Source organism: Myotis myotis, unplaced genomic scaffold (genome assembly GCF_014108235.1).
Source record: "Myotis myotis isolate mMyoMyo1 unplaced genomic scaffold, mMyoMyo1.p scaffold_m19_p_1, whole genome shotgun sequence".
Lineage (NCBI taxonomy): Eukaryota > Metazoa > Chordata > Mammalia > Chiroptera > Vespertilionidae > Myotis > Myotis myotis.
Genome location: NW_023416313.1, coordinates 42,573,932 through 42,696,666, shown reverse-complemented (window position 1 = coordinate 42,696,666; position 122,735 = coordinate 42,573,932). Strand labels below are relative to the sequence as shown.

The 122,735-nt window shown below is 40.4% G+C and overlaps 1 protein-coding gene and 1 non-coding gene across 10 annotated transcripts; one reads left to right on the top strand and one right to left on the bottom strand.

Moving 5' to 3' along the window:
- The first annotated feature begins 7,750 nt into the window (after positions 1-7,750).
- On the top strand, positions 7,751-76,582 carry CENPC (centromere protein C). Of its 9 annotated transcripts, none has more exons than XM_036335345.1 (19): positions 7,754-7,980; positions 9,792-9,838; positions 10,942-11,012; positions 11,721-11,815; positions 12,954-13,059; positions 25,692-25,974; positions 28,402-28,617; positions 31,805-32,262; positions 36,123-36,314; positions 40,428-40,716; positions 42,786-42,932; positions 44,071-44,153; positions 49,730-49,789; positions 56,507-56,611; positions 57,878-58,006; positions 61,313-61,408; positions 63,431-63,585; positions 66,488-66,578; positions 76,473-76,582. In XM_036335345.1, exons 1-19 carry the CDS (start codon positions 7,963-7,965, stop codon positions 76,565-76,567), a joined length of 2,736 nt encoding a protein of 911 aa, XP_036191238.1. In that variant the 5' UTR covers positions 7,754-7,962; the 3' UTR covers positions 76,568-76,582. The 9 variants fall into 9 exon arrangements, with proteins under 9 accessions (XP_036191227.1, XP_036191238.1, XP_036191198.1 ...); XM_036335305.1 differs by having other exon boundaries at positions 31,805-32,391; XM_036335324.1 differs by lacking the exon at positions 76,473-76,582 and adding an exon at positions 71,921-72,076 and having other exon boundaries at positions 31,805-32,391.
- LOC118661261 lies at positions 24,873-24,981 on the bottom strand. The gene has a single exon (XR_004969243.1). It is a non-coding gene; the product is annotated as a U6 spliceosomal RNA (small nuclear RNA).
- Positions 76,583-122,735: the final 46,153 nt, after the last annotated feature.

Here is a 122,735-nt window from a genome sequence, read left to right as displayed (position 1 = left end):
TGACTGGAATCGAACCTGGGACCCTTGAGTCTGCAGGCCGACACTCTATCCACTGAGCCAAACCAGTCAGGGCTTGTCTTCTTTTTAAAATATATATATTTGTATTGATTTCAGAGAGGAAGGGAGAGGGAGATAGAAACATCAATGATGAGAAAGAATCATTGATCAGCTGCTCCTACACACCCCACACTGGGGATCCAGCCCCCAACCCAAGTATATGCTCTGACCTCAAATCAAACTGTGACCTCCTGATTCATACATAGGTCTATATTCAACCACTGAGCCACACAGGGTGGGTAGTTCCTATCTGCATTATCAAGAGATAAGTGCAGCAAAGCAAGTAAGAATTTATTGGCCACGGGAAAAATATACTTAGGACAGTGAAACAAGGAAGGACATAGAAGAAGTAACAGGAATGTCTAGGCTGGGCTGCTTTGGCTCACTGAGAAGTTAGAGAAAAGAGGGCCTTAGAGACAGGTTTAGCGGGTTAGCCCAGGAAGAGCTGCTGCTGCCTGCTGCCCCCCACCCACCTCCCCATTTGCAAGTCTCCTGGAGTCCCTTAGGAAAGTAAGGGGAAGGGAATGGCATGGATGCTCCGCTGGGGGAGAGCATGCCCTGGGTTCTTCATCTTGAGCATGTTTATCCCTCTTACAGGTGGAAATCTTTTGGGAGGGCTCAGGGGAGGGTCTTAATAGTTGAGTACCAACTGCTCGCTCCAGCTGCCCTGTAGATCCCCAGGGACCCGCCCCGCCCAAGCCCTGTGCAGAGCCATTTGCCGGATAGCCTCAGGCAAACGCTAGATTAGCACCGCCCTAGAGATCCAGCACAGAAGCTCTCCCACTGCAGATACAGCAGACTCTCATAGCCAGTTAGCCTGGAGGTCAAATCACCCCCAGTATTGCCGACAACAATCAAGGCTTAACTACAACAAGACTGTGCACAAAGACCACTAGGGGGTGCACCAAGAAAGCATAAAAAATGCGGAGACAAAGAAACAGGACAAAACTGTCAATGGAGGATATTGAGTTCAGAACCACACTTTTAAGGTCTCTTAAGAACTGTCTAGAAGCTGTCGATAAATGTAGTGAGATCCTCAAGAAATCTAATGAGACCCTTGATGTTATGATAAAGAACCAACTAGAAATTAAGCATACACGGACTGAAATAACGAATACTATACAGACTCCCAACAGCAGACCAGAGGAGCGCAAGAATCAAGGTAAAGATTTGAAATGCGAAGAAGCAAAAAACACCGAACCAGAAAAGCAAAATGAAAAAAGAATCCGAAAATACGAAGATAGTGTAAGGAGCCTCTGGGACAGCTTCAAGCGTACCAACATCAGAATTATAGGGGTGCCAGAAGATGAGAGAGAGCAAGATATTGAAAACCTATTTGAAGAAATAATGACAGAAAACTTCCCCCACCTGGTGAAAGAAATAGACTTACAGGTCCAAGAAGCGCAGAGAACCCCAAACAGAAGGAATCCAAAGAGGACCAGACCAAGACACATCATCATTAAAATGCCAAGAGCAAAAGACAAAGAGAGAATCTTAAAAGCAGCAGGAGAAAGAAACTCAGTTACCTACAAGGGAATACCCATACGACTGTCAGCTGATTTCTCAACAGAAACTTTGCAGGCCAGAAGGGAGTGGCAAGAAATATTCAAAGTGATGAATGCCAAGAACCTACAACCAAGATTACTTTATCCAGCAAAGCTATCATTCAGAACTGAAGGTCAGATAAAGAGCTTCACAGATAAGGAAAAGCTAAAGGAGTTCATCACCACCAAACCAGTATTATATGAAATGCTGAAAGGTATCCTTTAAGAAGAGGAAGAAGAAGAAAAAGGTAAAGATACAAATTATGAACAACAAACATGCATCTATCAACAAGTGAATCTAAGAATCAAGTGAATAAATAATCTGGTGATCATAATAGAATCAGGGACATAGAAAGGGAATGGACTGACTATTCTTGGCGGGGAAAGGGGTGTGGGAGATGCGGGAAGAGACTGGACAAAAATCGTGCACCTATGGATGAGGACAGTGGGTGGGGAGTGAGGGCGGAGGGTGGGGCGAGAACTGGGAGGAGGGGAGTTATGGGGGGAAAAAAGAGGAACAAATGTAATAATCTGAACAATAAAGATTTAATTAAAAAAAAAAGTCTCTAACATTCCTAGTTTCTCAAATCAGGTTTATTGAGGTATAATTTACCCAAAAGTCACTCCTTTTTTAGGAGCATAGTTCTAATAATTTCGACAAGTAGATATAGTTGTGTAACCACCACCAAAATCAAGACCTAGACGATTTCCATCACTGCAAAAAGTTCCCTCATAAGTGAAATAAGCCAGTCAGAGAAGACAAGTAACATATGATTTCACTTATATGTAGAATCTAATGAACAAACTGAGCTATCAAGCAAAATAGAGACAGACTGATAGATAGAGAGTAGGCAGACACCTCTGGTGGTGTGGGGGAGGAGGGTGTTTGGGGGAGGATTGAGCAAAAAATAAAAAAAGAATGAGAACGCATGGACATGGAACAACAGTGTGGTGATTGCTGTGGGGAGGTGATGTGGAGGTGGAAGAGGCTATAGAGGGGATAAATGGTGATGGGGAAACAAAAGTTCCCTCATGGCCTTTTGTAGTCAGCATCTTCTCCCCTGCCCATTCCACCTAATCCCCCGCAACCACAGATCTTACTTCTGTTCATATAGTTGTATGCAGTCATGATGCTGATGTAATAACCTGGTTATTGTTTAACAGGAAAGGAGGAAAGGGAAGACCAAACAGACACTATACCCAGTAAGGCTGAGTGATGTGGGAAAGAGCTTGGCAGTCCCTCAGACCTTACTGGGTATAGTGGTAAATGGGACATTGGAAACTGAGAAATGTAACCTCATGCAAATAATGCCTTTTTCCATATCCCATCCTTCCGTAGAGGCTTCTAAAAATTCTTATTTCAGTGGTGCCCAAAGAACCTCATTCCTACTTCTGTCTGGGAAATCTGGCCTATTCCTCCTGCAGCAGTGACCTACTTGGAATCACACAGTAGAGAGCCTTTAATGTCTTAGTATAATGCTTTAAAAATATTTTTATTGATTTAAGAGTGGAAGGGAGAGGGAGAGAGAAATAGAAACATCAATGATGAGAGAGAAGCATTGATCAGATGCTCACCCCGCCCTCCACCACCAACCCGGGCATGTGCCCTGATCAGGAATTGAACCATGACCTCCTGGTTCATAGGTCAACCACTGAGCCACACTAGCTGGGTTAGTTTTTTTTTTTTTATAATATATACTAGAGGCCCCGTGCACAAAAATTTGTGCACTCGGGGGGGGGAGGGGGGTCCTTCAGCCTGGCCTGTGCCCTCTCGCAGTCTGGGACCCCTCGGGAGATAACGCCCTGCTGGCTTAGGCCTGCTCCCGGGTGGCAGAGGGCAGGCCCAATCCCTAGGTGCAGCCCCTGGTCAGGCTCAGAGCAGGGCTGATTGGGGAGCTGGGGCGCCGCCCCCTGTCATGCACAGAGCAGGGCAAATCGGGAGGTTGTGATGCCATCCCCAGTCACGCTCAGGGTAGGGCCGATTGGGGGGTTGGGGCACCGCCCCCTGTCACACTCAAGGCAGGGCCAATCCGGGGGTTGGGGCACTGCCCCTGTCACGCACAGAGCAGGTCCCATCAGGGGGTTGGGGAGCTCCCCCCTGTCATACACAGAGCAGGGCCCATCAGGGGGTTGGGGACCTCCCCCCTGTCACGCACAGAGCAGGGCCCATCCTGGGGTTGAGGAGCTCCCCCCTGTCACTCAGAGAGTAGGGCCGATAGGGGAGTTGGGGCGCCGCCCCCTGTCACACACAGAGCAGGGCGGATCAGGGGGTTGGGTCGCCGCCACTGTCACACTCAGGGCAGGGCCGATGGGGAGGTTATGGCTCTACCCCATCACACACAGAGCAGGGCCCGTGGGGAGGGGGGGCGGGTTGGGGCGCTGCATCCTGTCACACACAGAGCAGGGCCGATCAGGGGGTTGGGGTGCCGCACCCTGTCACACACAGAGCCGCAGGGCGATCAGAGGTTGGGGAGCCCCCCCGTATCAGGCACAGAGCAGGGCTGATCAGGAGGTTGTGGCCCCTCCCCTTGTCACACACAGAGCTGCAGGGAGATCAGGGGGTTTGGGCGCTGCCCCCTGTCATGCTGATCCCGGTGCTGGGAGGCATATTACCCTTTTACTATATAGGGTAGAGGCCTTGTGCATGGGTGGGGCTGGCTGGTTTGCCCTGAAGGGTGTCCTGGATCAGGGTGGGGGTCCCCACTGGGGTGCCTGGCCAGGCTGGGTGACGGGATGATGGCTGTTTGCAGCTGGTCACACACCCTTCAGGGTGGGGGTCCCCACTGGGGTGCCTGGCCAGTCTGGGTGAGGGGCTGAGGGCTGTTTGCAGCTGGTCACACACCCTTCAGGGTGGGGGTCCCCACTGGGGTGCCTGGCCAGTCTGGGTGAGGGGCTGAGGGCTGTTTTCAGGCTGGCGAGTGACTGAAGCTCCCAACCACTCCTTTTTTTCTTTTCTTTTTTTAATTCTGGGCCAGCTTTAGCTCTGAGTCTCCAGCTCTTAGGCCTCCGCTGCTGAAAGTAGGTAATCGAAACAATGTATAACTCCAGCTCTGATTCCAGCTCTGAGATCCCAGCTGCATTTTAACATGTTAAAATGTTTCAAACTGCAGGCTCAGAGGCCTGCAGCAGCAGGCGGGGAACGTTGGTTTCCTCCGTCACTGAAGCAAGCAAGCCTCATGTTAGTTTCAAGCTGCCTGGCTGCCGGCCGCCATCTTGGCTGACAGTTAATTTGCATATCTCCCTGATTAGCCAATGGGAAGGGTAGCGGTCATACGCCAATTACCATGTTTCTCTTTTATTAGATTAGATTTTATTGATTTTTTACAGAGAAGAAGGGAGAGGGATAGAGAGTTAGAAACATCGATGAGAGAGATCGATCAGCTGCCTCCTGCACGCTCCCTACTGGGGATGTGCCCGCAACCCAGGTACATGCCCTTGACCAGAATCGAACCTGGGACCCTTCAGTCCGCAGGCCGACGCTCCATCCACTGAGCCAAACCGGTTCAGCAACACTAGGGTTTTTTTAATTTATTTTATTACTGAGGAGTAATCCACTGTATGAATATACTGGAACTTATTTATTCATTCAGCAGTTAATGAGCATATTGCCAGTTTGGGTCCATTATTAATAAAGCTGCTATAAACATTTGTATGCATTTCTTTGTGATATGTATTTTTATTTCTTTTGAGTAAATACCCAAGTGTGGAATTGCTGGGTCATATGTTAAGTGTGTGTTAAACTTTATAAGAAAGAGCCAATCTGTTTTTCAGAGTGTCTGTGCCATGTTGCATTCCTACTAGTAATGTATGAGATTTCCAGTTGCTACTCCTCCTTACTGTCACTTTGTACAGTCAGCTTAAAATTTATTTTTTTGTATGTGATTGATTTTCAAGTTTCTTAAAATACCTCTGAGAGTTACTGTTTCCGGTGGAAGCGGAGGGATATAATTTTACATGTGGAACTTTACATCTATGATTGAGCTTTAAAATTTTCCCTTGAGAGGTAAAAAGTGCTGTGATTAGTGCTCAGTTCTGGAGTTTGAAGACCAGGGTTCATCCCCCAACTTTGTCCTGTAATGGTAGTGCAATCTTGAGCAAATTAATTAAACCTTGTCCCAGTTTTGTTGTATATAAAATGGGAATATTAGTCCTCTTCTCTCACAGAAATGTTCTAAGAATTAAATGAGTTGCTTCCTGCACGGAGAACATTTAGAATAGAACTTGGCATATAGTACACACTCCTCAATAAGTGATAGTTTTATCTATACCAAATATGACAGCACCAAATTATATAATATAGCCTGATTGGCAAAACTTCTGCTAGACTAAGTTTAAAAATTACCGTAACAACCATTTACATTATTTATTCTTACTATGTTCCAGGCATTTCACCTACATCTTAAAAGGAATTAATGCAATATCTCAAAAATTTAATATTATTCCCACTAACAGACAAGAGACTTGAGAAATATTTTATGGCAGAATTAGTGGTGGTATAGTGGAACTCAGGTTTGTCAGATTTCAGAGTTAATTTGTAACCCCTATTCCCTACACACACATGAAAAAAAAAAAGAAAAGAAAAAAGAAAAAAAGAAAATGGGCTTTACTCAACTCTTGATTAATGAATTTATTCAATAAGTAATGTATTTGCTGATTAAAATTCCCTTTCAAATTTTATTAAATCATAAAAATAGGATACCATTTTGTAGAACCATAAAATGGTAGGTAGGCCCTGGTGGGGTAGCTCAGTTGGTTGGAGCGTCCTACGGATAAGCCAAGGTTGCAGGTTCGATACTTGGTCAAGGGCAAGTATCTGGGTTGCAGGTTCCATCTCTCACATTTCTCTCTCTCTCCCTCCCTCCCTTCCAGTCTCTCTAAAAATCAATAAAAAAAACTATCCTCTGGTGAGGATTAACAATTAAAAAAAATAGTGTAAAAAGAAAGGGGGGTTCAGGTAGGAAGAAGTCTAATTTAGCTTTCCCATTATCTAATTAAAAAAACATCGGGGGGAAGAGGGGGAAGAGGTCAACCGAAGGACTTGTATGCATGCATGTAAGCATAACCAATGGACACAAGACACTGGGGGGTAGGGGAGCCCGGGGGAATGTCAAGGGGGGAAAAAAGGAGACGTTTGTAATACTTTAAGCAATAAAACAAAATTAAAAACAAACAAAAAAATCCAGGCCTTAGCCCAGCGGTTCTCAACCTGTGGGTCTCGACCCCTTTGGTGGTCAAAGGACCCTTTCACAGGGGTCGCCTAAGACCATCGGATAACACATATGTAATTACATACTGTTTTTGTGAGTAATCACTATGCTTTAATTATGTTCAATTTGTAACAATGAAAATACATCCTGCACATCAGATATTTACATTACGATTCATAACAGTAGCAAAATTACAGTTATGAAGTAGCAACAAAAATAATTTTATGGTTGGGGGTCACCACAACATGAGGAACTGTATTAAAGGGCCGCGGCATTAGGAAGGTTGAGAACCACTGCCCTAGTCGGTTTAGCTCAGTGGATAGGGCATCCGCCTGCGGACTGAAGGTTCCCAGGTTTGATTCTGGCCAAGGGCACATGCCTGGGTTATGGGCTTGATCCCCAGTAGGGGGCATGCAGGAGGGAGCCAACAATGATTCTCTCTCCTTTCTATCTCTATCCCTCTCCTTTCCTCTCTAAAATCAATAAAAATATATTAAAAAGAAAAGAAAAGACCCAGAACGGTGCCACAGCTTGTGTTGGATGACACAGCTGACTAGGCTGAGCAGGTTTCAAGACTTCTGATCTACTATTCACATGACATGTTGCTGGCAATGCATCATGAAAATATTACCCTCATTTAACAAAAAATAAAAGTATTACTTTTTACTCTATAATAGAAGCGTTGAAAAGTTTTTCACCGCGCCCAAGGAGCGGAGGCGGTTCCCAGCGCCCGGCCAGCCAAGTAAACGCCCAGCTTTCTGCCCGGCCTCCGCGTAAGGGGAGGGAGGACGGGCCTACAGGGGAAGGGGCGGGGCTACGGAGGGAAATAGGGCGGGGCTGCGAGGGCGGGGCTGTGGGAGGGTCCAATGAGGGGGCCGGCCTATAACGGCTTTCCGCCTATGGGTCGTGCGGCCCGTTTTGCGCATGTGCAGCTCATTTCAAACTGTGGAGACCGCCAGGCTGCGGTGTTTGTGAGCATCAGAGCCAATGGGTGCGGGGCGCCCTCGCTCCGGCCGCCTTCCCTAGCACCGCCGCCTCCGGTTCGTTCAGCCGCCAGCGGCTTCTCTCGGGCCTGTTTCAGCGCTGGGCTTCCTCGAGTCGGGCCGAGTGGGCTCTCGCCCTCCACTCCCTGCGCGAGCGGAGCCGGCCTGAACATGGCTGCATCGGGGCTGGTGAGTGCGGGTCCCGGCCGCCCCGGGCTCTCGCGGCCGAGCCTGTGACTTCTTGGGGATGTCGGTGGGAAAGCCGCGCGGAACGCTTGCGATCTGGAGTGGGTGCTCGGAGCCAGAGTTAGTGCATTGATCTGTCGAGGTTTCTTGTCATTGCGGCCCTGGTGACATCTTCCTCTGCAGGGATGGTGGGATTTCTGCCTTTTAGCCTAACGCCGGCTCCTCGTCCTCGAAGTAGTTTTCTGCCCATGGAACTGTGGACCTGCCTTCAGAGTGCGCCTGGGCCTCGGGCATGTTGATCTGAAGAAACAGACGGTTTATGGCGAAGCTGGTACCGAGGACGCTTTCTGAGGGGCAGCTGTGGGAAGGTGCAAGCTGTGAAGGACCCGAGGGAACCTCGCTTTTTTGTTGACATGTTTCTGAACTACCTGGGAAGTCACTGTTCTGTATTTCAGACTTCGCTTATGGTGTCCGTATATTACACAACCCATGTCCCCCCCTATCCTAGATTTGTGTTTTTACTTTATTTCCCTTTTTTTTTGAAGAAAATCTTCAGCATCGGCCTACTCCCATGTGTATAACGTTATTGTGTGCACAAAGAGCTGTATGACAGTGTGGTGTAATGTGTACTTTTTACCGTGAACACATATATTATACGATAAAAAAAAGGTTATTGGGGGAAGAGACGGGGAATAAAATTTACCATTTAAAAACAATGTTTTTTAGGTTTACAGCAAACTTGAGGGGAAGGTACGGAGAGATTTCCCGTGTACCCCTTGCCCCCACGCATGCATCGCCACCTCCATTATCAACACCCGGCCCCCCCCCCCCCCACCAGAGTGATACATTTTTTTACAATTGATGAACCTACATCGACACATTGTTACTCAGTGTCCATAGCCTTCATTAGGGTTCATTCTTGGCATGGTACACTCTATGAGTTTGGACAAATGTCTAATGAATGACATGTATCCATTATTATGGTATCATTCAGAGTATTTTCATTGCCGTATAAATTCTCTGTGCTTGCTATTCATCCTCCACCCCCAATACCCAGGTGATCACTGATCTGTTTATTGTTCCCATATTCTGCTTTTTCCAGAATCATACAGTATGTAGCCGTTTCAGACTGGCTTCTTTCACTTAGTAATATGCATTTAAGGTTCCTTTATGTCTTTTCAGGGCTTGATAGCTCATTTCTTTTTAGTGCTGGATAATCCATATTTTATTTATCCATTCACTTACTGAAGGAAATATCAGCTTCATTCCTTATTAAAGACAGTATTCTCTGAGCTTACTTTAGGCTAATACTATTTTTATTTTGTTTCTTCAGTTACCATGCTTCATTTATTTTCCATAAGTTGTTAAATGTGTGTGTCCACAGATGGTCTTCTCTTCTGTTCTGTTTTTCATTGTTGTTTTAAGCCATTTTAGTTCTTTATTATTATTTTAGAGGGCTCTACCTGCAGGGAAAGGAGATAAGTGGATATTGTTAGTCAACCAACTTTAATTATTGGATGCCCAAATACTTAGGATTTTGATGATGGAAAAGTTACGGGGGGTTGTGAAGGAAGAGGAGGAAGAGGATGGAGTAAATCAGAGGGTGAAGAAATAGTACAAGCAAAGGTTGGAAACAAATAGAGAAGAATTCCTCTTATAGCATTATAATAGGCAGTTAACAATAACTTGCTTGATGAATAAAGGAATAACATTTTCTGGCATGCTCAGATTGGGGGTGAAATTACTTTGAAGATAAGTTGTATTTGAATATATTTAAACAAAGAAACCAAATTGATGATATACTTTATTTTTAGGATCATCTCAAAAATGGCTACAGAAGAAGATTTTGCCAGCCCTCCAGGTGATTATAAATCAACTTATATAAAATTTAAGATGACTTTTCTTCCCATAACATAGAATTTTTAAATGAGGGAAAAAATATTACCTCCAGCTAAAATAATGATTTCTATGTCCACAAAGTATAGTCATTTTAGTTATTTCATATTAACAGACACATAGTAATGGAAGCAATGCAATGACTTAGTGGCTTTGAAAAATGAAATTCACCTGATGAATGATGGACCAGAAAGAAGCAGTCTCAATTATGACTGATAGCCATGGGAAAAGAAAGCATTCAATAGAATGGATTAAATGGCAATAGAAAGATGTAGCTAGTTCATGGGACTAAAAGAAAAGGTGGGTATTGTTGTAAAAGGACAGTAGAAGGATATTTGTGGTGATGGAACTGTTCAGTACCTTGACTGTGGTGGTGATGTATGAACCTACAGATATGATAATTGAATAGAACTAATTATATACACACAAATGAGTACATTTAGAACTTGAGAAATCTGATTAAGATTGGTGCATTGTATCAATACCAGTAACCTGGTTGTGATAGTAAACTAAACTTTTACAGAATGTTTTTGAAATTTGGGAGAAACAAAGTGAACAAGGGATCTCTTCTACATTATTTCTTACAACTGTTATGTGAACTTTTAATTAAAAATTCATATTGATTCATAAACTACCATTAAGCCTAATGATATTGAATCGAAAGTGCATTTGAGGGCTTGTAGAGAAGACAGTGTTACTTGGAGCTGTTAGTACTTGTTACCGTAGAGTCCTTATTAAAAAAGCATTTCAGGACTGAATGTATTTGTTCAAAAAAGTTTATGTTTTTGTTTTGATACAGCAATAACTTAAAATAGCTTCAAACATGGCTCTCTGATCAAGGGGTATAATTATTAGTGTAGATAAAGACATATTACTTCACATGTTTTTCTAGGAACTTTTGGATTGTCAAGTATTTGTTTTGTCCTCAGATAGTAAAGGTGATATTTTCCCCATGAAGTAAATGAACAACTTATAATAAGGAGATAGAGAATTTTCAAAGTAGATGGCAACTTAACAGATATCTTTTGGAAAAAATGTTAACATTTTTCCTTCTTTCCTTCATATTAGGGAACCTGGCATTAATGTGAGGCAAGGCCAGAACATATTGGTACTCTTACAAGACTGTTTTGAAGAACAAAGTAAGGCTTCATTTCCAAATGGACTTTGAGGGTCTGGATGGATGAAGATAAAAATTTGTCATATTTGTCAATGTCAGATGCAACAAATGTTTCAGCATGTAAATATTGCAAAATATTTTCCCAGGAAGTTTTAATACATGTGCAGTTCTTCATGAATCTTCCGGTATCCTGAGGATAATACTGGCAAAAATGAAAACAATTGTCATTATCTTTAATTTAGAGTCAATTCCTGTAGTCTGGAAATACATAAATAATTATTATACACAAAAGAAAGTATTTCATGTAATGGAAATAAATGTGCAGAATTCTTGGGGTCTTGGAGAGCTTGGATTAATGTTTGGTTATTTGTACCAGTTTCTAAAAAAATGGTGAGTTATGGCAAAAAGCTTTTCTAAATACTTGTCAGCATCTAAAGGTATTAGAATAGGAAAATAGGCCAATCAAAGAAATAAACAGAGATTATGGAAATGTATTTTCTGTTATAAGCCCCCAAAAATCTAGCACATATTTCTTCAACATCTTGTTTGTCTTTTGTAGCTCTTGATTCCTTCTAGGAACATTTGAATATTGAAATTGGTGTCTGTACTTCATTTAAGCTAATTGTGTTTAAAGAGCTAGCAGACTTTTTTATATCATCTAAAACTTATAATTGTAACCAAAAGATTTTATACTGTATTTCATTCCTAAAAATTTCTTACTATTTTTTAGGTCTTGCCAATGATTTTAGCACTAATTCTACAAACTCGATGCTTTGTTCAACACCTAAAATAAAAGACAGTTGTCTACAGTCACCAAGCAGAGAAGTAAGTCAAAAAGAAAAGTTGGTACAGGTTTAATATATTTTAAAAAATATATTTTAATTGCCTGGCTGTGTTGCCTTAGTGGTTGAGCATCGACCTATGAAACAGGAGGTCATGGTTTGATTCCTGTTGAGGGCATATGCCGGGATTGTGGGCTTGATCCCCATTTGTGCAGGAGGTAGCCAATCAATGATTCTCTCTCATCATTAATGTCTCTATCTCTTTCTCCCTCTCTGAAATCAATAAAAATATTGATGATAGAGAATCATTGATTAGCTGCCTCCTGCACGGCCCCCCTGGGGATCGAGCCACAACCTGGGCATGTGTCCTGGCTGGGAATTGAACCATGACCTTCTGGTTGGTAGGTTGACCCTCAACCACTGAGCCTTGCCAGCCAGGCCAGGTTTAATATTTTAATGAGGGAAGCAATACACAATGTAGTTAGGTACATTTTAGTTGTTTGTCTTATTTCTAAAAGGGAATCTTATTTTCCCATTGATTTTCTATAACTTTTGGAAGTATTTGTGAACATTTTGATTTGACATTTCGTGTGTTTGAAATTGGAGGCTTGGGAATTTGAATTATCAAATTATAACACAATCATTTTTCACTTCTAAAATAATACTTAAATTGGGTTTTCAGGAAAGTGGACAACTTATGAAGCTTCTAATCTAGGTTGGCAAATTTGGTTGTTTTCTGAAAACCGAAGCCATCTATTGCTGTCTGGGGAAACTAGTATTTTATTGACTATCTATCTTAAGAGGACAGGTTGATTTAACTCTACAAAATGGAATACTTTAAAAAGAGTTTTTGAAACTAATGATTAAAGAGAAAATATTTAAAGTACAATACTAATTAGAGATAAAAATCATGTAATGCTAGAAATAATATTTACTACAAACCAATAAGCATATATAACCTTTTGGTTGCAAGGAATGAACACAGATCCATTTCTTTCAGAATTGAGAGACCTTTCCAATGTGATGTATTAATTTTTGAAAGTTGAATCAATTTTAAGTATACAACTCTACCAGCTGGTTTATTATTTTTAAATACTTGTTTTCTTTCCAATTTAAAAACAAATGTGTTTAATCGGAATTGGTAACTTACTAGTGTAGATTTAATGTTGTATTCCTTTTAGGCTCACTGCCAGATATCACATTCAAAGTCAGTTCGAGTTTCTTCAAGAAAGAAAGGAGCCTCTCTGCAGTTCCCTATAGAATCAAGCGAAGCTGTCAGCGTATCAGGTTGGTGGCATGCCCATGGGTATTATTTGCCTAGATTTGTTTGTTTATTTTTATCTTTTATTGAATTTTTTGGGGCGACATTTGTTAATAAAGTTACATAGGTTTCAGGTGTACGATTCTATAATACATTAGATAGATTTAAAGAGTTAGAAACGCTGCAGGTGGTGTATGTGTTGGCTTGAGTGACAAGGTCATGGCCAGTTTGGGCAGCATTGTGAAATGAAGTTGTTTTTGATTCCCTCACAAGTTTATTGTAGTGTTTGTTTTTTTAAAAAAAACATGAACATTATTAAGTTTTATATGATTATTTCTTTCTTTTAGTGGTAAGAACATTGCTTACTAGGATGTGGTAAGAGACATTAACTAAATAAGAATTATTATAGGGACTATACATTGGGTCCCTGGGTTACGTTGGAGATCTGTTCCTAGGGCGCGACTTAATGCGATTTTCGCTGTAAGTCGGATCCCGCCTACATAAGCATCTACATCACTCACATGGAGCCCATACACAGCAGTAATGAAGTGAAACAGTAAAACAAATTTAAAAGAAAGACGACAATTCCTGACCTTTACTTGTGATAAATAAATAATAAAAACATAAAGCACATATGTACATATGTTAAAATGACGGAACTTTTTTTTTTTTTAATAAATAAATGGGAGATGGCGACGTAACCACGAAACGAGGTAACCCGAGGACTGTCTGTATAGCTTTAGTAATTTTCAAATAGATTTTTCTTTTAAAGCAACAGTATGTATATTTTTCATCTCAAAAAATTACATCTAGAAATGTTATGTGACCCAGCAATTCTACTCTTAGGTTTATACTCAAAATAATTGAAAATAAGGATCCAGAACGGATATTTGTACCCACCCCAGTGTTCATAGTAGCATTAGTCACAATACCAAATTGAAACAGGTGGCCATCAACAGATGAATGGATAAATGATGTGGCATATATGCTCACTGGACTATTACTCAGCCATAAAAAGGAATGAAGTGCTGCTGACACATGCTATGATGTGGAAGAACCTTGGAAACACTGGGCTTAGTGAATACAAATATATTCATGTAGTGTTATAAATTTCCCTCTCGGCACTGCTGTTGCTGCATGGCACAGATTTTGATGTGTTTTCTGTTCACTTTTATTTATTTCTGTGTATTTTTACATATACTTTGAGTCTTTCTCTTTAAATCATTGATTATTTAGGAGTGTGTTAATCCAAGTGTTTAGGGATTGATTGCCCTATTTTTCTTTTTCTTACTAATTTCTAATTTTGATTCCTTTATAGAATAACATACACTATGGGTGTTTCATTTATACTTGAAAAAACATATTCTTTTGTTGAGTGTGCTTTTCCATAAATGTAAATTATGACATATTACTAATTTTTATACATTGTTGGATGTGATTTGCTAAAATTTTGAGAAGTTTTTGCACATAAGTTAATGAGAGATACTCATATGTAGTTTTATTTTTTTATGCTATATTTGTATAGTTTTGGTATGATGGTAATGTTCATATTATTATTATTATTTTTTTTTTATTGCTTAAAGTATTACAAAGGGTATTACATATGTGTCCTTTTTCCCCCCCCGCCCTTGACAGTCCCCTAGCCTCCCCTATGTTCATATTATTTAAAAAGTTGGAAATTATTCCCTCTTCAGATTTCTGGAAGGGACTGAATAAACTTGGTTTTAATTCTTTGAATGTTTGGTATAACATTTTCTATGATATCATCTGACCGATGAGATTTCTTTTTCAAGAGCTGCTTTTTTTTTTTAAGTTTTATTTTATTACCATTTTTAAATTTTTTAAAATATATTTTATTGAATTTTTACAGAGAGGAAGGGAGAGGGACAGAGAGTCAGAAACATCGATGAGAGAGAAACATCAATCAGCTGCCTCCTGCACACCCCCTACTGGGGATGTGCCCACAACCACAGTACATGCCCTTGACCGGAATCGAACCTGTGACCTTTCAGTCCGCAGGCCGACGCTTTATCCACTGAGCCAAACCGGTTAGGGCTTCAAGAGCTTTTAAATTAGAAATTCAATTCTTTAATAGTTATAGGACTATTTAGGTTTTTTAGTCTTGACAGAATTTTGATAATTGTGGGTTTTGAGGAATTACTTCATTTCTTCTAAGTTTTTCGATTTATGAGCCTAGTATTTCCATATAGTCCTTTTCACGGCTACAGGATCTATTGTGATAAACACTATTTTATCCTGGATATTGGTTTGTGTCTTTTTATCTTTGTCAGTTTTGCTAGAGGTCTATCATCTTTATTCACTTTTTCAAAGAATTAGCTTCTTTTGGTAATTTTTCATATTCTTTTCATGTTTCCAGTTTCATTGATTTCTGCTCTTATTTTTTTCCTTCTCTTTTTATTTTGCTCTTTTTCTAATTTTTGAGGTAGGACCTTATTTTATACTTTGGCTTGTAATCTAATGCTATTTTATTAATTTTGTGTCTCAACTTGTTCCAGCATTTGCTATTAGAAGTTATTTCCCTGGCTTCTATGCCTCTTTGATATGCCTCATTTTTGTTTTTGTGTACTTTCTTACCTTCTAGAACTACGATATTCTCCAAGCTCATCCTATATAATAAAGAGCTAATATGCTAATTAGACCGAATAGCAGAACGACATCCAGACCAGGGGTCCTCAAACTACGGCCTGTGGGCCACATGCAAATACAAATATTGTATTTGTTCCCATTTTGTGTTTTTACTTCAAAATAAGATATGTGCAGTGTGCATAGGAATTTATTCATAGTTTTTTTTTAAACTATAGTCCGGCCCTCCAACGGTCTGAGGGATAGTGAACTGGCCCCCTGTTTAAAAAGTTTGAGGACCCCTGGTCCAGACAATCTGGATGAAGCCGGGGTGGCTGCGAGGGCTGAGGTGGCAGCCGGGGCGGCTGTGAGGGCCTACCCTTGCATGAATTTTGTGCCTCTAGTCTTATATATTTCCTGCCCCTATGCTAGAATCAATTATTTCTCAAAGGAGCCAAAGGTTCCTTTTATTGGAGAATTGTACTAGGAACCAAGATCTGAATGCTAGGTGTGCTGTCACTCCTGGGATGTTGTTGGTTCAAGACCATCTCAACTGACAGAGCAAAGTAATATATATGATCTTAGGTCAGCATATTTTTTCCCCACCCCTTTAGGGAGGTTGTTTTTAAATATTATCGATGTTTATAAGCCAACAGAGGTGATCCAGTTCAGAGAAAAAAATTCATAAGGAAAGCAGACAATTCCAACAGTAAAATGGAACTCATTGCAAAAGTGGCCAGTTTGATCTTAGGAAATTTGACAGTTTACCCAGTTACTGTAGAGCATAGTAGTGCATTTAATGTAAGAAGGCATGAGGAGGCAGGATTGTTATTTCTTCGATTTTCTTGAGAGATAAGCAAGATAATGACTTATGATTGAGGAGAAGGCATGTATAGTCAGGAAAATGTTAAACAGCTGCCTAAGAGGGCAGGGAAGTGACTAGGGAGATTAGGCTGAGGGGGGTGAAAATACAAGGAGCTCACCTCAGAGTTAGCATGAGCATGTGTTTTTCCTCCAGCCAAGTTAACTGCTCTGAAGCAAGCATACAATGAATTAACCAGGACTGTGGTTTAGGCAGGTAAAATGGAGGAAAGAGAGAATTGAAGGTATTTGCAAAGGAGAATTTAAAACAGATAATGGAATCTAAGGTAGGCAATGAGATGAGTTTTTAAAAATGGGTGTAACATTTAAATGTCTACTTTAGTAAACAGTCAATTTTCATAATTTGAGGTAATCTATACTAATAATAGAGGAATATGCAAATTGTTCGGGATGCTGTCACAGTAACAGTAACGACTGAACAGCAGGCTGCATGGGGCGACCAGCTGGCAGGAGAGCAGTTGAGGGTGACCAGGCCAGCAAAGGGGGACAGTTGGGGGTGATCAGGCTGGTAGGGAGGGCAGTAAGGGGCGACCAGGTGGGTGGGGGGGGCAGTTGGGGGTGACCAGGCTGGCAGGCAGAGGCGGTTAGGGGTGATCAGGCTGGCGGGGGGGGGGGGGGGACGGGACAGTTAGGGGCAATCAGGCAGACAGGCAGGTGAGCAGTTAGGAGCCAGCGGTCCCGGTTTGTGAGAAGGATGTCCGATTGCCGGTTGACATCCCCCAAGGTGTCCTGGATTGGAGAGGGTGCAGGCTGGGCTAAGGGGACCCCCACCCCATGCACAAATTTTGTGCACCGGGCCTCTAGTATCATATAATTTATTATAGAATGTGGCATATGTAATACTGTTTGACTTCCCAAGGTTAGGTCATACAAGGCTATATGGCTTCTGTTTGGTTCTCTCAATTTTCTCTTAGGATATGACCATCCCCTCCTCCTCTACCCCTTTGGATTCTACACACCATGCTATGAGGAAGCCCAAACTAGCCCACTTACAGAGAGAAATACATAGGCAGAAATAGTCCTTCAGCCTACAGCCAGTCCCAAATGTTGGTCATGTGAGTAAGCAAGCTTTCAGATGATTCTAGGCCCCAGACTTTATGGGACAGAGATAAGCCATCCCTACTGTGTCCTGCCAAATTCTGTTCCATAGTATCTATGAACATAATAATGGTTGTTCTCCACAACCAAGTTATGGAGTTATTTATTATGCAGACATAGTAACTAGAACTCTAATTCCCAACTGACATGCTATTATATATTTTATTCCCTTTAGTTGATATCTTAAAAACCCTTTATGTATTTTGACATCTTTCAACACAATAAAACTTTATTTTTGTTTTAAACAATGTTTATTTATATTTAAACAGAGATCATGTTCTTTGTTCTTTATTCCTTGTTTAAAATTGTAAAATATAAAATTTACCATTTTAACCAATTTTAAGGATACAGTATATTTGCATTATATAGGTTTGCATTGTTCACACACCATCTATCCACAGAGCTTCTTCATCTTAATAGAAGCAAACCTCTGTACCTCCCCCAATCTCTGGTATCCACCATTCTACTTTCTGTCTCTGAATTTGACTACTTTTTTCCCCTAAAATCGTTAGACTAAAAATCGAGGGGCATCTTTTACACGGAAGACAGTTGAGGAGGGGGTCGGACGGGTTCGGGCAGGTGCATAGCTGCCCATACCTTCTCAAACTGGCTTCCTCCAATCACGAGCCTTATTGTTACTGATGTCAGCTAATGCTGTAATTGGAGGTGGAGGTGGAGAGTGCGCAGATGCAACAGAGACCGGAGCATTCTGAGCCCATAAAGATGTCAAGAAAATAAAAAGATAAATATCAGTAAGTAATTGTCTTACTCTGCAAAATTCACACTGAATGTAACCAGCTATGCAAAAGAGCATGGAAACAGAGCTGCAGAGAGATAATTTGGACCTCCTTCCACTGAGTGTATGATCAGACAGTGGAGAAAACAGGAAGAACAACTCCTTCAGATGCCAAAAAAGAAGAAGGTCTTAAGAGGGAAATCAGCAAAATGTTTAAAATATTGATTTTTTAAATTTTGGGTTGGAAAAGTGGGGTCATCTTATACACAGAAAAATATGGTACCTTAAATACTTCATATGAGTGGAATCAGTATTTGTTCTTTTGCAGCTGACTTATCTCACTTAGCTAATGTCTTCAAGGTTCATTCATTTGGGTAGTTTCTATCTTTTGTTTATTGTGAATAATGCTGCTATGAACGGGGTCTATAAATATGTCTTTCAGTTCTTTTGGATATATATCCAAAAAAAAAGTTACTGGATCAGTTGTATTTTTTCATTTTAAATTTATCTCTGTTGTTGAAGTATTACAGATATCCCCCTTTTTCTACCTCCTCCCTGCACCTTCCCCCACCTGCCATGCCTTTACCTCGCTATTGTCTGTGTCCATGGATTATGCATGTAAGTTCTTTGGTTAAACTCTTCCTGCTCGCTCTCCCCACTTCCTTCTGAGATTTGTCAATCTGTGCCATGCTTCTATGTCTCTAGATCTATTTTGTTCATCAGTTTATTTTGTTCATTAGATTACACATACGAGTAAGATCATGTGATACTTGTCTTTCTTTGACTGGCTCATTTCACTTAGCATAATATTCTCCAGTTCCCTTCATGCTATCTCAAAGAGGTCCTTCTTTTTTATTGCTGCACTAGAGGCCTGGTGCACGAAATTTGTGCACTCCGTGGGAGGGGTCCCTCAGCCCGGATTGTGAGAGGGCACAGGCCAGGCTGAGGAACCCCACTGATGCACAATCAGGGCTGGGGAGGGATGCGGGAGGTTGGCCAGCCAGGGAGGGACTGTAGAAGGGCTCCTGGGTGTGTCTGGCTCGTCTCGCTCAGTCCTGATCGGCCCAGTAGCAAGCTAACCTACCAGTCAGAGCGTCTGCCCCCTGGTGGTCAGTGCACATCATAGCGACTGGTCGATCAGTCTACTGTCTGCCCCTGGTGGTCAGTGCATGTCATAGTGAGCAGTCTTAGCATATCATTAGCATATTATGCTTTGATTGGTTGAATGGCTGACTGGACACTTATCATGTTAGGCTTTTGTTATATAGGACTAGAGGCCCAGTGCATGAATTTGTGCATGGATGGGGTCCCTCGGCCTGGCTGGTGATCTGGGCCCATCAGGGCTGACCTGTGGGAGGGGTAGGGGAGAACTGTGGGAGCACACTGACCACCAGGGGGCTGCTCCTACATTGAGCATCTTCCCCCTGGTGGTCAGTGTGTGTCATAGCGACGGTTGCTTAGGCTTTAATATATATAGCTAGTATTCCATGGTATAAATGTACCACAGCTTTTTTATCCACTCGTCTACTGATGGGCATTTGGGCTGTTTCCAGATCTTAGCTATTGTAAATAACACTAGTATGAACATAGGGGTGCATACATTCTTTCTGATTTGTGTTTCGGGTTTCTTAGGATATTCCTAGAAGTGGGATCACTGGGTCAAATGGCAGTTCCATATTTCTTTTTTTGAGGAAACTCAATACTGTTTTGCATAATGGCTGTACTAGTCTGCATTCCCACCAGCTGTATTACAATTTAAATATTTTATATTTCATACCAACTAGTCACCCACATTTAGCAAATGTCTATTTACAATAAAAAAATACAAAGTCTCTTTAAGCAGCTCATATAAAAAATAAAATGCTTTTTTGGAAATATGACAAGTGGTTTGAATTAATAAAAGTAATTCATTTAATTAATGAAATTAATATGTATACTTAAAAATTGTTAGTTATATTTTTTGTATTTTTTAATCATAGAGTGTTGGAATATCATGATATGTAATATTAATGAAGTTTTGCTTCATGCACAAAATGAGAAGTGTACTAGGTTCCCTTTTCTCCACATCCTTGCCAGCACTTGTCATTTGTTGATGGTAGCCATTCTGGCAGGTGTGAGGTAATACCTCATGGTTTTTTATAATTTGCATCTCTCTGATGATTAGTGACTTTGATCATTTTTTCATGTGTCTCTTGGCCATCTGTATGTCCTCTTTGGAGAACTGTCTTATTACTTTGTTCATTTTTTAATTGGGTTGTTTGTCTTCTTTTTGTTAAGTTGTATGAGTTCTTTATATATTTTGGAAATTAACCCCTTATCAGATGTAACATTGGCAAGTAATGTTCTCCCATATAGTGGGATCCCTTTTCATTTTGTTGATGGTTAAAATTCTGTGCAGATGCTTTTTATTTTTTAAGATATATTTTTATTGATTTCAGAGAGGAAAGGAGAGGGAGAGAAAGATAGAAACATCAATGATGAGAGAATCGTAGATTGGTTGTTTCCTGTATGCCCCCCACTGTGAATTGAGCCCGCAACCTGGGCATATGCCCTGACCAGGGATCGAACCGTGACCTCCTGGTTCATAGATTGATGCTCAACCAGTGAGCCACATGGGCCAGACCAGAAACTTTTTATTTTGATGTAATCCTATTTGTTTATTTTTTTCCTTTGTTTCCCTTGCCCTGGAAGATTTACTGGCAAACATAATTGGTGTGAGCGATGTCTGAGGCTTTGCTACCTATGGTTTCTTCTAGGATTTTTAAGATTTCACTACTTACATTTAAGTCTTTTTTTAAAAAATATATTTATTGATTTTTTTTACAGAGAGGAAGGGAGAGGGTTAGAGAGTTAGAAACATCAATGAGAGAGAAACATTGATCAGCTGCCTCCTGCACACCCCCCATTGGGGATGTGCCCGCAACCAAGGTACATGCCCTTGACTGGAATCGAACCTGGGACACTTGACTCTGCAGGCCGACACTTTATCCACTGAGCCAAACCGGTTAGGGCAGTGGTCGGCAAACTCATTAGTCAACAGAGCCAAATATCAACAGTACACCGATTGAAATTTTTTTTGAGAGCCAAATTTTTTAAACTTAAACTGTATAGGTAGGTACATTCAACTTTAAATTCACGGTTTTCATCTTTCATTTTTCTTTGCTTCTTCTTTGTAGCCATCTCAAACAGGGCACCTAAAAAAATGCTTCATTTTATAATAATAAAGCCACCAACACAAAAGAATTACAATTCTTAAATTGATGACAAAAATACCTGTAGGATTTGCAGCTGGTTGGAAAAATACAGGTAACTTTATGCTTTGAGTAGGTACTTTTGTCCCCCACACGCGATTTGTGGACACGACTAACACTAACCACTGCACAATGAGACTGTTGACTGACTGGCTCACTCAACTAGTGCATGAATCCCGCGGCCCACCTGCGCTGCATCTCCCGTCGCCCGACCGACACCCCCCCCTTCCTCTAATGCCACTTCTTGAAAATAGACTCGCCCAGGCCGAAAACCGACTTCTGCACATGGGCCACGAAGTTTCAATCTCACTGTACGTGCGCGTCCGCACGTGGTATTTTGTGGAAGAGCCACACTCAAGGGGCCAAAGGGCTGCATGTGGCCCGCGAGCCGTGGTTTGCCGACCACTGGGTTAGGGCAAGTCTTTTACCCATTTTGAGTTTATTTTTGTGTATGGTGTAAATTGGTGGTCTAGTTTCATTTTTTTCATGTATCTGTCCAATTTTTTCAACACCTTTTATTGAAGAGATTGTCTTTACTATGTTGTATGCTGTTGCCTTCATTCCCACCAGCGGTGCACAAGGATTCCACTTTCTCTACATCCTTACTAACACTTGTTATTTTATTTTTTCATTGTTCTGCTTTTGATAATAACCATTTTAATGGGTATAAAGTAGTACCTCACTGTGATTTTGATTTGTTCATCATTCTTGTTATTAGGGTCTTTTAAATTAAAACAACAATTAGATACCACTGCACACCTATAAGAATGGTGAGAATTCAAAAAACTGTCTCTCTTTCGTAACTTTTATATCTTTCGGAGTTTCTGTGTTTTCATTTGTTTCAAGAGAATTGATAATTGATTGTTAAAACATTTTTTATGATGACTACTTTAAAATTCTTGTTAAATAATTACAACATCTGATTCCTTTTTGTCCATTAGTGTCTACTGAGTCTATTTTCTTATTTAGGTTGTGTTTCTTCTGGGTTTTGGTATGATGAATCATTTTGAATGTATCCTTGACATTTTGGTTATTATATTAAGGAGACGCTTGATTGTACTTAAATCTTTTGTTGTAGCACATAGCAGTGGTCTGTTTAATTTTCTGATAATGTTGGGATTCCAGCTCAGTTCTTGCTGGTGCTATGTGGGTGGAGGGAAGGTGCTTTCTTAAGCATCCTGATGTCCTTACCCAAGGAAGTTGGGGTCAGAAACTACAGGGAATGGCTTTTTATTGGTGCCCTCATTTGGAGTAGGGTCTGGGATGACCTGGGGTGTCAATACTACCAGTGGATCAATTCTACCAGTGGTCTGTGTAGCAGTGGCTGATCGTTAAAGCAGGGACTGGATTGGTCCACAGACTGGTTTGGCCCAGGGCTTTGCTCCTCTGCTGCTCCTGCCCCATAGTACTTATGGAGTAGGGCCTGACACTGCAAGGCCTGGTTTGTGGAGTGGGAATTTGAGTTTCCCATTATGTCTCTGAGTGTTTTCCTTCTCTAAGTCTTTTGGTCAGAGAATGGGGGTTCTCTACTCCATCTTCTCTTACCTAAGGGCCGTTCTGGGTTGTAGGCCTCTCTAGAGCCCAATTTGGGAATGAAATATAAACAAAACCCAGGGGATTAACCACATTGTCTGTTGTTCCTTAAGGCTTGAGGAACAACAGCAAATTACATTCTTCCTTCTAGCTTTCAGAGTTCTGTTATTGTTGTTTGATGGATAATTACCAGGGAATTTAGTTGTATTTAGAGTGAAAAGCAGGAAAAAGTGAATTTATGCCATCTTGTTGCAAAATCAAAAGTCATTTTTGCTTGTATTTTTAATTTTTAATCTCTGCTTCTTAAGAGTATGAATTAGTATGAACACTACCTAGCCATTCGACTTTTTCATTGATATTTAAAGGTTAAGGTATATAAAGATAGAGACATGTATATATTAAGCTATATGTAAATATTCTCTCTATACACACGTACCTGTTATATCTGTATACTAGAGGCCCGGTGCACAAAAATTTGTGCACTCGGGGGATTCCCTCAGCTCGGCCTGTGCCCATTCACAGCCCAGGACCCCTTGGGGGATGTCCACCTGTTGACTTAGGCCCACTCCCCGGGGGATTAGGCCTAAGCTTGCAGTCAGACATCCTTCTGGCAGCCAGGGAGCCCTTGGGGGATGTCTGACTAAAGGCTTAGGCCCCCAAGGGATCGGGTCTAAACCGTTAGTTGGACATTCTTAGTGCTGCCACAGAGGTGGGAGAGGCTCCTGCCACCACCACTGCGCTGGCCAGCCATGAGCCAGCTTCTGGCTGAGTGGCACTCCCCATATGGAAGTGCACTGACCACCAGGGGGCAGCGCCTGCAATGAGCGTCTGCCCCTGGTGGCCAGTGCGCATCATAGCAACCGGTCATTCTGCCGTTCAGTCAATGTGCATATTAGCCTTTTATTATTATGTAGGATGTCCCTATTTCCCCCCTTTTGCCCCCTCTACTCAGCTCTTGCCCCCCACTTCTCTCTGGCCATCACCATACTGTAGTCTGTGTCCATGGGTTGTGCATATATTTTCTTTGGCTAATCCCTTCTTTAAATTCACTTCTTTAAATTTTTATTTTCAGATAAGTGCTTATAACTGCACTATTATATATTTTCTATTATATCATTTAGAATTAAGATATTTTAAATTGAACCCTTGTAAATTGTAGCATAATTTAATAAATTATGCTAGAAGCAATTAGATTTTTCATGTAATGCATACACATTTCAATTAATATTTTATTAATTTTTAATTTTTTAATATTTTAATTTGAAATAATCTCATACATGTAAAAACACTATAAAATACTACAGCATATTATATGTACCCTTCACCCAATTTCTTAGGTGTTAATAATTTAAGCATAACCATTATACAACTAACAAAATTTGGAATATATTTTTCTTATAATCTCTTTAATGCTACTTAATCTGTTTACTTTGTTTTTGTTAATCTTCACCCAAGGATATTTTTCCATTGAATTTTAGAGAGAGTGAAGGGAAAGGGAGAGACACATTGATTGGTTGCCTCCTACACATGATTTTGATAGGGACTGGGGATCAAGCCAGCAACTGAGGTACATGTCCTTGACTGGAATCGAACCTGGGACCCTTCAGTCCATGGGCTAATGCTCTATCCACTGAGCAAAACAGGCTGCAGCTTAATTCATTTACTTTTGATCTATATGTGTCTTTATATTTAAAGTGGGTTTTTTTTTGATTCACCCTCATAATCTGTCTTCTTTCTTTCTTTTTTTTTTTTTTTTCAATATATGGAACACTTCACGAATTTGCGTGTCATCCTTGCTCAGGGGCCATGCTAATCTTCTCTATATTGTTCCAATTTTTTAGTATATGTGCTGCCGAAGCAAGCACTCATAATCTGTTTTTTAATTGGTGCATTTATGCCACTGACTTTCAGTGTGCTTACTGATAGAGTTACTACCATATCAGGCGGCTTCTGGGGCTGGCCTGCCCTGGATGGCGGTGCACAGGTGGCTCGCGCTGTCCCACCCTGCCTGCAGTATGCAACTTAGCCGCCATCTTTGTTGGCGGTTAATTTGCATATTGTGCTGATTAGCCAATGGGAGGCATAGTGAGGGTACGGTCAATTACCACGTTTGTCTATTATTAGATAGGATTGTGTATATATCTGTATCTGTTATTCTATATATGTGTATTACATACACAAAGATATGCTCATCTAACTGCCCTAATTTACTGACTCTTAACCTAAAGATTGAATTTCTTAATTTCTCTAAGATTACTTTATTGTTTCAGCCATGTATAGATTTATTCAGATCTTGAATAAATTGACTATCAGTAAAATTACAAATTTTCTATTTTAGGATTTCCGTCATTTCAAACTTCAGAGTGTGAACCAAATACGTATTTTAGTTCATTAATTTCATAAATTAATACTTTTAAAGTATGCACTTATATATTTTACTTGTAGACCTTTGATAATAAACTTAATGATCTGTGAGTCTTCTGAAAATTATTTTTAATGAAATTGTTGATGAATTTAAAAAAGGTTCTAATATTACTTAAAAGTTTTTAAATATCTTCATGTAATTTTTTTCTAGTTCAAGCCCATGAGGTTCCTCAGAAAATTGTGGCAACTGATGTTGGTTCTAAAACACCTGACTCAAGAAAAATGTCAAATAAAAAACTCAAAGATCATCACAATGATGCCAATGAGGAATTTTACTTATCTGTTGGTTCACCTTTTGTTCTTTTGGATGCGAAAACATCGGTACCGCAAAATGCTGTTTCGTCTATTGGCCAACAGAGAGAGACCCACACTTTTGAAGATTCAGTAAATATGTTATCTTCAAGTACAGAGATTTCTCTTAAAACCAAAAAAAGGTGAACTTTTAAAATTTAAATATTAATCCTACTAAAGGAGTTTTACATTTTATATCAAAAAGTATGTAATTTAATCTTTTATATATTTTACAGTAAGTATTGAGTATTATTAACATTTTATAAAAAGAATATAACATATATTCAGTATATATCCCATTTATATTTAACTAGAGGCCCGGTGCACAAAAATTTGTGCACTCGGAGGGAAGGGGGGTCCCTCAGCCTGGCCTGTGCCCTCTCGCAGTCTGGGACCCCTCGGGAGATAACGACCTGCTGGCTTAGGCCTGCTCGCGGGTGGCAGAGGGCAGGCCCAATCCCTAGGTGCAGCCCCTCGTCGGGCTCAGAGCAGGGCCGATTGGAGAGTTGTGACGCCTTCCTCTGTCATGCACAGAGCAGGGCAGATTGGGAGGTTGCAATGCCACCCTCAGTCACGCTCAGGGTAGGGCCGATTGGGGGGTTGGGGCACCGCCCCCTGTCACACTCAAGGCAGGGTTGATGGGGAGGTTGCGGTGCCACCCCCTGTCATGCACAGAGCAGGGCCCATCAGGGGGGTTGGGGCTCCATACCCTGTCATGCACAGAGCAGGGCCAATCAGGGGGGTTGGGGCGCCGCACCGTCACACACAGAGCCGCAGGGCGATCAGAGGGTTGGGGAGCTCCCCCCTATCAGGCACAGAGCAGGGCTGATCAGGGGGTTGGGGCGCCTTCCCCTGTCACGAATAGAGCAGGGCGGATAGGGAGGTTGTGGCCCCGCCCCCTGTCACGCTGATCCCGGTGCCGGGAGGCTTCTCGGCTCCGCTGATCCCGGTGCTGGGAGGCATATTACCCTTTTACTATATAGGATAGAAGCCTGGTGCATGGGTGGGGGTTGCTGATTTGCCCTGAAGGGTGTCCTGGATCAGGGTGGGGGTCCCCACTGGGGTGCCTGGCCAGCCTGGGTGAGGGGATGATGGCTGTTTGCAGCTGGTCACACACCCTTCAGGGTGGGGGTCCCCTCTGGGGTGCCTGGCCAGTCTGGGTGAGGGGCTGAGGGCTGTTTTCAGGCCGTCTGAAGCTCCCAACTGCTCCTTTTTTTCTTTTTTTTCTTTTTATTCTGGGCCAGGTTTAGCTCTGGCTCTAGCTCTGAGGCCTCTGCTGCTGAAAGCAGGTATCTGGTTTGTTTGTGTTCTATAATTGAAACAATGTATAACTCCAGCTCTGAGATCCTGGATGGCTGAAAACAGGTTTCTGGGGTTTTGTTTAGCCTCTATATTTGTTACAATGTTTCTTAAACTGCAAGCTCAGAGGTGGGCAAGGCAGGCGGGGAACGTTGGTTTCCTCCATCACTGAAGCAAGCAAGCCTCATGTTAGTTTCAAGCTACCGGGCTGCCGGCCGCCATCTTGGCTGGCAGCTAATTTGCATATCACCCTGATTAGCCAATGGGAAGGGTAGTGGTTGTACGCTAATTACCATGTTTCTCTTATTAGATAGGATAAGGAAGGTCTTAAAGTATACTTAAGAGAAGCAGAGAAGGTGGGGATAACTTTTCTATTGTCTGTGGGTAAATGCTTTTTTCCCCTGATAACAAGTTCTTTTTAACTTCCTAAGAGAAGCAATTTGTATTTCTCTATATTATTTGTAATTATAAGGTTAGGCATATATCAGATCATTTCTAGCGTAGCAAAGGACAAGGATTATTAAGGATGAGTTATGGTAAACTCATGTCTTTTGGGGGACTTTTCCTCTGGCCTTTAAGAAGCAAAGTAGATCATTCAAGGTCTTTTGCTCCTATCTGTGCAATAAGTAATTTCTGTCTAGGGTCTTATATACATTCTAAGATTTTGCTATTTAAAGTGTGATCTGTGGCTAAGGATCAGAGCAATGGCATTATCTGGAAGCTTGCTAGTAATACAGTAGTCATTGCTAAATGTCATTGATAGGTTCTGTGACTTTAAGTCAAATGAAGTACAACAAAACCAGTTTTACTATAGGTTAATTGATATAAACAGAAGTTAAGTTCCTATGGCATCTCATTAATGTTATAGTGAAATGATGCTGAATAAAATGATGTTATTTGAGAATCTACTACACAGAATCTCAGACTCTGTCCTGGAACCTACTGAATGAGAATCTGCATTTGAATAAGATTCTCCAAATGATTCAAATTTGTATTAAATATTTGAGAACTAGTGCTATAAGCTATATATTTCATTGGTGTATTATTTACCTTTTTAATTTTTTTCTATTTACAAATACATAACTTAATTTTTCTGAGTGATTTGCCTTGCATTTTTAGTGTAAGGGGTTGCAAATTAGCATTTATAAATTTTTAATAAAGGCTCAGTGGAAATTTTTGTAAGTGGTCTGTGTTGTCACTGTGCGGGAGTTCAAGAAAACTCATAACTCAACAAATGGAGCACTCAGCTTGCCTTCTTTTTAACTTTTTAGGTTAGACTTTGAAGATAAAGATACTTTGAAGAAAGTAGAAACAGAGAATAAAGTATCAGATATAGATGATGAAGTATCAGAAAGACCACAAGAGAGAAACCCTCCAGAAACACCTCAGAAAATAATGCAGGGTTCAGAACATGAAATTCAACCACAAGCCAAAAAGAGTTTTTCTTCCTTGTTTTTAGAAACTTTAAAAAGAAAAAGTGAATCCAGGTGAGTTATTGAGAAACTGTCCTTTGAGACATTTTTTCTTTCACATTCCATGAAGAACAATATCTAAGGATTCTGAATGTTATTTTTAACCAGAAGTGAGTTTTAATTGACATTGATGTTAATTGAAGTGATGCTTAATCTGTAAGGAGAGTGTAATTTCTTACCAGTAAATCACCCTAAAACCACTATTTAATAGACACTAAATTTGATGTAACGGAAAATAAATTTATTCAGCTTTCATTGCTTCTGTTCATCAACACTTTCTAGTTTGTATGCTATCAAAGAATGAAGTCAATATTTAGAAATATAATTATGTCAGGATGCCTGTGTATTTCATTTTTAAGGGTTTTAAATCTTTTTTCTGTTCTATTTGTGTTAATAAAAGAATATTTGTAAAATAAATTTTAACCTGTTCTGACTACTGAAAAACTTTCAGTGGTTCTACAGTTTCAAAACAGTAATTCTTACCTGTGGCTGCACATTAGAGTTAACTAGATATAGTGGCTGTGAGGGTGAGAACCACTGGTCTATAGAATAAACTTCAGATTTGTCAGCTAGGCCTTCACTCTCCCTAGTTTGTCTTTCTACCAACTTGTCATACATATTTGTAGTTGTCCCTGCTTTGGCACACTTTTTTTCCTCGTCATATGCCTATCTTTTTATTATTTTTGTAAAATTAAAGTTCATGCTAGGTTTCTAGTTTTTTTACAAGTCCCAACTCCAGTATTTTTTTTTAAATAGTTTCATGCCTTGCATTATAGTTTAACTATTTTATTTTTTTAAATTTATTTTGTGATAGATTAAGACATAAGTCCTTCTTTTCAGGAGTCTAGAGTTTCTTTTGCATTTCCTGTGACATATATCAGAATGTTAATGAATATGTTAGGAAGGTTTTATAAAAACATACTAGATGAATGAATAAAATTCATTAGTCTAAAATTCTTTAGTCTCTGTTTTATTTATTTATTTTTTAAAAATATTTTTATATTTTTATTGATTTCAGAGAGGAATGAAGAGGGAGAGAGAGATAGAAAGATCCATGATGAGAGAGAATCATGGATTGGCTCCCTCCTGCAAGTTCCCCTCTGGGGATCAAGCACACAACCCGGGCATGTGCCTTTGACTGGAATCGAACCTGGGACCTTTCGGTTTGCAGGCCGATGCTCTATCCACTGAGCCAAACCAGCCAGGACTAGTCTCTGTTTTATAGTAGAGATCTCTCTCTCTGGAATCTTTTACCTTATTTATGGATGTTAACCCCACCATCTAATACAAATATGTTACACTTAAGGGCTAATTATATCTATGTCCAAAAAATAATTAAGTATTTTTTAATATTCTTTTAAATGAATTAATGAGTAAACTTAATTTTATGTTTAATTGCTGTAGTCAGATGTTAACTATTCACTATTCCTAGTGCTTTCTTTTATCTTTTCTTTTTTTAAATATATTTTTATTTATTTAAGAGAGAAAGGGAGAGGGAGGGAGAGAGAGATAGAAACATCAGTGATGAGAGAGAATCATTGATCGGCTGCCTCCTGCATGGGGATCAAGCCTGCAACCTGGCCATGTGCCTTTGACCAGAATTGAACCCAGGACCCTTCAGTCCCCAGGCCCATGCTCTATCCACTTAGCTAAACTGGCTAGAGCAGGGATTAGGTTTTAATTTATGAAATTTGGAGGGATACCATCCTTTGAATAATTTCTTCCTTCTTTGGGAAGCTTTCCCAACTAATTGAAAGGTGATGCTTAATCCCAATGCACTTAATTTTCTAGATATACACCATTTATTTATTTACCATGATTACACTATTGAAACATGCGTGAATATGTGGGTGAATTATTCATACTTGGAATGAATTTTTGTGTAATATAATTTAGTAGTATTTTCTTAGATATTAGACTAGAAGGTGTCTCAGAATAATCTTGTTTTGGATATTACAAAATATTGTGATTTATAAGAAATGAATATTTGGTCATCAGATGACTAAAATATATTTCTCATATATATATTTGGTCCTTGGTCACAATTCCTGGTTTACAACTCCAGAACTCTTAGAAATTCCTGTATTGAAAGTTTTTTTTTTTTTAAAAAAAGTCTTTTGTTATGTTAATGAGATGAATTTTGGAAAGTTTTGGTGAGAATGGGAGCTAGTTGCTAGTGTAAATGACCTTGTGATTAATGTTGAAAGTTTCAGCCCTACCCCAGACCTTCAGGGAGGGGAGAGAAGCTGGAGGTTGAGCCAATCACCTGTGACCAGTGATTTACTAAATTTTAACTATGTAAGGAAACCTCCATGAAAAGCCAAGAGGATGGGGTCCAAGAGCATCCTGGTTCATGAACACTTAGAGATGGGACAAGCCTGGAGTGCCTTCCCACATACCTTGCCCCTCCTCCATCTTGCTCTTCCTCATTTATGTCCTTTTATAATAAACCAGTGATCTAGTAACATGTTTTTCTGAGTTCTATGAGCTGTTTTATCAAATTAATCAAATCCAAGGAGGGGGTTGTAGCAACCTCTCATTTATAGCCAGTTGGTCAGCAGTGCAGGCAACAATCTGTACTTCCAATTGGCATTCTGACCTGGAGGGAATTGTTGAGAACCTTCAGTCTGTACCTCATTGAAACACAGGTAATATGGGATTGAAACACAGCTAGTATGGGGTTGTGGCAGCATCTGAAGTGTGTGTGCATTGGGGCAGGCCCTCTTGTACGCTTGAACCCATAACCTTGGCATCTGACACTTTCTCTAGGTGGATAGTGTCATAATTGAGTTGAATTCTCAGATATGCTACTGGTGTCCGGGAATTGTTTGTTGGTGTGGGCCAAACCCCAACACCGTATTGGAATTAGTTCTGGAAACCCAATTTAGATGAGAAGAAATCTAAAGAGACATCTACACAAACATATAATTTAATATAACATTATATGTAATAATGGGATGCATTTTTGAGCTGTCAGTCAATGTACCTGGGCAATATTTACACGTCCCTGGATTTCAACTTTTAAATAAATATAAAATGGGTAGGAGGGACATCAAATTAATTGATGTATGAGCTCTCTTCCAGCTCTAAATTTCTGTGATCCCATTAATGTTATAAATGATTGTGATCATATTATAGAAATATAAAAGGAAAGGTCCTTTATTTTTTTTGAGCTATTATTTATTGTAATATCTTTTTTTAGTCCTGTGTTTAGGCATATAGCAACTGCTCCACCTCAGTCATCTCCTGCAACTCATATGAATTTAGAGGATGAATTTATAATTGATGAATCAGATAGTTTTGCCAGTCAGTCTTGGATTACTATACCAAGAAAGGCTGTGCCTGGGAAACAAAGCACAGTATCCCCTACTGAGAGCACTGCACGCCTTCAAAGTAAGAAGTCAAGAGAAAAACATCACAGTGTAACACCTACAACTTTGACAAATGACAAACATTCTGGCAAAGCTCACCCACTAGAGAAATCTCAGCCTTCTGATCAAAGAAAACTGGGTAGGAATTGTGCTTTGACAGATGAAATGGAAAATAGATCTACAAAAACTGAAATGTATTCTAAAAATGCAGAAAAATCATCTGGAAACAAAAGGACTACAACACAAAAACAGAAAAAAAAACTTAAAGTCAATAAAGATATGGAACAAGGTAAAGATAAAAATATAAATATGTTACCTATTGCCCGAGACAAGTCACAAAGAAATTCAGACAGAAGTATGAAAGCATGTAAAGAGAAGAGAAATGTTCATATTTCCAAAAAACGGGTGCCACCTGTGGGTAAGTGTTTATATTAAATACTAGAGGCCCGGTGCACAAAAATTTGTGCACTTGGGGGGAAGGGGGGGTCCCTCAGCCCGGCCTGTGCCCTCTCGCAGTCTGGGACCCCTCGGGAGATAGCGACCTGCTGGCTTAGGCCTGCTCCCGGGTGGCAGAGGGCAGGCCCGATCCCTAGGTGCAGCCCCTCGTCGGGCTCAGAGCAGGGCCGATTGGGGAGTTGGGGCACCGCCCCCTGTCATGCACAGAGCAGGGCGGATCGGGAGGTTGCAATGCCGCCCTCAGTCACGCTCAGGGTAGGGCCGATTGGGGGGTTGGGGCACCGCCCCCTGTCACACTCAAGGCAGGGTCGATGGGGAGGTTGTGGCGCCACCCCGTCACCCACAGAGCAGGGCCAATCCGGGGGTTGGGGCTCTGCCCCGTGTCACACATAGAGCAGGGCCCATCAGGGGGGTTGGGGCTCCTTATCCTGTCACGTACGGAGCAGGGTCGATCAGGGGGTTGGGGAGCTCCCCCCTGTCACGCATAGAGCAGGGCCCATCAGGGGGGTTGGGGAGCTCCCCCCTGTCAACGCACAGAGCAGGGCCCATCAGGGGGTTGGGGAGCTCCCCCCTGACACGCACAGAGCAGGGCTGATCAGGGGGTTGAGGAGCTCGCCCCTGTCACTCAGAGAGTAGGGCCGATAGGGGAGTTGGGGCGCCGCACCCTGTCACACACAGAGCCGCAGGGCAATCAGAGGTTGGGGAGCTCCCCCGTATCAGGCACAGAGAAGGGCTGATCAGGAGGTTGGGGCACCTTCCCCAGTCACGAACAGAGCAGGGCGGATAGGGAGGTTGTGGCCCCACCCCTTGTCACACACAGAGCCCCAGGGCGATCAGGGGGTTTGGGTGCTGCCCCCTGTCACGCTGATCCCGGTGCCGGGAGGCCTCTCGGCTCCGCTGATCCCGGTGCTGGGAGGCATATTACCCTTTTACTACATAGGATAGAGGCCTGGTGCATGAGTGGGGCTGGCTGGTTTGCCCTGAAGGGTGTTCTGGATCAGGGTGGGGGTCCCCACTGGGATGCCTGGCCAGTCTGGGTGAGGGGATGATGGCTGTTTGCAGCTGGTCACACACCCTTCAGGGTGGGGGTCCCCACTGGGGTGCTTGGCCAGCCTGGGTGAGGTGATGATGGCTGTTTGCAGCTGGTCACACACCATTCAGGGTGGGGGTCCCCACTGGGGTGCCTGGCCAGCCTGGGTGAGGGGCTGAGGGCTGTTTGCAGCTGGTCACACCCCCTTCAGGGTGGGGGTTCCCACTGGGGTTCCTGGCCAGCCTGGATGAGGGGCTGATGGCTGTTTTCAGGCTGGTCACACCCCCTTCTCGGTTGGGGTCCCCACTGGGGTCCCTGGCCAGTCTGGGTGAGGGGCTGAGGGCTGTTTTCAGGCTGGTGGGCGACTGAAGCTCCCAGCCTCTTTCTTTTCTTTTCTTTTTTTTTTTTTTTAATTCTGGGATTGATTTACCTTCTATAGCTGTCACTGGAGCTGAGAGCTGGCTCCAGCTCTGAGGCCCGGCTCCAGCTCTGAGGCCGTGGCTGGCTGAAAGCAGGTATCTGGGTTTGTTTAGCTTCTATAACTGAAACTCTGTTGCCATCACTGGCGCTCTAAGCTCTGAGGCCCCGGCTGGCTGAAAGCAGGTATCTGGGGTTTGTTTAGCTTCTATAATTGCAACATTGTTGCTTCCGGAGCTCAGAGCTGGACCATGGCAGGCGGGGAACCTTGGCTTCCTCTATCACTGGAGCAAGCAAGCCTCATGTTTGCTTCAGCTGCATGGCTGCCGGCCGCCATCTTTGTTGGCAGTTAATTTGCATATCCTGCTGATTAGCCAGTGGGAAGCGTAGCAGAGGTATGGTTAATTACCATGTTTGTCTATTATTAGATAGGACTAGAGGCCTGCTAACTGCTCTCTCTCAGTCTGCCCTGCATCCTCTCCAATCTGGGACCTCTCGGACATCCCTGTCACAATCCAGGACCGCTGGCTCCTAACTGCTCACCTGCCAGCCTGCCTGCTCACCCCTAACCACTCTGCCTGCCTGCCTGCTTGCCCCTAACTGCTCTTCCCTGCCTGCCTGATCGCCCCTAATTGCTCTCCCCTGCTGGCCTGATCCCCCTAACTGCTCTCCCCTGCCCACCTGATCGCCCTAACTGCTCTCCCCTGCTGGCCTGATTGCCCCCAACTGCTCTCCCCTGCCAGCTTGATCGCCCCTAACCACCTCTGCCTCATCCCCGCCACCGTGGCTTTGTCCGGAAGGATGTCTGGTCTAATTAGCATATTACCCTTTTATTAGTATAGATCAGCCGTGGGCAAACTACGGCCCACGGGCCGGATTCAGCCCGTTTGAAATGAATAAAACTAAAAAAGGAAAAGACCGTACCCTTTTATGTAATGGTGTTTACTTTGAATTTATATTAGTTCACGCAAACACTCCATCCATGCTTTTGTTCCGGCCCTCCGGTCCAGTTTAAGAACCCATTGTGGCCCTTGAGTCAAAAAGTTTGCCCACCCCTGGTATAGATAGATAGTTTAATAACTGTGATTCTGTGTAATGCCTTCTCTATTTATTTTACATACCTTTATGTATTTTACTTACTCCTATGTGTTTTTCTTATTTGATAGGATTTTAATTCCTTCTTTGGGCTCCATAGTAATCTTTGTCTCAGATGCTTAATAAATATGCTGTTTTCTTCATTATTTATGCAAGAAAAATGTTCATTTTGTTTATTAACATCTAATGTTTTAAACATATTTCTGAAAAAATGAAATTTTCCATTTTTAAACCCATTTTAGTGGTTTGCCCATCTCAGCTGCAATATTTATATTAAATTATCCTGTATTTCCCTTTCTTCCTGTTTGTCAGTAACAAAAATAAAGCTAGAATTTATCTATCCCTTCTGTTAGATTATTTTCTTACTTATTTGCCTTAGTAATAAAATGAAATTACTATTGATGCCAAATCTTGTCAATTATCTAGTTAGCGTGCCATATTCATTGTTTCTTTTCATCCTGTTTTCTCTTTTTAAATTCTGTTCACAATCTTTCTTTTGTATGTGAAAGATCTCTTTATTGAAAATTCACTTTAAACCTCTTCTTCCAAAAAACTAGATTGACAGAAATCATGAATTATTTCAAAACAGAAAGTAGTAGTCATCTTTTTTTTACTTGGTACATTGGTAAGTAGTTGGAAGGAACCATATCTTTTCCTTTTCCTTTTCAGAATATACTTACTTTTTTTGGTTCAGGAGTATGTGTTAGTTATCAAGCAATGTAAAAAGTTTGCATTTAACTGACTGAAAGTTAGAGATCTTATTGAGAACATGTAACTTTAAAAATATAGAAATTGCCGAAACCGGTTTGGCTCAGTGGATGGAGCGTCGGCCTGCGGACTGAAGGGTCCCGGGTTCGATTCCGGTCAAGGGCGTGTACCTGGGTTGCGGGCACTTCCCCAGTGGGGATGTGCAGGAGGCAGCTGATCGATGTTTCTCTCTCATCGATGTTTCTAACTTTCTGTCTCTCTCCATTCCTCTCTGTAAAAAGTCAATAAAATATATTTAAAAAAAAAATACAGAAATGAAGAAAAGCCCACAGGTACATTTAAGAAATGTGTGTAATTGAGAGGTTTTTTTAAAAATCTGTTGTCGCTTTCTGAAACCACCAAAGTTAGATTATGAATTGTTTATATGGTTTTCTTTAATTTAGGAAGTAAGAAAAGTAGCACCAGTGTTCCTCATACAGCAAATCAGGGGAAAAATAGGGAATGTGAAAAGGAAAATTTTTCAAATGGATCCAGGAAGAACAGTCTTGTACTTGAAGAAGTGACTTTGACTGTCACAAAAAGTCAAAGAATTTCCAGGCGTCCATCTAATTGGTGGATGGTAAAATCAGACCAAAGTAAGTATTTTTATTTAAGTTGTTTATTAGGAGCGCCCCCAAAATCATTCTTTAAGAGGCTTTATGTTGATTTATATATACTTTCGTTCTCCAGAGAAAATCTATTGACAAAGAAATTGGGTCATCAATAGAAATATTACATCAGCTAATTATAAAAATATTCACTGAGGCTCTATCATGTACAATATTCTAGATGTAGGGATACATCTATGGAAAAACAAAACAAAAGCAAAATATTCTAGCTTTCTGGGGACTTACATTCTAGTGGGAGAAGACCAACAATATAGATATGTAATTCATGAAGTTATGAGATAAAAAAAATAAAGAAGATAAAGGGTAGAGATGGGAAATAGATGGCAAGGTGGGGGTGGATAAGAGAATAGAGCATGATACTGTTTTATAGAAGGTCATGATGAGAATCCATCATGATCTTTCAGAGCACATATGTGAAAAAAGTGAAGGAGGGAGCCATATAAATAACTTTGTGAAGCATTCTACACCAAAGGAACAGCATCTGTATAGGTGCTCATGGAGCATGCTTGGCATGTTTGAGGAAGGTCAAGAAGGCCAGTATGGCCAAAACCGGTTTGGCTCGGTGGATAGAGCGTCGGCCTGCGGACTGAAAGGTCCCAGGTTCGATTCCGGTCAAGGGCATGTACCTGGGTTGCGGGCATATCCCCAGTGGGGGATGTGCAGGAGGCAGCTGATCGATGTTTCTCTCTCATCGATGTTTCTAACTCTCTATCTCTCTCCCTTCCTCTCTGTAAAAAATCAATAAAATATATTTAAAAAAAAAAAAAAAAAAAAAAAAAAAAGAAGGCCAGTATGGCTAAAGAAGAGTAAGCCAGGGGAGGTGAATTCAGAGAGACAGGCAATGATAAAGTTTAGATGAAGTGTATTAGGATGCTACTAGAGGATTTAAATGGTAAAGTGACTTGATTGACTTATCTTTTAACATGATTATTCTTATTGCTATGTACAGAGCAAACAAGGGCTGGGTCAAAAATGGAAGCATGGACCCTCAATTGTTGGAGGGAAGAAATGAAAAAGTTGAATTCATTTTTTTATTTTTTTAATATATTTTTATTGATTTTAGATAGAAAAGGAGAGGGAGGGAGGGAGGGAGGGAGAGAGAAAGAGAGAGAAAGATGAATGATGAGAGAGAATCATTGATCGGCTGCCTCCTGCATGCTCCACACTGGGGATCGAGCCCACAACCTGGGCATGTGCCCTGACTGGGCATTGAATAGTGACTTCCTGGTTCATAAATCGACGCTCAGCCACTGAGCCATGCCGGCCAGGCTGGATTCATATTTTAGAAGGTAACTCACAGGAACTACTGAAGGATTAGAGTTAGAGTCTAGGATGACTTTGTTTTTTGTTTTTTGTTTTTTTCCTGAACAAGTAGAAGAATAGGGCTCTGTTATGAACTGAGATGAGGAAAGGTGTGAAGAAGCAGATTTGGGAAGGATATCAGGATTTCAGGTTATATTATATTAATTTGAAATCAAAGCAGATATATTGAGGAGATAGCCTGATAAATGAGTTTTAAGTTAGGTGGAAGATCTGGGAAGACATATAATTAGGAAGTTATCAATATATAGGTGATACTTAAAACTTTGAAACTGCTTGAAATCACTTAGTAATGTATTGTACCTAGTGAAGAAAGAAAGCCAAGGATTGAGTCCTGGGAGACTTCAGTATTAGGAGTCAGGAAGGGATAGGAAGATCTGTCAAATGATACTGAAAAGGAACAATTACTGAGATTAAAGGAAAATGAGAACTTAGGGTAACAGAAGTCATTTTAAGGAATGAGTGATGACTGTTTTAAATACTGATGGTAGTTTGCATTAGATGAGAGCTAAGAATCAACAGCATGGTTTTGGCAACATGGATGTTGTTGGTCACCTATATAAAAATAGTTTTTGTGGAATGATGAGATCAAAAGCCTGGTTGGAGTGGAGTCCAAGAGAGAATAGGAGGTGAGGAAGGAAAGATAAGGGGTCATAACAGATGTGGAGTTAAGGAAAGATTCTTTTTTTTTTTTTTTTAATATTTAAGATATTACATCAGCTTATCTACTTATTTAAGATGACCTTGTAGGGCCTGCCCAATGTGGATCAGTGGTTGAGCATCCCCCTATAAATCGGAAGGTCATGGTTTGATTCCCTGTTAGGGCACATGTGCGGGTTGTGGGCTCCATCTCCAGTAGGGGTCCTGCAGGAGGCAGCCGATCAATGATTCTCCCTCATAATTGATGCTTCTGTCTCTCTCTTCCTTACCCTCTCTAAAATCAATAAAAATATACTTTAAAAGATAAGATGACCTTGTAGGAAGGTAGAGGATAAATACAGGATCACAGTCCTTGAGTAAGCAAGGTGCAGATGTTATCTAGTGCACAGTACAAGGATTATTCCTAGACAGGAGCCAGGACAGTGTGTCATGTAAAAGAGGAAAAGTAGAGTATTGGGGAGAGATGGAAGTAGGTTGGTAGCATTGATGGTGGGAAGATGGACGCTTCTGATCATGTTTGTTTTCTCAGTGAAATGGTAAGCAAGGTTAGTAGGTAGAAGTGAAGTGAGAGAGGCAATAATGGAATTTTGATGTTTCTTTACAGGGAAAGGATACAAAGCAAAATCAGCAGAGAAAAAGTACATGGGCAAAGTCTGAAGGAAATCCAGTTAGACTTTCCAAGAGTCTTCTAGTCAGGAGGCACTTAATTCCTCCAGCAATGAGTGATGATAGATGTGTGAAATGTTCACTAGAAATTGGGAAGGGATTAGAGTTGAGTGCACAAGGTTTTCTGGGGGTGGTCACCTAGGTATCCTCTGCTAGCAACTATTAAAATTCCAGGCTCCCTGAAGGAAAACAAATATTTCGCACAAGTTGTATGTTTTGCACAAGCATTTTAGGCATACTAAACCACACTTATCAGTTAGGAAATAATGGGAACCCTTTTGAAATTCAAGTTCTGACATGTTAGCCAAGGGCTTTCTTTGCAAGCAGGCATTTCTATAAAGATTCTTGGGCCTCCCTCCTATGCCAAATCTTTTCTGTACAGCATGAAACATTTTTTGTTTTGTAAAAAACTTTATTTTAAAGGAGGTGGTTATGTAAAGATTGGTAGATGACAAGGTAACATTTACATATACAGATACTATCAATGGTGGCACATTTAGATCAATAGTGAGAGACTAGTACAAATATGGCCCTACATCTATGAGGTCTTATTGCTATGAATTTTTGAATTGTTGGGATCTTTGATTAATAGTAAGAAATATTTATTCTGTTGAAGCCTCCCTTAGATTTTGGAGTTATCTTGAGTTCAAATTATGATTCCTCTACTTTGAGTAGATTACTTTGCTCAGTTGCTAACTCCATAACCTACGATTGACAGTACTTCTATCTCCTTAAGTTGTTATAAGGATTAAATTGCATATAGTTAGTATTAAAATGTTAAATATTACTGTTACTCCTTTGGAGAACTCATTGATGTTTCTCTCTCCCTCTCTGAAATCAATAAAAGTATATTTTTAAAAAAAGAAATGATGAGGATCCCTGTTATTGACAGGCAGGAGAGCATAAAAGAAGCAGATTTGAGAGGCATTAAAAAAGGAGAACGGAGAGGGTTTAGGGATTGATTGTGGATAGGGGCAGGAGTCTTGGATGACTTGGATTTCTGCTTCAGGTAGCTGGGTAGATAGTTTTACTTTTCATTAAGACAGGAACCAAAACCAAAGGGCAGGTACATGCTAGAAGATAATAGCATGTTGATAGTAATTAAAGTTATAGATACATACGTGCCTCAAAGAATGTACGTAGAGTGAGAAGATGAAGCTGGAACCTTGGGGAATACCAGGGACATAAGGTAGCTAGAAGAGTATAAACAGGCCAGAGAGGGTGGTTTTGGAAGCTTGTGATAAATTTAGAGTTTCATGCATGTATCAAGAAATGGAAGAGAAGTATAGTTTATGAATTTAATTTGAAAACATGTAGGCAATGGGATTGGTGTGTGTGTGTTTATATGTAAATATAATTAATGTTAGTATTTCAGTGAGCCAGATCATCTGGATAAATATTATGTTAACTTTAAGTTATCATTGATTCTTTCAGGTCTTTTTTATAGCAGTACTTCAGTAAGAAATGAATTGCCAGTACATGACAACAGTGGGCAAAAATCTGCTAAAAAAACAAATCAATCATCTAAGAATATTGGGGGAAAAACTGTTCCATTCAAAGGACGGAAGAAAACTACAGGCCGCTCAAAAACACAGAAGATTTTAAATGCAAAAGATTCGAGAAGAATTATTGACCATAATGAAATTTCTGGATCTTTCCCGAATGAATTTTTGGAATGTGATGAGGCAGACATGGCGAAAAAGAAAGATGCTGATCATTCTGGGTAATGTCTGTTATTATTAAAGATAGTTATTTTTGTTGTTCAGCATTTAATAGTTTGTCTATGTTGTCTGATCATTTATAGAAAAGCAGTTTAGCATAAAGGGCTGTGCAGCCTGATAGAAACGGTAGCCAGGCTCTGCCATAGCTGGGTGACACCCCAGGCAAAGTAGTGCTCTGAATTTATTTGCTCATATTTAAATGGGAATTAATATTTGGCACATGGGAGATGAGTGATAAATAAGGTAAGTATTGTTGCCTGAGAGTTGCTTTTTTTTTTATTGTGATAAAAAAAACAACATTCATCATCTTAATCATTTTTAAGTATACAGTTTAATTTGCTTCCTTTTAAATGAAGTTAATGTGATTTTCATAATTAGGAAAACATCATAATACTCCTTCTCCTAAGATGATAATAATTAACTAATATATTAGTGCTTATCATGTACCAAGTACTTGCTAGATGCTTCAATTGAGTTCTCATCAATCCTAACAACGTAGAGAATTAAGTGTTATTGGGGTTTTTTATAGTTTTAATTTTCAAGGCACCTTATTTTTAAAAGAGACTTTTGGCCTGTAAATATTGTTCTTATGCATTTTTGCTTATGATACAGCATTCTTTCATTCACTCAACAAATAATACATATTATGTGTAAGAAGCTGCAAGATGATGTGGATATACCGAAATAAATAATAGAGTGCCCTAAAATATATTAGTGTATGTCATTATGGTACCAAAAGAAATCCCATACACATTCTACTTAACTTGTTCACACCATTCTCATATCTTCTTTCTCAGTCAGTTTCTTTCTTTAACTGAAATATTTCATATATATACAAAACAAAGTAACACCTGATTCTTCATGATCTCACTTGAGAAATAAAACATTATAGTGACTATTGAAATCTCATATGTGCCTTTGTTGAGCCCATTCTTCTTTCCCTTGTTAGAGGTAGCCACTACACTGAATTTGGTAGATATCACTATCATGGATGTTTTTATATTTTTTCCTACATGTACATGTATAAATAAATAGCATGCCATATTGTTTTAAAACTATGTAAAAATGGTTTCAGATTATACATATCCTACTCTATCTTTTTTTTTTTTTAATATATTTTATTGATTTTTTACAGAGACGAAGGGAGAGAGAGATAGAGAGAGAGAAACATCGATCAGCTGCCTCCTGCACATCTCCTACTGGGGATGTGCCCGCAACCCAGGTACATGCCCTTGACCGGAATCAAACCCGGGAACCTTCAGTCCGCAGGCCGATGCTCTACCCACTGAGCCAAACCGGTTTCGGCATCCTACTCTATCTTCTTTTTTCCACTGTTCATTATATACTTCTGAGATTATTCATGTTGATAAATGATTTATTTTCATTCCTTTATAGTGGAGCTTTGCAAACTTTCCTTAAAGGGCCAGATAGTAAATATTTTAGGCTTTGTGGGCTAAGAGGCAAAATCAAGGCTGTTATGTAAATACTTAACCATTTAAAATGTAACCTTTACAAAATGTAAAAATTATTCTTAGCTCTTAGGACTTAAAAAAACAAGTGGCTGGTTGAAAATATGAAAATGTATTCTGATTCTAGCCTCTTGATAAGGTTTTCTAATTTTTCACTATGAGAAAAAATTTTTCCATGGACATTTTATATATGTTTTCTTGTGTACATGTGTAAGAGGTTTCCTGTAGCATTATATATACCAAGAAATAGGCTGACTAGGGATATCAAAGAAAACAATTTCAGTTGTTGGTAAATTTTCTAAAACACTGTGATAGATTAACTGTTGTATACATCATAAAATGCCTGTAGATAATGTCTTCTGTGTCCCCATTTCCATCTTAGGCCAGGTGTGTGCCATTTTTCTTATCAGAAAATTTTTCAAATTAGAACTTTCTTGATAGGTCCTTGAATCAAATGTCCTTCCTAGGCTAATTGTAAGTCTTAGGACCTGAACAGGCTTAGCTGTTATTGTTAACAATATTGTCTACCCACCTGTGTGCTGTTTCTGGAAGAAATATTTTATGAAGAAATGTAAATAATTACAAACTTTTCGTTTTTATAGAGTTTCAGGAAGCTCAAAAGATGAAGATAGTGTTATGACCGCTAAAAATGTTCATCTAAAACCTCAGAGCAGTGGACATCCATGCAAGACACCAGCGGAGTCTGACTCTGATTTTGAAGAACCTAAAACTTTAGTTTTGGAAGGAAGGTATGCATATGTTCTAAGGATCATAGGATTTACTCATTATGATAGTTATTCATTGCTGTGTAACTAATTGCCTCAGCTTAATAGTGGCTTGCAAACATTTATTGTTTCATAGTTTCTGTGGGTCAGAAATCTGGGATCAGCTTAGTTGGCTAGCTCTTGCTCAAGAATTCTCCTGAGGTATTCTATTCAAGATATCTGTCTGGTGTGTAATCCTTTGAAGGCTTGACTGGAACCTGAGGATTTACTTACAAGGTGGCTCCTCCGTATGGCTGTTAGTTGGAGGCCCCAGTTTCTTGCAATTTGGTCCTCTCCATAGGGCTATTCAATATGGCAGCTAGCTCCTCACAAAGCAAGTGATCTAAGAAAAAATATGACTTCAGTAGAGGTCAGAGTGTCTTTTAATGTCTCTGAAGTTGCACACTGTCATCTCCACTTTATTCTATTCATTAGAAACAAGGCACTAAGTCTAGACCACATTCAAGGAGAAGAGAATTAGGCCCTGCCACTTGAAAGGAATTCCACAAATTCTTCAATATGGTATACTCAGGGAGCAAACCAGTTAACCTATTCTTTTAATATCTGAAGTCATATACCCTTTTTAAAAATGAAGGAATGATAAATTGTAGCAGATTCTGAGATTTAAGGGATAGCTAAGAGTTCTTTACTATTTGGTGAGTTATGACTGCAAGGCCTATAATAGGTTCGTAATAGGAGGAAAGGGATCTAGGACTGAGATAAGCTAAATCATCTTTTATAATTTCTGGACTATATTTTAAATTCCTTTTTTTTGTAGTTTTTAAAAAAAATTAAGCTGATTTATATCTACTTTTATTTCTTACAATTATTTTTATCAAAATGTTATTTGATATGAGTTAAATTCATTACTCTGGTCCATGAGTTACTTTAAAAGGCTGTACAACTCAGAATTTATCATGTTTGACAGTCAGTTATAGAATTAAATTGTAGATTCTTTGTTTTATGCAGCAAGTAAGTATATTGATAACCTATAACATTGCTATTGGTTTATAAGAAAGAAATCTTTTGTCAGTTTTAGGAGAAAAATTACCTTTAAGATAGATTATTAGATATATGCATTATGAAAGCACAGATTTTATGGTTTGCATTTTTTTTTCTTAAGTGGACCTTTCAGACTCAAGAATTATTTAATGTCTGGAAAGAATAATTCAGATGTAGATGATGAGGAAGTTCAGGAAAATTCAGGTAAGTTATTTTCTATTTTCTTGATTTTTTATGACATCATACATATGGAAATAGGTGTGCTGTGTTTTTATTTAAATTAGCACCAATGGCAAATGTGTTTTAAATACTTACTCTTTTTTTTAAATTAAATCTTTATTGTTCAGATTATTACAGTTGTTCCTCTTTTTTCCCTCCATAGTTCCCCTTCACCCGGTTCCCACTCCACCTTCTGCTCTTCCCCCTCCGCTGTCCTCACCCATTGGTGTACGATTTTTGTCCAGTCTCTTCCTGCACTCCCCATACCCCTTTCCCCCTGAGAATTGTCAGTCCACTCCCTTTCTATGCCCCTGATTCTATTATATGCACCAGTTTATTTTGTTCATCAGATTATTCACTTGATTTTTAGATTCACTTGTTGATAGATACGTATTTGTTGTTCATAATTTTTATCTTTACCTTCTTCTCTTCCTTCTTCCTCTTCCTCTTCCTCTTCCTCTTCCTCTTCCTCTTCCTCTTCCTATTCTTAAAGGATACCTTTCAGCATTTCATATAATATTGATTTGGCGGTGATGAATTCCTTTAGCTTTTTCTTATCTGTGAAGCTCTTTATCTGACCTTCAATTCTGAATGATAGCTTTGCTGGATAGAGTAATCTTGGTTGTAGGTTCTTGCTATTCATCACTTTGAATATTTCTTGCCACTCCCTTCTGGCCTGCATAGTTTCTGTTGAGAAATCAGCTGACAATCATATGGGTACTCCCTTGTAGGTACGTAACCGTTTTTCTCTTGCTGCTTTTAAGATTCTCTCTTTGTCTTTTGCTCTGGGCATTTTAATTATGATGTGTCTTGGTGTGGTCCTCTTTGGATTCCTTTTGTTTGGGGATCTCTGCACTTCCTGGACTTGTAAGTCTATTTCGTTCACCAGGTAGGGGAAGTTTTCTGTCATTATTTCTTCAAATAGGTTTTCAGTGTCTTTCTCTCTTTTTCTGGTACCCCCATAATTCGGATGTTGGTACGCTTGAAGTTGTCCCAGAGGCTCCTTACACTATCTTCATATTTTTGGATTCTTTTTCTTTTTGCTCTTCTGGTTGGGTGTTTTTTGCTTTTTCGTATTTCAAATCTTTGACTTGATTCTTGGGATCCTCTTGTCTGCTGTTGGATCTCTGTATAATATTCTTTATTTCAGTCAGTGTATGCTTCATTTCTAATTGGTCCTTTTTCATATCCTCAAGGGTCTCATTAGATTTATTGAGGGTCTCACTAAATTTATCGGTGGTTTCTAGAAAATTCTTGAAAAACCTTATAACCGTAGTTTTGAACTCTATATCCAGTAGTTTCCTTTCCTCCATTTCAGTCATTTGTGACCTGTTTTTTTGTCTCCAAATTTTGGCTACTTCCCTGTGTTGATAGAGTGGTTTTGTGTGCTAGGTGTCCTGTAGGGCCCAGTGGCTCAGCCTCCCCAGTTACCTGAGGTGGACACTCTTGGTGCACCCCTTTGTAGGCTGTGTGCACAGTCATGTTGTAGTTAAGCCTTGATTGTTGTAGGTATTACTGGGAGGAATTGACCTTCAGGCCAATTAGCTGTGAGAATCAGCTGTGTTTACGGTGGGAGAACTGTGCTGGAGACACCTTTATGGGGCAAGACTTGCTTCATTGGGGCTTTGGTGCTCACTGAGTCTGCCCCGAGTGTGTCCCTTATGATCTGAGGAGTTGTAGTCTGGATGGTCCCACTCTGACCACTGGGTACACTGGCTCTTGGATCTCTAAGGAGGTGCTAATTTAGCCTCTACCGGAGGCTACCCAGCAGGAGCTACAGAGAGATCTGCAGATTCCTCTTTTTGGTTTGGGATTTGGAGATGCCCAGATGAGGCCCAGCTGTGAAGCAATGCAACCTGCTGTGGGGCCTTGGGCCTTCTTTTGGATGTTCTGGGTCTCCCAGACCCAGCTGCAGTTTGTTAGGTAATTTTAGATTGCAAAGGGCCAGGCCTTTCATTTGCAAAAGCCTCTGTGCACAGCTTGGGTTGGGTGCGGTCTCAGGGAATCAACAGGATGGAGCAAACAGCTATGGCTGATCCTCAGTCCTGCCCTAAGAGGCCCCGGGTCTCAGTGTCCCGAAGTAATCGCTGCAAGCACCTCTGAGAGAATGCCACCCTCGAGTTCTGCTCGATGCCAGACAGTCCAGTTTCTCCCCGTATGAGTCTGGGTCCCCAGAGACTCGCCTGGAACTGGAGTTCAGAGCAGTCAGGAGCTTGAGACTCCCTCCTGATTGAAAAAGACAACCAAGTCCTCAGTTGCCAGCCCTTTCCGTGTGCACCTCCGTACCTCTGCACTTTACTTCCGTGCCTCCTCTGAGTCTCAGTATGCTTTTTTCTTTCCTTCTAGTTGTAGAATTTCCACTCAGCCAGCCTTCCTGTGGTTCTGGATGATGTCCGTTTTGTCTTTTAGTTGTATTTTTGAAGTGGTTGTGTGAGGCAGCAATTTCAAGTGTTTACCTATGCTGCCATCTTGGTTTCTCCAAGCTTTTCATTCTTTAGAATGACCTTCAACCTGGGTCTCTTTGATGTTTCCTTATGATCAGCTGCCAGCCATGTACATGTGACAGAATACTACAGAAATAATGCTTGTTCTTTGCGCATCACATTTGAAGGTTCACAATGTTGCTCCATCTCCTGCTGGTGATGTTAGTCTTGATCACATACTCAAGTTATTGCCAGATTTCTCTTCTCTAAAGATAAAAATTTTCTTTCATAATTGATAAGTGTTTTGTGGAGTGATGCTCTGATACTGTTTTAGTAATTTGCTTCTTCTCAAACTTCCACACCAATCTTAGCATCCATAAACATTCCCACCTGAACCATCATCCATTAGTGATACCAAATTATTTTCTATTTCTCTAATTCCTTTTCAGTTAGTTAGCATTCTATAAGAAAAAGTTTTTTTACCCCTTCACCATTTTTTTTAATTCATTATTTATATTACTAGAGGCCAGGTGCACGAAATTAGTGCATGGGTAGGTCCCTAGGCCTTGCCGGTGATCAGAGACAATCTGTGGGGCAACTGGCAGGGTGATCAGGGCCTGCAGGCTGGGAGCAGCTCTTGTGTTGAGTGTCTGCCCCCTGGTGGTCAGTGTGTGTCATAGTGACCGGTTGTTCTGCTGGTTGTTCTGCTGGTTGATCCGCCATTCAGTCCATCATTTGGTCGATTTGCATATTAGGCTTTTATTATATAGGATTATGGACTAATATTAGGTTCCTATTTTATTTAATGGGTTGTGACATTTATTGTTTATTCTAGTACTTAAATTATGCCATATTTGGCTAGTAGGTATCCTTTCAACTGGTCCATATGTCCTTTTGTCATATTTCTATCATGTTTTGAATACTGTCTTATTGGCATAGGATGTTCTAGGTCCCATGTCTCAACTCTGGAATCAGTTATTTCTCCTAAAAAGCTAGTTTCTTTTTAATGGAGGATGACATATAGAAGCCCAGATCCGGGTGCTTGTTGTGCTCATTTTACTGGAATATCATTGCTTCTAGGCTCCTTTAGCAGACTAACACACAAAATAGATACACACATACCTGTATATCTACACTGTATATATACAAAAGCATCTACATCTCTTTCTGTACTTATATTTAGTAATTATGCATTCATATCAGTACATCTGACCAGAGTCCATTTTTATAAACTCCTTCTCAGGTAGTGAGAAACCTACCTGGTTCCTATTATTTGCTTTGTTCCTCCTCTGACTCCACCAGTTGCCTCCAAGACCCACTGCTGTAGGAAACTTTCAAGCAGAGACTAGTTTTCTACTTGTTCCAAAGGGCATTGCATGGGAAATTGGATTTTTTTTCTTTTTGGTAATAGCTCTATTGAGATACTAGAGGCCCGGTGCACGACATTTGTGCACTGCGGCGGGGAGAAGGGGTGGTCCCTCAGCCCAGCCTGTGCCCTCTTGCAGTCTGGGATCCCTGAGGGTTCCTTAGTGCTGCTGCAGAGGTGGGAGAGGCTCCCACCACTGCCATTGCACTTGCCAGCCAAGAACCTGGCTTCTGACTGAGTGGTGCTCCCCTGTGGGAGTGCACTGACCACCAGGGTGCATCTCCTGCATTGAGCGTCTGCCCCCTGGTGGTCAGTGCATGTCATAGCGATGAGTCATCCTGCTGTTCGGTTGATTTGCATATTAACCTTTTATTATATAGGATACTTTACATACCATACAGTTAACCCATTTATAGTATACTAAAGGCCCGGTGCACGAAAATCATGCATTCGGGGTGGTGGTGGACCCTCAGCCTGGCCTGTGCCCTCTCCCAGTCCTGGAGCCCCTGGGGGATGTCCGACTGACAGTTTAGGCCTGCTTAGATCTACCTTTCAGGAAATGCATATTACATACAAAATTGTATCAGAAATTTTAGCCAGTTCATGGACATTAAGTGTTCCATGTACATATTGTAGTAAAACCCTCCAAAACTTGGTGGCTTCAGATAAAAATTGTTTTTTATCTCTCATGGTTCTGTAGGTTGCCTTGGCTTAGCTGGGCAATTATCACTTAGGCTCTGTATACATTTGTAGTTAGATGCAAGCTTCTGGGCTGGAGTAATTTGAAAGCTCAACTGGGCAGGAAGTCCAAGGTGCTTCTTTAGTTACATTATTTGGCATCCAACCAGAGTAACTAGAACAGTTGGGAGCTGGCCAAACATCTCTTCTCCTCCACATGACCTTTCCATGTAGTTAGCATGGATTTTCTTATAGTGTGGCAGTCTTGGAATAGTGAGTCTTCATATATGGTGGCTCTCTGTCCCCAAAGTGAAGATCAAGATGCTCAGGTGGAACCTGCATATCTTTTTAGGACTTAGCCTTTGAAGTCCCAGAATATCATTTCTGCTGCAATGTTAGTCAAGCAAGTCACTACGGCCAGTAGAGATTCAAGGAAAAGGGAATTAGACTCCATTTCTCCATAAAGAATATTTGTGCAAAGGAAGAGAAAGAATTATTGGCAGCTATGTTTAGATGCTATTTACCACACCAAAGTTGAAAGCCTCTGACACACTGCTAAATTCAGTATAGTTGTACTATTTTAGAGCTTTAAAGATCATAGATTACTTTATTAATATATTGTTAATTATTACACCCTGCATTTTTATCCACCAATGGCTTATTTCAACTGAAGTCCACAAGCAACAGAAAATCTGTTTTTTATTTTTAACTCCAATGCTCTTTAGATATATTCATTGTACCAAAATCTAGAGAAATGTTATACTGTCTTTCATTAGTCTTTATTAACAGTGAAAAGCAGAAGGAGTAATAAAATGCATTTTCAGGTCAAATTTTATTTAACCCTTTTCGGTCCAACCTCGAGGCTGACTCGACAGACCAGGCGCTAGGAGCAGGTCCAACGTCGAGCAATAAGAACATTAAAAAGTTCAACATTTAATCCCGTCAATTAATTTGGACCAGACTGTTTGAATTCCAAAAATAACATTGGACTGCAAAGGGTTAAAATACTTATCCTGAAGTTAACCAAGTAATACACTTTAGCTAAACATGAAATTAGTGCCCTTGTTTATGAAATTATCTTTTGCATTTTGCAGATAACTCAAGAGTAAAAAGATCTGGAGTGGCACAAAAGAACAAAATACATCACAAATTAGGTAAGATTATTTCTGTCTTTTAATGTTTTAGAACCTCTGTTTCTAAATATAACTTAATTTTTCTCAAGTAAGGGAAATATTATTTGCATTAATTGGCAGATAAATTAAAACTACATATTTAATTTTTATGAATTTCATAGTAAATCATCACAGGACACCTGAGTTTCTTTATTGTCAATCTGTACTCATTCTTTGTGTCAGTGTAAGGAACATGATCCTATCTAGGCTAAGAATCTAGGATGGAGAATTCTATAAAATATAACTGCTAAGTAAATGGTATCCCTGACAACTTCACGACCTATTTTTCCCCAGTTCAATCCTAAATAAAGCAATAGCTTAGATAGCTAAATAGTAGCCTGGGAGCTGGGCATCCATGTAAAAGCCCATGTGAGGATTAAAACTCCATGGTTCTTCCCCAAATAGATATTTGCCAGTCATAATTCATGGGACCTCTCATTTTTGTGGAATTAGAGTGGCTTTTACGTTTCTTCCTATACTTGAGGCTGTGAATGCTCATGTGCTATGCCTGAAGAGAACCCGTATGAGTGGAGCTTTCTCAAGTTGCTTCAACCATAAACTTTCACATCTCAGTTAGTATTTTGGAAGCCCATCTGAAGAGAGACTTCTATACCTTATATTGCTTAATGCTTATCTTGGAGTGGAATCATGAATAGGGTTGGGAATAGGCAACAGAAGAAAAAAATGTCCCTGGGCAAGGGCTCCAGTAACCGCAGAGGAAAACGAGCATTCCTAAAAACAGCAGGCAACTTAAGTGAGCTAGAACTTTTATAGTAGATGGACAACAATTGACAAAAGAAATATGAGCACTTTCAGAGGTTCAGTTATAGCATAGAAGACTTTCTGCTACTAAATTATTATTTTTCATTTTAAAGAGTCAGCAGATGAACTGAATGTAAAAATAGTCACTATTGAGGACTCGGTTAGTAGCTAGTATTGACATGGAAGAAATTCCTCAAAGCAGAAATACAAAAGATGGAAGCTATGAGAAAAAAAGAAAGCCAGTGGAAATAACATTGGAGACAACAGACAAAATATGCAAATAATAGTTTAATCTGTAGTTTGAATGAGTTTATCAACTGGCAGACAGAATTATTGAAAAAGATACATCTCTATACATAAGTGAATAAAATTCCTAAATTTTAAGGAGAGAAGTTCCCTTACAGAAAGAAAAAGTTAAATGACTAACTAACACTGCCTATCTGTATAACAATCCTCCTATATAATAAAAGGCTAATATGCAAATAGACTGAATTGTGGAACAACCGAACAACTAAACAACCGGTTGCTATCATGTGCACTGACCACCAGGGGGCACGCGTGAAACATGGTGAGCGTCGGCTGCGGCATTATGGTGGAACAGATGAGTGGGGGTGCCAGACAAAGGCAGGGTGCCTGTTGCTGTCATTGGGGCGAGCCTCTGGTGGTAACTGAAAATTCTTTGCTCCTGCATGCTGCAGCCCTGCCTGGCGCTTGCACCTGTCCGGCACTAGCCCCACTTTCACCTGCTGTCGGCGCCTAGTGCCAGCCCCGATCACTTGACGCTGTTAGCAGGTGTGAGTGGCAGCTGCTGGCCCTGATTGCCCCTGAGGGCTTCTCCACTTCCTCCTGCTCCTGAGGGGTGATTGGGGCAGCAGCTGCCGCTTGCACCCGCTGATGGCGCTGGCCCCAATTGCTCCGTGCGGTCAGCGAGTGCAAGCGGGGCCAGCATCATCAGCACATGGGAACGGTGGCAGTGGGAGCGGGGCTGCTGGCAGAGGGGACTGGGGGTGCTGTGGCGGGAGGGGCCGGGCAGGGCCACAAAGGATGGGCCGAGACCTGCCCCTGTGCCCACCGCAGCCTCGCAACCCACAGTTCCTTTCAAGGTGCACAAATTCGTGCACTGGGCCCCTAGTGGAAGAATGAAGTAACATCTATGGTCTACTTTCAGAAATATATTACAATCCATTTAATCTTATAGCTACCCAAGATATCTTTCTTTCTGATAGTTCAATTTATTTTTGACATAATAAATTTAGTTTAGTATCCTCCATGTAAAATACTTATGTTAGCTATTCTAACTAAGTATCATCTAAATCAGAGTTGAGTCCAAAGAGAGGAAATGGTACTGAGGAATGATTCTTGAAATATATGTGGTCAAATTTAAATAATGTGTGTGTTTTTTATTGCTGTGTACTAAATTAACAAATTTAGTGGCTAAGACAACACATTTTTATTATTTCACTAGTGACTAGGTGCTCGGAATTTGTGCACATTAAAAGGGAACTAATTAGAGGAAATATTTTAATATTTCTATTTGAGCTTTCTCTATAATAGAAGTGTTAGAGATGAAAAAAAATTAGTAAAATATATATGAAAATCTCCCGCCTTTCAGAGTCTGGGGCACGCCGCAAGAGCCAGAGTCAAGTCCCCACCCACCACTTGCACGTGCTTCAAAAACACAGGAGACCCAGACCTGGCTGGCCCTACCCCCGTCAAGCCCTGCTGGGCAGGAAGGCGCAGCCTCAGGTCCCCCAGCGCTGGGGGGCGAGGGGCAGAGTGCGGCCTGAGGTCCCCCCGTCAAGCCCCACCAGGTGGGGGATGTGGCCTGAGGTCCCTGTCAAGCCCCACCAGGTGGGGGGCATGGCCTGAGGTCCCTCACCCTGGCTAGGCGCTATGCAGCCTCAGGTCCCTGTTGTTTGGTCGTGATGTTAGGGCATCCTGGCTAATTTGCATATTTGCATATTCCTCTATTATATATATACATTAGAGGCCTGGTACTACACAAAAATTTGTGCACTCGGGGCGGGGGGGGGGTCCCTCAGCCCGGCCTATACCCTCTTGCAGTCTGGGACCCCTCGAAGGATGTCCACCTGCTGGCGTAGGCCCGCTCCCTAGGGGATTGGGCCCAAGCCGGCACTCAGACATCCCTCTGGCAGCCCGGCAGCCCTCGGGAGATGTCCATTTGCCAGCGGGGAGCAGGCCTAAGCTGCAGTCGGACATCCTTAGCGCTGCTGAGGAGGCGGGAAAGGCTCCCACCACCACCGCTGTACTGGCAGCTGTCAACCTGGCTTGTGGCTGAGCAGAGCTCCCCCTGTGGGAGCGCACTGACCGCCAGGGGGCAGCTCCTGCATTGAGCAGCTGCCCCCTGGCGGTCAGTGTGTGTCATAGTGACCAGTCATTCCCAGTCCTTCTGCTGTTAGGGTCAGTTTGCATATTACCCTTTTATTATATAGGAGTGCCTGGCCAACCTGGGTGATTGGCTGATGGATGTTTGCAGCTGGTCACACCCCCTTCAGGGTGGGGGTCCCCAGTGGGGTGCCTGGCCAGCCTGGGTGAGGGGCTGATAGCTGTAGCTGTTCACAACCCCTTCAGGGTGGGGGTCCCCACTGGGGTGCCTGGCCAGCCTGGGTGAGGGGCTGATGGCTGTTTGTAGGCTCATCAAGCCCCCACCCCCACCCAGTGGGGACCCTCACCCATGGAGGTTTGGCCAGCCTGGGTGAGGTGAGGGGTTGATGGCTGTTTTCAGCCTGGCCACACCCCCTTTAGGGTGGGGGTTCCCCACTGGGGTGCCTGGCATGTCTGAGTGAGGGGCTGAGGGCCGTTTTCAGGCTGGCTAAGCCACCCGGCGACGGAAGCTCCCAGCCTCTCCTTTTTTTCTTTTTTTTTTTATTCTGGGATTTATTTACCTTCTACAATTGAAACTTTGTAGCCCTGAGAGGACCTCAGAGCTGGCCAGGATGGGTGGGAGGGAAACCTCCTGCTCGCTCCAGCTTTGTGCTCACGGCCAGCTGAAAGCAGGTATCTGGGGTTTATTTACTTTCTATAATTGAAACTTTGTTGCTTTGAGTGGAGCTCAGAGCCCGCTGCGGCAAGTGGGAAGCTTGGCTTCCTCCATCATTGGGGCAACCAAGCCTCCTGCTCGCTACAGCTCCGTGGCTGCTGGCCGCCATCTTGGTTGGGTTAATTTGCTTATAATCGCTCTGATTGGCTGGTGGGTGTGGCTTAAGGCATAGCTAAGGAATGGTCAATTTGCATGTTTGTCTTTTATTAGTGTAGGTAGGCGAATCCTGTGGACTAGGAGTCCAGGCACAGATTAGGTGGGTCCTCTGTTTAAGGGTTTTATAGGCTGTAGTCAAAAGTGTCAGCCTGAGCTGTAGTCTCATCTGAAGCTTAGAGCCCTTTTCCAAGGTCATGTGCTTGTTAGCATAATTTAGTTCCTTGAAATGGTAGGACTTAGGTACCTGCTTTTTTTGTTTTGTTTTCAGCTTCTAGAAGCCACCTGCCAGTATGGCAGTTTGCTTCTTTTCATAGGCCACTCAAAGTATGGCAGCTTGCTTCTTCAAAGTCACCAAGGAAGACTTTCTCCCTGCTTCTGCTAGATAGTGTTTCATGTGTATAATATCTGTACATTGTCATATATATATATATATATTTTTTTTTTTAAAATATATTTTATTGACTTTTTACAGAGAGGAAGGGAGAGGGATAGAGAGTTAGAAACATTGATGAGAGAGAAACATCGATCAGCTGCCTCCTGCACACCCCCTACTAGGGATGTGCCCGCAAACCAAGGTACGTGCCCTTGACCGGAATCGAACTTGGGACCTTTCAGCCCGCAGGCCGAGGTCCTACCCACTGAGCCAAACCAGTCAGGGCTGTACATTGTCATATATATAATCCTAATGGAATCACAGGAGTGACTTCCCATCACCTTTGTCATATGCTATTCATGAGAAGAGATCACAGGTCCCACATGCATCCTGGGGGAGGGGATTATACAGGGCCTAACCTCAGTGCTGATGAGGGTGTATCTACTACTTAATGCGAATGTGATTTGGGATTTATAAGTGCTAAGTAAGGATTTTCATGATAATACTTTAAAATCCAGATTATCTTAAAAGTTGGTCCAGTGGGGAGGAAAATAGGGGCAGAAAAGGGATAATACAAGTATAGTAGTTCATTCTTATCCATAGTTTCAGTTATCCATGGTCAACTATGGTCTGAAAATATTACATGGAAAAGTTTCAGAAATAAACAGCTCTAGCTTTAAATTGTCTGCCATTCTGAGTAGTGTGATGAAATCTTGCACTGTTCTGCTTCATCCCAATTCGGGATGTGAACCATCCCTTTGTTCAGGGATGATTCATTGTATTCATGCTTTAGTTACTTAGTAGCTATCTGGGTTATCAGTCTACTGTTGTGGCTTTGCAGCGCTTGTGTTCAAGTAACTCGTATTTTACTTAATAATGGCCCCAATGTGTAAGAATAGTGATGCTGGAAATTCAGATATGCCAAAGAGGAGTCATAAAGGGCTTCCTTTAAGTGAAAAGGTATGTATGTATAGGAGAAACATAGTATATATAATGTTTGGTACTATTTGCAGTTTTGGGCATCTATTGGGGGTCTTGGAACATATCCCCAGTTGAAAAGGGGGGACTATTGTAGTCTGAAAGTGTTTCATTTTACCAAATGACAAAAAAGAGAATAGCATATCTTCATAAGGAATATAGTTTTTTTATATAATCATGAAAAAAATAGGAGTTTGATGTTTTGAGTGTCAGGAATGGGAAGGTAAGCAATAGTAGAGTGAAAAAGCACAGTACAACTTTAAAGTCTCCAAGGAGAGAGGGGAGAAAAGAAATGGTCATTTGATCAAACCAACAAAAATTAGAAGTATCACTAATATAACTTAAAATATAAAATAAGATGGAAGGAATAAAGGTCAGGTTGTTACACTAAATAAGTATGAATGAATTGAATTCCTCTACTAAGAGACTATCAGATTTGGTTTAATAATACAAATTCACCTATATGTTTTAAGGAACACTTAAAACAAGTTTTAAAATAAAAGTTTGTTAAAGAATTAGATAGGCTAATGTAAATAAAAATAAAATAGTGCAATTTTAATATTAGACAAAATGGAATTTAAGATTAAAATAAAAGTGTTGAACAGAGGGTATAGAAGAACATACAATGACATGAACAATTTATGAAGAAGATAGGAAAATTAAACAACTAGTAACTAAAATATGTAAGAAAAAATAAGCAAGAAGATTTTCATTCAGACAATACAGTTAGACTTGGAAATTTAGACAGCTCTAGCAAACAAAAAGTAAGAGCATAGGAATTTGATTATATAGCCAGTTTAGTATATAACACTTTGCATTGTTCAAATAAAGCGAGTGGATATGTATATTATACACACAAACATATGCACATATATGACTACCCCAATTTACACATTTCCTGTTACAGAGCATTTAGATGGCTTTCATTTTAAATTTTTGTTTTCTATTTCTATTTTAAACAGTACTACTATAATTGTTCTTTTACCTATAGCTTTGCCCATTTTTGTGAATATTTTTGTGAACAAACTCATTTTCTCGAAATGAAATTTGAGTCAGAGTATTATAATTATAGGTATTGTCAAATTGTCTTCAATCATTTTACATTTTTACCTAAAATATGAGAATTCCTGTGTACGTTTAAACATCATTAACCCTGGGTATTATCAATTTTTTAAATCTTTGCCAATCTAGTAGCCTAGTTCTTCATTGGCATTTTTTTAATTATTAGCACAAATATGTCAACTTTTTTTTAAAAATGTTTTGTCTGAAAGCATTATTAGTGTTCTAGAAGGTAATATTCTTTCCACTGCAAAGTATCAGTCAACTAAACATTTATTTGTCTTCAATTTTGTCTAATATCTTTACACAGTATTGCCCTCCAACACACCAAACCTGCGCAGGACCAAGAGAATACGATTGAAACCTTTGGAATACTGGCGGGGGGAGCGAGTAGATTATCAAGAAAGGAAATCGGGTAAAATTTACACTCTGTCTGAGAGTAAAAAATGGTCATGAAGATTGCTAGTTTACTTGTATACATTAAGTACTAAGCATTGTTCTACATAATTATTCATCATATCCCCATAATGTAACAGGAATAGATTGAAATCCAGATTTCTCTAATTACTATAGAGATGCTGATTTCTTTTTCTTTTTGGTAGTAATTTGTGCAGCTTTATAGAGTGTTATTATTTCAATACTATGTAACAAGATTTCTAATTTCATAAAATTAAGCATAAATCAGAACATGAGAAAATTATAACTGGCAAAGATTAAGTATTCCTTTATTATTAATCTCACTAGAGGCCTGGTGCACGAAATTGGTGCACGGGTCTGGCGGGGGGCAGGGGTGGTGTTCCTCAGCCCAACCTGCACCCTCTCCAATCTGGGAACCTTTAGGGAATGTCCTACTGACGGCTTAGGCCCACTCGCCGTGGTTCTCTGCTGTCTGTGGGGCCCGCTTGGCTGCTCCCGGGTCGCTGCAGGCAACGGCCAAGCGGGCCCTGCTGTATGCGGTCTGCGGGACCCGCTTGGCCACTCCCTGGTCACTGCCAGTGACGGCCAAGTGGGCCCTGCTGTGCGGGGTCTGCGGGGCCCACTTGGACGCTCCCGGGTTGCCACAGCGATGGCCAAGCAGGCAGGCCCTGCCCTCAGTGGCCACCCCCCGGGACTGGAGCACTCCAGCAGGGCTGAGAGTACTGGGCACTTCCAGCTTGTGGCTGTGGCCACCACCATCTTTGTGTCAGAGTGATGGTTAATTTGCATATTACTCTTTTATTAGATAGGATTCCATTTCATCATCATATATTTCTACAGCAATGGTAGAGGGCGGACATGAAAGTATAGTCAGTGTTATCCTGCAGTTATTTCTTCTCTTTGATGGATAAATCTAAAGTCAAAGGACTAAACTCAGATGTGGATTGCTATAATTATTTCATTGCTGCCTTTTGTTTGTTAAAAACCTTCACTGATGACTATTGTTTTTAAGCAACAGAGGTCATTTAATCATTTTTTTTTCCATTTAATCATTTAATTAGTGCTTTCTAGATTTAGGATAGTAGAGACATTAGTGAAATGGGTTGGTATTTATGTTATTTGAAGTACTAGTTATAGAATATAGGAATAATAATATATTCTTTTGTACTTTGTAAAGAAATTGCTGTAATAAAGAGTTCTGATTCAAAGTTTTCACTTTCCCAGGTATAATACTTTTATCTCTTTTTTTGTTATTAAATTTCAGGAGGATTTGTGATCGGTGGAATATTGTCTCCCGAAACAGTATCGTCTAAAAGAAAGGCAAAAGGAGATACGAAAAAAGCCAAGCAGATAGTTAATAGGAAAAGGATCTGTCTTGATAACGATGAAAGAAGTATGAACTTATTTCTGAAAATAACGTTTAGATTATTTTATAAATAAAAGTGCTTTGAAAAGTATCCTTTTTTTAATTTTGAAATTACCTATGAAAACTTCAGGTGTTAGGGTAAATCAGTTTTTATTGGTTTTTATAGAGGAAGGAAGGGAGAGAAAGAAACATCAGTGTGAGAGTGGTTACCATGTGCTTCATGTATATACCAAGCTATGTTTGTAGCAGTGTATTTTAAATTGATGGTTGCTTAAATTTGAACATATTCTAAAATCACCACTATTTTTAATTGCCCTTCTACATTTATGTTTTTGTCATTATTTTTACTTCCTTTTTGTTTGTGTTTGTGTGTATTCCTTAATTTACTATTGTTACTATACATGATCTTCCAACTTTTGCCTTTTAACCTTTGCACTAGCTTTATAGTTGGTCGATTTATTGCTTTTATTATATGTTTGTTTCTATTAGTGAGAAATTTTCCTTTTTATATTTTTATTTATATTTTTTATTTTTCAAAAATATTTTTTGATTAGAAGTCCCTTTAATATTTCTTGTAATACTGGATTGTTGGTGGTGAGAATTCCTTTAGCTTTTTCTTGCTTCAGAAGCTCTTTATCTCTCCTTAAGTTCTAAATTATAAATCTGCTGGATAGAGTAGTCTTGGTTGTGGGTTCTTGCTTTTCATCACTTTGAATATTTCATGCCAGTCCCTTCTATTTTACAATGTTTCTGTTGAGAAATCAGTTGACAGTCATATGGGAGCTACCTTGTATAAAACTGTTTGCTTTCTTCTTGCTGCTTTTAAGATTCTATTTTTGTATTTAACCTTTGGCATTTTAATTATGATGTGTCTTGGTGTGGGCCTCTTTGGGTTTATCTTGTTTGGAACTCTGCTTCTAGATTTGTATGTCTATTTTCTTTGCCACGTTGGGGAAGTTTAAGTCATTATTTCTGATACAGGTTTTCAATCTTATGCTTTCTCTCTTCCCCTCTGGACCCCTATCATGGGTGATGTTGTCCCAGAGGTTTCCTAAACTATCCCCATTTTTATTTATCCTTTTTGCTGTCCTGGTTGGGTATTTTCTACTATCTTGTGTTCCAAATCACTGATTTGATTCTCTGCTTCATCTAATCTGTTGTTGATTCCATCTAAATAAAATGTATTCTTCATTTCAGTTAGTTGTATTCTTCATTTCTGACTGATTCTTTTTTGTTTTTTACCTCTGTGTAAAGTCTCACTAATTACATTTATTTCCCCCCTAAGTTTATTGAGTATCCTTATAATCAGTGTATTGAACTCTAACTGCTAAATTGCTTGCCTCCATTTTATTTAATTTTTCCTCAGTTTTGTCCTGTTATTTCATTTAGGGCATGTTTCTCTCTCTTTTCATTCTGGCTGGCTACCTTTGTTTCTCTCTCTACATATTAGGTAAATCCTTTACATCTCCTAGTCTTGGCTGGGTGGCATTATGTAGTAGGAATTCTGTGGGGTCTAGTGGCATAATCTCTTGGTCACCTTAGCTGGTTGCTCTAGGTGTGTCCCTTGTGTATGTTGTATGTGCCTTTATGTTGTAGTTGAGCCTGCATTGCTTTTGGCTCATCAGTTGGTGGGATTGACTCTGGCTGAATGGCTGTATGGAATGGCCTTTACATACCTGACAAGGTGTTGTGTGGGGTCTGGCCCCACAAAGTGGGATTCATTGTGTTGTGTGGTGCTCTGGTATTGTTTGAAGCCAGGCACTCTGTGTGTTAGTTCTGGAGCCTCTTGGGAGGTACTCTTGTGCAGGCCCAGGTCAGCTGTTACCTGTGTCCTGCCTGGGCCATATGTTAAGAGCTACAGTGTGATCGGTGATTGCTAGTTGCTGTGCTGAGCTTGGAGGCACCAGGGAGAGGCTATGCTGCAAGCTGAGGCCAGCTGTCACTTGTGCTGGGCTTTGGACCAACTGTCATTCGTGCAGGACATGCCAAGGCCAGCCACTTCTTATCTGTGGTTTGTGGATCTTTGAAAGATTTTAGGGAAGTCCCCAGCACTGACTGAGGCAAGTTACTTGCGTGGAACAACCACTGAAAGAGGTTTGGGCCTGGTGCAGGAGTTAGGTGGAGTATGTTCTCAGGGAATCACCAGGGTGGGGCGAGTGTTATTAGCCAGGTTAATGGGGACTCAGACTTGGTGTCCACCTGCTCCTGTAGGCTTTGTGTGGGGAGGGCTCAACAAAGGGGCAATGCCACTTTTGTCCGGAGAGAGTAGCTACTCCAGCTCTTGCCCTGAAGCCAGACAATTCATTTTCTCCTCTAATGTCCCAAGTACTTTTTGAGTTGCTGTCCTGACTCGACCTTAGAGTGAATGTTTGTGAATGAGTGAGTCTATGCTTGGGTTTGCATGGGTCTCCAGTAGCTCTCTGTCTCATCCAGACAGAATCCCCACTGATGTTCACAGATGTTGTGGGGACTCATTTTTTCCCAGCACTGGTGCTCTCGAGCAGCGGTCGCCAACCTTTTGGACCTCACGGACCACCAGTGGTCCGCAGACCACCGGTTGGCGACTGCTGCTCTAGAGTGGCAGGCCTAGTGTGGGTCTGGGTCCCCTTGTTTCTCAGGGGCATCTCCACAGCTGAGCTATACCTCCCCATTCTTAACACCACAGGTAGATATAGGAACATCCTGTTTCATGTCTCCACTCCTCCTACCAGTCTCCTACTGGCTTCTTTTTATATCCTTAGTTATAGGAATTTCTGTTCAGCTGGTCTTCAGGTGATCCTCCTGGGTGTTGGTTCTATAATTTAGTTGTAATTTTGCTGTGGGTATGAGAGGTGGAGAGCACAGCACTTATCTACTCTGCCATCTTGATGGGTAGTCCAAACTAATTTTATTCTTAAAAATAAAAATCATTAATAGCACAGTATAAAACATTTCCACATTAGTAAATAGCCCTGTCAAATGAAGCTTACCTTTTTCAAGCCCAAGTATGGTTAAAATAGACTTTTTGATGAATTCTTTCTAAAGAGTATTGCATACTTCTGGCTCTCCTAGAGAATATGCAAAACCATTTAACTTCTTGGTGCAAAAGTTCAAGAGTTGTCACGCTTCTACAGGCCTACAGAAAATAAGAAATTTAGGATGTTTGCTTCTATATTAAATCATTATTGTTTTGGAGTTATTGTGAATCAGAATGGTCATTTATAAGTAGGAAGAGATGTTATGCCTCTGGCAATTCTTCTTTACAACTTGTCCAAAGCTGTATTTCATACTACATGTTTTTCAAATTGAAAAGAATTTTAAGCAGTTTGTATGTCAATTGTATTTTTTTTTCAGAGAAAGAATTAGTCATAGATCTGAATATACCTCTGGGAGATCCTTTGCAGCCAACGTGGGTAAGGGATCCGGAAACAAGAAAGATTATTCTTATGGGTAAGATCAGGAATGATATTGAACATGCTTAATTTAATAGCTAAGAAGTACAAACTGCTGGCTTGATGACCTGCCCACTTTCTCTTTCTCTTCCTAGCTCTTTCTGAGCCAAAGTCCAGTAGAGGGTCTAATTCCAATAAGCAGCCCATATGAGAAATACTCTGGGGAGTATTGACAGCAAACAACTTTCAGGGGGCATGTAGTACCATGCATTTGTCCTCTGGGATACAAGTGCTACCATCAGGAGTATTGCCTTCCCCAATAGGAAAACCAGGCATTCTTTGACATGGAGACAAGGGCTGTTTTTGGGGAACTGTAGCAAGTTAGCTAGCCGACACTAGGATACACTCTTACTGTGAGACCAGAAAGGAATTGTGGACAGGATTTAGATAACCTTCTTGGCAGTGATATTCCAGTAATTATACCTGGGACATGAAACCTTTGAGAGGATGACTAGCAAGTGCATCAATCAGCCAATCAGATGCCACACTTAACCTTCGGGTTGGCACAAGGTCGTAGAAACCTGCTGCTGTATTGAATAGGCATTAAACAGTTAGTGTCTTGGATGACCATGGGAGGTCCCAAGGAATGCGTGTAGTGTGGTGGGAGTAAGTAGGAGACACTAAGGTATTTATCAACCAGGCAGTGTTTATATATAGGAAATACTTAAATGTTTTAACAACTGTTATGACTGTTTCAGTGAGTACCAAGGACTATTTATCCGAAGTCATAGAACAAATAGGTCCAACTAGAGAAGCTATAATGATAGTTCACACTTAAAATTTTGGCTGTGAAATAGGTTCCATTTGATTTCTTAAATAACAAAGTTATTTCTATATTCAGATTGTTTATTTGGTAGTAGAGGTAGAAGTACAGAGAATTTTGTTTAGTGTAGTGTCTTAATTAAAAACATTGCTGTTCTGTACCAGGTTAGAAAAGTTGTGAGTATTGTTAGGAGTTCATCACTTTTTGTATGTTTCTTGAGTCTGTGTATTTTCTATATCCTGTATATTTTCTATTTCTAATATGAGATATAGAAAACATTCCTAAATATCCAAGGAAACAGTCAGAAGCTGATGATAGAAGAATGTATTAATTATAGAACTGCAAAGTTTTATAAGTAAAAAGAAATTCAAAAAGGAGATAGTAATTTGTGAGCAATAGTTAGAACTCCAGTTACTTAGAGCCTTTACATGATAAATAAAAATGTTATTTAATAATCAGTTAATTGCAAAGGACTCTATTGGCATGGTAATGGTACATTTGTGTTGTGGGCTATGTTAAACTTTTAAAATGTATGGAAGTCTTTCTTTTTCTTGTCTCTTCGCTACTTTTGTTTTTCATTTGAGCTATAATGGAAAAAAAAACAATACTGCCATTATTATTATTATTAACAGCTAAGACTTTAATGTTTACTTTGTGCCAGTGTTTTAAATACTTTATACAAATTAACTCATTTGATATTTAACATAGATGAGCTATTATTATTTTATAGAAAAGGCAATGTTAGCACAGAAAAAGGATAAATAACTTGGCTAAGGTTACACAGCTTGTAAGACAGAATTTGACATCTGTCATTCTAGCGCCAGAGTCTATGATCTTGATTTCATTTCTTTTGTCTTTCTAAGGCAGGCTTATTTAAAAAAAAAAAAAAATGTGTATATATATAAATATATATATATATATATATATATATTGATTTCAGAGAGGAAGGGAGAAAGATAGAAACATCAGTGATGAGAGAGAATCATTGATTGGTTGCCTCCTGCATACCCTCTACTGGGGGGGTGGTGATCCAGCCCCTAACCCAGGCATGTGCCCTTGGCCGGAATTGAACCTGGGACCCTTTAGTCTGCAGGTTCGACCCTTTAGTCTGAAGCTCTATCCACTGAGCCAAACCTGCTAGGGCCTTAAGGTAGGTTTATATCTAGAAATGACTATTGAAATTATGTGTATATATGTTATATTGTTGAGCAATATCATTGCTGTTGCTTTATAATTATATTAATATTTTTCCCTTAGAGCTTTTAAGGCCACGAGATACGTACACATTTTCAGTTGAACAGGATGAGTTGAAAGTGTATAAAACATTGGATACACCCCTTTTTTCTACTGGAAAATTGATATTAGGGCCACATCAGGAAAAGGGAAAGCAGCATGTTGGCCGGGATACATTGGTGAGTATATTTCTCCATATATTTTTGCTATTGGTACATTTCTATTGTGTTAGACACGATGAGGCATTAAAAACGCTATTTCCTTATAGTGCACAGGTAATTTTTGTTGTTGTTGTTATATCTGTTTAGAGTAAACCAATGGTTATTTTAAAGTTCCTTTTCAGTGTGTAGCAGTGTACCCTTGAAATTCAGAAGTTTAACCCTTTTCGGTCCAACCTCGAGGCTGACTCGACAGACCAGGCGCTAGGAGCAGGTCCAACGTCGAACAATAAGAACATTAAAAAGTTCAACATTCAATCCCATCAATTAATTTGGACCAGACTGTTTGAATTCCAAAAATAACGTTGGACCACAAAGGGTTAAAGAATGGTCTTTACTTAAATGAATCTTAGAACATTGGTTTGCACAGAAATCATTCGAATTTTAGTCCTGGAGGGAGTTATTAAGATTTAGTCTAAATCTCACTTCTTTGATCATGCAGTTTAGCAATAGAGGTTAAAAACTTCTTCCAAATCATTTACGTAGTTAGCAGCAGACTGAAAATTGGGAGCTAGTATATATATTTCTGCATTTTGAATTTAAAAATTATAGAATTTTAAAAACACAGGATACTTTATAATTACTGAATTAGTAGAAATTATTGGAAAGACATTTGTACCCATTGACCTGTGACTCACAGGTCAAATTTTTACTAGGAAAATAAATGAAAAGTTAGGGAAGCTAAGCATATGTAATTATTCACTGTAACTTTGACAGCAGTTGCAGTAATTAGAAACCATTGAATTGTTCTACAGAAAGAAAATTATTATATTTACATTTTGACTTAATAATGAGATAAATCATTATCCTATATAATCCTATATAATTAAAGCCTAATATGCTAAGTGTCTGACCATTTGTTTAACCAGTTGCTATGACGCGCACTGATCACCAGGGGGCAGACACTCTGGTAGGTTAGCTTGTTGCTGGATCAGGATTGGGCAAGACGGGGCCAGACATGCCCTGGAGCCCTTCTGCAGTCCCTCCCTGGCCCCGATCATGCACCAGTGGGGTCCCTCAGCCAGGCTTGCACCCTCTCTCAATCTGGGACCCCTCAGGAGATGTCGGAGAGCCAGTTTCAGCCTGATCCCCGCAGGCCAGGCCTAGGAACCCCATTGGTACACAGTATGACAATAAGTAGTTATTTAGCACTTACATGTTCCAGATACTGTACGAAGCATTTTTGAAAGAGTTTAAGTATACTAGTATGTATTTTTGAAGAATAGCCATATAAGCAGACCTTGGAGATAAACATTTAAGGAAACTGCAAGATAAAATATTCTCTTTATTTTATTTCTGGCTACAATTTAGAAATGGAATGACAGAAACTTGAAGAAACTGTAGAAAGATAACATGTTTATTAGTTGATTATAGTTGATCTTTCTTTCCTCTAAATATTGCCTTTAACTTTTTATAATGAAAATTAGATTTTTTTAATAAAAAAGGGAATAATTTTACATTTTTAAAGCATGAAGCACACTTTTAAATATAGGGATTTTGTTTGTTTGTTTGTTTGTTTGTTTTGTATCTTCACCCCAGGACATGCTCATTAATTTTTGGAGAGAGAGAGAGAGAGAGAGAGAGAGAGAGAGAGAAACATCGATGTGAAAGAGAAACATCGGTCAGTTGTCTTCTGCACAACCAGGATTGAACCTCAACCAAAGTATGTGTCCTGACTGGGAAAAGAACCCACAACCTTTTGGTGTACAGGACAGTGCTCCAACTACCTCAGCCAGCCATCCAAGGTCTAAATACAGATTTTTGAGAAACAAAAGAGGGATAAGATGGAGAAATAGCAAAGGTCTTTAACTCTTCCTTCAAACTTAGTGCTGGAGAATCTGTTTGATAGAGAGGAAGAGAGAAGGAAGCAGTCATATATTTCTTAAAATTAATTCACACAAGAACTAACAAATTAACTATGGTTGCTTTTCCAGAAGACAAAAAGAGATTAAGAAGTAGAAAAATATAGAAGTTAAGTGATATGTGAAGAACCGAAATAAAGCAGAAGAAGAGAGAAAATAATTAAATAAGCAAAGTGTAGAAATATTTGAAAGCTAGGCAATAAATGTTCCCAAATATGAAAAACAAAACAAAAATAAAAAAAGTGACAGCAACTCACTTAGAAGAGCCAGTTTCTTAGAGAAATGTCTGATTCCAGGCCTTTGGCTGAACTTGGAATATTTTTATCAGACCTAGGAGCAAACTTTCAAAGACCTTTATGATTGAATCATAAGGTTCAGAATCTAACTTGAAGATACTCTGATTGGAGAAAGATATGAAAATTTGATTGACCACATGAAAATTACAACTAAACTACAGAACAGCCACCATTCAAAACCAGAGAATTAAAGAAGCCACATTGAGACTATGGAGACAACAAACTGCTGGCCCCACACCCACATGTGGAAGATAAAAATTGGGTGGTAAAGGCTTATGCCAGTGATGGTGAACCTATGACCTCATTTTTTTGGTTGATTTTTCCTTTGTTAAATGGCATTTAAATATGTAAAATAAACATAAAAAATATAGGTCTTTGTTTTACTATGGTTGCAAATATCCAAAAATTTCTCTATGTGACACGGCACCAGAGTTAAGTTAGGGTTTTTCAAAATGCTGACACGCCGAACTCAAAAGGTTTGCCATCACTGGCTTATGTTATTAGATAGGGGCCATCTAGATAATCCAAGATAATTCTCCCATTTTTTGAGGTCCCTTTTGCTATATACCATGACAAATTATGGAGATTATAACACATGGACATCTTTCTAAGGCAGTTATTCTACCTACCACATTCCTTATATTTCTTTGGAGTATAGTTGTTATGGTTCAATTTGAAATGAAATTATAATTTTGAATTTTACAGGTTTTTTATGTTAACTTTGGTGACCTTTTATGTACCTTACATGAAACATCTTATGTAATAACAACTGGGGATTCATTCTATGTTCCTTCAGGTAAGTAATTAAAGACATTTTTTTCACATGGTTAAATATTTATGTAGTTGCTCATGAGCACATAAAAATGAAGTGTGATCAAAATGAAGTGTGATGTGACTGATGCCAAAGAAGTTTGATAAATATTTTCTTTGAATTTTGTACATTAGTGTTTTGATACATGAAAATTGAATGAGTTGGTTTCTTTATTGCTGAATATGAAAATCTGTTGTTGTATCCAGGGTGGAGGGAAAATTATTTCCCTTGGGTTATCTCTAAGACATTACGTAGTCAAACAGTTTTTAGTAGTTTATTTTAAACATATAGAATAGTATGATTCATCAGTTATTGAAGAACGCAAGTCTTTGGAAATAGGAATTTTAATTTGTTCATTCATTTCACAAATGTTATTGAAAGTCTGTCAAGCTTTGCTCTAAGAATGTGGGATATATATATATCAAAACAGGCAAAAATTCCTGCCCTCGTTGAGCTTACATTCACAGTAATAGTAATGTTTGTATAGTCTTTTATGTATGTCAGCACTGTGATGACCACTTTACATTTTATTAACTCAGTTTATCTTAGTATGTATCAATTTCCAATATATAGAAAGTCACAGTATGGTACTCAATGCTATGAATCTGTCTTTGTTTTCTGTTAATCTGTATTTTACTTTAGCTATTATTTATTACCTAATTTATATGTAAGAATAGCATTTGCTTTTTTTTTTTTTAACTTTGAGATTTTATTTTACTAAATATTTTACCTTTTGTATTTACCTATTTATACATATGTCTAGTTTAGGGGAATCCATAGCTGTTCCCAAACCCTAATAACCATTGGGCTCAGAGAGATTTTATTTTCTTGCATCCTTGTCTAATTTATTTTTATGTTTATTATCAATATGATATGAAATTAACATCCTTTTAAGCCTTATGTGGATCACAGGGGTTGGTTAACTCTAGGATTTTTCAATTAATGGAGTTAAGTAATAGGTACTTTGGGTTAGATGAATTGATTTTGGGTACCATATATTTTAACTGTGTTAGTCATAGCCAAACATTTAATCAAAAGAAATCATCTTATGGGAGTAAGTTTTAATTTTATTTTCTTATCACTTCTAGGTAATTATTACAACATCAAAAATCTTCTGAATGAGGACAGTGTTCTTCTTTTTACTCAGATAAAAAGATGAAAGACGAAGCAAAATTTAAATATGTGTATATATATATTATATGCACACATGCACACACATGTATAATAGTTTACGTAGTTGGTACATTTGACTTGTAATTATTTGTGATTTTTAAAATAAAATTTTTATTTAGTTTTGTGTGTACTCATATCTGATAAATATTTCAAACTCCTATATGTATCTTCTAACTAGAGGCCCAGTGCACAAAATTCGTGCCTCTTGTCTGCTGTTGGATCTCTGTATATTATTCTTTATTTCAGTCAGTGTATGCTTAATTTCTGGTTGGTCCTTTTTCATATCCTCGAGGGTCTCACTAAATTTATCGGCGGTTTCTAGAAAATTCTTGAAAAACCTTATAACTGTGGTTTTGAAATCTATATCCAGTTGTTTGCTTTCCTCCATTTCTGTCATTTGTGACCTGTTTCTTTGTCTCCGCATTTTTTATGCTTTCCTGTGCTGGTAGAGTGGCTTTGTGTGCTAGGTGTCCTGTAGGGCCCAGTGGCTCAGCCTTCCCAATTACCTGAGGTGGGCACTCTTGGTGCACCCCTTTGTGGGCTTTGTGCACAGTCTTGTTGTAGTTAAGCCTTGATTGTTGTAGGTATCACTGGGAGGAATTGACATCCAGGCCAATTGGCTGTGAGAATCATCTGTGTCTACGGTGGGATAACTTCTGTGCTGAAGACACCCTTATGAGGCAAGACTTGCTTCAGTGGGGCTTTGGTGCTCACTGAGTCTGCGCCCTGAGTGTGTCCCTTCTGGATCTGAGGAGTTGTATTTGGATGGTCCCACTCTGACCATGAGTACACTGGCTCTTGGATCTCTAAGGAGGTGCTAATTTAGCCTCTGCCTGAGGCTACCCAGCAGGAGCTACGAAGAGAACTGCAGATTCCCCTTCCTTGTTTGGGGTTTGGAGGTGCCCAAATGAGGCCCAGCTGTGAAGCAATGCAAGCTGCTGTGGGGCCTTGGGCATTCTCTTGGAAGTTCTGGGTCTGCCTGGCCCAGCTGCAGTTTGTTAGGTAATTTTCAGATTGCAAAGGACCAGGGCATTCATATGCAAAAGCATCTGCTGCAGCTTGGGTGTGGCGGGGTCTCAGGGAATCAACAGGGTGGAGCAAGCAGCAATGGCTGATCCTCAGCCCTGCCCTAAGGGGCCCCGCGTCTCAGTGTCCCGGTAATCAGTAATCGCTGCAACCACCTTTGAGAGAAAGCCGCCCTCGAGTTCTGAGTTCTGCCCGCTGCCAGACAGTCCAGTTTCTCCCCGTATGAGTCTGGGTCCCCAGAGACTCACCCGGAACTGGAGTTCAGAGCAGTCAGGGGCTTGTGACTCCCAATTCAAAAGACAACTGCATCCTTAGTTGCCAGCCCTTGCTGCGTGCACCCCCGTACCTCTGCACTTCCGCATCTCCTCTGAGTCTCAGTGTGCTTTCCTCTTTCCTTCTAGTTGTAGAATTTCCACTCAGTTAGCCTTCCTGTGGTTCTGGATGATGTCCATTTTGTCTTTTAGTTGTATTTTTGAATTTGTTGTGGGAGGCAGCAATTTCCGGTGTTTACTTATGCCGCCATCTTGGTTTCTCCAGGAAGTCCCTCTTTTAAGTCAGCCTTTGCCTATTCCACTTTGATTTCTTGCAGCACTATTCTATTTATCACTGTAGGTAGGTTTCACTTGTTCTAGAACTTTATATAAATGGACTCATAAAATATTCTTTCATTCAGCAAATATCTAAGATTCATTCACTATATCAATCATTTATGTTTTATTGCTGAGTGGAATTCCATATGATTATACCACTTCTTTTCTTCTTGATAGACATTTGGGTTGTTTCCTGTTTTGAACTAGTATGAATAAAGCTGCTGTGGATATTCTTGTCAAGTTATTTAATGGACATATGTTTTTGTTTCTCTTGGATTTATATCTATGATGGAATTACTAGGTTAAAGTATATGTGTATAGTTAATGTTATGAGAAACTACCAAACACCTTTCCAAAGTGACTATCATTTTTGCACTCCTACTAGAAAATTATGTGAACTGCAGTTGCTTCATATCTTTGCCAATATTTGGTGTTATCAGTCTTTAATTTTAGCCATTACAGTGAGTTTTAAATATCTCTTTAGGAAGGTACAAGTTTGTTCTTGTTTTTAAATCCTCACCCAAGGATATGTTTTTATTGATTTTAAAGAGAGAGAAACATCAGTGTGAGAGAAAAACATGGATCTGTTGCCTCCTGTATATGCCCTGACTTGGGATTGAACCTGCCACCTAGGTTATGTTCCATTACCAGAATTGAACCTACAACCCTTCAATGCATGGGAGGACGCACCAACCAACTGAGTGACACCGTGCAGGGCAGGAAGCTACAAGTTTTATGCTGTGTTTGTTTTATGATCCATCTCTATCATTTGTATATTGTCAGCTATGGGTAAAGGGAATTTTTTTTTTTCCTGTATGGATACTCCGTTATCTTGGTTGAAAAGTTATGCAAGTGCTGTAAGTCTTCTAGTTTTGCTCCAGAGTTTCTAGATCATTTTGGCTATTATTTACTCTTCAACAAATGATATATCTTTCCATTTATTTAGATCTTAGTTTCTTTTGATGTTATTTTATAGTTTCAAAGTAGAGATGTTGCTAATTAAAAAAAATTATTGGTAGGCATTGCAATGTTTGGTACTATTGTTTTTCAAACTTTCTTTTTCAAGTTTTTGTTGCTAACATGCAGAAGTACAATTGATTTTTACAAAGTCATGTGCCACATAATGATTTTTTTTTGGTCAACGATGAACTACATATACTATGGTGATCCCATAAGATTGTAATGGAACTGAAATTTCCCATCAGCTAGTGATTATGTAGCATTCGTACCATAATGCAGCACATTATTCATGTGTTTGTGGTGATGATGGTGTTAACCTCCTGTATTGCCAGTTGTATAAACGTATAGCAATTATTTAAGTACATAATACATTATAATAAGTGACCATGTTGCTGGTTTATGTATTTACTATACTTTTTATCATTTTAGATTTTACTTACAAAAAAGTTTGCTGTGAAACAGTTATGATGTGTTACATGGGTAGAGGCTTCATCTCCTTTGCCATGTCTCTTGATTGCATCATTTTCTCTTGTGCTTGATCTAATCTCATGTTGTTTTGTACAGTAACATGCTGTACAGGCTTGTAGCCATGGAGCAATATAGCCTTGGAGTGTGGTTGACTATGCCATCTAGGTTTGTGTAAGTGCACTCTATGATGTTCATGCAATGATGAAATCACCTAGTGATGCCTCTCTCCATCAAGTGGTGAATGACTGTATTCAGTTTATATTCTGTGACTATGCTAAATTCAGTCACTAATTTTGTTTTGTTTTTCAAAGATTGCTTGGGATTTTCTATGAATGTATTCTATCCTATCTAATAAAAGACAAGCAGGGTTATTGACCGTACCTTCGCTACGCTTCCCATTGGCTAATCTGGGTGATATGCAAATTAACTGCCAAGAAAGATGGCCGTCAACCGCCAACAAAGATGGCGGTTAATTTGCATATCTAGGCGCAATGATGGGTGGCGAAAGGGGAAGGACGGAAGAACGGTGATCAGAAATCCAGGCGACAGGCAAAAGCGGGGGGGCAGGGCAAAGGTGGCCCTGGGTCCGCCTTTGCCCTGCCCCCCAGCCCTGGATCAGAGAACCGGGGCTGCCTTTGCCCACCCCCCAGCCGGTGATCACGATTGGAAAGCCGGGCGCAGGCAAGGCGGCACCCCCAGGACCCAGGAGCCGCTTTGCCTGTGGCCCGTGATCCTGATCACAAAAGTCAAGGCATGCCTGAGGATTTTTTGTACATGTCCCACAATCTAGAAGCAGAGTCAGAATCAAGAAGTGGAGTCTTACCTCAGCGCTGGGGTGTTTAAAAGTATCTAAAAATAGCAGTTCCATTGTGGAGTCCACCACCATGTTTGCCCTGACAGGAGGCATGCTGAGGACTTCCAGGGCAGCCCTATAACCTCCAGGTGGTGACAGCAGCTCTGGAGAGGGAAAAACTGCAGCACTTCCTGTGTCCACAGTGCTAGCACTGCAAATCTTGGCCTATCTCCAGCACAACAGAGAAAGGCTGAGAGAGGAGAGGTGGGTACGGTGGCTCCAGTGGTCCAAATCCTGTCATTGTCTGCATTACCTAGCCTCGGCGCCCTCCAGAGCAGTCTCAGTGCCAGTGCAGAGGAGGCTTTGGAAAGGGTGGTGGTGAGGAGAATGTTTCTGACTCTGGATACCCAGTGAAACTGCTGTCAGGAGCCTTTCTACGGCTGGCAGGAAAACGCAGCAATGAGTGAAGAATAATGTCTCAAAATGAAGAGGTTGGTTTTTTTTTTTTTTCTCATCAGCAAAATGTGAATATTACCTAACCCCACAGACTTTGCAAGAATTAATTCAAATAAAATTCCAGAAATCATATAATGGCCAGGCTGAAGTAGATAGGTTGGTTGAGCATGAGCATGGTCCTGTGCATGGAAAGGTTGCAGGTTCAATTCTAGGTCACCTGGGTTTCAAGTTGGATCCCTGGTCGGGGCTCTTAAGGAAGGCAACTGCAGGGATGTTTCTTACATTGATGTTTATCTCTATCCCTCTCCCACTCTCTAAACAATGGAAAAATGAACTAATGCCATATCTACAAACGTGGATAATCTAAAAAAAATAAATAAGTGGGAGGGCCCTAACTGGTTTGGCTCAATGGATAGAGCGTCGGCCTGATGACTGAAGGGTTCTAGGATCGACATTCCGGTCAAGGGCATGTACCTTGGTTGCAGGCACTTCCCCAGTTGGGGGTGTGCAGGAGGCAGCTGATCAATGTTTCTCTCTCATTGATGTTCCTAACTCTCTATCCCTCTCCCTTTCCATTAAAAAAATCGATATATTTAGAAAAAAAGAGAAAAGGGTAAAAGAGGTTGAATATGTACTGTATAATTTAAAGTATGTAAAAAATAACTTTTAAGGGGCATATGGATGACATCTTTCGGACATCCATCCAGATATCCTTCTGGACAAAGCCACTGTGTTGGGGGCCAAGGCAGAAGCTGTTACAGGCAATCAGGCTGGCAGAGGAGGGCACTTAGGGGCAACCAAGGCCGCCAGGGGAGGGCAGTTAGGGGTGGTCAGGCAGGCAGGGGAGCAGTTAGAGGCAATCCAGCTGGCAGGGCAGCAGTTGGGGTGATCAGGCCGGCAGACAGAGGTGCTTAGAGGTGATCAGGCAGGCAGGCAGAGAGTTTAGGGGTGATCAGGCAGAGGTGGTTAGGAGTGATCAGGCAGGCAGGGAAGCAGTTAGGGGCATCAGGCAGGCAGGCAGAGTGGTTAGTGGCGATCAGGCAGGGAAGCAGGTGAGCTGTTAGGAGCCAGCAGTCCCGGATTGCGAGAGGGGTCCCAGATTGGAGATGGTGCAGGCCGGGCTGAGGGACCCCACCTGTGCATGAATTTCGTGCACCGGGCCTCTAGTATATACCATGACATCTATAGATAAAGAGTTTTGACTTCTTTTTTTTTAATCATTGTACTTTATATTTCTTAACTTACTGTACTGGACCTCCAGCAATTGGCTAGAAAGACCAGCCATCCTATCTTGTACCCAATCTTAATGGCATTCAGTATTCCACCCTAAAGTATAATATTGACTATAAACTTTTAATAGATTTCTTTAAATTAGATTGAGGAATTCTTTGCATTTCTAGTTTGCTGAGATTTTTTAAATCCAGGATCTATCTGTGTCTACTGAAATGATTATATGGTTTTCTCATTTGTAATATACCACTTGGTGAATTACATTTTTAAATTTTGATCTCCCCTTGCATTTTGGGGGTATAGCCCACTTGGATATGATGTACTATTTTGTTTAAATATTGTTGTATTCAGTTTCTTCCTATTTTGTCAGGGCTTTTTGTATATGTGTAGGTCCTTGAGGAAATAGTGATCTGTGGTTTTTCTTTTTTTGTTATGACATTGTCAAGTGTTGGTATCAAGGGTTACAAACATCATAAAATGAATTAAAAATGGTTTCTTTTTGTAATCTCTGGTGGAGTTTATATAAGATCAGTAATATTTCCTTCTCAATTGTTAGAAAGAATTATCAGTAAAACTATCCAGGCCTTGATAGCTTTATAGGAAGATTTTAAATTATGACTTTCCTTCTTTAATAAGTATCAGAATATGCCGAACCGGTTTGGCTCAGTGGATAAAGCGTTGGCCTGCGTACTCAAGGGTCCCAGGTTCGATTCCGGTCAAGGGCATGTACCTTGGTTGTGGGCACATCCCTAGTGGGGGGCGTGCAGGAGGCAGCTGATCGATCAGTCTCATCGATGTTTCTAACTCTCTATTCCTCTCCCTTCTTCTCTGTAAAAAATCAATAAAATATATTGAAAAAAAAATAAGTATCAGAATATTCAGATTTCTGTCTCTAGTTCTGGTAAATTGTTTTTGAAGAATTTGCATATATATATATGTATTTTCTGCTTGATTTGCAAATATTTTATAACATTTTCTCTTTCAACAGTTTGCTCTATATTTGACTTAAATTGTTTTATACTCAAATTGATATAAACATGCTTAGTACATCTATTGGGGTGACATTGGTTAATAGGATCATATAAGTTTCAGTTCTGGATTTCTGTGTTACAAGATCTGTATATTGCACTGTGTGCCCACCACCCAAAGTCAAATCATCTTCCATCACCATATATTAGGCTTCATTCCTTTCCCCACTCCCTTTCCTCTGGCAACCACCACACTGCTGTTTGTGTCCATGAGCTTCAGTTTTATATCCTACGTATGAGTGAAACATATGATTCTTAGCTTTTCCTGCCTGACTTATTTTACTTAGCATAATATTCACAAGCTCCATCCATGTTGTTGAACATGTCAGTATTTCGTCTTTTCTTATGGCTGAGTAGTATTCCATTGTGTATATGTACCACATCTTCTTTATCCAGTCCTCTATCACAGAACACTTTGGTTGTTTCCATGTTTTGGCCACCATGAATAATACTGTAATGAACATAGGGGTGCATGTACCTTTGCAAATACATGTTTTCGAATATACACCCAGAAGAGGGATTTCTGGGTCAGATGGTAACTCCATTCTTAATTTATTGAGGAATTGCCAGACTGTTTTCCATAGTGACTGTACCAGTCTACATTCCCACCAGCAGTGAATAAGGGTTCCCTTTTCTCCAACCTCTCCAACACTTGCTATTACTTGTCTTGATATTAGCCACTCTAACAGTTGTTAGGTGGTATCTTGTGTAATGTTTGTTACCCCCACGTCCCACGTGGTTCAGGGTTCAGGATCTGTAAGAGGTCCTCACGCAAATGAAAGAGACAAGACAAGAAATAATAATTTGGAAATATTGGGGGACCAGGCGGGCAAGTCCAACTCAAGAGGAAGGACTTCCGCTAGTGCTCAGGCCTCGCCAACCTTTTATTGGTTTGGGATACACCCATAGCCCTTAGGCAGGCAATTTCCAGTATTTGAGGAAATAGTGATCTGTGGTTTTTCTTTTTTTGTTATGACATTGTCAAGTGTTGGTATCAAGGGTTACAAACATCATAAAATGAATTAGAAATGGTTTCTTTTTATAATCTCTGGTGGAGTTTATATAAGATCAGTAATATTTCCTTCTCAATTGTTAGAAAGAATTATCAGTAAAACTATCCAGGTCTTGATAGTTTTATAGGAAGATTTTAAATTATGACTTTCCTTCTTTAATAAGCATCAGAATATTCTGATGCTTATTAGCAGACTAGCCCATCAGCAAGGATTTACATAATAATAAATGGGGAAGTTGCTTCAGCTACCATTGTCTGGACTAACAGTGGGTGCACAGCTCTGACCTTTGCCAGGCCTTCAAGGGTCACCAGCCTTCCGGGTTCCTTGTCCATACCTCTCTGCTAGTGAAGACAATAGGTGGCTTCCCACAGTATCTCATTGTAGTTTTGATTGCATTTCCCTAATTGCTAGTGAGGTTGAACATCTTTTCATACATCTGTTGGCTGTTTGTATGTCTTCTTGGGAGAGGAATCTGTTTAGGCTCTCTGCCCATTTTAAGTCTCCTTTCACCTAGGGCAGTGGTCGGCAAACTGCGGCTCGCGAGCCACATGCGGCTCTTTGGCCCCTTGAGTGTGGCCACGAAGTTTCAGTCGCACTGTACGTGTGCGCCCGCATGTGGTATTTTGTGGAAGAGCCACACTCAAGGGGCCACAGTTTGCTGACCACTGACCTAGGGGTTTTAAAAAAATGTATCATCTTGCCTGGATTCAAACTGTGGAATCTGGCCCTTATAGTATCATGCTATTTCTGTCCCTGTTCAATTTTTAAAAAATTTTTATTTCAAGTTTTATCCTGGCTCCCTAGGGATAGCCTCTGTCTCTACATGGCTTAGTAGTCGATCATTTATTTGGACTGAATGTTAAAATCAAACACTAGGAGCCTGGAAGCCTTCTATGCTCTGCTAATTGTTCCCTACTCTGGATGGGGCATGCATTCAGTGTCAGAGCCCGTTCTCAACTCTTCCTTTGCTTTTACTTTTGCCATGCTTTCTTGGGTCTCCTCTCTGCATGCACCACATCTAAGTTAGACATGTTTGGAGAGTTCATCTTGGGCTCTTCTATGGTTGTCCTGTTTTCATTATTTTAAAATTTCTGGCTGTTCTCCAAAAACTGTCATTGATTTTCTTTATCTTCTGTTTCCAGCTGGAGTTCACTGCCTATTAACTGCTGCCTGTCCCTCTTATCTAGGGGTCTGGTTTGAATGCCATCCCATTAGTGGAATATTCCCTGTCCCTTGACCAGGTGTGAGTTCTCCCTTCCCTTAACCCCCATGACCCTGTATAAGATTAGACCTAGGGATTTTTTAGAATCTTAGTAAAAAGACAAAAAAAAAAAAAAGGTAAAGTCAAGGCTAGTGTTCTGTCTATATACTGAAAAGTTAAAGGCTTAGATTTATATTTATGGCAAAGTTCCCTTTGTTCTGGGAAGCAAGTTGGGGTCAAAGAAGCACCAGCTGTGTATGCAGCTGGTGCTTACATTACAGTCCACACAGTGTTGACTCACAGAGAGGAGTTGGTGGACAATGATATGCTTCTTGATCTTAAAGAAAATAAAAAAATCTGAATGTGATCAGATTTCAGTGTGATGTACAAAAAAAAAAAAAGTGAATGTTTTAGTTTTCTAGGACTGCCATAATAAAGTACCACAGACTGGGTGGCTTAAACAAGATAAATTTTCTCACAGTTCTAGAGACTAAAAGTCCAAGATCAAGATGTCAGTGGAGTTGATTTCTCCTGGAGTCTCTTTTGGCTTGATGGTCATCTTCTTTCTGTGTCTTCACACGGTCTTTCCTCTGAGTGTGTTTGTGTCCAAATGTCCTCTTCTTATAAGGGTGCCAGTTATATTGGATTAGGGCTCATCCTAATGACCTCAGTTTAACTTAATTACTTCTTTTAAAGGCTTTATCTCCAAATACAGTCACATTCTGAGGTACTGTGGGTTAGAGTTTTAACATGAATTTTGTGGGTACACAATTCAGCTCCCAAAAGTAATTACTAGTATAAGACACTGTTGTAATGTACCCCGCAAATCACAGAAGGATGCCTCAAGAAGTCGAATTAAAGAGTCACATTTATTGCAATCCGGGACTATGAGGGGCCATTCCCAAATCTCATAGCAATAAGATGGTGGAAAAACCAGACTTATATAGGCAAAAAATCACAAAGGTATTGATCACATCCCAGGGTTTGGAATGAGGAACCTGATTCACAAAAAAAGTTTAACTGAGGTGTCGGGGGAAACCAAGATGGTGGCATAGGTAAACACCGGAGATTGCTTCCTTGCACAACCACTTCAAAAATACAACTAAAAGATGGAACGGACATCACCCAGAACCACAGGAAGGCTGGCTGAGTGAGAATTTTACAACTAGAAGGAAAGAGAAAAGTATACCGAGACTCAGAGGAGGTGCGGTGCGGAAGTAAAATACTAAGGTGCGGAGGTGCATGTGGAGTGGGCTGGCGGCTGAGGGCACGGTTGTCGTTTTCAATTGGGAGGGAGCCTCAGGCTCTGAGCTCCAGCTCCGGGTGAGTCTCTGGGGACCCAGACTCAAAACGGGAGAAGCGAGACTGTCTGGCATCGGTCGGAACTTGAGGGCAGCTTTCTCTCCGAGGTACTTGCAGCAATTGTTGGGACACTGAGAAGCAGAGCCTCTGAAGGCAGGACTGAGAGCAGCCATAACTGCTTGCTCCGCCTGCCCTGTTGATCCTCTGGGACCTGCCCTGCTCAAGCCTTGCATGCAGGCATTTGCTGGATAGGCTCAGACAGAGGCTAGATTAGCACCTCCCTAGAGATCAGGACAGAAGTTCTCCCACTGCAGACACAGCTGATTCTCACAGCCAATTGGCCTGGAAGTCAAATCCCCCACCTCCCCCCAGTGTTACCTACAAAAATCAAGGCTTAACCACAATAAGACTGTGCACAAAGACCACAAGGGGGTGCACGAAGAAAGCATAAAAAATGCGGAGACAAAGAAACAGGACACAAATGACAGAAATGGAGAAAAGCAAACTGCTGGATATAGAGTTCAAAACCTCACTTTTAAGGTGTCTCAAGAACTGTCTAGAAGCCGCCAATAAATTTAGTAAGGCCATCGAAAAGACTGGTGAGACCGCCGATAAATGTAGTGAGATCCTCAAGAAATCTAGTGAGACCCTTGATGTTGTGATAAAGGACCAACTAGAAATTAAGCATACACTGACTGAAATAAAGAATATTATACAGACTCCCAACAGCAGACCAGAGGATCGCAAGAATCAAGTCAAAGATTTGAAATACGAAGAAGCAAAAAATACCCAACTGGAAAAGCAAAATGAAAAAAGAATCCAAAAATACGAAGATAGTGTAAGGAGCCTCTGGGACAACTTCAAGCATACCAACATCCGAATTATGGCGGTGCCAGAAGAAGAGAGAGAGCAAGATATTGAAAACCTATTTGAAGAAATAATGACAGAAAACTTCCCCTACCTGGTGAAAGAAATAGACATACAAGTCCAGGAAGTGCAGAGAACCCCAAACAAGAGGAATCCAAAGAGGACCACACCAAGACACATCATAATTAAAATGCCAAGGGCAAAAGACAAAGAGAGACTCTTAAAAACAGCAAGAGAAAGATAATCAGTTACCTACAAGGGAGTACCCATACGACTGTCAGCTGATTTCTCAACAGAAACTTTGCAGGCCAGAAGGGAGCGGCAAGAAATATTCAAAGTGATGAATGCCAAGAACTACAACCAAGATTACTTTATCCAGCAAAGCTATCATTCAGAATTGAAGGTCAGATAAAGAGCTTCACAGATAAGGAAAAGCTAAAGGAGTTCATCACCACCAAACCAGTATTATATGAAATGCTGAAAGGTATCCTTTAAGAAGAGGAAGAAGAAGAAAAAGGTAAAGATACAAATTATGAACAACAAATACATATCTATCAACAAGTGAATCTAAAAATCAAGGGAATACATAATCTGATGAACAGAATGAACTGGTGATTATAATATAATCTGGGGCATAGAAAGGGAATGGACTGACTATTCTTGCGGGGGAAAGGGGTGTGTGGGATGCGGGAAGAGACTGGACAAAAATTGCGCACCTATGAATGAGGACAGTGGGTGGGGAGTAAGGGCGGAGGGTGGGGTGGGAACTGGGTGGAGGGGAGTTGGGGGGAAAAAAGAGGAACAAATGTAATAATCTGAACAATAAAGATTTAATTTAAAAAAATTCACTGAAAAAAAACCAGTTTACAGAAGCAGAATTAAGCATGTTAATTATAGTTTTGGGTCTCAGGGTCACTGAATTGACAGAAACACCTTATTTAGAGCCCTCAGGTCTTGAGACCACTGGGTTGCCAGGAACTCATATCTAGAGCCAAGGTAATTTAGAGTAATTGCGCTGTCCTGGTCTTGGGACCGCTGAGTCAACTGGAACACATTATCTGTGGCCACTAATACAATTTAGGATAATTGTGCTGTCCTGTTTTCCAGGTACGGAAGAATGTGCTTTCTAACACCAGTAAGATAACAGTCAATGGGATAGTCATTCAATCGAATGGGATGATTTATACAATTCAGAAATTCAAAGTAACTTTTCTTTTGTTAAACAAAGCAAATAAGTACCATACTTCAACACTACCATTCTGTATTGGTTATTATTTAAAGGAAATATATTCTCAACAGGATTGGAAATGAAAGATTAGCTGAACACAGTTTTGATGGTCCTGATAATGCCATTAATTATTTTTATTCAATTTTATTATCTCAGTCGACTCCAAGTGAAGTATTTCAGCAATACATTCACTGTCTTTCTTAGTCTATCTGTATTATTACCTCAGGACCAAAATGTCACAATTTTTAATATTAAACTTAAGAATATCTAAAGAATCAACCATGAAGAGTTGTCCCTTCCCTACTACTTGATATTTCTCACTTTTAGGTATGTTAATAGATATTTAAAAGCATATCCAAATACTTTAACATAATACAATTAATATTTCCAGCTTTGAATGCAACTTAGTTGTACTTTATAAGGATGCACATTGAAACCCAGAGATGCATGGCTTGCTAAGGTTATGGAGTTAGAAAGGGGCAGATTTGGAACTTTGAATCCAAATCTGATGGTAAGGCCTATTCCTTTGGTTAGTGTAGACTTTTCAATACTTTGGAGCAAGTAGAAAGTGAACTGAATCATAATGATAATGCTAGCTGATACTTAATAGCCACCTGCCATGGTTACCATGCTAAATTAGTACTTTATAGGAATTAAATCTTTTCTCCAACCCACGAATTAGATACTTCCTAATTGTACTTTCAGTTCTTAATCCTGCAGTTGAAGAAACTGAGATATAAAGAAGGTTCCCAACTTGAACCTCAGGTTGTTTGATCCATAGTTTTTATTGTCCTTTTAAAAATGATTTAAAAAGACAATTTAGTTGATACACACAATCTTTATTTAATCTTTCATGAAGCAGCTGTCTCCATTCCCAAATGAGGTAGAAGGCAGGAAGCTTTGGTAGGATAAAGAATAAGGAACAAGGAAGAGAAAAATAGAAAATTAATAAGGAGCAAGGAAATAAGTACAGAGCACAGAGTTTGCTTGGCATTTGGGAATTGGCTGACTGGATGGATATACTGAGTTTCTGGCCAAGCAGAGCATTTACAGGAACATGAAAGTTGCTAAGTTTCCACTTTGGGCCTAGAAATTTATTTAAACTGTTCTTAATCACCACACACACACACAGTACTGTCTTCCTAGTTGTGTGTATTTTATCATGGTTTCTACAATTTATATTTATTGTGAAAAAATACGTATAACATGGTATAAAATTTACCATTTTAACCATTTTTAAGTGTACAATTCAGTGACATTAATTATACTCATGGTGTTGTGCAACCATCACCACTATCTATTTCCAAAACGTTTTCATCATTCCAAACAGAAACTTTGCATCTATTAAGCAATAGCTCTCCACACTCACGTCCTCTAGCCGTTGGTAGCCTCTAATCTACTTTATGTATCTATGAATTTGCCTATTCTAGGTGTTTCATAAAACTAGAATCATACAATATTTGTCCTTCTGTGTCTATCTTATTTCACTTAACATAATATTTTAGAGTTCATTCATGTGCCATGTATTAGGATTTCCTTCCTTTTTATTGACGATGTATATACCACATTGTATTTATCCCTTCATCTGTTGATGGATGCTTAGGCTATTTCCATTGTTTTGTTATTGTGAATAATGTGCTATGAACATTGTTGTACAGTATTTATTTGAATCCTTGCTTCCAATTCTTTGGGGTATATTCATAAGAGTGAAATTGCTGGGTTATCTGGTAATTTTACATTTAACCCTTTGAAGAAACACTAAACTATTTTCCATAACAGATACACCATTTTACTAGTATATTCCCACCAGCTATGCACTGGGGTTCAAATTTGTCTATATCCTTGCCATCATTTTTTTGTGTATTTTATTGGTATTACAGCTGTCCAAGTAGGTGCAAATTACTATCTCGTTGTTTTTCTAGTTGTATTTTTGCATCAGAACAATAAATTGCAATTGGACAAGAAAGTTAAAGTAACTTTTTGGTAACCAATGGAAGGTCTGCATGTTTTGGTGAATCAATATTTTCAAATGAGCCATGTATGATATAAAATCATGTATGGGTAAAAGGTCCATTCAAAGCATAAGAGGAAAATGGATTTTAACATTGGAGTTCAAAAAACTCACTAATATGGTTTTTCAGATGTAACATTGCAACTAACCTTTAAGACAGTAGCACTTATCATGTTTTGTCATAGTATCAAAGAATATACACTACAATCTAAAAAGGCTATTCAAATACTCCTCCCTTTTTTTATATAAAAATTTACAGTACTATATTTTTAATTTAATTTTATTTAATTGTTTCCATCACTTTTTATCCTCCCTATGCCCTCTACCACTCCTTCCTTTTCCAACTGCATATCTACATGATCAGATTTTCTTCAGATATTTCAACCATAACAATATATTGCAAAACACTGAATACAGAAGCAGTGATAAGACTTCAGCTAAGTGATACAGCTTACTCAGCTAACCAGCGCTATACTGGCTAACTGATCCAGGTTAGGAATCCTTCCTAGTGTATTCCTGTAACACTGAGACAAAGCAGGGCATTATTTAAGGATGGATGTACCTGCAATCCAATGTTCAGTTAGAATTTTAGTTGGAACATTATGGACTTGCTAGTTTTAGTTTGGGGTTGTATTTAAGCTTCAAAGGTAGTGATTTTTTGGAGCAATGGAAACAGGAGAATTTTTGTTTTATATGTGCTATAAAATTAGATTGTTTTAAGTCTGTGGTGGAAATAAAAGTAAACCAGGGATTAGAGAACTGATAGTGTCCGGAACCTTGGCAGTGATACCTTGATGCTGTGTCTTCCTCACCATTGCAGAGGGCTCTGCAGCTGAGAGTGATTTTCAGGCTCTGTCTTGATCAGCAGTTTGAATGCAGTGAGGGAGGTGAAGGAAATGTTTATCTAAATATGAGAATGGAAAGTTAACAACAACAACACTTTATCTCCAATTTAAGTAGTCTGAATTGTATTGATGACATCTTCAGGGACATCAGTTGGCCTGATAGAAACTAGGAATGATATACTTGAAGAGAATGTACCTTCTACGTAAGAATCCCAGAGAACAGTGCAAGTTTCAGCCTTCCTTTGTGAAGTCAGCTGTTCCTCAGATCATCATGTCTCATTTATGGACAGCTGTATGTGAAAACATTCTCCCTTTTAATCAAGACTGAATATTTGAGTAAATGGCATTTGAAAAAAAAGGACCAAATGAAATCATCTGGTAGTTTTAAATGGAAGCTTTAAATACCATCCTGAGATATACTAAAATTACACACATGAACAATGCATCTATCCAGCTTTTATACACATCTAATTAACACACTGCAGTGTGGGAGTGAGACCACAAGATGGCAGAGGAAGGACTCTAATCTCCAAGGCTTTTCCTCCAAAGTAAATAATGTATCATGATCGAGCTAATTAACCTCATCATTAATTCAATGGAAGGGTTAATAAATTATCGAAAGCTAGGCATAATAGGATAGTTTTAACAAATATTTTGAACTTTTAATAATCATTTCATTTGTGTTCAGGGAACAACACCAAAGAATAGAATTTGTCTCGTCAAGAATAAATCCATATTTCTCTTTGGTTTAAGAATTAGAATTTAACATTTAATGTCAATTATCATGAGTAGACACAGAGATCAAATATGCTAAGTTCATTGTTTTACAGTTTGGTCCTAAATTCTTGTACGGGGAGGGGAAAACAGAGAAAAGGGAGAACACTTTTCCACAGTAAATTTGGAAAAAGAAAATTCAGGGTATCTAGTTAGGTAACTTCCCACTTCATAGTATTTTGGAGGTAGTCCAGTTTAATATGTGGAGGAGGAAAGGAGAAGGTGAGGTTTGATGGACATAAGGTTGAATTTATACAATAAAAGACAACCTCTTTGGTGTATTGCTATGGTTCTCTATATGTTATTTCTTTAAATCCTCCCCATGATCCTTTGAGGTGAGTAGTATTGTTACCATCCTCATTTTATGGTGGAAAAAAGTGGTTGATTCCAGCATGGATGGAACTGGAGAGCATTATGCTAAGTGAAATAAGCCAGTCAGAGAAAGATAAATACCACATGATCTCACTCATTTGTGGATTATAGAGAACAACATAGGCTGATGAAAAGGGACAGATCCAAAGACTGAGAAACAGCGATCAGGCTATCAATCCCCAGAAGGAAAGTAGGGGAGGGCGGGGGTAAGGGGAAGAGATCAACTGAAGGACTTGCATACATGTATATAAGCCAAACCAATGGACATGGACAACAGGGGGATGGGAGCATGAGTGTGCGTGGCGGGGGGGGGGGGGGGTGAGGTTGGGGGTTAATGGGGGGGATGAGGACACATTTGTAATACCTTAACTAATAATAAAAAAAAAAAGAAAAAAGAAAAAAGTGGTTGATTCACTGAAGTGCTAGAGTAGTAGGACCACATTTTGAACCCAGGTAATCTGAGTCCTGAGTTCTTGCTTTAGCTATTCTACTCTATCACCCTTGAACCTAATTTCAGTTTTTTTACTTGCATATGAAAATATGTTTCATGCATAGCATAAAATAAAATAAATAATATTTGGACACAACCTAATATATAATATATACCATATTGGTAATAAAATTGACTATAGCTTTATTAAAGTATGTTTTTTATGTAGTTTATTCTTTTTACAAGAGAGAACAAGTTAAAAGCCAGGGAATTTAAGCTATTCCCTGGGCCATTTAATAACATTTTCCCAGGAGTAGGACCTTATTTTTTGAAATGGAAACGATGCTACATCTTAATAGTTGACCAGCTGTTTTGTATACCTCTAGCAACAAACTTGGAAGCTTTCCCAAGTTCAAGGCTTTTGAATTGGTCTATGTGTATATGTGTGTAAATGTGAATATGTAAATATGTCTTTCTTTGTTAACTTGGTCATACTGAGAAGGAAAAGAGACTCAACCTCCTTATATCAAGTAATTATTTGTATGAAACAGGAATCGAAGCTGCCTCCACTGTTGCTGGGGGTAGAGGAGGGTGCTTGTGAATCTTAGTAGTTTGGTTGGTCTTAACCAATCTTAACTGAATAAATACATTCTGTTGCTCTGATTTAAGATGGCAAATGTTGACTGAAACTAAAAATTAAAACTAGTAATTTATATTTAAAAAGCCACAAAAGTAAATAAGGGTGAATAATATTTAAATAGTTAAACCTCGTGATGTATTTTGCAAGTTGTTGGTATTTATAATTTTAGAGCTATTAAAGCTTAAAACTACTCTAAGACTTTTGGGATATTTTATCTATCATCTATCTATCTATCATCTATCTATCATCTATCTATCTATCTATCTATCTATCTATCTATCTATCTCATCATCATCTGTCTATCTATCTGGAGACATTGAGGAAACCACCGTCTTGATGCAAAAATTCCACTGGTGCCACCTGCTTACACCACCCTCTATACCTCCTTGTTGTATCAGCCTTTCCCTCATATTTTGTAAAGACTTTGACTCCTGCTGATGGTGTTTTCTCTCTGCTGCCATTGACCATTCAGTGCTCATTGATGGCTTAGCCAACACCCGGCCTTGTGGTACCGCTACCCCTGTGTGATCTACCTTTATCCACTCTTGTGTCATTGTCATCATCCAGACTCTGTTATCTATTATCCTTCTGGGCCTCTCACTTCCTTATTTACAGTTAATTTTTTCTCTCACCTCATAATCTCTTGCCTTTTTGTTTTTTCCAAGTCTAGGTTTTACTTTTTTCTTACCAGGCTACATCCTTGTGCAATGTCTTTTATTCTCTTACCAGGACCTTCTCATTTTTTTCCCATCAAACTGCAAGTCTCATCTTTTAGGACTTGGGGTCAGTGTTTAAGTAAATTCCTTATTGACTCCCCAGCCCTCAGCACTTTTGTCACCTTCCTTCAGCATCCTACAGTACTTTATTTCATCCAGAACAATGTTTTAAACCCATATTTTACAGATTCGGAAGCTGTGGCTCAGTGATGTTAAAAACTTGCTCATTGTGCCCTGGCTAGAAATTGGTAGAGCCAAGTCAGGTTTTCTAACTCTGAGTTCAGTGATTTTCCTCCTTAGAAGGCTTCAAATAATTTCAGGAAAAGAATATGCATTTTTACATATATTAATTCCTTTTGTTCTGAAATTAAATTTTATTGTTTTGCTTTTTGGTGATAGAAATCTGACCAGATTATTAGCTATGAAGGAAGGTTGCATGACCTTACATTTTATACCAGCAGGTGGTGCTCTGAACCTGCAATCTATCTAAATAGCTCAAAATCAATTTCTGACTAATGGTGAAAGTTTAACATTATCAAAGAGAAAGACTTGACCACCATCTAATTTATAGTACCTCTCAGCTGTCACATGTAACTTCTGTAAAAGTGAATCAGAATAAGGATTAGAATCAAGGTTCTGGAGGGAGAATTTGGATATTTGGTCTCATTTGAGAAGTATAAGCTTTCCACAAGCTACCATATCATTTAGTACAGGGAATTTTAGTCCCAGGTTTATATGACATCAGTAGGTCTTTGATGATCTCAAAATGTGTCATAAAAATCTTATAAAATTATAATTCTCTTTAAGTACAAATATATATTTTAATGCTTTTAGGAAGAGAGGAAGCAGCAACTTAGACACATGATAGATATAAGGAAAACCGAAAGAATCACTCCCTTTCCTATCTAAAATATCCCCCTCACTGGTTTGTGAAAGTGCTAAAAAAATATATTTCCTTTTTCTTATAGGTAAGACTTTGGAGGACCCATTGAACTGCAAATGTGTTATCTCGATAGTCTAATCCATTACGTCATTTATACTTAGCAATACCACCACAGAAGCAATTAGATTAGCTTCATTGTCTAATCACCTGGTAGTGATTTGAATGCAAAGGACAAAGGCCAGAAAATCAGATGGAGGGGAGGATTAGCAAAGATCAATAGCTTGGAGTGAGGATGTCTAGTGCGCTGAAAAGGCTGCTTGTGATAATTTTGTCTAGTTTTATATGTTTTCTTTTTTCTCTTTTCCCTCCTTCCCATTCCCTTCCCTTTCCTTTTGTGGAGAGGAATCACTGACTCCTTCACACGGCCATGGCCATAACTCTGTGAAGGAAGCCTCCTCAACAGGATACTTCAGAGGAAGCTTGGCTTGAGCCAAGTTGACAATGCCTTCCTCTCACCTGCCTGGGAGGGCTGGTTGCCAGGTGAGGGACCCCTGGAGAAGGAGCCTGAGGGTTGGGCCACCAGAAGTGGGAGCTTAGAGAGTGTTGGGGGAAGTTGAGCTGGAGCAGATCTCCTACATCAAGGAACTCTGCAGAGTAGAGGCCTTTAGACAACTACCCCCACCTCTCCCACTCCCCCCACAAGGAAGCACACATGTTCTCCACAAGGGAGCCAGCATTGGGATACCTGTCTTTGAGTTACCCCAGCAGCATTCATGATTAAAAATATACTTTCCTCGCCTCTAATTCCTTTCCCTTGTTCAAAAAACCCAAAGGATAGAAACAGAAGAGGAGAGGAAGACTTTTAAAAACACACAAAGAGCCCTAGCCAGTGGACAGAAGGGTCCTGGGTTTGATTCTGGTCAAGAGCACATGCCCAGGTTGCAGGCTCAATCCCCAGTAGGAGGGCATGCAGGAGGCAACGGATCAATGATTCTCTGTCATCATTGATGTTTCTATCTCTCTCTCCCTCTCCTTTCCTCTCTGAGATCAATAAAAAATAAAAACAAAACACACACACAAAGAGAAAAAAGTAAGATAATTTAATATTTATACACATTGAGAAAAGACTATTCAAAAATATGACAAAGAATAAAAATATATAAATCTACACCACCAGAGAGCTAGCCAAGGTGTTGCTGAATGCTAACAACTCAGTGATGAAGTCTTGAGCACTCTCACCTCATCCATTAATTTATTCATCCAGTATTTGCTGAGCAACTATTAAGTGCCAGCCAGCTATTGGAGACATAATGTAAGTAAAAACCAGATGTGTAATTGTTTTATGTATTGAGTGTGTAACATAGAAATGAGAAGAGATACTATCTCTAAGTTCTTTCCCTTCCTTCTTTCCTTCCTTTCTTCCTTCCTTCCTTCCTTCCTTCCTTCCTTCCTTCCTTCCTTCCTTCCTTCCTTCCTCACCCCCCCTCCCTCTTTCTCTCTATCACTCTCACTCTTTTGGTGCCTTACTCTCACCAAGTTTTCCATCCCTGCTTGGACTTGAATAAAACACCATTGCCTGGGAGTGGTAACACTTCCTGAGTGAACAGAAAGGCCTGATTTGCACAATATAGCTCTCCCAGTGTTACAGAAGACCAGAGAAGAACCAAGCAATGCTTAGAGAGATGGATTTACACTTTATTATTATCACTAGAGGCCCGGTGCACAAAAATTTGTGCACTCGGGGTTGCGGGGGAGGGAGCAATCCCCTCAGCCAGGCCTATGCCCTCTTGCAGTCTGGGACCCCTCGGAGGATGTCCACCTGCTGGCTTAGGCCCGCTCCCTGGGGGATCAGGCCCAAGCTGGCAGTCAGACATCCCACTGGCAGCCCGGGAGCCCTTGGGGGATGTCCACTTGCCAGCGTGGAGCAGGCCTAAGCTGCAGTCAGACATCCTTAGCGCTGCTGAGGAGGCGGGATAGGCTCCCACCACCACCACTGTACTGGCAGCTGTCAGCCTGGCTTGTGACTGAGCAGAGCTCCCCTGTGGGAGCACACTGACCACCAGTGGGCAGCTCCTGCATTGAGCGTCTGCCCCCTGGTGGTCAGTGTGTGTCATAATGACCAGTCATTCCCAGTCGTTCTGCTGTTAGGGTCAGTTTGCATGTTACCCTTTTATTATATAGGATAGAGGCCTGGTGCACGGGTGGGGGCCGGCTGGTTTGCCCTGAAGGGTGTCCCGGATCAGGGTGGGGGTCCCACTGGGATGCCTGGCCAGCCTTCTTTTTTTTTTATTCTGGGATTTATTTACCTTCTATAATTGAAACTTTGTAGCCTTGAGAGGAGCTCAGAGCCGGCCAGGGTAGGTGGGAGGAAGCCTTCTGCTTGCTTCAGCTCTGTGGCCATGGCCAGCTGAAAGCAGGTATCTGGGGTTTATTTACTTTCTATAATTGAAACTTTGTTGCTTTGAGTGGAGCTCAGAGCCACCGCAGGCGGGAAGCTTGGCTTTCTCCATCATTGGGGCAACCAAGCCTCCTGATTGCTCCAGTTCCGTGGCTGCCAACCACTATCTTGGCTGGGCTAATTTGCATATAGTCGCTCTGATTTGCTGGTGGGTGTGGTTTAAGGCGTAGCGAAGGTATAGACAATTTGCATGTTTGTCTTTTATTAGTGTAGATGATGACGATGATGATGATGATTACTATGCCCCCAGGCTGAGAGAAAACTGTATTTCAAATTCTGTGCCCCAACATAGAGGAACTTTCCCTATTTATATCTTTTTGCCTTCTTTGTCTCCCAAATATGTTTTTTTTTTTTTTTCTGGTCCCCTTTGCAAGTTCTTAAAGAGCCCTATGTGCTGGGGCTTTGAGACCTCAACCAAAGGCTTGGCCTGATGCCAGCACTGATAACTTTGTCTGGGGAAGGTTTATGGCCTCTCTTGCTGGGGTCCAACCCCAGCAGGTCCAGGGGTCCCCAAAGGTGTGGACGGAGTCGGCGAAGAAGGAATGACATAGAGGCAGCATTCAGTTCATCAGCGGCCTAGCTAGGATCTCTAGCCAGGATCTCCAGCCAAGTTCTGTTCAGTATCTCCGGCGAATTTCTGGTCAGGATCTCCAGCCAGGTTCTGTATCCATGTTCTCTTGCTAGGTTCTCCAGGTTCTCCAGCCAGGTTCTGTAGCCATGTTCCCTCGCTAGGTTCTCCAGCCAGGTTCTGTCCAGGTTCTCCAGCCAGGTTCAGTCACCAGGTTCTAGTCAGGTTCTCTTGCCAATTTCTGTAGTCAGGTTCAGTCCAGGATCTTTTGCCATGTTCTCTCCAGCGAAGTTCTTCTGTCTGTAGGTTCTGTGTAGGTTCTGTCCTCTTAGTTCTGTGTTCTAAGCTCTGTATTCTAAGTTCTGAGTCTTGCTGTCTTGTTACATCTGTATTTATACCAGTTGATTCAATCCTATCAATCTCTATTACAAAGGTTAGGGCATTTCTTATCTCCATTCCAGGGAGTAAAGATTATGTAGCTTAAGCATGATTGTTCGTAGTTAAAGTGATTAATTACCCACCTGGCACTTAGTTGAGGGGTTTTATTCCCTCCCTAACTTCAGGGGAAAATCCCTACCTGGGGAAACAACCTTTCTCAGAGACCTTGGTTAAAACACATAGTGCCAAGAAGGTGAGCAAACATATTAAGAACAGTATGCCATATATGCCAGGTCCCTTGAAACAGCAAGGATGGACCGGCTCCCGGCACTCTCTGAAATGGGAGTAGTCTTATTTTCCTTATTATTTAAGCAAGCAAGCATTTACAGAAGCCAAAGAAGCAGGGTTAAAATTTCAAACAGCAGTTTTTATATAAGATGGATGCTTCACCAGGGGGTGAACCTTGATCATTATTATTATTTTTTTAAAAGAAGACAAACAAACTCCCCCTCCTTTCTCTCTTCCAGGGACTATTCTGAGGAGTAGCTCCTAATAGCCTTTCCAAAGGAGTCCCTATAAACAGGCCTGTGTTAAATTAATTGAACAAGGAGGCCATTAGACTGAGGTGGCTGTAGCCTCTATAGGCAAACATAAGCAAATGGCTCAAGGTTAAGAAATCAACGAGGCTTTCCCAAATAAGGCAACAGCTAAAGCTACAGCCAATCAAATTATTTCCTTGCTTTGCTTCCGCTTCTCTAGAAAAGTCTTTCCCCTAGCTCCTGCCGGTGGAGTGCTCCTAACAACTTCCAGTTTGGTTCTGCCCGATTCGCATCAATTTTTGCTCAAACTCTTAAATTTTTAAATATGCTCTGCTTATCTTTTAACACCTGCTCAACAACTTGCTGGCTTACTCTGAAGTGAGAGCCCACACAGTGGTGCATTACTGTATCACCTCACAACCTCCCTTGCCTCCCTTTCCTTTCCTTTTACCATCTGCTATGGCCTTTCAACCTTGTCAAAGCTCTACATTTTAGAGTTTCCAGGCTAAGTAAGATAAGATGCTATTTTTGTTAATGACACAAATATTTTTAGAAATCTCTGGGGACTTGCAAACCATCCAATGGGGAAGTAGATCATTTTCCTTGTTCATTTCCCCCCCTCCTAGGGTTGTTAGTAACCTGAACACAGGGTTAATATTTTTATCTTTGAATTCCCAGTCTCTAGCAGAGTCCTGGCATAGAGTAGGGGTTCAACAAATGCCATAGCTGATTTTAAACTAAAAAATTGAAATATCTAAAAGTCATATACATGCATCCCTCTTGAAGAAAACCTTATACTTATTCAAAATACAAATTGATCAGTTAGTCAAGTGGAGATTATTTGCATTACTTAAATAGGAATTATATTGTGGATGAAAAAAGGGCCACATGCTAACCTGACTAATTTAGGGAAGGCCTGCATGGTGACCTTGCACACTCAAGAGACTTACAGTAACCACAAAGAATGGTCTGAAATTAAAAACATTTCATTAAAAAGTGGTTTATAGTGGGTAGTCATGTCCTAGGCCAGTATCTTCCCTGACAAAGATCAACTTCGATCTTTACTGAGCCTATTGTCTTTTTGCATTTAAGATAACATATCTGTTAAATGTCAGGGTAATTTGTAACTTCCCTTTTTCTGGAGCCCCCAGGGCACAACCAAATGCACCTGGGTGCCAGGATGGAGACCACAAATTCCTTTATTGTTATCACGTTAATTATTGACTTAACTATTCTGCATCCACCTAAGTAAAAGAAGTATGTGTCGCCCTAGCTGGTTTGGCTCAGTAGATAGAGTGTCGGCCTGCAGACTGAAGGATCCCAGGTTTGATTCCAGCCAAGGGCACGTGCCTGGGTTTTGGGCTGGATCCCCAGATCCCCAGTACGGGGCATGCAGGAGGCAGCCAATCAAGGATTCTCTCTCATCATTGATGTTTCTATCCCTCTCTCCCTCTCCCTTCCTCTCTGAAATCAATTATATATATGTCTATCAGTTTACTTTTTATACAATCCCAGAGGTTCACTCCCGCCCCCTGCTTTGCTTTTTCCCCGCCTCCCTAATCTATCAGTGGATTTCATGTAACCCACTTACACCTTCTTCTTTGATTGTAATGTATAAAACAAGGTGAGCACTATCCCAATACATCGAGATTCTGCTTCCTAGCAACTGTCGACAGTTTGACTCAAATAAACTCACAAAAATTCTTTATAGGTTTGAATATTTTTTTTGTTAACAATGTAAAATAAGAATAACTCATAAAATTTAGTTTGCCATGAAATTGGTTTATATAAATATTTCCAGGATTATGTTTATTTCTAAAAGAGCATAAATACTTGCTAGAGTCAGTCACAATCAAAGATCATTTGTGACATCTTATAAAATGTGGACTTTTCTTGACATATGACAATATCCAAATGATATTGTCTATCAATATGATAATATTTTATGAAAATATTCACATAAAGACACATTAAAACAGCTGTTCAAAAACTCAAACACTTCAAAAATGATGTTCTTCATAATGTATGGATTAAAAACAAATATTCAGGTTTATGCCTGCTCACATGAAGCACTTCTGATTTGCCTCATTTCTGTCCCCTGTCCCTTCAAGGACTCATCATTGAAGTTAGGGTCCAGAGGCCTCTCCCTAGAGGTCGCAGGGAGTCTCAGCGTTGAGTTCCTCATGGCCATCTGTGTCTCCCAGGAAGGCAGGGCAGCTCTGCTCCAATACCAGGCTCATCTGCTTTCAAACCCTGGCTTTGAAGTTTTAACTTAATCTTGAGTCAGTCCCCTCCTTTGTAAGTTGATGATCAGCACAGGCCCCCTGAGCTGCCCCACATTGTTGCAGGAATCAAAAAGGATGATGTATGTGAAGTGTAAAGTGCTAGTTAAATGTGGGTATTATTATTATTACTCAGGAAGAACACTTAGGTCATTGCTTAGTAATGGTGAAGCAAACAGTGTCACTAAATAAGAGAGTATAATGGTCTTAAGAGGCTCTAATTCAGTTTCTCCCTTTTATTCAAGCACACAATTGCATTCTAACACTTCACAGACTGCCTGAAATGGGCCCTGTGGAAGCTGATAAGGAAAATTAGAACAAGGAGCTATTTGCTCCCTCATTTAAATAACTGAGTCAAGGAGCAGGCACTTTAATACAGACAGGAAAGAAGGAACACTTTCTCTTACTCAGTCCTCAGCAAGATAATGACTCCATTACAAAGCAGGCCTTCCCTAATAAAAGGTGCCAGAGTGCTCATGGAGAGTTTCCCCTGCATTTTGAAGAAGGAGAAAGACACCATGACCATAAAAACAAAGTGCTCTGAATGTGTAAAATCAGACTGACATCTAGTCACTGTGCGCAGAGAATGGTCATTTCCACAGCCTTTTTCTTTTTTTAAATCATTGGGGAAGAATGGGCCCTCAATTACAGATACCTGCCAGGTATCAATGTTTTTCAATTGCATTCATATTATTTGTATTTTGTAGGGTAGGGAAGTTTTACTTGACCCTTTTAAGGTCTCTGGCTGGGTGTGAAAATTAAACTGACAAAGATTAACAGGAGAGAAGGATACAGTTGATATAAGTTTTATGTGACATGAAGCCTTCATTAAGGAAACAGAGACTCAGAGAAACATTCCTGAGTCTTTTCTACTAGGTTTTGTGACTAGAACAAGACTGGGACTGAGGCATGGTCTGGAATGTGTGGGTTCTTGGCTTCTTGCACGAAAGAGTTCATGAATGGGTCCCTGTGATTTTGAGAGGACGTTTATTACAGCTGGGACAGTGAAACAAAGGAAGGCTCAGATCATAGCAACAGGAGTGAGCCTAGGCAAGGCTGCTTTGGCTCTTTAGAAAGAAAGTCACAGAGGCAGAAGTGAGCCTCTGGGCTGTGTGGACTCAGGAAACAGGCAAAACTGGAGACAGGTTCAGGGGGTTATACCACTTGGTGTTCTCTGAGCTTCTTGGATATGTGGTCGAGTGTCTGTCATTAATTTTGGAAAATTCTTAGCCATTATTACTTCAAAAATTCCTTTCATGCTGTTCTCTTTCTTCTTTTTCTGGTATTCCAATTACAAATATGCTATACCTTTTTAAAAATATGTTTTTATTAATTTTAGAGAGAGGAAGGGAGAGGGAGAGAGACAAACATCAATGATGAGAGAAAATAATTGATTGGCTGCCTCCTGCATGCCTCCAACTGGGATCAAGCCCAAAACCCAGGCATGTGCCCTGACTGGGAATTAAACTGTGATCTCCTGGTTCATGGGTCAATGCTCAACCATGGAGCCACACTGGCCAGGCTATGCTATACCTTTTGAAATTATCCCACAGTTCTTGGATGTTCTTTCTTTAAAAAAAAAAACCAAAACCAAACAATGCTTTTTTTTTCTCTTTGCATTTCAGTTTGGGGAGTTTTTATTTACCTACCATTAATGTCACCAATTCTTTCTTGTCTGTGATCAGTATATTGATGAGCCATCAAAGACATTCTTCATTTTTGAAGTGTTTTTGCTTTTTAGCATTTTCTTTTGATACTTTCCTGGAGTTTTCATCTCTCTGCTTAAATTATCCATTTGATCTTGCGTATTGTCTACTTTTTCCATTAGAGGCCTTATTATATTAGTCATAGTTACTTTAATTTTTCTATATGCTAATTCCAAAATATATCATATCTGACTCTGGTTTTAGTGTTTGCTTTGCCTCTTCAGACTGTGTCTTCTTTCTGTCTTTTGGCATGCTGTGTAATTTTTGTTGAAATTTGTGTATGTTGCATTGAGTTACAGGACCTGAGGTAAATAGACCTTTAGTGTGAAGGCTTTTGTTTTTTGGGGGTTTTTCTTGACTAGGAGTTAGGCTGTGTTTAATGTTTGCTGTAGCTTAGGTGTCAGAGGCTTCAAATTCCTTGAGTCTCCTTATCTTACATCTCCCTGTTGTCTTTGCTGTTCCCTAAGAACTTCTCCTTGGATAGAGTCCTCATCTCACAGCCCTTTCAGCTGTAGTCCATACCTATTACATTGCAGCCCTGTTGATGTGGTGGTAAGGTGTGGGTAAGGGAAGGGTTCTGCAATCTATTATTACATTTCAGTCTGTTAGTGGACTGGGCTTCGGTCTTCACAAATGTTTCTTAGTTCCATTTTGCCCCTTGTGTGATATAGGAAGGCTGGAGAGAGTTGGAGTCAGAAAAAAGCCCATCTCCAGATGGGATAAAGCTGTGGTAAAGCTTGTTTTCCATGGAAATTAGGCCTTTGTTGTGGAGAATGCTCCAGGCATTTCACAGTGGTGGTTTCCCCTCTCCCCTGCCAGAGCCACAAGGAGATTTCTTGGCTTTTCACCCTGAATACCTGGTGAGGTTCTGGAGGCAAAACCCACAAAAGTGTGGGGGCTCCTTAAGAGTTTATCGTTCTCACATTAGTCCACACTCAGCTTTCAGCAATTCCTTAGAATTGCTTTTTAAGTGTTTCTATAAGCTCCTGGCTCCAGCGGTATTGCTCCAGGTAAGCAGATATCAGCTCCGCCCCTGGACCCACCTGCTTGTCCAGGTGAACAGATCTCCTCTCAGCCTCTGAACCCACCTGCCTGTCCAGGTGAGCAGATCTCCTCTCTGCTCCTGAACCCACTTGCCTGTTCAGGTGAGCAGATCTCCTCTCCGCCCCTGGATCTAGCTTCCTGTCCAGGTAAGCAGATCTCCTCTCTGCCCCTGGATCTAGCTGCCTGTCCAGGTGAGCAGGTCACCTCTCCGCCCCTGGATCTAGCTGCCTCTGCAGGTAAGCAGATGTTGGCTCCAACTCTGGATCCACCTGACTCTCCAGACTCTGGAATGGCTCTTTCCCTGGCAACTTCAGTTACCTAATGGGTGCGAGAAGTCATTGATTTCAGTTTGTTTATCTTTCTTCGTGTGAGGATAATAAGGGCGACAACATCTAAGCTCTTATTGGTGCTGAAATAGGAAAGTCCTCGTTTCCAGTTTGGACCATTTTCCTAAACTTTTCTATGTGTCAAGTTAGATCACAGGAAATGAGCAATAACACTGGCTGCTCTCCCTCTTTTACAAAAATGGAAAGACTTTCCCTGCTTTCTTGGAGCTCAATCTAATGCCGGGAGAGACCATTCAAACACTGGAAATTAGGTGGTTGATAGAGAGAAGCCCAGAGGGTCATGGGAGCACAAAGGAGGACTATATTCTAGTCAGGAGGGATGAGCTAGAAAAAAAAGAGGGTAGGCAAGGACTCAGGAAAGAGGTGATACCCAAGTTGGGCTTCATAGGAATTAACACTTTGAAGAAGGAGAGATGAGAGAGGAAAGGTGGTAAGGTTTTAGGGATTAGCAAATGCATCAGCCCAAACATGAAAGGGAAATGTCTTAGACATTATCACTTAGTAGTTTTGAGAGCTTTGCCTGTTAGGCAATTTACTCAAGTTATTTTTTGTGCTACGTAATTCAGAACCTCCTCCGCACCAAGAAGAGGTTATTTGTGGACGGCCTTTGCACCTCCAGCCTCTTCGCAGTTACCTTAAGTGAGTACAGTTGGTAGCTTTATTTTTCCATTGAGTTGTAAGTGAAAATGGGATACATTCATTTCAATAATAATTTGTTTTTAACGTCTTAATTTGTGAAACTACAAAACAAGGGGGAAATCCTTAATTTTCATGTGTTTTGAGAATTTGTTTTGTGAGAAATGCTTTAAACTAATTAATGAGACTAATAACAGAACAGAATCTTGCAAGTTGCAGGATGTTCAATTAACCACCGCCGCCCTTTGGGAACTTCCCTGGACTTCAGTGATCCGTTGGAGGTTTTTGAGAACCTAAGGCAGAGTTTCAAATCAACACAGGAGAGGGTTGTCTAATTAGAACAACAGACAGACAGGGAGTTGGTTACCTTGAGCTATATATTTGCTTTAGTAAGTTTTTCTGTTTGTCCTTGGGCAAATTGCATAATCTTTTGGGGTTTTCTTATCTTTCAAATGCGGCTAATACTGGCTTGATTTTAGGCATTTTTAAGGTCTTGGATGAAAGCTGTTGTATAAGCTTGTTGTATTATCAGGAAATGCCAGATTTAAAAGTTATTATTAACTATGGGTGGGCATGTGAACTCACATCCCCCCTCCCCAATATTAAATAAAAACCCACATTGAAGTTCAACTGCTGGGTTGCCATGGGCACAGTGTTCTTTTGATGGCATTTGTAGAGCAGTTAATAGTCAGTAGTGACTGGTGGGGAGAAGTTGTGCTTTTACTATTTTTTTTTAGGTCAACATTATTAATTTATTGACTGTAGGCCTCATTATATTCCACTGGGTGGCTTTACAAGCGTCACCACAATGAACATCTGACATCGGTTCTTATATCATAGAGGAAATGACCTGACAAAACTGTGGAATCCCACCAGGTAAATAAATGAACGTGCTTAAAAAGACATTAAAATTATAGAAGAGAGAAAACAATCAGTTTCCAGTGGATAAGCTTACAACAAATGTACAGCACTCCCCTGACCAGGGCCAGGCACCTATTCATCATGATTTCTATAAAGTTTAACCAGACCCGTAAATATTTATGCTAGTAGGAATAACACCTTCTTTATTTCATCTCATTTACATTCTGTGAAAGTATTGTGCTTTTCTTTATGATATTATTTGTTGATGCTTCAGAAAAAAAAACAAAGACAAAATGATTATGGATCGTGCTGCCAAATCCTTCGAGGCACATATTTCCGAAACATTGCAAGCTATTTGTTCCTGAACTCTTGCCTTTTCCCTTCTTTCTTCTACTGTTTGCTTATTTATGTGGAGCTAGAAAATATGTTAAGTGCAAGATAACTTGCTGACAAGCAACCAGGAAACCCTGCTCTGAAATGCTTCTCTCAGTGGGAATAGCCTGTTATATGGGCTCACTGAGGAGCGCCTCCTTCCATGACCCGGAGCTCAGGGGTGGCTCACGATGCCACCGGATTTCCTCAATCAGACACATGTAAATAGCTCTGTCACAGTTACAGTTCATACTGATTTTTTCATTTAAACAATAAATAGTATTGCTATCTACTATGTATTGGGAAACATGTATACCATGGTAGGCATTGAGAAATCAAAGATTAATAAAACATAGCCCATACTTTCTAGGGAGTTATAATATAGTGGAAGAAACAGACATCCAAACTATGTAATTTGACTATTTCTATGTCTTAGTAGTCTAGCGGTAAAACTGAGTAACTTCAATTCCTCTGGTTTATAGTTCTACCCGATAACATGAACCTGGTCTTTTTAAAATCCATGTCCCACCCCTCCACAGTTACATATGGGGAATTATGGGTGTGGTTCATGTCTTTAGGAATGGTCTTCACATCTTCCCTAACCATTCGTTTTTGCCCAGGTAGGAAATTGTCTAGGATTAAACTCCAGAACCATGGTTCTAGGAGCAGGGTAACTAGTAGTGATGCTGGTTATTATTGAACAGGAAAGGGAAAACTAGATGATAAAGGCATGCCATTTCTACAGCTTTGCTAATTTAACACTCTCAAAGTCTGCTCCCCACTGATGGCTGGGAAAAGGAACTGGACAAAGGCAGTTCAGACGCATTCCCAGTAAGGCCTGAGTGACATTGGAAGGTGTCCACCTGTCTGTCAATCACACTGGGAACAAATTAGTGGCCAGGATGGGCATAGCCACTGCAGTCTCTCTCTCTCTCTCTCTCTCTCTCTCTCTCTCTCTCTCTCTCTCTCTCTCTCTCTCGCTGGGTTCCTGTGACGCCTGTTGCAGGGGCGCACTCCCCCTGTGCCCATGTGACTCACAGCCATGTGGGACTCCACAATGGACGAATGCACTTTAATTGGCTTGAACGTTGAACTACACCCGGCTGCAACATGGATCGGAAGCTCTGGACACTGGCCTTGCTTTTGGCTCTGCTGGACCCACAGCTGCCTCTCTTTTAGGACTGGGTTGAGGGGCAGGGGACTTTGAAACTTGAGAAATGTACCTCCACACAATAAAGCGTTTTACTACATCCCATTCTCCTGTGGGGGGCTTTTGAAAGTGCTCATTTCCGTGGTGCCCCAAGAACATCATGCCCAGTCATATTGGGGAGACCTGGGCCTTTAATTCCTCAGGCAACAGTGGTAGCATTCATTAATCTGAAGAAGGGAAGAAAGGAGAACAGATTTTTTTTTTTGGGGGGGGGGGAGTAAAAAAGTGAATGTTGTATGTTTTAAATTAAAGGTGTCTGTCAGACACCAAATGGAGATGACAAATGAGCAGAGTTACTATTCTGTTGCTCAGGAGAGAGCTGTGTAAATTTGGAATTTGTTGGCATTTAGGGGCTGTTGAAGCCATCATTGTTGAGATGGCCCTGGGGTGTGAAGAGAAGAGGAATATATTAAAGAAAAAAAAAAGTTCAGGCTTCTTGTTAAAACCATGTTTTGTAGATGAGAGACTGGAGAGAATATGATGATAAAAGGCATCTTAATATAAGGGGTTGAGGGAACCAATATAAGGGAAAAAGGACATGAGTGTAGAGATTGGTTAGCCACACAACACTCCAACAGCTTCCCATTTTTGCCAATGACTGCCCCTTCTATATAGAGAAGAAAAGTTTGACAACTGAAAGTTGGAGGAAATAGTTTCTTTGATAAAATTTTGTGGCTTCCAGACTCATGTTTCAGATATTGTCTTCCTCCTTCTAAAACCAAAGCAAACCAATATGACTTTTGGGGCACACAAATATTCAGTCCTTTGTATTTACCAGGAACTGTATTTCTTTATGTGTTTGTCCCTCTCCCATCGCCTGTGTCATCTCCCAAAGTAAACACTATTCTAATTTTTATGATGGTCATTTTCTTCCTTAAAAAAAAATCACATATACCCTCTTCTACCTCCTGCCACCCCTCTTTCCCTCTGGTAATCACCATAATGTTGTCTGGACCTATGCGTTTTTTTCTTTTTAGTGGGGGATGGATGGTGATGGAAGGAGACTTGACTTGGGGTGAACACACAGTATGCAGATGTATTATAGAACTGTATACCTGAAACCTATATAAATTTATTAACCAGTGTCACCCCAATAAATTAAATTAAAAAATCACATATAGCTGTATGTCTAAATACTAGTAATATACCTAGTTTATTCTTAAACTTTGCTTATTCTTAAACTTTGGAAAAGGACATCCCACTATACGCTGTCTTTTGGGGCTTGCTTTTTTCTCTTGTCATTATGTTGTTAACATTTATACGTAATGATGATTGTAGCGATATATTTTACTGCTGTGGAATATTTACTATGTAAATAAACTGCGAATTTTTACATCCGTCATGTGAGTCAATGAGCATTGGGTTGCATAAACATTTTTAGTGTTATGAACAGCGCTGCTATGCTCATCGTGTACACTGCCAAAGTTCCTCTTGGGGATTGCATCAGGCAGGACCAGCAGACTCCGCTGTTGAAAATTAACCTCTAGATACAGATGGCTTAACATAACAAAGGTTGATTTCTTGGGGAGTCTCAGGACCCAGGCTGACAGAGGCCACAACATCATTGGCTGTGTCTTTAAGAATGTAAGACCTTTGCCTCCTTGGAGGGAAAGAAGGACAGTGTAGAACTGCTTAGGGCTTTGGTCGTATCCCAGAAGTGACAGATGATGCTATCGCTATCCACATTTTCTTTACCTGAAGTGGCCATATGGCCAAACCTAATGCAAGAGAGGGAGGGGGAGAACTGTAGGGGAGCAGATGAAAGTTTTTGATCACCTTTTCTCTGCCATTTAGGAGCAAGATTCCTGGGTTGTGCAGGACTTATGAATATTCAGTTTTACAGAGCCAAATTGTTTTCCAAAGTGCCAATGCAAATGTATACTTTCAATACCAGTGTACAAGAGATGTAATTTATTGTATAGAGCATCTATTCTAACCCTATTTTCTTTCCAAAGTCCTTTTCTTTGTGGCATTTTTTTGTGTGTGCTTTTACTTCCATGTAAAGTGAATAGAGACATTCTGAGGCTTGTTTTCCAGATAAAATAAGTGGTTGGTTTAAACAGGTGATGTGGCAAATTTCTGGTTCAGTGGTCGGCAAACCGCGGCTTGTGAACCACATGCGGCTCTTTGGCCCCTTGAGTGTGGCTCTTCCACAAAATACCACGTGCGGGCGCACATGTACAGTGTGATTGAAACTTCGTGGCCCATGCGCAGAAGTCGGTATTATGTGGAAGAGCCACACTCAAGGGGCCAAAGAGCCTCATGTGGCTCGCGAGCTGCGGTTTGCCGAGCTGCAGTTTGCCAACCATTGGCTAGCCTATCCTTCCTTTGTGTGTGGTAATAATGATCTTTCATTTCTTTGACCATGTTTCCCCCCTGCATGGGGTTATGATGATCCGATTACTGTTTTTGATTCCTCTCTCCCCCCAATCCACACACTATCCTACCATAACAGCCTGCATGATTCCGATTGTTTTATCCCTTTGCTACAGTGATTGTTCAGAAGTGGGCCAGTGAGCCAGATGAGATAATCAGAGACTAATATAAATTTTTGCTTATGAAAGTTCAGAGAAAGAGGCACTCCTTTTAAAAAAAGTTTTTACTCCAGAGAGATGAAGAGAGAGAGAGGAAGAGAGAGAGAGAGAGAGAGAGAGAGAGAGAGAGAAACATCAATGATATGAGAGAATCATTGATCGGCTGCCTCCTGCATGGCCCCTACTGGGGATTGAGCCCAAAAATGAAACCTGGGCATGTGCCCTGACCTCCTGGTTCATAGATTGACACTCAACTACTGAGCAATACCAGCCAGACCTCCTTTTGAATTGCACTGAAAGTTGTAAGGCCCATGTATACCTATAGTTGCCATTGGCTGTCTGCCCTAGCCACCTCAAACATACTGTGTACAGAATAGAGCCAATATAAAAAGTAAAGAGAGGCCAAGTGCAGGTGAGAGAGACACAGAGCCTTGGCCACGTGGTCCGATCTTTTTGTCTTAGCTGTGTCTGAAGACTAGTTCCTAGACTTTCCAGTTATATGATCTAAAACATTCCCTATTTTGCCTACACTCATTTCAGTTGGATGCCTGAGAGTCCTAATCAGAGTGAGTGGCAGGGATAAGATTTGATTATGGTCTTCAGTCTCTTCCGACAAATTCCACTGATATTCTTGGCTCTGTTCTCCTGGGCTAAATATCACCAGCTTTGGTTTTCACGTTGGTTTTTTTTTTTTTTTTTTTTTTTTTTTTTTAATATATTTTTATTGCTCTCAGAGAGGAAGGGAGAAGGAGAGAGAGTTAGAAACATCAATGATGAGAGAGAATCATTGATTGGTTGCCTCCTGCATGCCCCCCACTGGGGATTGAGCCCGCAACCCAGGCATGTGCCTTGGGCCGGAATCGAACCTGGGACCTTTCAGTCCACAGGCTGAGGATCTATCCACTGAGCCAAGCCAGCTAGGGCTTCACATTGGTTTTTGCAGGTAGAGACCTAAGACAACCTCAGTGGCAGAAGAAGGCTTTAAAATTTTGAGAAAACATTTGGAAGGTTACATCATAAGTAATGTATCACAGCACAAATTACTATATTAGACAATTTTGTCATTGTTCCGAAGACTAGAAATTGATTCTTAAGCTGGTCCATGGCAGTGTAAAGAGATACACATTCATCACCTCACACAGGAAGGTGAGATTTTATCTCTGTGCTTACCGCAGAGTGACAAACAGTTAATTAGGCACATAAAGCATTTTCTAACATAGTCGGTTAGGAACTTGAAGTTTTGCTGCTGACAGAGAAAGGAATCCCAGAGAGTGCATTGGTCTGAACACTAAATAAATCCAGAACCCTCTCCAATATCTTAATAACTGCCAAGGCAGCTCTGAGGCTAATTAATCAAAACAAATTTACAATTAAACCCACAAAGAAGCACTAATTACTGTGCTTGGTAGGGGGAAATGTGCTGAAAAGTGAAACCTGGAGGTGGGAAGGGAGAATGGCTTGTCAGTGTCCTGCTAAGGGCAGCACTGCAGGCCTTTGCATAGGGGGCCCTGGACCCTGTTCCTGTTCAGCTAGGATGCCTCATCCCAGTGTGGCTGGCGATGCAGGCCCCTGCCTTCTAGGAAAATGCAGGGGATCTTGTACCTGTCTGCCAGGATAAGGCCTGCTGTGAACCGAATGTTTGTGTCCCCACAAACGGCATCTATTGAAGCCTGCCCCACATTGTGATGGTATTTGGAGCTGGGGCCTTTGGTAGATGATCAGGCCATGTGGGTGGGGCCATCATAATGGGATTAGTGCCATTATAAGGAGAGACAGGAGAGAGCTTGCTTTTCTCTTTGCTCTTCACTCTGTGAGGACACAGCAAGAAGATGGGTGTGTGAAAGCAGGAAGAGGGTTCTCACCAGAACCCAACTGTGCTGGCAGACTTCCATCTCAGACTTCCAGCCTTCAAAAATATGAAAAAGAAATGTTTGTTAAGTTAGACCACCTATGGTATATTGTTGTAGCAGCCCTAACTAAGATAAGGGAGAGAGAACCAAGATGGCGGCATAGGTTAACGCCGGAGTTTGCTGCCTTGAACAACTACTTCAAAAGTGAAACTAAAAAACGGAATGGACATCACCCAGAACCACAGGAACGCTGGCTGAGTGGAAGTCCTACAACTAGGAGGAAAGAGAAATGCATACGGACACTCAGAGGAGGCGCAATGCTGAAGTCAAATTCTGAGGTGCGGAGTGCGCGGAGTGGGCTGGCGGCGGAGGGCGCAGTTGGCGTTTTCAATCAGGAGGGAGTCGCAGACTCTGAGCTCCAGATACAGGCGAGTCTTTAGGGACCCAGACTCAAACGGGAGAAGCGGGACTGTCTGGCTTCGGTCAGAGCGAGTGCAGCTTTCTCTCCGAGGTTTGCAGCGGGTGCTGGGACTCAGAGAGGCAGAGCCCCTGGGGACAGGACTGAGAGTCGCCATAACTGCTCTCTCCAGCCCACCCTGTTGATCCTGTGCGACCCGCCCCGCCCAAGCCCTGCACACAGGCATTTGCCGGATAGCCTCAGGCAAACGCCAGATTAGCACCTCCCTAGAGGACAGAAGTTCTCTCACTGCTGACACAGCTGATTCTCATAGCCACTTGGCCTGGAGGTCAAACCCTCCCTGGTATTAGCTACAACAATCAAGGTTTATAGGACTGCACACAAAGACCACTAGGGGGTGCACCAAGGAAGCATAACAAAATGCGGAGACAAAGAAACAGGACAAAATTGTCAATGGAAGATATAGAGTTCAGAACCACACTTTTAAGGTCTCTCAAGAACTGTTTAGAAGCCGCCGATAAACTTAATGAGATCTACAAGAAAACTAATAAGACCCTCGATGTTATATTGGGGAACCAACTAGAAATTAAGCATACATTGACTGAAATAACGAATATTATACAGACTCCCGACAGCAGACCAGAGGAGCGCAAGAATCAAGTTAATGATTTGAAATGCGAGGAAGCAAAAAACACCCAACCGGAAAAGCAAAATGAAAAAAGAATCCAAAAATGCGAGGATAGTGTAAGGAGCCTCTGGGACAGCTTCAAGCGTACCAACATCAGAATTATAGGGGTGCCAGAAGATGAGAGAGAGCAAGATATTGAAAACCTATTTGAAGAAATAATGACAGAAAACTTCCCCCACCTGGTGAAAGAAATGGACTTACAGGTCCAAGAAGCGCGGAGAACCCCAAACAAAAGGAATCCAAAGAGGACTACACCAAGACACATCATAATTAAAATGCCAAGAGCAAAAGATAAAGAGAGAATCTTAAAAACAGCAAGAGAAAGAAACTCAGTTACCTACAAGGGAGTACCCATACGACTGTCAGCTGATTTCTCAACAGAAACTTTGCAGGCCAGAAGGGAGTGGCAAGAAATATTCAAAGTGATGAATACCAAGAACCTACAACCAAGATTACTTTATCCAGCAAAGCTATCATTCAGAATTGAAGGTCAGATAAAGAGCTTCACAGATAAGGAAAAGCTAAAGGAGTTCATCACCACCAAACCAGGATTATATGAAATGCTGAAAGGTATCCTTTAAGAAGAGGAAGAGGAAGAAAAAGGTAAAGATACAAATTATGAACAACAAATATGCATCTATCAACAAGTGAATCTAAGAATCAAGTGAATAAATAATCTGATGAACAGAATGAACTGGTGATTATAATAGAATCAGGGACATAGAAAGGGAATGGACTGACTATTCTTGGAGGGGAAAGGGGTGTGGGAGATGTGGGAAGAGACTGGACAAAAATCGTGCACCTATGGATGAGGACAGTGGGTGGGGAGTGAGGGCAGAGGGTGGGGCGGGAACTGGGAGGAGGGGAGTTATTGGGGGGAAAAAAGAGGAACAAATGTAATAATCTGAACAATAAAGATTTAATTTAAAAAAAAAAAAGATAAGGCCTGTTTTTCCAGGAAAACAGGAATTTCTAGACTCTGCCCTTGGGTCTGCACTGTGTAACAGGGATAAGGAATGCAGAGGCTTACGGTTCTGGAGGAGCCATATCTTTCCCAATCACATCTAGTGAGTAGGACTTGGGGTTCGTAGACAGCCAATAGCAGCTTTCATGTGGGCTACTTTATGGCTTTGGTGGTTTGCATTCCGGACACCCTCCTGCCTCTGAATTCCTCGTTCTGCATACTGCGGCACGTGGCTCCCACGTGAAACCCAACCTGCTTCAGTTTTCAGAATATGATGGACTTGACGCAGATATAACTTAGACAGTTTCCTTGGGCTGCCATCGGTTTGGTGTTGATATCTGATGACACTGAGCTGCAATATTGGCCGATGTCTTCAGAGTTGTGAACTTTTGATTTTTAGTTCTGGTTTCTTATTTTAGATTTTGGTTCTTCTACCCTCTTTGTTCTATTTCTTCTCAAGCCTTCCTGGCTCCTAGAATCTTATTCACAAACCTTAGCTGTTATTGCTGGATGGCAACTGTCTGCCCAGTTCCTAATGCTGGTCACTTGGTCTCTCAACACATATGCACTGACCTGTTGAGTGAGAGAGTCTGCCTTGTGTCTCCATTCCCTTCCGAGGACACAGTTGTATTACATTTTCTGGCTTCCCTTCTAGGTAGGTGGGACCATGTGCCTGAGTTCTGGTTAGTGGAATGTAAGGGGGAGTGATGGATGTTACTTCTGGCCTAGCCACTAAAATCTCCCTAGAAATTCTTCTTTAATACTGGTTGGATATAGAAGATTCAGGGTAGGATAGGAGGCCCTGGATGAAAAGGTCCTTCCCATGGTCTGAATGATTGTGCAAAGCACGGCCCCAGGCTCACCTGCATTCATTTGTGGAAATATGAAAAATACACATTTAATGGCCTAAGACACTGGGATATTGAGGTTGTTTGATACAGCAGTTAGCTTGTATCTTCTGTGCTTCTATTCAGGTAACAGATATCTACTGAGAACCTACAAAATGCCAGAGTCTGTGTTAATGCTGGGTGCAGTAGTGAGAAAAATTTGGACCTTGGCTTCTCAACTCTTATAATCCGCTACTGGTGACTGATGACAGTGAGATGGATGGCTGGTGGAAGAAGATGAAATTCAAAAAAGTATGATCAACACTTTCAAGGAACTGATGTCTATAAAATCTGATATAATATAATTGGATAAGGAAGGTTTCCTGAAGTTGAAGACCTAGAATTGTTAGGACGATAGAGCAGTGCTCTGTGTGAGTTGGTAGGTAGTTTATGTGGTGTAAAAAGTTCTTTTGGATAAAGATAAGCTTAACTAGAAGAATGCACTATCTCACGGGAAAAGAATTAGAAGCTTATTGAGTCCTACTGGATCCTAGCCAATGTGCACGTGCTCCGGTAGAATCCTCCTTACCCTGTGAAGTAGGTATCATCCCCATTCTCTGTTGCAAAGACTGAGGCTCAAGGACATTAAGTTACTTGTCTGAGGTCACACAACTAACAGGTGTTAGAACTGGCATCCTGACCTAACCCCCCTGGGCCTTTTTTTTGGACCGTGCAGGTGACTGGGTCAGTGTTCCTGCTCTCATGGCTGCGCAGGATGAGAGGCCACATGCTGCTCACGAGCACGCTTCAGTCTTGGGAATGGAAGCAAGCACTGCGGCCCTCCCTCCCTGGAGAGATACACACTCCATTAGTTTTTCATTTGCTGGAAGCATCAGTTTTTTAATATTTTCTCTTTCCTTTTATCTCAGGGGAATATCCGTCTGTACAGATTTATTATTAATTCCCTAGTAACATGCTTAGCTGCTCAAATTTTTCTTTTACTGTTGCTTGTAAAAGAAGGCCTGCCTGTTCCTGAGGTTTCAGGGACTTCGATCACTCTGGGAAGAAATATCACCTTGCGAGACCTTATAAGGAGAGTACAGGAAAAAGTTACTCTCTCCACCTCCCACCCCATCTGCCTTTTCTCTGGCTAAGCAGCAGCTACTTATTAGAGGCTTTCCCCGCACCAGACTAATCCTGTGCTGTTTCTCCACAGTCCTCTCCTTGTAAGGAATATCAAACTTATACTTAAAAATGACATTTTCAGAGGAAAAGAATCCTTAGGAAGAAAAGTCTGTCTCCTTTTTTCCCTCCAAGTTTCTTTTCTGCTTTGAAGTCTAATTTAAAAATGGATAAATCTGATTATTAGGGTATATATCATATATAGATGAAACAAAGCATACTTTTGATGTTTTTTTTTCTGAACTTTTGAGAATTTTAAAATTAGAATTCAAGAGAGTTAATTTCTATAAACAGTCCATAAAAATAAAAATTATTTAACAAATGTTGATTGCTCATTTATTTGACAAACACTGATGAGACACACTATGTGTCAGGCACACTTAGCTCATCACTGCAGTTAAATATAGAGCTACACTTAGCTCTTCACCGAGCTGATACTGGGGAGGCGACCTCAGCCCCCACAGAGCTTATAGTCTAGTGGGAGACGTGAACATTAAGCAAGTAAGCACAGTGGTAAATTTAGAGAACCCTATAATTATCTTACCTGTGAATTAAGCTGCCTGAATTTGGTGGGATGCAGGCATGAACAGTTTCCTCTGCACTTGTTGATTCTCCCACGCCTTAATGACTAAATTTTAGTGGGGATTCCATAACTTTCCAGATACAAAAAAAATTCCAGTCCAGACTAATTGGAAAGTCCTCTCCCTTGTCTGGACACAGTTTGCTTCTCTCTTCCAGCCCTGGCCTGACAGATGGGACAGACATGGGAAGGGGGGCATGGTCTGCTTTTCTGTTCCCTTTTCTGTTTCAGTCTGTCACCTTTGCACTCCATATGTGGTGCGTGGAGCTGGGAATGTGCTGGGGTTTCAGGGAGGATTTACAGAAAAGAGGCAAAGCTTTTTTAATCAACTAGAGCCACGTGTGGTCCTCCCTTGACTCCTGATTGTCAGGGTGGCAGCTCTCTCTTAGCCCTGCCCTGGCCTCCCTGGTACACCTGATAATCTTGGGCAGGATACGGCCAGGCTACCTTTTGTAGTGCTTACTCTACCGTGGAAAACACATATGTTTTATCAGAGGGCTGTTGGGAGGGCCAAGTAAGTTGCTGCTTTTTCCCATTCTCTTTCCAGTTCTTCATCTCTCTGCTTGGATAACCAAGGGGAGATCAAGAGCTCTGCTGACTGAAGATGTCAATGCTCCCTTTTGCATAGATACCTCTCAACCTCTATGCATGATTCTCTTAATCTGTCGCTTGGCTTTGGCGAGATGTATGCTTTTCCCCAAACTCTATAAATTCTAATAGCTCCTCCTCCAAATTACTAATAATCTGTTGTGTGGGCTTGAGACTGAGTGACCACCGCAGGGCTGGTGCTGCTACCAGTAAATCCCATGGGATGTGTTTGGTGGTCTCATGGAGAAGGTGAGGGTACTTTGCACCTATTGTTCTCAGCACTGGAGCTTTAGTTATGAGAGACAGAAAAAGTCCCCTTTAATATCCTGCTACAACTACAATTTCCATATGTACTATGAAGGAATATGTAGGGTGCTATGAGTGTTTACAAAATGACTTCATCCAGATTGGGGTGGATTGGAAAGGTGCATTAGGACGGGTGTCCTGAAGGAGTTAACTTTTAAGCAGAGACCTGGAAAATCTCTAGGAGTTTAGGTCAGGACTGGTCAGTGGTGTTGGTTTCAGGTAGAGGAAACAGCATGGGAGAGGCATCAAGGCAAGAAGGAGGTTGGCTCTCTGAAAGAGTAGAGGCACTTCTATGAGAAAGGAAGGAGCTGACTGGAAAAAAAAATTTGCCTAAAGTTTTAAAAAATCATTTTACATGTTGGATGTTTTTAAATATAGAGCTATACTTAGCTCCTCACTGCAGTTAAATAATTGCTTAAATGCCTTGGCTTCCCCTACATTGATTTCATCATTATTTATAGTGATCTAATTGCAATTTGCTACTTATAAAAACATTTATGGCATTTTATAATTATTAACACATCATTTAGGGGATCTGTAATGTCTTTTGCTTTTGAAAGTTAGTTGTAACTTTACATAAATCCAATATTAATCACTTGAGAGCCTCAATTCCAAATGCAACAAAATATTCTTCTATATGTATATCCAGAGTAATTAAAATTCAGTAAGGGTTTGTTTTATGGATATACATGTTGTGTATGTGTCATATCTATATATATATATATATATATATATATATATATATATATACACACATATATATATATATATGCTCTGTGTGTGTTACATACATATTTTACAGTACAGTGGGAAGTTTAGAGCATTATCACTCTCATTCCTGTGCCAAAACTTGGAAAATAATATTTCCTATCGCATGTTAAAGTATAAAATCAACACATGTATAAAAGTCATAGCAGAGATACGCAGATTCAAAATGAATCCCAGGCATCCTAAAATTGACTGTAGCCTGATGGAATGAGCACATGCAATTAACATGGGATATATTACTCATAAGCAGAGGAAGGTCAGCCTTGGAGGCACCCATCAGCAAGAGCGATATCCATCAGCAAGGGCTGGTAATTCTCATCTAGGCATTGGCAAGGCTTGGGTCACACATAGTAACCTTTAACCCTTGTGGAAACAAACAAATAGGCAATTCTGTTTGATGCCACTAATCCACTGAACCAGCTAATATCTTGTTTATAATTTGTTCTTCTAGGTGGGAAGGTCTTCCAGTAGAGGGAGAATATAACAGTATTCTGGTGGGAATAACAGTTTTATTAAATAATATAAAGATATGAATGGGGATTATGACTTCCTGAGTCCCATTGCTGGGAGATGCTCTCTGTGTTTCCCTTCTCAGCATTTCCTGGCTGAGAATGCTCTGGTGGCCAGAGAAAGCCTCAGACAGACACACAGCAGCTTGAAGTAGGAACAAAAGTATATGGTGTGTGGAAATAGCCGCCAAAGTTGCAGGTGATAACAGGGAAGGGATGAGGGGATATGGATAAGACACCAAGAATGTCTGCCACAATTTCCTTGAAATTGGAACCTAGAGTTCAGTGAACAGGGTGATGCTTGTTATCAAAGAGGCTATGCTGATGCTCCAGATAATGTGACACCCCTCCGCCCCCATTATAAAAGGGATGGAGCTAGGAGCAAGTCCGGGTGATCTGGCTCCAGAGGCTGTGTGTGGAACCCTCCTCTGTATTCTCTAACTTGGATAAATCACCTTTGTTCTGGCTCAAGATGTCATTGAAATAGTTTCAGCTTCATCCTTTTGGATGTTAAATAGAGGCTAGGGTGCATTCATGTCATAACCTTTATCCATATTTCAGACTTGACTAGATTAGGCATAATCCATTATAATTGCAATTTGCTGGCAAACATTATATTTTTCTCAACACTCCAGTATTATCTTTATTATTTGTTTTTTTCCTCAATGTCAGATTTTTTAAAAATATTTTAATATGCATTTTATTTCTCAAGAATAATATCATACAGAATAATTGTCTATTTGGTTAAATTCTTGCAGAGATTATAGGGGGGATTAAACACAGTTTGTGCATTGCTCTTTCAAGTGAATTTCTAAGAATTAAAAAAAGAGCCATTTTTTAGTGATGTTGAGTCTATTTTTACCACTGTAGAAGAGGTCTCATGAAAACTCAATGTCAAATTTTATATAAACCAGACCCCCTTCCCTACCTCCCAACAACTCTTCTTCTTTTTAATTAAATCATTTCCTGAGAATTATTACAAATGGAGAAGAGGAGAAGGACATCAGAGTTGGACAAATGAACTGATACTGAGTATCCAGGTAAATTCACTAGTTCTTTGATTTACTTCATCTTATCAGACTCATGGATGGGCATGGGGTATGATTCAAATTCAACCTCAGCAAAATTCAAAATTACTGTAAATGTTGGGTTCACTGAAAAGTACAAGAAATCACAAACATTAAATGTTCAATTGCCAAAGGTTGTTATTTATTTATTTATGTTTTTATCTGTGTTGCTTCAAAGTTGGTCATCACTGTAGGCATAGGATAGAATTTGCTGATTTTTAACATTAAGTATTTTAGGCATTTTATTTTATGATGTATAGTCTATGTTTGACACTATCTGTGAGGTAAGCAGTAGAAATAAAATGTAAATTTGACTTGTCTTATAGGATATGAATTATTTCTTTGATTTTAGTTTTAAAGAATAAACTTGTTAGGCTGTTTTATCTTTATTGGCTTGTTGAGTGATTTCTGGAGTTAGAATATGACTTTGCTTGATATCTTACCAACATAGGGCACCATCCTTTATTTATATCATAAAAAGTGACAGACAGAAATGCTTTTGATTAGCACCTGCCCTCCAAGTCACCCCCATGCAAACACCTTTTGGAGAGCACACTGCTTCTCCTTATTTAATCAAAGTGGACATCATGTCTCTACTTCAAGTTGAAAACATTTAATGCTGAAGTCTCAGTCTGAGTTTTATTTATAAACCAGTTGCCTGTGAAATATGCAGAGGCACTTGAAATTAGTAATAATGAGTAGAATATATACATATTTAAAAAATACATGGATCATTTCCTGCCTTTTCTTGTGGTTAAGGCAGACTAAGAGAGCAGCAGCCTCCTACAGCTGCCATTATCATTCCACATTTCTCTTTTATTGCCCATCAAACATGTATAGATTTAATGACCTGGAGAGGGATCAGTGAAATTCTTCACAGCACTGCATGTTTATTAATGAGCCTCCTGTTCATTGTGATGTGTTAGTGTCAGGATTATGTCAGTGGTATTGCAGGAGGCAATTAAGGGTTTCTCTATTCCTGATAAAAAGGAAATTAGCCACTGATCAGTAACACAGAGCAACTCAATATCCTGGCAAGTGCATGGGGAAGGGGAAAAGCAAGGCCTACAAAGAGGTTAGAAGATGGGAAGAAGTTTGATGGTTTGCTCTGTTGTAGAACATGACAAAAAGGAACAGCAGCTAGGGCTGTGAAAGAAGAAATAATGAAAAAGAACAGGAGCAAAAAATAATTTAAAAATAGATAGGAGTGTAGGTCTTTGCAATGGCTCTTTGTTTCCTTTGGCAATTAAATTAACATTTAATTAATTCAATTCAATTTATTTCAATTCCATTTAAGAGGAGTTTCTTTCTTTTTTTAAAATATATTTTATTGATTTTTTACAGAGAGGAAGGGAGAGAGATAGAGAGTCAGAAACATTGATGAGAGAGACACATCGATCAGCCGCCTCCTGCAAATCCCCCACTGGGGATGTGCCCACAACCCAGGTACATGCCCTTGACCGGAATCGAACCTGGGACCTTTCAGTCCGCAGGCCGACGCTCTATCCACTGAGCCAAACCGGTTTCGGCTAAGAGGAGTTTCTTGATCAACTATGTATTTGAATCTATGGAGGTTCTTTGGAGGGATGTAAAAATAATTAGGATTTAATCCATGCCTTCAAATAGCAAACAAAATGAAATTAAACATTAAAAACACCAAAACCCCCATAAAACCTAAAAAACAAAAATTTAGGAAGAATTTATCAAGGGCTGGGGAAGGAGGTCCATCATCAGATTCAGGCATTGGACAAGCATTTATTGCAGGGTCTTTTCATGTGACTCTAGCACTGTTTCATTTCATTACATAATCACCCTTGTTATGGGATGAATTGTGTCTCCAAATTCTTATGTTAATAATCTAACCCCTAGTGTGATTGTATTTAGAGATACGGTCTTTAAAGGAGTAACTAACGTTAAATGAGGTGATTAGGGTAGACCCTAATCCAATATGAGAAAAGACTGTGTCCTTATGAGAGAAGACTAGGACACAGACACACAAAGAACGAAGACCATGTGAAAGCACAGGGAGAAGATAGCCATCTACAAGCTGAGGACAGACGCCTCAGAAGAAACCAACACTGTTGACACCTTGATCTTGAGCTTTGAGCCTCCAGCACTGTGAGAAAATAAGTTTTTGTTGCTTAAGCCACCTAGTCTATGGCACTTTGTCTGTGGCAGCCCTGGCAAACGAATGCAATCTTGAAAGAGAGGAACTATAATCCCACTTTCAAATGAAACTGAGGTTTAGAAAGTTATGCTCATAATCTGGGTTTACAAAACTAATAACTGGTTTTTAGAAGTTGGGCTTTCAGAACTGGGATCAAAAAAACCTCCAAATCTAGTCACTGCTAACACCAGCATTAAGGATATGAGCATCAGAATTTGTAAAAGAATCTTGAAATTTTAGTCAACAGTAAGCTTTATATGTATGGTCAAGACATGTCAGTTCAAGCAAAGTCAGGATTTCTAGAAATCTGTGATATACAATGAGAGTAGAGTCTTCTACTTATTGCTCACCTAGAGTACCACATTCAGATTTCAAGATCATTCCTTTAGGAAAACATAAACACATTAGGACTTGTTCCGAAGACAGTGAGTCAAGGACGGCTGAAGGACTCAGCAACATGCCACATCAGAAACAGTAGAAAGGACTAGAGGTATTTTTCTAAGAATAGCTATCCTCATTTGAAGAGGAAAGAGGGAATAGACTTATTTGAATGTGGGGATGATATAGCACTGACTTCTTAGAAGGATAGATTTAGGCCAGTGATGGCGAACCTATGACACGTGTGTCAGAGGTGACACACAAACTCATTTTTTTGGTTGATTTTTCTTTGTTAAATGGCATTTAAATATATAAAATAAATATCAAAAATATAAATCTTTGTTTTACTATGGTTGCAAATATCAAAAAAATTTCTATATGTGACACGGCACCAGAGTTAAGTTAGAGTTTTTCAAAGTGCTGACACGCTGAGCTCAAAAGGCTCTCCATCACTGATTTAGGCTCAAGTAGGGGCTGCTGAGGAATAGACAGAATGAGTCTTTAAGGGCTTTCTTTGGTGGCATTTTTAGACAGAACAATATTTGTTTTGCTCACCTCTATCACAAAGCATGAATTAATTTCTAGCCTGAATCTCTGATGTCAAGTCTTGGAAGACAGTGCTGGATCTGCTACTCCAAATTCCATTTGTGGCCCACACCAAAAGGGAACTGTGGAGACACTCACTTTGGATTTCACCTGGTCTGGCCAGAGTCCAGGAGTTACTCCATGTCAAATGGTTTCCAGTTGTCTCTGGTTGGTTGATCACCCAAGAGAAAATTATTCCCCAGGGGTCAGGTCTCTTTCTCTTAAGTAATTCCATAGCAAGAAGCAGTGGAAATAGCCCTATGGGTATAAGATTGAAACAGCCTGTTCTTAAGAGTGTGTAGGTGCTCCGTCATTAGGCAGAGTCTCTGCTTTGCTCAGTATCAAGAGCCAGAGTCCAGGCTTCAAGGGGGCAATAGAAAGTAAAGGGGCACAGGCTGCTCTCCCCTCAGAAATGGTAAATGGAGAGTCTAGGTTCACAGACTATGGATTCTAGGTAGCTCTCTAGACCAGTGATGGCTAACCTTTTGAGCTCGACATGTCAGCATTTTAAAAAACCCTAACTTAACTCTGGTGCCGTGTCACATATAGAAATTTTTCGATATTTGCAACCATAGTAAAACAAAGATTTATATTTTTGATATTTATTTTATATATTTAAATGCCATTTAACAAAGAAAAATCAACCAAAAAAATGAGTTTGCGTGTCACCTCTGACACACGTGTCATAGGTTCGCCATCACGGCTCTAGACAGATAGAGAGCCTAGTGAGGTGTAAACCTGGGACATTTTTCTTCTTCTATCAGATGCCATTCTTTTTCTGCTATGGTCTTTGGCAACTAATATTTCGTCCATGAAACAAAATTTGGGATAAATGCTTTAGGGTTGGACATTGCCTTATATCTTAACATTTTAAAGCTATGTGTCCAATGAACTTCGAACTTTTTGAAAAATGAAGCAGGTCAGAGGCTTGTCATTGAATTAAATTAACTTTTTAAAGCCTGTGGCAGAGACAACTGACTGTCCACCAAAGATGCCCGTCCTTCTATGGTAGAATATTACCAGGAAGTCATTCCAGCCGTTGTTGTATCCAGGGGGCAGGTGTGTAGGTCTCTCCCCTGTGTGACATAGGGACCGGACCATGCAGGTTAAGATGTGGATGTGCCTTCACCCTTCTTGCCAATTTGCCCTCAGGATCTGCATGCCCAGGGTGACCCTGGAAGCTTTGTGTTGAGGATGGCAGAGCTCTCCTCAGCTTGGGCTTCTGGATGACAGTGTAGAGCAGAGCACACCCCCTCCCCCTGCTGCTACCGGGAAATCCCCAGTGGACTCTGTGGAATAAGCTTCTATCATGTTTAAGCTGTTGAGTTTTGGTGTTTACAGCAGTTAGCATTGCCTTCACCAATTCACACCCTACAGTAATGATGCCGACTCTGGGGGAGATGAGGCAGTCAGAGATGCGAAACAAGACAAAACACCTCAATCCAGGTAACATCCGAGTAATAAGTCAGAGGAGATGGCTTTTAGATTTTTATTTAAAAATTCCAAACTTTGACCTACAATTCTCAAAGTTAAAAAAAATGATTTTGTACTTAATTTCTTTGGCTTTAAATTCTCATTGGGATGTTTGACAGTAGGCAGGGCTTTATATTAAAATGTTGGAAATTTCTATGTTTTTGGCATTTTATTATTGGAGTGCATATTATTCTAATATTATTTAGTCTTTTTGCAGAACATTAAGAAATGTTATGCTAGACAGTGTTTCTGAAACAGTATGGATTGAGAAACGGAAAAAGAGTTGACTTTCAGCTGTGCCTTCAGAATAGCCTTGGGATTGGTGTGACTGATGCATGGCTTTGATCTAGATCAGAACCTTCTGGGGGAAAATCTAATTACCTAGCAGGTCTCCCCAGGACCAGCAGTCGTTGATATCTGGGGAACGTCCTTGGGCTGATGGGGACAGAGCTGCCCTGATAGAAAACTGCTTCCCTTCCCTCAGGACGGTGGCTACACTCCTGTCAACTATAGGATTAATAGGCAAGTGCAGAGGATAAGCGGAAACTGGGAAATGCTTTTCCATAACTATTAGATTCTATGATGATAGATTTTTCTTTAAACATAATCTTAGGCCATTAACTCTGCCCCTGGGAAGGTGGTACATTTGGAAAGAATAATTGAACATGCATAGCTTAGTCTCTGCTCTTCTTTTTCTTGGGAGAACTCAGGAGAGAAGGGGACCTTCTCTACTCCATGGGCAAGGAACCCCTGCTCCCCATCCGCTCCCCACTCCCGGGGAGGCATGCCAGGCTCAACACTGGCAGTTAGCGGGGTGGTGGGTATTTCTGGTCTAAGCCACATCTTGCACGTGACCTCAGGGTGATATTGTAATCTTCCTCTTCCATCTCTTTGTTTTGTTTATCAAATTATTCAATTCGAGAAACCTGGGCAGGGAAGAGGCATTCTAATTTTTGGAATCAGAGATTTTAGAAGGTATGCAGAAATAAAATTCAATATGAAGCGATTCTATTTTTGTACTATAAGTATTAATTATTGTCCTATTAAAGTGCAAGACTTCTCCTTCGGGTCAAGATAGGCACATTAGATAGTCACAAATTTTCTGCGATTTTAATAATTTCTCCTTTAATCGATGACTTTCAAGAAGAAACTGATTCTGAGTAGTCAGCAATCTGTCATTTTCCTGGGCAAGGCAAGGAAGCCACAAGCAATGCATGGTTTTGGTGCTCTGCCCACTACCCACCCTTATGTACTGCAAATAAGTAATATTTGGACTTCAGAATAATAGTAAACTTGCATTAATTAATTCTTCATACATTAATTAATTCACTTCTATGAAGTAGCAAACCTATGATGTATTATTATTATTTTAATCCTCACCTGGGGATACATTTTTATTGATTTTAGAGAGAGACAGACAGACAGAAACATCGATATGGAAACACTGATTGGTTGCCTCCTGTAGGAAGCACAAGCAGGGATGTAACCCACAACCTAGGTATGTGCCCTGACCAAGAATTGAACCCACAACCTTTTGGTGTATGGGATGACACTCCAGTTTACTAAGCCACCCAGCCAAGGCTAGTAGTATTTTTATGCCCATTTTATAGTTCACACTAGAGCTGAGATGTAATCCTAGGTTGACTCCAGAATCCATCCTCTTAACTATTATGCTATACTGCTGCTGATAATAATAATTTAAAAGCTACCATGAGAATGTCAACAAAGTTCTGTGTTTTTTGAAATGACAACTTTATTATTTCTTATTTTGAAACACCTCATATTGAATTCTATGAAAATCTCTCTCCCTTTGGCTCTCTTATTTTGCTTGGACTTTAAGGATGTTTTTTATTCAGTATTGGGTTATCCAACAGTGGCCCTGAGTAGGAAGTTGCACTATCATCATTAAGCATTAATCTAATAAAAATGTAACAGGTGGGACTATTGGGGTGGGAAAGAATACACTACATTCTTTGCCACCAAAGCCATAAGAGAAGCAAGTGGCTTGTGAACCTCTTGAGTTCTTCTGCAGCACTTTAAATTTACATAATTTTTTTTTTAAATCAGCTGGAGAGATCTGTTACCTTCTAAGCCATGTGCCAAACTGCCTTTTCTCAATATAATGAGCCATAATTACTTGATAATCTTTCAAAGGGCATTATCTCTGGGACCTACAATCTCCCTTTATAAAGGCGTTCTCAGGTCTGATTTATTAAACTCTTTGTAAAAATGCAGTTATACCTTTTGGAAATCAAATTGCTACAACTACAGTGAATTTTTTGATACTGGGCCAAAAATGTTAGACTTACGTACTTATAAAGGTTATCTGATGTCTATTTGGAAATATTTACATTGTATATCCGTACGATCTATGGTTATATCTGTGAAAGTGGGAGCAGAACTATGCCTGACCTTGCTGTCAGCTTTCTTGTTGAAATTATTTTAGTTTTTATTTAATTCCTGTTGTACCCCCAACACTACCCCCGCCCCCTTTTGATGCCAGTATTTATGAAGTTGCAATGAGACCGAGGGAAAACCACATTCTCGGCTGAGATCACTTCTGGATTAGCCCATAGCTAGTTTAAATTATGCCGTGATACCAGCCAAATAGGGTACGAAGGGAGATAGAAATAGAGATAGAGGGCGATTTATAGAATTTGATGCATGCTTTTTCAAAATAAGAGCTTTCTTCCACATGGCAGACATGGACTAGTTAGGGGCTTTGATGTTACCTGGAACCTATTGGTCCTATAGTCTTAGTCACTGTACGTTTGTTTTTCTATCCTTTGGTCAACTTGAGCCCCATGATTCCTACATATGTTCCCTTTTTCTTTCCTTCAGTTTATTTAATTTATCCTATTTTAAAGGTCCTATCTACTTTTAGGTCCCAAGTATTACTGTACACATTTTTGACACCGAGGTCTTTATCATAGTCTTGTCTCAACTTCCAATCAGTTGAGTAGCGAGCAGCCTGTGCATTAACATTTAGAATACCCTCACTGACACAATGACCCAGCCATTTGCTATACAAATGTAATCAAATCTATTAATGCCTTTATAGATCAAGTTTATTTCTTCTTTATGGAAAGCAGTTCAGGAGAAATGGCACAGAGGAACAATGGGGTTGGCGTCTAGTGGGTATAGATGAGGGAATTTTCCCCTTTCAATTGCCTCACAAATCATGGAGAGCATTTTTTGTTTAGCAATAACTCTTGAGCTGAAACTTGGGCTGAATGTAATTTTCTTTCAGGCAAGATAACGATGGGTAGCGAAATTAGTTGTTTGGTAAGGAAGATGCATAAAAGAAAAAAAAATCTTTCAGTGTAATTTCTGGCTGGAATCTCATGGGACTCCCTGCTCTAATAATTTCCATTAAAGTCCATTGTCTTGTCCAAGAGAATTCTGAAATCAGCACTATGGGGGAAGGTTTCTTCTTACTTACGCTTCTATGTGTGGAGGGATATTCTGTACATTATGAGCTTGCGTTGAATTCAAGTTTGTGATGATATTTACATAAAAATAGAGCGGAAAAACGAAGTTTCCAGACGGAAGAAGGAAGATGGATGATGGAGTTCATTGAACACAATTCAGAGGATTACGATTTTTCGTACGCGTTTGTTGGTTTTTCATGCCATAGCAAGATATGCCCACTAGAGGTCAGTAAAAGGCAAGCGGATATCTGCACGCCCAGGTAGATTTCTTAGCTTTAACACCAGGGTTTTTGAAAGCTTTCTTTTAAAGATGACTAAAAAGTAGTATTTAAGATTTCCTTGGAGAGGGGAGCAAAATAAAGAACTTCACCTCTAAAAAAATGAAACTGGAAAAAATGTTTGAAGAGATTTCACAGAAGAAAACTTGCTTTCGCTATTGTTATCTAAGAATGAACAGGGATATTTACCTTCAGATCTGTTGGGTATGGGTTTTAATGGGTGTAAGAAAGCCTATTGCACACAACAGTGCTGGAAGGCAACTCCTTCCTCTGGCTTCCACAGCACATTTTACTTACCTCGATGGCACTTATTGCATTGTTTACTAATTTTTCGTGTATATGCCTTTGTTTTGTAAGCTTCTTGATGACAGGAATCTGATCTCAGGCACTTAAAAATCCTCAATACTTGGACATTGCTTGACTAGAGAGCATTGCAGGGAGTCCAAAGAGTTTATGGGACATCTATGAATTAAAGCATAATGTTTTCATCATTATTAATATTATTTATAAAGTACAATAGTATTTGTGTGTGTTTGTTTGTTTTTCATTCTTTAGAGAATTGAAAGTGGGTAAACACCTATATGCTCTCTTTCCTCTTTTAAAATTAGTCCAAGTGAGTATGTCTTAAGTTTATCAGTTTGCTTTTTAATTTCTGGTCAAATTCAGACGTGGAAACTAATGCCTTCAGATGCAAAATGCAGGAGGAAAAAGATCACTGTCACTTTAACCATAACCAGTGTTCTTGCATCGAGTCAAGGATTTCAGAGCTTGTCAAACTGACGGGTGTTAGTCTGGCAAGCAGGGAATTCTGGCCTTCAATTCTCAAGTTGTCAGACTATCTCACAGACCTGCTGCATGATGGAAGGCTATCGAATATCAATCAGACATTGACCATTATGTTATTTTCTTCCGGCAAGCATTAAGCACTTTCCCTTTAAGATGGGCTTCTGCCGTTTTCCTTGGTTTTGTGTGTTTAGAAGTCCTGGAGAGGAAGCAGGTATCCAAACTGAAATCCAGAGTACTCTCAGCTTTGGCATCCACATCCTTCATGGTAGGTGGCTCACCGTGGTGCCTTTGAACATACAGCCCCAGTGGGAGCCCTATTATCTGCTAAATATTTCTGGAGATGTTTATGCAGAACTCCAGCACAGCAGGCTGCGCCCCACCCCCACTTCTGCACTGACAGCTAAGCCTTTGAAATGGCAAAGGCATAGGCCTCCTGAGCGCCTCCACTTGGCCCCTGCTGTTGACATTTTCAAAGTTAACATATAAAATGATTCCATGGAAATGATATTTTTGAAGATCTCACTGCCCAAACTTTATCAAGGTTCACAAATTAACTCTAGGATGACCTCTGACTTAGGTAGAATGTGTGTTTTAAAATGAAAATCACAGATTATATTAAAAAGGAACCCAGTATGACCTCCAGAACATATAGCTAAGCCTCCCATCATTCAGTTGAGGCTGGTTTTTGGTTCTCTGGTGTCATTTCCAGGCATGTAGTCCTAATACCTTAGAGCAAGATGGCCCCTCATACCTTCTAGTAGAAGAGCATCTTCATTTTAGAGGTAAACAAAGTGGGGCTCCTGGAGGGTATCTGAAATAACTCTAGAGATGGACGCTCAAATATTTGGGGATCAGTTTTACCCTCAACAATTGAATTAACTCAGTGTCTGAATGATAATTGAGACTGGGATGGAGAGTGTCTAATTATATCATACAATTATGCCATCTTGGTACAGTGACAGATAGAAGGCCCGGCATTGTGGGAAGAGTTAAAATAGCACCATTTTTGATTAAAATCCTTCTCTTTACTCTCCCTCTCCTCCCTCCATCACCAAGTCCTGGAAGGAGGTAGCTGTGGGAAAAGAAACATCATATATATTTAGAAAATCTGATCCCAGGGTACAGGCAAGTGGGTGCAGTGGCATCATGAGTGAAGATGGGCTCCTAGATAACGCCTCCTTCTTCAAAGCTTCTCCCAAAGAGTGTGTAAAAACTAGTATGGGTAAGCAACCGTAAAATTCCTTGGTGATCGAGGAAAAGAAGTTGCTTTATTTTTGATGGAAAGAGAGGTCTTACCCAAGAATCAAGGCATTGTCTCAGTGCCATTGGTAATGTACCTTCTGTTCATTTCAACTGAAAACTTAAGTGTTTACTATGTTCCAGGCATTGGATACACAGCAGTGAACAAAACAGTTGTTGTTCTTATGGAGTTTACATTCTTATGGGAAGAGAGACAATGAAATGTTAACTAAGAAATGTGAAGCAGCCCTCATCGGTTTGGCTCAGTGGATAGAGAGTGGATAGACTGAAGGGTCCCAGGTTCGATTCTGGTCAAGGGCATGTACCTTGGTTGTGGGCAAATCCCCGGGGGGGTGGGGGTGGGGGTGTGCAGGAGGCAGCTGATAGATGTTTCTCTCTCATCAATGTTTCTAACTCTCTATCCCTCTCCCTTCCTCTCTGTAAAAAATCAATAAAATATATTTTTTAAAGAAAGAAATGTGAAGCAAGGGGGATAAAGAGTGATGGCAGGGGTGGAAGTGATATTTTATAATGGGTGGTTTACTTGGATATTAAGATGGGGACTTCAAATCACGTAGGCTTTCCTCTGGCGAGCTGTCGGTCCTTGCAGCCGGGAAAATCAGAATCTCTGTCACCTCTGTGGCCGCTCTACCAGCTTGTACCAGCAGGGATCCTAGCCCTTAGCCTCCATGCCTTGTTTTCTCCTCTCTCTGTGCCCCACCCTGAAATGAACGCATGTGGTTCCTTCCACTATAGTGCATGTCCCTGACGCAACATTAGCTGCACTGGCCTAGTTTTGCTCTTATTTCTGAGTCAACTAAAGAGACCGCTCTTAAAATCAGTTCTTGCAAATAAAGCTCAAACAGCAATTGAATTGGGTTGAGGATCTGGTTAAGAACCTAGAACAACAAACAATATAGGAAATAAATCCATGGTTATTTTGGTCATATTATTGAAGAGCTATTGTTGCAGCGGTTCTCAACCTGTGGGTCGCGACCCCTTTGGCAGTCGAACGACCCTTTCACAGGGGTTGCCTAAGACCATCCTGCATATCAGATACTTACATTGCAATTCATAACAGTAGCAACATTACAGTTATGAAGTAGCAATGAAAATA

Coding starts and splice junctions, on each gene's coding strand:
- CENPC (XM_036335305.1), top strand. Junction 11,013..11,720: donor AGACTGTTTTGAAGAACAAA/GTAAGGCTTCAT, acceptor ACTATTTTTTAG/GTCTTGCCAATGATTTTAGC. Junction 42,933..44,070: donor ACTTTAGTTTTGGAAGGAAG/GTATGCATATGT, acceptor TTTTTTCTTAAG/TGGACCTTTCAGACTCAAGA.